The sequence below is a fragment of the Xyrauchen texanus genome, chromosome 6, assembly GCF_025860055.1.
Source record: "Xyrauchen texanus isolate HMW12.3.18 chromosome 6, RBS_HiC_50CHRs, whole genome shotgun sequence".
Classification (NCBI taxonomy): domain Eukaryota; kingdom Metazoa; phylum Chordata; class Actinopteri; order Cypriniformes; family Catostomidae; genus Xyrauchen; species Xyrauchen texanus.
In genome coordinates this window covers 12,967,341-13,111,519 of record NC_068281.1, presented here as the reverse complement: position 1 = coordinate 13,111,519, position 144,179 = coordinate 12,967,341, and the positions used below count along the sequence as shown (strand labels likewise).

Sequence of the window (144,179 nt, the reverse complement as noted above, 5' to 3'; positions counted from 1 at the left end):
TATGAGGGGGAGATGTATTTCCTGGGCCCAGTTTTTCTAAAAATTTAATCTGGATCAGAATGATCTGGATTTGGAAATCCCATGTTTTGCTATCCAGTATCAGGTATTCCATCTTACTTTTGTGACTTTTTCAAAGCAACATTTAAAAATCTGATCCGGACACAATTTTTTCAAGGTTACCAAATCCAGATTAATAGTGCTCTAAATGGGACTACATGTCATAATTTAGGCTACTAGCTATGTAAAGAACAACATGTGGAATAGCCAGTATTGGGTCACTTTAAGTACAAGAAGATACAAATATCCTCTTCCATTTTTCAATTTATTTTAAACAGTCAGACCCCTCATCTGACCCTCAACAAATAAATAAAACAAACAAATATACATTATTAACAAATACACTGTGGATATTTTGAACACATGTTGGATGTGCAATAAGGGATGCAATTGTTAGAAACTACTTTTGACTGGTTCATCTGATGATTGTGTCATTGTAATTAATATACAGTGATAAATGACAATTAAAATTAAATATATTATTTTTGTTTGATATTGACAGCTGTTTGGGGGATTTTTTGTATACTTTACTGTACTGAAAGGCTTGACGGTTAAACAAACAAATTAAGAGCAAAATATAAACACATGTACATTATATATATATATATATATATATATATATATATATATATATATATATATATATATATATATATATATATATATATATATATTAAAGTTTTATAACATTTTATTCCTGAAATCCACCCTAAATCCACCCTTCTGCTGGGATCAAGTTAATCCAGATTTTTTGGATCAAAAGTATCCCAATCCTACTAAAAATTATTGACCAACACATACTGAAGGTCAGTGTTGGGTAAGCATCTTTGAAACTGTAGTTTGACAAGCTACACATAATTTTAAGTAGTTAAGCTACAGTTAAGATATTCTTTTGGAAAAGTAGTTAGCTTCACTTCATGTTACTATCAAAAAGTAGCTAGCTACATTGAAGCTAATTAATGAGGCAATATTTTTTTTTATGTTACTATGAAACCAATAATATTAATAACAAAATTTACAATGATGACATTTATTAATTCATGAATTAATGTGTTTAATTAAATATATTAAATGTTTGTAATACATTTAAACCTTACAAGCTGGAGTGTTCAAATTTGGGAACATTCCCATAGTTCCTGTCTCAATATCTTCGCCGTCCAATCAACTATTTAATTTCTGAAAACTGCCAGATACTCATGACAATATAAGCTAAAGGCACATATGATTCGTTACTGGGTGTGAATAATAAATCTGTCATCATCAGGGAGATTACCTTCAGTGTTGGATTTAATACTGCTTCAAATTGAAAACTGAGGCGATCTTTTGAGGTAAGACAAGTTATTTAACAAGTATCGTCAATATTGTGTATTGAAGGTAAAAACGTTTTAGTTACGAAGCATTTGTTTGTTGGAGTAATGCTAGTCATTTCTGGAAAAAAATACATGACCGTCGGCGTTCATCGGACAGGCAGCTAGCCTCTTATTTTAAGCAAATATCTGTGAAACTTGCTAAATAAACATTAGCTAGCAATACTATGTAAATTTTGAGCTAAATATAAGTAACTTTTTTTGGCCAATTTTGTTGCTTGTGGAAGATAGTCAAACCTTTTTATTTAGGAAGCATTAATTTGTAGTAGTGCTAGCTAGTTTTTGTCTGGAAAAAATGTGACTGTCATTGGAGAGCCTATTTTTTTCTATAAACTTTTTTTTGGCAGTTACTGTGAAACTTGCTATATAAACATTAGCTAGCATTACTATGTACATTTCTAACTCAATATAAAAATGTTTTTGCCAATTTTGTCGCTTGTGTAGACCTTCTTTTCTTTTCTTTTTTTACGCTGTTCAGACCTGCCTGGAAACTGGCCTGCTAGTTAGATTTTTATTCCCATGTATTAAAAACAAATTGTAGATATCTCTCTTAGCATAGTGATTTACCATCCATCACATAGACATGATTTATATTGTGTGTAGCTTCCTTTTCACAAGGAAAGAGTGAGAGGGCTGTCTGCAGATGGACATTCTGGTTAGACTATTCAGTGTATGGATTTGTGAGGAACGCACTGCTGGCTACCAATTGTGTACTTTTTTCTGTTGTAGAGATGGATAGAGACTATGGCTCCCTGCTCAGCACCCTCAAGAGGAGGCTTGGCATGAGGGTATGAGCATACAGGAGGAAGATCTGCTGGACCAGGAATTACTACAGGAAGAGACACAAGGAGATTGAGGATGAGATGGAACCAGATCCCCAGCCAAGACCATCAACTGTGGGTGGGGTTTTAAATTATGTGTAATTGCAACATCAGACTCGGGGTATACTCTCGACTTTAATGTTAAACAGGTAGTCATGTTGGGCGTGTAACTGACTTGGCCACCAAAGTAGTTGAATCGTTACTGCAGCCATTCAAAGACAAGGGCCAAAATGTTTGGTTTGACAACTTTTACACATCCCCAGCTCTTATGGTTAAGTTGTTAGAAACGGGAACTTATGCCTGTGGGACATGCAGGGTGAATCGTATACTGTTTCCTGCAGAATTTAAAGACATCAAAAGATGGGAACACAAGACAGCTTGTGGGGATATGAGGTGGTGTAGGACTGAGGGGAATATATTTGTAATTCAGTGGATGGACAAGCCTGCAGTTACATGATTCTCCAATTTCCACAGTGCGAATGGCTCAACCAAAATTACTAGGTTTGTAAAAAATGATGGCAACTGGACAAAAGAAATAGCCCTCGAGCCCACTGTCATCAGCGATTATAACAAAAACATGGGCAGTGTTGATAGGTCAGACCAAATGATAAAACCTTTCAAAGTCCTACAAAAAACGTATTTTTTTCACTTCATAGACTTTGCCATCGTCAATAGTTTCAAATTGTTTAAGGAATGGCAACATATTCATGTGGCACCAGGGGATGAGCATAGACCATTGAACTTAACCCAGATTGATTTCAGAGAAAACCTGGCTCATCAGCTGGGATTCACGATTCAAGTTTCCCTTTGCATTCACTAAAGCCTGTAGTCCCTCCTTAACATCACTCCACACAGCCCATCTCCCTAAATTTGAAGAGTCCTATAAGAGATGTTGGCTATGCTATCGGAAAAGTAGGACTGAAAATAAAACTAAAATAGCTTGTTGCGTGCCGGAATGTAATGGCAAAAGACTTTGTTTGGTTCGCGATAGGAACTGTTTTCAGTCTTGGCACTCAGCTGAGTGTGACCAGTTTTATGAAGAGGCCTACGTTGGGCTGTGTTTACTGGTGTTGTTGTTCTCTCCCTCCTCTCTTTTCTCCCTCTATTCTATCCACAGGTACTGCAGTTGTTGAGTATTTATGAATTGATATATATTCTGTTCCTGCACTCTTTATTAAAAATGTATTTACTGTACATTTATTTAAGTTTGATTTAGTATGTTTTGCTGTGTAATTCGTGCGTAATTCTAATGTTCAAATTAAATAAAGTCTGTGTTTTATTAAACACATAAAATGTATATTTCAGTATTTGTGTCCTTTCAGATCTCAATTTATTATTGGCCTCCTCCTTCCCGGATTTCGGCATCAGTGTAAAGCAGTCAATGGAAAGGAGGAGGCGAGAACCGGCTTGACAATATAAATAATAGTTTAATTATAAACTTAAAAGACAACAAACACACATTTTGACCACCGGGTAGGGATAGGTTTAAGTGGTCTGGGAGGTGTTGACCGGGCAGGGACAGGTTTAGGAGGCCTAGGAGGTGGAGTGGCCACTGGGGGAGCTGGCGGAACCAAGGAGGACTTCTGAGGCGGAGCAGTCGAAGACTTAGGTGGCGGCACCGTGGAAGGCGTAGGCTGTGCTGAGGGAGGCTTCGGAGGCGGAGCCGAGGGAGGCTCGTGAGACACCGGAGGCGGAGCCATGGTGGGCAGAGCCGTGGGAAGCTCAGGGGGCGGGGCCATGGGAGGCTCAGGAGGCGGAGCCGAGGGAGTCTCAGGAGGTGGAGCCGAGGGAGGCTCAGGAGGCGGAACCATGGAAAGCCCTGGGGGCTCAGGAGACGGAGCCGTGGGAAGCTCAGGAGACGGAGCCGAGGGAGATGGCGCCGTAGGTGGCTCTAGAGGCGGAGGCCTGGAAGGCTCTGGAGGTGGAGCCGAGGGAGGTGGCGCCATAGGAGGTTTCAGAGGCGGAGACCTGGAATGCTCTGAAGGCAGAGCCGAGGGAGGGGGCGCCGTAGGATGCTCTGGAGTCTCTGGGAGAAGAGCCATAGGAGGCTCGGGAGGCGGAGCCGTAGGAGGCTCTGGAGTCTCTGGGAGAAGAGCCGTAGGAGGCTCGGGAGGCGGAGCCCTGGGTGGCACGAGGGAGGAGAGGTAGGATCCTCCTCAGCGACGCCCACGGTGAACGGTGAACCAGACCAATAAAGTCGCCTTTATGTAGTCCCGTAGCGTCCAGCCGCGCATCGCCGGTGGCAACCGCTCCTTGAGTGAAACATGTAAATTGCCCCTGAAGAATACCACCAGGGATGAGTCCGGGAAGTCTGAGATATTCGCCAGTTTGAAGAAGTCGCGGATGTGGTCTTCCAAAGGACGGTCCTCTTGCTTCAGGCTGAGCAGCAGGAAGTTTGCACGTTGCACCACTAGATCCATTTGCGGTCTATCGTTCTGTTACACTTGCAGATGAAGGCAGACGTGGAGACAGGATCTAATCGCAGTGCAACTTTATTAACAGGGAGAAAACTTAAACAGACAAAACCAAAACAAAGGAAATACCCGCCATGGGGAAATAAACCAAAAACACGGAAAACATACGAGGAGTTTTAACAACTAGGATAAACATATAAAGACCAAGGAAACAGGCGTCCACAAACATCAACGATAGACAAGGGAATGGAGAACAAACAGGGTTATATGTACAGACACACTAATGACTAAACGACATACAGGTGAGAACAATGAAGTGCATGGGCAGTGATGAAGGCAGGGAACTCTGGGAAATGTAGTGCATGACAATAGACAAGTGAAACACAGGGCAGACAACAAGGAAAACGTGACATGGAACATGATCATTGAAACAGAAAACACGGGACAGACAAAAAGGGATCGTGACGAGGATGCTCTACAAATATTTGTTTGCTTTGTTCAGGTGGACGTATGGTCATCCTAGATAGTTGCATAATAATACATGCTATAAATTATTTCTTTTACCAATAATTTATTTATTTTACATGAAAATAATAGTTAATTTAATGCAAACAAAATTAGAAATCAAATAGTTCTGCATGATAGTAATTATTATAATATTATATACTGTATATTTATAAATATAATAATAATAATTCACTCGATGCTCCCAATAACACACAGGTGATGAGAAGTGAAATAAACATATTTAGAACAGAAACAAAGTCCCTCAAAGGCAATATTAACGTTTTGAATTATTTTATTTAAAATACTAAAAGGTAAATATGCTGTTGCTTGAACTATTAAGAACAAAGTGTCTGAAGCATTCTTTGTTGCATAGAAGAATATAATTGTGTTCTCAATAAGCTCTCAGTAGATGGTGGTAATTCACTCTTTTTGTTTGTGATCTGCCATTACAAAAGAAGAAGACAACGCTGCCTGATTCTGATCAGCAGATAGAAATATGCTGCTAGATCGTCTGATGTTTTGCTGGTAAAAGTTTGGCTTCTACGCAATAGTTTTAATAATATCCATGTATAAAAATGCATGTCAACATATCTATTGACCAGTAAAAGTGTTCAAAGCAGATCTATCTTTTTTCCTACAGTTTGTCGACTGCACATCAACATCTGATATTAAAAATATGAAACAGCTCATGAAACTTGCCTGTGATTGGCTGGATGGCCGTTCAGTACCAAAGTAACAAACACAAAGAATACTGTATACAAATCTACCATTTGGACTAGGTATGCATTTAGCTTGGAAAAGTGTGGGGGACTGAATTACCTTTTTTAAAGAGTGCGGGGGATGTGTCCCCTATGTCCCCCCTGGCTGCTATGCCCTTGAGTATAACTTTCTCTGAATCCCTCTTTATAGTGCTCTCTCTATAATTACCCAACCGCAAATATCAATACTAAAATAAGCTAATGTGTCAGTTTCTTTATTAGGGAAATATGGGGAGCATAATCAGCTAAATTGGTATTCAGCTGTTGAGTTCTGTTTGTATATGTGTGTGAATATAGTGAATGAATATATTCATGATCAATGGTATGCACATAATTACAAATATAATGTCATTCTGCAATGCCAGACAGCTGCAACACACCAGAAAATAATGGCACTGCTCTTTGTTTTACATGAATAGTTGCACACAGGGCTGGGCTAAACTCATCAATACATAATATTGTTAATTGAAAATGCCAAGTACACTGGCCAGAATGCATAATAATTGCAAATAAGTCTATTGAACGAATAACATCATTGTGACTTTCTTGTAAGTCTTGGTTTTACAACAGCTCAGGTGGTTGCACAGTAAAACAACACTTCACACAACAAGTTTTTCAAATATTCATAGATCTTTACTCCAAGCCTATGAATGTGACTTGCTTGGTGACATTTAGACTGTTATATGGACTTGACATCCACACGTGAACACATATACTGATTAATGCTGGTACTATATATCTCTTATATAAATCAGAAATGTGTTTTATTGTTGGTGTTTTTGTCCCAAGTAAGATATCTTGTTTGTTGTGTTCTGTTATCTTGGCTATGCTTTTTTTATTTTTTGTTAAAAATGTCTATTCAATATCTCAGCTTACATTTTAAAATGATGCAACAACACATCATCATTTCAGTCATGTCATCTTTATTTCTTGAAACAGTCCACCAAACCATCCATTTAGCTGTGAACTTATTGTACAAATGTGCCTCTGTTTGCTCCTGGCAGGCAGCAGATGCTCTAACCGTGCCTCCACCCTAATCCTAACTAAATGGAGCCTGTAAGTTTTAGTACCCTGGCAGAAACAACCGGGGGCACTTATGTTCCATCCCGGTCCATGCACTGCACAACCAAAAAAATTATACCAGAAGTAACTATGAATGAATTTATTCCCGCTGTTGTTTTGAAACTCAAATGAAGACGTTGTGGAATTCCAGGCATAAGATTGGGTTTTACCTAGATTCAAATCATGTTGTTTCAATTCTTTTGCATGTATAATACGACACATCACCGGAGTATCATATTTTTTATGCTCAATTATTTCCTCATTGGAAAGATCAGGAATATTGGATCGCTACTTTTATTACCAATTAAGCCATTCATTGAAGCTCTCTGCGTGACCTGCAGACAAGTTAAGGATTTCTTTTTTTTGGAGTTCTTAATTTGTAAAGTTGTTTCGGATAAAAGCATCTGCTAAATGATTAAATGTAAATGACTTGCGCAGCTTCATTCATTATGAGCAATTTAGTTCACATTTAGAGCTCTACCTATCAAGCGTACGATTAGTTGGCATAAATGTCATTCACCTACCAGAGATAAGATGTGTGCTACAGTTGTTAGTACTGCACATATCCAGCTGTCTCGCTTCACTGAAACGGTTCATGTGTCCATTTGTGGTTGTTCTTTCGGAGATCTAAATAATTTACTTTCTGTTAGTTCCAGGCATCCAGGGAGCATTCAGCCACCGAACAACTCGAGACTCGAGATCGGTTACAGCCTTCATTTTATACTAATTCAGGGTTTCATTGTGGGATCAATGCCACCAAGCTTAACCGTGAAATATTTTGTAACATTTTTCTTTCTTTCTTTATTACAATTAAAATCAGTTCGAAACATTTTGAAAAAGTATGATGTAATGAAGCCTCATTTGCTGAAATCACGTGACTTGGCCAGTTTGACACGCATTCCGAAGCGTTGGTTAGAGAAAGAAAATAACATTTGTAAAGGTTTAAAATCTTCATGGAGCGTTTCGAAAGCACACATCACTACTGTGGAGCTCATGGCAGTTTAATCTAATTGATTCAAGGAGTGGACAAGTATTTTAGCAGTGTTGAGAATTTGGGACATTTTACCAAGTGGTTTAGCCAATTTTGCAAATTGTTGCCTTTTATTTTCCTATTTTGAACAGTTTTTGTTTACACTTTATCATATATTCTCACTGTTAATATTTTTGCACCTTTAAACACTATTTTGGGATCCACTTCATTGCTGTCTGTTGGGCCACTCTACAATGTACTATAAGCATTAAATATATAACCAATGTTAACTTTTATTGAAAGCACAAAGAACATTAAAGTAATCACCTTAATTATGCTGGTAACTTTCTAGACAATCAAAGCTATTTTGTGAATGAAAAAAAAAAAAAAAACTCTAGCATTTATCATTTTTTTTACAAAATCATCAAAGATGAACAATAATATAAATAATAAAATCTTGATAATATAAAAATAATATAAATAATACAAGCATTTATGCTGAACAGTGAGCTATTTATTCATTTATTATTTTCTATTTATTTATTGCTTTTATTGCCATACATATTTTGCAATGTGCACATTTACTTTACACTTAAGTTAATCAGAAATGTTGTTTCAAGGTAAATTTGCACATGTAGTAATAAATGATTACTTTAAAAGTTTGTTTTGAGACTTGTTTGGTCATATTGTCTATGCAACTAAAAGGATTAGACTTCATGATTTTCCTGATGTTCAAGATTATCAAAGAGGATAAAGTAAATGGCCAACAAATTTAGTGTGGTCATTTACAATATCAAAGACCCATGTATTCTCCTTGAGATGCATGTAGACATGATCTCCAACCTCCAGAATCAAAGAGATTGAGTTAGATGCTGTTTCATATCGGTAACCTAGAGCATGATTGACAAAATTTACCATCTGTTCTCCATTTTTAAAGAGTCTTAGAAACAATTCCTTGGCTGCACGGTTAATCCCAGAGAACGTGAAGCAATAGATGCCTTTAACCAGAGCTGTGAAAATACCAGCAGAGACAGCAATTTAATAAAAATATGGATATTGAGACTAACTACATTCCATATAAGAGCACATAACAGTGGTTGGGTTGCAAGTTCTTCCAAGACATCTTTATAAACCAGTATGACATCTTTATTTTAGGGTCCAAAGTCTCCTACATTTCCAAGAGTTGCAGCAAATGCCACTTCATATTTCTCTGTTAAAATTAGAGATCACATACATACCACAGTACAATATCACAATCCTACATTTTACACCACAAGCTAACAATGTTGTATCTGTGAATTTACTAATTTTTTAAGTCTTTTTGATCCTTAAAATTAACATTTCTCCTGAGCTGTTCCAGTTGTTCATCACTGTGCTCCAGTCTGCCCTTCAGAGTCTTCACAATGGATCTCAGCTCTGCCAGCTCGGAGTAGACCAGAAAGCCAGGTGTGCTGAAACGCTCCAGAAATTAAAGTAGCACCCTTTTCCCCAGTATTCCCATGCTCTTAGTCAGTACTCCCCGCTCTTCCTGAGGTACATCAGACTTACAGGTCCAGCTGAACAGGAGAAGCAGCAGCAGACTGAGAAAGGTGCAGAACATAATTACCTCAAGACTTGGTGTAGTGAACTACTGTTCTATCAGGAAGACTTGCAGACTTAAGTGAAATTTGAGATGACATTTATTTGATAAATATAAAACAGAAATGTAATGTCTCTCTTTGGCGTAAGCCCCGTCTGGCAGTCCAAAGAAGTTGTACCCGGAACTGTCATGTTCTGCCGGAGATAGGAGGCAGGGGCAAGGAGCCTACCCCTGTGCAGACGGGACTCAACTGGTGGTGGTGGGGTGGTGGAGGTTGCCGTGTTAGCACACTGAAACAGCAATGTGATAGATTGTGAGCAGACTTATAAAGCAATGGCTTACATGTGATTGGCTAGGAATTACCCAGCTAATGGTGCAATGATGTACAGCTGCTAGTCTTCCCGCTAGAACTACGATGCGCTTACATTTCCATAGGACAGTCATACATTGAAATCGTTACTAGAGAACGGATGGCTTTGACTTCTATTGGTAGACTACAGCCCTATACAAGACGGTTACACAAGTGTTTTAGTTCCAGAAATTCCTGCAGCACCTAGTGGATTGATGTTTAACTCATGACAGTAATTTATTTATCACCAACATTTTTTGCTGATAATGTGTGAATTGGAAATTTTTGTGCAGTAATTAACACATCATGTTGTGCATATTGTGATTATTTTTTATCTTTTATTTTTTTTTACTGCTTTTGCACTGCAATTTCCCACATGAGATTCAAAAAGTATCTGTCTAATCAAGTGTAAAACTTCACATATGGGCAAAAAGTTAACAATATCAGAATACCAAAAGTTAATGAGAGCCATTCAAAATATACAGCAGAAGTTTAATTTTTAAAGTCAATATTGTTCATAATGTCAATGATACATTTATGTTATGACATCACAAGGACAGTGAGCTATTTTTATGGTCACAAAGATGAACAAAATGAACAAATGAACCTGATGTGACAAAATCATTAAGCATTTTAGCACATGCATGTGAAACAGTCTGACACAAGAGAATAATTACCATAAAAAATAAGATCATGATTCATAAATACAGGAGTCCACCATAGGTGGTGATAGGCATAAAGAATGCAATTATAAAAAAAATTAAGAGAAGAATGGGGAGGTGAAAGTTGAGATTAATGGTTAAAAAAGAAAGAAAGAAAGAAAGAAAGAAAAGGACTTAAATAGTTATCTGTTTCTGGATTTAACCACTGGAGTCTCATGGATTACTTTCTTGCTCACTTTATATAAATTGGTAATAGGAGTTTAACATTTGAAGCAACTTTCTCTCTCAACAAGTTTTCTGTTTAGAAGAAAACTGTTTAGGTTTGTCAATCCAAAATGATTGTTGTTATAGACATTATATATACTTCAGTTTTATTTTCTGTTAATGCATGATTTTCTGTAAAACTGCTTTGAAACGATGTGGGTTGTGAAAGACGCTTTACAAATAAAAATGACTTGACTTGTTTCCAAAGCCTCAAAGCATGCCAAGCAAGTACAACTGATAAGTACATCATTTGTAATTACAAATCTCTGCCGGTAGAGGGAAGCCATAACCTTTTGCTGAAATGATTAAAAAAATAAATTGAGAGTGGGTGTGTTGATCCTTGAGTCCCTCTAGAGATCTTCAAAGGGCAGTTTAACTAGGAAACTACTAAAATAAGTCCTAAAAAGTTAAAATAATTAAAAGCATCAATAAATTATTTTGATCTCCACTGTATAAATACTGAGGGAGAAAATGAATCATAAAGCAAATAGCGCAGCATATCCATCTTCTGTAGCAAGTCAAATGAGGCAGAACTGTAAAGTCGAAAAATGCAGACATCAAATAATCTGACTGAAATAATTTGTGCTACTGACAGCATTTAATGATGTGAAAACAGATTTTTTTTCTCTTAGATTGTAAGGAGGATGAGAGTTAGTGAGAGAGGTGTAAAACACATGACTGTCACGTTGTTTGTAACATGCTCCATGCTCCACCCCTGACCGATGCCTAATCTGTCACGTTGTACCAGCCTCCAAGGTACTGCAAACCGTTTACAGCTCACAATTTATTACACAATTAACTTTTATTACCATTCCTGTGCCACCATCCACCTCTTCGTACAGCCAAGCAAGGCCGCCAGAGCTTGAATCATAAAAACAAGGATCTGTCACTGTTTACAGTGTGCATGTGTGAAAGGGTTCAAATCTCTAACTCATACAGTATGGATCAAGTCTAATCATTGGTGAAATACTCTCGGAGACCTTCCTCTCAGCAGCAAGAAATGAAACACCTGACTGTTGCATTTTATAAAATTATATTTACAGTACGTTGTGCAGCACACACTAACTAATTACACATATTTATATTTGGTGTCTTTCTTGTGCCCTTATTGGAATATGATCTGGACATTTCACCCAAATAAATATGGTAATAATACAGTACCATGGTATAAACATCTGATAACATCACTGTGCTTTGGTACTGCCACAGTGCTTTTTTCCTGTTCATTGAGTATTTTTAAATTATGAAATTTGCTTCTATGAATGTGTGTGTGTGTGTGTGTGTGTGTGTGTGTGTGTGTGTGTGTGTGTGTGTGTGTGTGTGTGTGTGTGTGTGTGTGTGTGTGTGTGCGTGCATACTCACCCAGAGTGTTCGGTAGGTTAGATCTCATTAGGAATTTCTCCTGGCTGTGTGAGCTAATTAACCTAATTTGAGCAGCACCAGTGCAGAAACAGATGAACCCAAGGGCCTGCTTTGCGTTTTTTAAATTAAGAGGGCTTCACTTTTGCTTGTGTCTGTGTGGAGTCATTAGGGGAAGGGTTTATGGGAAAAGAAATTGAACAAGTCATATCAAAGCACAGGCCTAATTCACTTGAATCTCAGAGAACATGACAAATTGAATCTGGTGCACAAGCTTAATATGAATCATTTTCCAATTCTTTAACTCCAAGAGCAATCGGAGGTCCTTTTTGGTGCTGTAGAATGAATAATGAATGGTGACACACAGGCTAGATTAACATTAGCACCCAATTAGCAAATGGCAAAAAACATTAAATAGGGTGACCGTATTCTGATTTTCCAATAACAGGGTTCATTACTATGAATGCAAACTTTAATACAGTGAAAAAGACACTCTATTAGCATAACATAAATATATATACAAATAAATACAAATGTCCATCATTCTTTGGAATGTCTATGTACAATATTTTATGGCATGATTGAACCTTCATTTACTATTAAAATTATTTTGAATGGCCATGGAGAATGAAGCAATGAGATGACAATTTTACCTGGTCGCAAAATGTAGTTCGATAATTTCCCTGATGAACTTTCACCTTTTACTGACCCTTTATGCTTCGCAGAGCTAATGTGTGCTTCTAAATCACTTGCACCTTTATTAGCAACTGACACATAAGTGCCAGCTTTACATGTCATACATTCTGCTTCTCACGGATCTCGACCTGGACGAAACCATGTAAATTTACACTTTCGTTTGGGCATTGTTTCCACTCAGCCGTCATTTTCTGCTACTGTCAAGCAACTACTTGATGCCGAACACAACAGCGCTTCGCGCGTTGGCGGAAAGATTGACAGGCAGGAATTTGGCCAATAGTTGCTGCAAGCCTCTTATAATCGGCCAATTGGTGTGCGAGAAGGCGGTACTTACAAAGACGGGTTAAAGCAATGCAAATATGCGCGCGCACACAATGAAGTATTAGACCAGATGTACATCATAGTGCAATTCAAGTCGAATCCTGGACATTTTCACAAATTTAGAAATCCGGGAAGGACGCTTTTTAAGGTCTAAAAAAAAAAAAAAAAATGAGGACATATCCGTGAAAAAGAGGACGTATGGTCACCCTACATTAAACCAAGGACAAACAATCAACAGATAAAATTGTATGTGTTAAATAGGAAACCATTTGGTGAGGTGACATGGAATTTGATGTTTGATATATGTGTGTGTGTGTGTGTGTGTGTGTGTGTGTGTGTGTGTGTGTGTGTGTGTGTGTGTGTGTGTGTGTGTGTGTGTCGAGGCCAGAATGTTGAAATGCATCAGTGTTTAAAGGGATAGTTCACCTCGTTCACGTTTCACATTCATTTTCACTTATATCATGTTTTACATATACAACGAAAGTGAATGGTGACTAAGGCTAACACTCCTGCCTAACATCCACTTTTGTGTTACATGAAAGAAAGTCATACAGGTTTGTAACAACATGAGGTGGAGGAAATGATGACAGAATTGTCATTTTTTGGGGGGGTGATCTATCTCTTTAATAAAGGGCAAGGAGATGGTATAGATGGACTTAATTGTATCCTCCATCCCACCCCACCTGTCCACTGTGGCATAGTGCAGATGGCCTGATGTCAAAAAGCCACCAGACATCCAGTCATTCTTTATTTATGTTTTAACCTTGAGTGCTTGTTTCCATGGTAAATACAATTTCCTATTGTTTTTAGTAGTTATTTTTTTCATTACATGCTTGTTAAATTATATTTTTTCTTTATGCATACCATATACCTACAAATACCTAATTAATTAGTTTTCTTTTGATTTTGGGGTGAAATTAGACCAGACTGATCTCACTGTGAATTCGGTGACAGTAGGCATTGGCGGTTCTGGCTTACTTTGTGCCCCAGGCGAGATCTGACATTGCGCCCACCTTAACATGAAAATTCACTCATCATTTTCTCACCCTTATTCCGTCCAAGATGTGTATGAATCTGTTCTTTCTGCTGAACACAAACCAAAATCTTTAGAAGAATATCTCATGTGTGTAGGTCCATTCGATGCAAGTGAATGGTGGCCAGAACTTTGAAGCTCCAAAAATCACATAAATTCATATAAAGGGATCCTTAAGACTCCAGTGGTTAAATGCATGTCTTCAGATGAGACATGATAGGTGTGGGTGAGAATCAGATCAATACTAAAGTCCTTTTTTTTTATTCTAAATCTCCATTTACACTTTCAGATGTGAAAATGAAACTAACCCAGCATCACATGTGAGTTTCAGATGTGAAAGTGGAGATTTAGAGTAAAAAGGGATTTAAATCTGATTCTCATCCACACTTATCATGTCGCTTCTAAAGACATAGATTTAACCACTGGAGTGTTATACTTACATGTATGCTACCTTTATGTGCTTTTTGGAGCTTTATAGTTCTGGCCAACATTCACTTGCATTTTATGGACCTACAGAACCAAGCCATTCTTCTAAATATTTTCATTTGTATTCTGCAAAAGAAAGAAAGCCATGTTTTTGTAATGACATGAGGGTGAGTAAATGATGAGAGAATTGTACATTTTGGGGAAACTATCCATTTAAATAAAAATAACTAGACAATTAATATAGAAATGAAGTAACTTAATACATGTACATTATACAGTATATACATAACTTAAATTGCACAATTAAATAAAAGAGTCAATAAATAAAGAAACTGCAGAATACTTACAGATTGCTGGTTGTGCTATTACACCTAATTCCTAATTAAAAATGTATAATGTTTTTATTGATGAAAAATTCTGTGACTTTGTAATATCTGCCCAGCAACCAAATGGTTGACACTTATTTTCTCAAGACCACTGAGGTGATCCTGTGTCATGGTGTACCCACTGTTGATCATGGTTATCTCATTCTTGTTAAGAATGTAAGAATTCATTATGAACATCCATATTAGCCTACTAACCATATAGAGCCTTTAAGGCAGAGTAGTCTGTCAGGATCAACTCGGGACACCTTTCTCCCTTCGCGATCTTGTGAGCTCTGTACGGGGGTGGAGTGGCATGATTTGGGGCACCTTTCTCCCATCGTGATCTTGCGACCTCAGGATGAGAGTGGGTTGGCAAAATTCGGGCACCTTTCTCCCATCGCTAGCTTGCTTGGGTGCTCTGTGCGAGGGCGGCCGATCAGGTACCATGTCATGCTGCCCCAGAGAGTGTTGCGGCCCTGGGCAGCTGCCTATATCGCCTATGCCAACATCCTCTACTGACAGTAGATTGAAATTTCTTCAGCTTAAATCGGTCTGTGTTTAGTGAAGTTCAAACTATTTCCCCCTGTAGCTGAAGTGGGAAGTGGCTTTTGAATGTAAGGGCATGTTTGAGCAGTTCCAGTTTCTGGGTGAAACACAAAGAGAAGTGATAAAAGGGAGTTTAAAGCCTGTTGTTTTAGATGTAGGCCTAAATAATGTAATCCAGACAAAAATAATGTATAGTTCATTAACAATACTCTCTAACCCAAATCCTAAACATAATTATCAGTGGAGTAAGAATGTAATCTTAAGGGGAAATGCAACCTCCAAGTCACGTTCATCATTGATTGTGTAAATGTGATTACTATCTGATTTCTATCTAAAACAGAACCCGTTTGAAGTAGCACCACAGGAAAAAGTGAACATGTTTAAATTGATGCAAAGATATCTGAGAGTAGATGGGACTTGTCAGTAACTCAGCAGAACGGGTCAATGCCAGGGTACCGGAACATTTGGTAGCAATATATCACCTTCCCAAATGATCATGTTAATGTGACCCAGACATTTTTTTATTTTTGTGAAGGAGGAGGGGTTAGTGGCTGGTTGAGGATTCTTGTTACATTTTATTTGAAGTTTGGACAACTTCCTCTCATTGAACTATTAAACAATATAAAATTTAAATCATGATATGATGTAGTTTGTGTGCAATTAACAAACTGCAAAGACTGCTATTTAAATACAGTCAATAAATAAACTGTCCGCACACGCTGCTGGCTGTGCTTACTTAATGTATGCAGTTCTGTTCTAACACACTCAAAGCACGTGTGAGGCCAATGAGCAGCACGTGTTCAGTTTACAGCATTTTAGATAGTTCATCCTAAAATTAAAATTCTCTCATCATGTACTCACAATCATACCATCCCAGATTTTTGAAAGAATATAGCTCTGTTTGTCCTCACAATGCAAGTGAATGGTGATCAGAACTCAGGAGGTCCAAAAAGAACTAAGGCAGCATAAAATGAATCCATATGACTCCAGTGGTTAAATCCATGTCTTCTGAAGCGATATGATACGCGTGGATGAGAAATAAATCAACATTTAAGTCCTTTTTACTATAAATCTCTACCTTTGACAAGCTCCAACCAGTAGGTAGCTGAATGTGAAAGTGAATGTGGAAGTGAAAGTGTAGACTTACAGTAAAAAGGACATAAATATTGATCTGTTTCTCACCCACATCTATCATATCGCTTCTAACGACAAGGATTTAACCACAGGAGTTATTTGGATTACTTTTATGATGCCTTTATGGACCTTCTGAGTTCAGATCATCATTCACTTGCATTGTATGGACCTACAGAGCTGAAATATTCTGCTAAAAATCTTAATTTGTGTTAAGCAGAAGAAAGAAGGTCATACACATCTGGGATGGCATAAGGGTGAGTAAATGATAAGATAATTTAAATGTTTTGTATGAACTATACCTTTAATGTTGAACAAAAATAGTGTATATTTCCATATTACTGTTACTTCTTAAATCACTTAATTTACAAAAAATAAATGTAATTATTGGGTTCCAAAATAATGATGAAAGACCCTATCACATAGTCTACAAAACAGGTACACAGTGAAAAGATACAATATGAAGATCAAGTGATTCCTTGTATTTTTTATTTATTTAGTCTGGTTCCTTTTAAAAGGACTCAAGTGTGAGCACCCATGAACAGTATTCTATTAACAGTAGAGCATCTTTTCCCATGGCTTAATTTTGGTCAAAATAATAAGTCATTGCAGTTCAAATCGCAATCTTTTTCAAAATAATCGCAATTTGATTTTTTTGTCAAATCATTCAGCCCTAGCTACAGTATAGTAAAGTGACACCTTATCCAAAAGTACAACTCAAATACATTTTAGGAGTCAAAACCAGAATTCCCTAAACATTAGAACTACATAGCTCATGTTAAGATCAAATGTGGACTGAATCTTCTGAAAGGTTCCTGAAATGTTCAGAATAAAGTCAGATCATGGAAACAGTGGGGCTATCAGAAAACTTTTTAAGGCTGCTTATGCAACAGATCTCTCAAGTAGAGCTGAGAAGTTAAACAGGAACCAGGGAGAGTAGACATAATAGATGGATCGCATGCTATATTTACAGGCTGGCTCGGAAATCCGAGTGTGAGAGGAGAGAGACGGCGAGTGAAGGAGGGAGAGAACATGTTGACTCTGCGCTAATCTGTTTCATCTCTCTGTACACTCCCTTTGTGCTTTACTAGATAGAAAATCATACAGACTTAATTCTAATCTGAAGATCAAATCCATGCAATCTCCTATTCAATACTGGGTCATGCTAAGTATAAATCCCATATTCCTTTGTGTAATTGGAAGTTGGAGCTGTAACTGCTCCTGCAGCAACCAGATGCATTTTAGTATTACAGTACAACATAGTATAACTGCAGTAGTATTTCCAGACATGGTACATGTATATGTGCATTTTAACACAGAAAAAGTTCCACATTTCAGCTTTAAACTATATTACATGTTAAATGTTATCTCTTACTGTATGCTACTATCTCCTTATGGTTGAAGGTTTTCTATAATGGAAAGAAACACAAAGTAAAGGAACATCCTGTACTCTTGGACTTACTCCTTTAATAGAAAACCAAGTAATGGCGCATGAAAGGGAAGTCTGCAGGGAGTACATCAAAACAAAAGGTGGTGTCTCCAGTGTTTTCTTAGCAGAATGGCTTTTCTTGTACTGTATTCTTATACTCTAGATAATGTTATGACCCATGCAGGCCAGGATGCACTTGCGTGTGGAAGCCAAGGTCATTTAGGACACAATGATATTTTCCCCAGGCCAACACAGTCTCCAGCTTCCTATTTATACCCTTATTCTCTTTCACACACATAACAGCCATACTCCCACAGGAAAGGAAGCACATCAAGACTGTCTCGCTCTGCCCGTCTCCCAAGGCCTCTCAGTGGCAGATGAGTTTCTCTCCTGTTCACCCTCCTATTTACACCCCTGTAAGTTAGGGAAATGTCCACTGGCCCATGTCTACGTACACAGCATATGGAGAACCACACTGGGAGGAAGTCAGTACAATGCTCATTTCCAAGAGCTCAACAATTGTCTGCTAATGAATGAGATAAAACATAAACAAGCAGTGATTCCCAAGCCATTCCGTAAGCATTTGTAAACAAACGTAGAAACTCTCGCCATTCTCTCATGAAGGGAAGAATGGAACAGCTTGTTCTCTTTGGTCAAGCAAGTTTATTAGTGATTTAAGACAAGATTGGGGTAAAGGGAGGATCAATGTCCCGGCTTCAATCCTGTCTGGAAGCAGAGCTTTGATCAGGGCCCTATCTCTATACCTGTGCTCTCGGATCAGTGTTATTCAATTACATTTGAGCTGATTCCAAATGTGAAGGGGAGAAGCGAGGAAGAAGTCAATTTTCATGCTGGCGCGGAGGGACAGCATCTTGCCATCTCACATTGATTTCCAATACTACAGTCCCAAACATATCCAGATACTCTGAACTAAAGCAGGGCAAGATTAGGCTAAACTGCCCTACCGTGCTATTTGAAGCAGAGGCTCAGTAAGTGCATTTCCTTTTTTTAATGGATCTTAATGGAAGCGCACAGTTGGTGTATGAGGTTTCTCTCTCCACACATAGACTCACCTTCACCTATGATTTGACCTGAAATGGAGCCAGTAGTTACAGGGATACAGTAAGGAAATTATTTCCAAACCTGACCTTATATCTTCCGTGGAACACAAAAATAGCTATTTATAGCAGAATGTCTAAGCTGTACTTTTCCTTAAAATTAAAACAAATGGTGAAAACACTGCAAGATTTTCAAGGCAAACTTTTTAGAGAAAAAGTCATATGGACTAATTTTGTAATGCTTTTATTGTGCTTCTGTGTCCTTTTTGGAGATTCTTAGCCCCTGGTCTTCATCTACTTTCATTATATTATACCCCATTACACCTGGTATTAAAGGAATATTCTGTGTTCAATACAAGGTAATGTGGTGGGAAAGACCATTGTCTCCCTGTATCATTCTCCCAGAGTGTTTGTTTTACCACACCCCTTTAGTATTAGGTGGGTTTTGGTACCCAATCCACATGCACCGTGGGGTATATTAGGGTGTTTATGTGCCACCTGGAAACATGTCACTGTCCAATGACCCTTTCTGGTATTGCATGTTTCCACGCTATACTGCCCTACAAAGCAAAAAGGCAGTAACTACGCAGAGTGCAGAACTGAGAAAAATGACTTTAAAGTTATCCTGTCATCCAGCCTAAGTAGTTGTAGGTAGATTATTGGACATGTGGCTGTTTTGTTACTTTATATTAGCTTATTCTTTGTACATATCAATCCTCATATTTAATTTGATATTTTACCCCTATTTTGCAGTTACTGTATTCTTGCTTTGTATTACTTACCAAAAACATGGCACCATACCAAGGAAAAAGGCGGTAACTACAGATTCTCCAAAAACTATTTTGCCACAACTTGGGCTCTGGGTGTGTTATACACTGTATTTGAAATAATTGGAACCATTTGTTTTCCTGAACATGGATATACCAAACCCAAACTAATTTGACCATTTTAGGTCAATATTTTCCACCCAGAAGCTGTTCTGATGCTGAAACGGCTGCTTAAAGTCTCACATTGCTAAGCTGTGTCAAGGCCCAAATTGGGAAAATTATTTTGAATAGGACCACATGCTTTTCTAGTTATTGAATATTTTTCCACCGCTGGTTGGATTATAACTTTGTGACATGAACAACAAAATGATGACATGGCATCGGCGATGATGTGAAGTTACAGAGGATAAAGTTACAGCTAGGAGCAGGGAGGATCAGGGGCAGGTAAGCAAAGCTTTAAAACATCGCCTGTCAATTAGCATAATGCTATCTGAATGGACCTCTGAGAGGAAGTCCCACCCTGGTGGCTGACAGGTGTTTATATTGTGATAGCCTAGCCTCTAAATGTTTAATTTGTCACTGTTACTTACCATTCTCCGGGTATATTCTTTTCAATGCCATTTCGACCATCTTCTTTCCCGGCTTTGTGCCATCTCAAACAAAATTTGTGTGAAGTTAGAAGTGTGAAATCGCAAATGTTAAAACCGTCCCGTGAGGATGCCGCGAAGTCAGCTGTGTGTGTTCACCATGGAAACAGTAACTTCACTGCGCAGCAACACGGTTATTTTTTGTTAGGTAAAACATAACAAGAATACAGTAATGGATGTTACTGTACTCTTGCTTTGTTTCACTAGGGCTTTTTGCAGTTACTGTACAAACGACTACCATTTTTCTCCAAAACGACACACATTTGAGATAAGATGTTTTGTCACATAACAAAGGATGCCTTCAATGTCATGAAAATGATAATAACTCATTTTTGACCAAAAATGCAGTTACTGCCTTTTTGTTTTGTAGGGCAGTATAGGTAGGCCTATGTGGTGTTAGGCTGACTTGCATCTCTCTGTGTGTGTATATGTATGTATATACTTGTGTGGTTAACGTTCGCTTCTCTGTTACGGTAGCATTCATTCATGCATACCTTGCATAGTAGTCACTGAGCGCCGTCGGTTGACTTCTGCCCTTGTTATGTGTTTGCGGATGAACTAATCACTACGTTTCCACCATTTCAGTTTGTATAATATATTGGGGTCATTTTAGAGGTGTGCAGTTTCAGCCTTTGGTATTTTGTAACATTTGTTTGTCTTATGCAAATAAACCTAATGCTCATGTTGCGTTTACAGTTGAATTAATGACTGCATCTCTGCAAATAAACCTGCTGCCCTCCTCCAGCTCATTTGTTGTTCATGCTGTGTGTTTTGTTGACGCACTATTGACTACAGCTCCATTTTCTCTGCAAATACATCTGTGTTCCAGAGTATGTCTATGGCGCTAAAGTTTCAGGGCTAACCCTGTAACACTGCTGTTTTGTTTCTCCTTCTTTTGTGTGTGTATGTTAACAGGATAGTCTCAGTTTTTTCCTGTCTTTTTAGATACTCAAATAGCTTTGTGAAATCAATACTAATATTTGAGTATTTCTGATCTTAAGTTGAAGGTTTTTGTGTCTTGTTGTTGTTTTTTGTTTGTTTTCTAGGTCTGATCCATTTAACTGTGGCCAGTGCTTTGTTTATTATTGGAGATTTCTTTCTTGTTTTTTTCTTTGTTAATTCTGTTATTTCTTTTTCTTTTGTGTTTCTTTAGGAGCCCCAGGCCCTAAAGGGGGTTGGGGGGCTAGCCGTTCCCTTTTGCGGTTGTGGTTTCCCCGTCACAGAGTGCTGTGTAGATTCCTATTTCTCCTATACCTTGTGGGTTGGTTGTATTTTTAATTAACTTTATATGTGCAATTTATCTGATCAATTTATTGCCTTTTGTAAGCTAATAAATAATGATATATTTTATATCTACACCTCCTGCCTTTTGTTGTTGGAAAACTTAAACCTGTGTGCCCTTTGTTGGGTTAACCTTTTCCCAAGAGTATTTTCCAGGGTGGTGTAGTCCGCTTACATTTTAATAAGTCTCAAAGATTTGTATAGTGACTTCTCTATCCCATACCTCTGGCTAAGACAACTGACAGCATTTGTAAACAAAAATGTACATAGACTCATCCCTCCTATTCTTTAAAAAAAAAAGGAGGTGACAGTGAGACACAATGAAAGTGAAAGGGGGGCCAATTTTTGAATGTTAAAATACTATTTCAACAGAGTAGTCACAAGACATAAAGGATATGCGTGTAAACATGATTTTAGAGTGATAAAATTACTTGCTATCATTTTCTGTGTAAAGTTATAGACAATTTTACATCTTTGTTACCATGATGATGTAATGTCAACAAACCCTAAAATTACATCATTACAGCTCAAATAATACATGTGTTTTAACAGAAGAATGAATGCAATTGCTTTTATAAAATGATATATATGCTACCCCTTTATTTCCATTGTAGCATGTGCCTCAATATAACCTACATTTTAGCTTTTTTTAAAGAAAAGGAGGGGAGTCAAAAATAATTTTGTGGTAATCAACATTATGCTACAAATGCTGTCGATTGAGCTTATCTTGTATTGAAACTGGAACATTCCTTTAAGATGCTTCTCAGGTTATCCGAACATATATGGTCAGATGAGACACATCGCTGTTTACATCTGGTTTCTTCAATGCATCTCATGTGACCACTTGTGTTTGGATTTCAAGAGGAAGGTCTCTGATTTCATGCCGACGTACATCAGTCACTATGTCAGTGTGTTACTGCATGATAGTAAAGTGAACTGTTAGAACAGACAAAGAAAGCGCGATTAAAAAATGGCAAGCAGCTTCTACCAGATGCAGTTGGAATTTAATCTAAGCACAAATGCAACATTTCAAGCAGTTTTATCCTTATATTTCTGTGTATTAACTTGTGTGAGCTTGTCATCTTTGTCCCTCAATGTTGATCTTAAACAGAGAGGATGATCTGTGCATGTATATGTGCTTGTGTATGTATTCACATTTCAAAAATGTCAAAATTTTCAAAGTTTAAACACTTGTACTATGTGCAGCAGTGGATTGACAGATGAGAGGTGGTGCTTCACTGTTATACAGAAAACATTCAGGACTGAAAAGTGTTTACACCTAAAATGCGACGTGGTCATAGTCGTTTTATGTGGTTTTTGTGATCCGTTTAAACCTGTATTTAGTGCTGACCACATGTGATCGGAAACGCATCTTAATACCAGGTGTAAATGGCATTTTGGTGTGCATCTGCTCTTTTGTTTTTTATGTAAACACGGGCTCAACAATCTTTGACCGTTGTGCCAAGTCTTTCTGTGTTTTCAACATCTCGGATCGCCACAATTTGTGAAGTAAAACAAAAAATATCAAAACCGTCTGTTTCATTCATTTTGCTGCGTCTAGCTTTTTCAGCATAAGCGTCACTAAAATAATACGTTTAGGTTGCAAAGAGGACTTCTTGTGACTTTTAAACTGTTACACATGATTCAAGATTGGGCATCACCCAGCAAAGTTGCCGCGCTTGATAAACAGTAAGCCAATGTTTTTGTTCCCTTTTACTCTAATGTGCTGAGGGGCCACTGTGCCTTGTTAAAACTGTTGTTTTTACTGTTACTATCCTGTTACAAATGTTGCCTAGGATGCTTAAAAATATAAATAAATATAAAATATAAAAATACAGCCTATTGCAACAAATGTACTTGCTTGGAGACTAAATTATAAAGAGTGGGCGATTATGAGTTCGGGTCAGGTCACAGAGTCTCGTTTACAGGCTGGGTTGGGGCTTCATTTTAAGGCCTGTGCAGACCTCTGCTTTATATGGAAAAAGCAGCTTAAACATTCTTCAAAAATGCATTATTTCTATTCCAGAGCACAACGAAAGTCATAAGGGTTTGGAACATTGTGAGGTAAGTAAATGATTGGAGGATTTTCCGTTTTAGGATAAATATCCCTTTAAGGCATTTTGAAGTGGATACCGTAGAGTCAGAACAGAATGCATGAAAGTCTGCATTACTGAAGTGAAATCACCTGAGGTTACTGACTGAGGTTAAAAACCTCCCACAAATCTAAACAGAGCGTGAGAAGAAGGTTCCAATTCTTCACAGATTTAGGTTAAATAACATACTTGCCCGCCACTGACTGTGATAGAGTGGGAGTCAGACAAGAGAGAGAGAGAGAGAGAGAGAGAGAAACCACAGAAAGAAAAGTGGGAAAGGAGGGAACCCTCTGTGGAACGTGAAGCAAAAATTGCTGTTATGTACTGTAAATAAGCACTACTGTGATTTAGAACATACTTGTTTTGTGTTCAGTGAAAATGATAAAACACAAATCCAGCCATCTTCAGTCTCAGACAAAAATGTAAACAGCATCCTTCTCATTCACTTGGCTTTTATTCACATTTAAAATATGCTAACACTAGCAAGATCTTTACATTCCATTGTCTTCCTCAGAAAACCAGACTGAGCATTCAGACAGAATAATAATAATAATTAATAATAATAATAAAAGCAGCATCCCAGTTTAAAATAGAAAGCCATTTGTGATGAGAGTATGATAGTGTCCGATATCTATGTTCTAATTCGCACATTCTCAGTTCATTAAAAGGAACTAGAACCTGATAAATAAAATTAAAGATGGCCAAAAACATCTCCATAAAATCCTTATCAGAACTGAAAGTTCACACGCACGATAAAATCATGATACAAATTTAGATAGAAAAGTGACTCAAGCCCACAGACGAAAAAAAAAAAAAGTGAATCTGTATATGATTGTTGGTCGTATATGTGCGTATGCATGTGTGCTTGGGAAGACACATCCAGCAAATGGTAAAAAGACTTCTGTCAGTCCGTATATTAAAGCCACCTGGTGCTCCAGAGCATAGGTAGCGGCACCTTCCGGCTTGGCACCTTCCAAGGCTGTTGGATTTTGACTTGAAATGCCCGATCTCCAGCTGCCTATGTCTCCTGTGACCATGCTCTGCAGGCTTTACATCCAGGAAAGGAGCTAAGAGATTATTACTGATGGCTTGCAAAGGCATCCGAATGTTAATGTGCTTTCTGAAACGGCACCTCCTGTAATCCCGCACACCTGGAGGAGCTGCATGTATGCCAAGCTTCTGCATCTCTAGCTGCGTCACACTTTTCTTAGTACTTCCAAAGCCGTCAATAATTTAAACAAGGAGGAAAAAAATTAACTAAAATAAAAGAATTTAAGATTCCTCCAGTGAGCCACAATGTAAACATTATCCCTCTATTGCCTGATGGTAGCGCTATAGTAGCACCTCAGACTTCCCCTCTGTGCGTGTCTCTACTTGATGTCCCATGCTCTCACTGGTACTGGAGGTAATTCTTCAGAGATTGAGGCAATGGCAAGGTCTCGATCTCCTGCAGACGCTCACGTCCCAGGGCCAGGCGCGCAGCACGTCGACACAGGTCCATCAGAGGTAGCGGCTCCGCTGGAGAGAGAGAAAGGGAAGAAAAGACAAGGGTAAAGAAGATAAGTGACTGTACTCATACACTGCACATAAACATTTTCTTAATCATTATTTTTTCTTGTTTTTCCAGTTAAACATCTAAACATCCTTAAAACAAAATACATTTACTTGAGAAGCAAAACTGCATAAGATATTAAAGCACGTAATGCTTTTTGATGTACAAATACTTCTATCTCGGATTAATATGCAGAAACAATTTATAAGTAAACTATTTGTAGGTTGATATCCCCGAAAAGTGTAAACACTTCGGCTCTGTGGCACATTTAGCATTCCTCTGTTTGCTTTGAGGGGCCCATCTGGCCCAACACAACAACACTGGCTCAATCAACCCAATGAGTTTGAGGCGGGACTATCTGTTAGTTTGTCTAATAGCTAATGAAGGGTGTATTCAGAAAGCTGTTTAACAATTTTTATTTTTGCAATTCCATTCGGTAAGGAATGTTGAGCAGAAATTACACACTTCAGCTTTAGCACTAATTTTAAAGTATTATAAATGGTATAAGTAGTTTGTTTTGTTGTATTTTTGTTCCCCAGATAAAGTCTCTAAACATCCTTAAAAGAAGAAATTATTTCATTATTACTTATTTTCTTCCTGCAATGCCAAATAGTTTCGTCTTGTGTCTAGTATAAATGCAACAATGTTGTGACATTTACGTTTAAATTTAATAAATGAATAAATTCCAATGAAGTAATAAAAATTAACTTTCCATAATTTTACGTCAAGTATTCTTTATATAAGGATGTTTAGATACTTACTAAAAATGAATACAAGTGTAAGCGTAGTTCTAGCTGGAGGATTTGCAGCTGTACATCACACCATTATCTAGTTAGCTGCTAGCCAATAATATATCTGTCCTTGCTATAAAAGTCTGCTTACAATCTACCAATTAGCTTTTTCAGTGTGTCAACACAGTAACCTCCACCTCCCCACCGCCACCAGTTGAGTTCCTTCATGCACGGTTTAGGCTTCTGGCCCCCTGCCTTCTATATCCCTGAAACCCCCGTGCAGGACGGGACTCAACTGGTGGTGGTTGGGTGGTGGAGGTTGTCATGTTAGCACATCGAAACAGTAATGTGATAGATTGTGAGCAGACTTATAAAGCAATGGCTTACATGTGAATGGCTAGGAATTACACAGCTTATAGTGTGATGGTGTACAGCTGCTAGTCTTACCACTAGAACTACGCTGCGCTTACATTTATTTAATTGAATTTACGTTTACTTCTCAATTCTGTTAAAACAAAAAAAAGTAGGTTTTAGCATTTTACTGAAGTGCCATAGAGTAAAGTCTAAATCAGTCTCAGTATGTAAGCTGGTGTTTGCGTGTGTCTTTAAGCATCTTGCTTCACTACAGAGCTGACAGAGCAATTTAGTAATGGATGGAACTTGCCATCGGAGCTTGGTATCCATCAACAAAAATGCTGCCTCACAGAGTAGTCTGCCACCACCCATCTGCTTTGAGGCAGCCACTGCTCCAGCCAAGATTTCATAGCAACACACAAAAACAACCATGGCTCCTTCTGGCCAAGACGCCACATCTCCTCTGTTGACCATCAGGTCTTTATCAGGACCTGGGGTGATATGACTAATCACATCACAAGCATGGCTGCAAGAGATGGAGCCCATTGTCTCTGCCAGCAATCAGAGTAAGCGACTGTGTCAGGGTAATGGTTAGTACTAACTATGTGAGCCTAACAATCAAGTGAGGAATAGTTATTATACCCCAGCTGCATCCCGTAAATATTTATAGCTGTGATGGTGTCCCACACAGAGAATGTCGTGAGCTATGTCTTCCTCCAACTTGGCAAATATAGTGAAGGCGTGAGTGCAACAATGCATCCCTATGGAACACTTCAAAAAGAGAAAAACTGATCTGTGACAAACAAACTCTTTTCTGTCATGTAGGTCATTTTGTTTGTATATAAGTTTCAGTCATGGTAACTGCTCAGTGTGAAAAGTTTTGGTGCAAATCCTCTAGTGTTTTGTTGCTTTGTCACATTGCTATTTGAGGTTTTAAGTTAGCTCCATTCAACTTCTCATCACTGTAATCTGTTTTGAATAAGTTTTTTGTAATTCCCATTATTCTCAATGGTGATTTTCATTACTGTAATTTGGTTATTTACTGTTACAATAAAAAATAAATCACATTAATACTTTCTATGAAGCCTGTATTTATAATGCATTATAAGGGTATTCTTTACGCATTATAAAGTATGCATAATGCCTAATAATAAACCTTATGATATTGTACTGTTATAATAATTGCTGTACTGTTTCAAATAATTGTAACAGTTATAATATGATATAATACTTATTTTTGGTTTTAACTTTCAGAGTATACAAGTTTGGGCACCCCTGGTCAAAATTTCTGTTGCTGTGAATAGCTAAGCGAGAAAAAGATGGCCTGATTTCCAAAAGGCATAAAGTTAAAGATGACATATTTCTTTAATATTTTAAGCAATTTTACTTTTTTATATCCATCTTTTACAGTTTCAAAATAACAAAAAAGGAAAAGGGCCCGAAGCAAAAGTTTGGGCGCCCTGCACGGTCAGTGCTTAGTAACACCCCCTGGCAAGTATCACAGCTTGTAAAAGCTTTTTGTAGACAGCCAAGTGTCTTTCAATTCTTGTTTGGGGGATTTTCACACATTCTTTCTTGCAAAAGGCTTCTAGTTCTGTGAGATTCTTGGGCCGTCTTGCATGCACTGCTCTTTTGAGGCCTATCCACAAATTTCCATTGATGTTTAGGTTGGGGGACTGAAAGGGCCATGGTAAGTAAGTTTTGAGGTGTGTTTAGGATCATTATCATGTTGTAGAAGCAGTCCACTTTTCATCTTCAGCTTTTTATAGATGGTGTGATGTTTGCTTCCAGAATTAGCTGGTATTTAATTTAATCCATTCTTTCCTCTACCAGTGAAATGTTCCCCTGTGCTACTGGCATCAACACAAACCAAAAGCATGATCGATCCACCCCTGTGCTTAACAGTTGGAGAGTGTACTTTTCATGAAATTCTGCATCCTTTTTTCTCCAAACATACTATCACAAACGCTTTCGAGAGCACCTCCGCGATCGGCCACCGGAGATCTGATTCACCTGAGTTCTAATCACCCATGAACCACATACCGGGCTTGATTAAATTTACAGCTGATTCCCATCCCTGCTCCCTCTATTTAAGCTTCACGCAGTTACACACTCAGGGCGAAGTCTTGTTTGTTCCGGCTACACTACTGAGCGTTCTACTACCATTCCTGTTTGATTATCTGCCTACCGACCTTGCTTTCCCTGTTGACTACGATTGATTACTGCCTGCCTACCTGAACCTTGCCTGTCTCTTCGTGATTGCCCATTGCTGCCTGCCCTGACATCCTGCTTCCCTCACAACGCTCCTGCTCTGCCTACGTTTGCCCTGATTTCCCATTGCCTGACCATTGCCTGCATATATCTGTGAGTTTCAATAAAACACTGCTTATGGATCCCAGCCTACCTGAGTCTTTGTTACACATACCTTTGCTCATTGCGGCCAAAAAGTTATATTTTAACTTCATCGGTCTGCAAGACTTGTTTCTAAAAATGCCTCAGGCTTGTTTAGATGTTCATTTACAAACTTTTGACGCTGAAATTTGTGGTGAGAACGCAGGAAATGTTTTCTTCTCGTGACTCTTCCATGAAGGTCATATTTGTGCAGGTGTCACTGCACAGTAGAACAGTGCACCACTACTCCAGAGTCTGCTAAATCTTCCATAAGGTCTTTTGCATTCAAACAGGAGTTTTGATTTGCCTTTCTAGCAATCCTACGAGGAGTTTTCTCTGAAAAGTTTTTTAGGTCTTCCAGACCTCGACTTGAACTCCACCATTTCTGTTAACTGTAATTTCTTAATTACATTACGAACTGAGGAAATGGCTACCTGAAAACGCTTTATCTTCTTATAGGCTTCTCCAACTTTGTGGGCATCAATTATTGTAATTTCGTGCTAGGCAGCTGCTTAGAGGAGCCCAGGGCTGCTGATTGTTGGGACAAGATTTGAGGAGTCAGAGTATGTATAAAGTTTGAAATTTGCTTCACTTGGCCTTTCCAAATGATGATTGTGAACAAGCCATAGCCCTAACAAGCTAATTAAGGTCTGTGACCTTGGTAAAAGTTATCGGAGAGCTCAAATCTCTTGGGGTGCCCAAACATTTGCGTGATGCTCCTTTCCTTTTTTTTACTCTAAAATTGTCCTAAATAAAAATAATACACTACTATTGCTTAAAATGCTGTACAGAATGATTCAACAGCAACCAGGGGTGCCCAAATTTTGCACTGTACTGCATTATAACACATAATCAACACCACGTTTTATCCACATTTATTTTAAGGTATAATGTATTATAAGTTAAGATCAAAACATGCACAATTTCTTCCTACAACTTATGAGTGGTATTTTACCACTTTAAGTCAAATGGCAAATGTAACGTCTTCTTGTAAACATCAAAAAGGCTTTATAATGTGGTCATAATCATTTATAAGTGGTCTTTGCTTTAAAGTAATACAAGCTACTGTAGGTCTTCTTTTAAACAGCCATAAGATATTATGAATGTAATAAGACACATTGCTTTGAACATTTTTATTGTAATACTTAAAATAAATTATCTAGTAAAATCCACAATACCACATAACATTATTAATGTAATAGAGTTATCAGTTTAAATTGCTCACATTAAAATGGACCTTGGCCTCAGAGTAAACACTCAAAAATGAACAAAGTAACAGCACTGTAAATGATGGATCTTTACTCATTTGCGTTCCAAGAATGTATGATGTCACAAGAATGTTTATTATAAGGCATTATGCATACATTAAATCTGTTATAAATAAAGATGTAATTGTGCGTTATAATGCATCGTAATCTTAAATGTTAGAACCACAAATAGGTAAGTTTTATATCATATTATAACTGTTATTACAATTCTATGAGACAATATAACATATTATAAGGTATTATGAATACATTATAATGCATTATAAATACATGCTTCATAGAAAGTGTTACCAAAATGAAATAATTTTCTTGTATTTTTAAAACCAACAAAGGCAGTAGTAGAATTACTACAGTAAAAATAATTTTTATTCACATTACAGATTTTTTTTCCTTAAGCTAGTGACAATTTGGGGGAAATATGCCTTATTGTTATGAAAATACGTCATTGTGCAAAAATCTTAATGATCCTAAAAGTAGATTTAATTTTGTGTCAGCATTTATAGCATAACATTGATTACCACAAAGAATAATTTTGACTATATAAATAATAATTAAAAAAAATAGTGGTTACAGTAATGCACTTACAACAGAAGTGAATGGGGCAAGTATGTAAATATTCTGACAAAACGCTGTCTAAAATAATTTTCAATCAATCATGTTTTGTGGCTCTACTTTTGATTTTAATGTTCTTGACAACAAAAGCAGACTGAATATTGGTTTCCTGATCCCAGAAAAATCCTCACTTAACACTATATACACTTTGAGGCATATCACTAGTAAGTTCTGATCGTCTCATGTAGTGCCAGATGGCAAGTGTAGATGTGCTCCAGCTGCAGTGGGCTCATGCTGGGGTGTTGGTGTGACTGACAGTGAGGGTCATAAGTGACAGATGGATCAAAGTCCAGACATAGTGCTCTACTGCAGTAAAACTGAATAATCTTTCACTGCCAGCCTACGCATGCACACATACTATAAGCCAGCAAGCTTAAGGTTAGCATGAAGAGTTCAGTTATTATATAAAATACAGCATTATAAGGTGAAATATACAACACACATGCTGACCTGTCATTCGATCTAGTCCTCAGTCTGTTCTCTGCGACTACTCAATCCCATTAGGGTACTGCCTTCATGTCACATGCGGCAATGAATGACATTCATGCGATTTATACACAATAAATGAGATTATATGGCCCTGATATGTCAATGTGATTCCAATGGGCCTGTTATCAGACTCTTGGAATGGACTAATAAAATATACTACACGGTAGATTTCGGTTCTTTTTTCACACACAGATGCAGTCTGTGATCTAAGGGTAGCTCAAACACTTGAACCAGTTGAGTATTTCAGTACAGCAGGTTTGTGTATGAACAAGGTTAAGCTGAAGTGCTAAAATGTTTTACATTTTATACTAGATTTTTCGTGGTCTTAAAGAAATATTCCGGGTTCAATAGAAGTTAAGCGCAATTTACAGCATTTGTAGCATAATGCTGATTACCACAAAAATAAATTTTGACTCATCCCTAATTTGAAAAACAAAAAAACCTGGTTACAACAATATTGGTAATACAGTGATGCAGACTTCACACAAGTGACGCTGAGCCGCGCAAACGAATAAGATCGACAGACCCCGCCTCCGGATCAAACCCTTCTCTGAACTTCCCGACATTCATTGTGAGCAAATCACTGTGATTAAATCAACATTTATATTCATTTTTATATATTATATTATATTTCTCTGGTTCCACCAGACTACTGGGTTACAAATAGCTGCACTGTGAGGCAGATGCTATTTACACCGGGTGCAAATAGATACTCTAAAAATATATTCAGCTCTCCAAATGCTTGGGTACAGAGTATGATTCAAAGGGCCTGTAGCAAGCCTGTGTCGAAAATCAGGAATGCACACCAGATGTACAAAGACACTTGAGAGATAACACACTGAAAAATAGCAGAAAAAGTGGTGAAAAGTCACCTAGGGTCATGACATCAGATATTAACTAAAACAATATTTCCAAAGCACAGTCACAAAAACACAAGAAAACACATTTTCACAGAAAATGGCTGATGCAGTTTTGCCCTGGACTGACTTCATGCTTCATTTAACTTAAGTGGTCCAAACATACAGTGTGTGTTCAGTCATGACACTCAGCAAGTCTGAAAATACTGCAAGTGATGGCACTCAATCTCCAGAGACTGCGTCCATTCAATCATTCTGAAATGCTCAGAATGAATGGGCTTATAGCCCATATCTACTTGCTTTGAATCATATATATATATATATATATATATATATATATATATGCAAGAGTACACTTAAAAGTTGACAAAATTAACCTTCAGCAGATATACGCATTTAAAATACACAGACTTTCTCTTCTGGGAATAAAGAACAGACTCTTCTTGCACTATAGAGATTATTGTCCAACCAAATGCTCTCTAAAAACAGGATAAATATAAAATCACGCATACACAGGGCAAAGTTACTTTATTAATCACATCTGTTACCATTGTTTATGTTCACGTGGTACTACTGTTGTTATTTTGCCGATCTCCAGGTGACAGCAAAGTGGAGAGAAAGTCTTATGTCTCCATCAATCTGACTTGGTGACAGAGCTCAGGCTGAAAAGAGCAAGACCTCAAGCAAAACCTTTGGTAGGTGTGTGACACCCTCGGCAAAAAAGTGTTCTGAACTGGCAAGTGAGACGTGGCTTTAATATACTTACTATTATGAAAAGGATTTTAGACACATTTTAGACTCTGACTAGGATGCCCAGCGCAACTTTGCAGAAATAGAAACCATTCCAAAAATAAAATGCCTTTTCACTTGTCGCAGCTGGTTAGGATGAATCCTATTTTTATTCTTTTTTTAAAGGTATAATTTACAATCAGTTTATTTTTATTTTTTATCAAACCGCACAATGATGACTTACAGCTTCAAGATAATTTTCTGCTTTGAAATAATCTGTTTTTTGAAAAGCGCTATACAAATAAAAATGACTTGACGGTGTAATTTTTAAACTCTACGAGTTAGGAAGATGAGTCTTCACAGCCATGTTTGACAAATCATCAAGCTCCAGCTCTAGCACATCTATGACTCCTCCATTAGGCCTGTTATAAATTAGTTCTGGTGCAGAGAAAAGAGAGAGAACGCTTCTATTTCCACCCAACACAGTTTTATGATCATTATTACTGCTCCAAAATGCAATTTCTTGGAGCTGTAATGGGGTTCGTAGAGTAAATATCAAAGCGTCACATTTTGTAAATTCCAATTAAATCACCCTCCTTCCTCAGAGAGGGGTTCTGCAGTGGCAGGCAGCCTTGCATGGGCAGGCACGTGGAACTTTCTGGAAAGATTGTGTTGGGTTACAGAGAGAAGCAATTCCTGTTAATAAGGTTTTTTAATGCTGGTCCAAGCTGGTTTGGTGCTGGTCTAGCTGGCGGACCTGCATAGCCACCAGCAAATAATGCTTGGTCAACTACCGAGGGAGGCATTGGCTCAGGGGTATAGAAACAACCAGAAAAGTGGGGAAAACACATTCTAAATTTCATCAGTCTCTCTTCACATTATGACAGTTTTAAATAATATATATATATATATATATATATATATATATATATATATATATATATATATATATATATATACACACACATATATATTTTTTTAAGGATATGTGATATATTTTTAAGAACATGAGATATCATTTGAAGAAAGCATATCAACTAAACTTATCAGCCAATCAAGATTTTTTTATGATAGAACTTTAATGAGTGGTGGTGGCAAAGTGGGCTAAGCGCATAACTTGTAATCAGAAGGTCGCTGGTTCAATCCCCACAGCCACCACCATTGTGTCCTTGAGCAAGGCACTTAACTCCAGGTTGCTCCGGGGGGATTGTCCCTGTAATAAGGGCTCTGTAATTCGCTTTGGATAAAAGCGTCTGCCAAATGCATAAATGTAAATGTAATAAGAAGGACTAAAACATAGCAACCATATATGAATGCAAATTTTCATATTAAACAGAAGAATTATCATACAATTTAATGACTGCTTTCAAACATTTAAAACATTGGTCAAGTCAGCCAGAACCAAGGAATCAAAGCATTAAAGCTTGTTTCACCTCTACACTGTTGTCACTGACCCTTTTTTTTTCTAAAATAAATATGAAATAAACATCACCATTACCATTAATTTAAATTCAATATAATAGCCAAATAATATATTTTTTGAAGAAATATACTTTGACATGATTGTTGTCTAACACATGACCCTACGAAATGATTAGTTATTTCTAAAAGTGAGGGGGACAAGTCCAGTTATAATAGTTACTACGCCCCTGTATAAGCTATTTAAGAAGCCTACCAGGCACACCAGTACACACACACACAAACATGTTCTGGTGACCAATAAGGCTGGCCTTTTGAACAGGGATGGCACTGCCTGAGAGGAGGCATTCTTGAATATCAAAGTCAGCAGTGTAATTTGATTAAATCATTGTGAACTGATAAATGTCTAAGGCTGATTAATTGAAAGATCTGCGGCGGTCACATCGAGGGGTCTGCAATCCACCCACAGAATGAGAGAGTACACAGACAATCATTACAGCATAACACCCAAACCAAAGAACAGCTAATTTGTGTTTACAGCTCTGCCTGGAACAACTCACTCTGTTGTGGCTTCTGTGTTGCGTTTCAAGCATCACCTCAACTTATTCATCCCACCACATGTGATCCATTATGATCCAGATCCACACAATCTGTAAAGTTTTTATAAAAGCAGATCAAAACGGCTGCTTTGTTATTTTTTACGCTCAACCATAAATAATCAATTTAGCTGAATCAGGCGTAATGCCCCTTTATTAGATGTAGATGTACTTAGTTTATAATATACTCCAAACCTATGATACTCCAATGTATTAAAAAGCTGTTGTGGCTGCAGTCATTATGAAGGCATGCAATAACCTTGAAGGGAGTGACTCATGAAACTCACATTAATTATTAATTCAATTATGTAACAGAGGATTTTATAATACTCAGCCAGGTCCAGTATTTGATTAAGCCTAATGTTAGGGTTCCTGCAGAACATAAAGTTTATTTAATGAGGAGAACAATTGTCAAAACTGCCTATTTCATGGAATTTGCATGTGCCCTTAAGAGGTATTATAATACAGAACATGTACAGTATCTAAGCTTTTCTAATTTAAAAATTGTGTTCAAACAAACTGATGAGAAAAGATTCATCAGAGAATTGTGGCAAACAAATAGCTCAGCAGCTTCCCTGCACTCCCAAGACACACGGTGAATTATGCAATTGCGTTAGTCTCCCTATACTCTCAAAATACTTACGTACTAATAAAAAATAATAACATGCATTACATCATTGTGGCACACAAGTAAAGAAATACAAATGTCAAAAAGTGGCTTAAGTACACAATATATGATTTATTTCCATATATTTGAACATAAACCTATCATTGGCCTACAGATCACAGCAATCCATTTTGCAATTGAATTTGTCTATCAGTCATAGATGGAGTTATTATGAAGGCTTGCCTAAGAATGCCTCAATGTACACGTGCGTGTCTCATACGCTTTTGGAGAGTCTCGGTTGCATCACGTCATAAACGTTTTTATGTCGGTGTGTCAAGTGAAACATAATTTGAAAACACGTCTTGAGATCCCATCGTTCGGATTTGCAGTCCAATGCCATAATGTGTTCTCATGATCTCATCTTGGGATCTTGTGCGTCCTTGTTTCCTGTCCTCGCTTCCAAACTCCACCTTCTTAGGAAATGAGGAAAGGATGAAAGGAAAGGAAACGAGGACTGAGGAATCAAAGCAAGATGTGTTTGTAAAACGAAATGTCCTTGCTCACTCGTGCGTCACTTTTTGTATGCGTTTTGGTGCAGCTGCAGTACCTCGGCATGGTTGTCTTTATGTTATTGACACTTTATGGATTAATATATTCATAATAAATACAAATAATTCAAGATGCACTGTTTAAGTACGTGACAATTATTGTCTATTTAAACCACAAAGATGAAACATTAAATTGTTGTGTGGGATGTGAAGGGGAAGGAGAATTTATATGTGCGTCTGGTGCATCGACCAAAAAGTCTTCCGTATTGAATGCTCTGGTGTTTCTTCACTCAAGTGTCCTTGATAAGCTTCCTTTCCGGTCACAGGCTCAAGGACGGAGGAGCGAGGAAACAAGAATGCACAATTTAGGAAATGATAAGCACCACTTCTGTGCTGTCTGCTGTAGGTGAGTGTGGTTTGTTTTCTGTATAAGCGCGTTGCCTAAACTGCTGAAGTTTCGCTTACTGCCCCCTGGAGAATTGAACTGCTCAGATGGAAGTAATATTCCGGTCTGGGGACATGATTAAATGTGATATTGTTTTAAACGCATTCTTTTTTATAGAATTAATCGCACTGAATTAAACGCATTAAATAGTCATCCCTATATATATATACAAACAGAACTGTGCAAAATTTTTAGATCTTGTGAAAAATGTTGCATAGAGAGGATGTCTTCAAAAATAATGCCATCAATATTTTTCATTTATCAGTTAGCATCAAACAAAGTCCAGTAAACATAAAAAAAGCTACATCAATATTTGGTGTGACCACCTTTGCCTTCAAAACAGCAACAATTCTCCTAAGTACACTTGGACACAGTTTTCCTTGATAGGATGTTTCAAGCTTCTTGGATAATTCTATAATTAATCTATTTAGGCTGTCTCAAATGCTTCTGTCTCTTCATGTATCCCAGACTGATTCCATGTTCAGTGGGCGGTGGGGTGGGGGAGGGGGGCACTGTGGGGGCCATGCCATCTGTTGCAGGGCTCCTTGTTCTTCTATTCTATTCTATTGAATCTTTACTCTGTTTACCTCAGCACCACATAACTACCACCTCCTCAGATCTGAGAGTGAGCGTCATTCTGTTAACTCCAACCTGGAAGCCTAATCTCCTTCACAATGGACCACTCTGATTACTTCTCTTAACATATCTGATAACTATCATTTTGAAATATTCCTTCAAACATTGTCCCAGAAGCTGTAATTTTCCTCTGAATGTGTGGTTTAGAAAAGGTCAGGTGTAGTCTAGTGTTCATATGATGCTGCAGGCTGGTCTTTCAAAGCACTGTCTCGCTTGCTCTATGAGTCTGCAGTCTCCCCCGGAGGCTGTGATCTGAACAGAGATTCACACAGTGAGGTCAGCATGTCTGGCCCCTACAGATTCAAAAGACATGTACTCCCTTTTTCAAAAAGAAGCACAGAAAATGGGAGCTGGCTAACATTTACGGTACTCATAAAAGCCACCTGACAATTGCTCTATTATGTTTTAATTAGCTGAATCATTGAGTCAATCGACCAGTTCACTGCATCCAGCGATTGTGCTGAAGGGAATTTACATTAGTTTACAGAAATGAAAATGTTCCAGGCATTTTCTCAGAAAACTGAATCAAGGCTACATCTTCCGGATGATGAGAATTATTAACATAGCCAGAAATCATCCGAATAGCAGCCGCTCCGAGAGGACAAAATCCCTAAACAATTAATCAGAAGCGCACGCTTTATGTCTTTATCTCTTTTTACACTAGCAGTACAAACCGGAATCTCTTATTAAAATGATTCCAATAAAAGGGACAGTCAACCAAAAATGAAAATACCAGCTTCATGTAGTTTCAAATCCGTATGAATATTTTGTTTTCTCTGTGTAACACAAAGGGAAATGTTAAAGCACAAAATCACCATTGACTTTCATTACATCTTTTTTCCATTCAATAAAAGTGAATGGTGATCACAGCTAACAATCTACCTAACATCTCCTTTTGTGTTTCACTCAAGAATGTCTTATAGGTTTGGAATGGCATGAGGGTAAGTCAATGATGAGAATTTCTTTCTGGAGAACAATCCCTTTTTCTTGCTACTCTTTGGATATGTCAAGCATTTTAAAGCTCCTCCGCTACATTAAAATGTCATAGTGAATCTGTAAACATTATTAAGCCATATTTATTCCTATCCACAATGTTCCATAAAGCTATTAGAAAGGCCATCAAGTTCAAGACCCAATATTCCAATCCATTTCAGGCAGTGTGGATTCCAGCCATGCTTCCATATACATGCAGAATGACCGGCAAGTTCCCACATACTCAGCAAAATGGACTGTAGCGAATATTGATCGTGGCAGATGCAAGACGCCCGTCCCCAGCCTCATTCCCTGGATCCCTCTGGCGGAAATCACCGCTCAACACTAGGATGGAGTTTTGGAAGGGATTAGAGTTGGTGAGTGGCCGAATGGAAGCAGCAGGGTTTTAGGAGGCCAGGTAAACAGCTTTGTCATGATGACAGGGGGCTTCAGAGGGTAGAGCACAGGGGAAGTTAATCTCTCTAGCAGGAATGGATGGTTTCGTTATAGACAGATTCATCATGTGTCTAGAATGGGGCTCCGACGGATAGCAGGGCCTCTTTTTTGGGTCCCTGTTCAATAACCAGACAGGATGTAATGGAGTAACACTCCAAAAAGCAGTGCATTTTAACAAAAAGACAGCTGCTCCACATGTTGTTAATGCATAATTAAAACAATTATAGATTTTCTTTTAGGTTAAAATGTATATGAATGTATTAGGGAAAGTGTAATTAACTGGTGTGACCAGTCACCATTTCTTTTTACCTTTTGAATTAACTAGTTAATTTGAAATGGCACTGTGGTGTGACAACAGAATTCTTAAAAGGTACAAAATTTTTAGCTATGCACAATGTATCTCATTTAAAGGTGCACTCAGTAATGTTTTTCTTCATTTAAAAAGTTTTACTTCTAAAGAAAAGAATAGTGATTTTGAAACATATGTATAAAATTATGACCACTCTTGCAAGATGAAGAGTTCAGTTAACAGTTATATCAGTAACCTTACAAAAGCTATTTTATTCTACATGGAGCAGGGGTGCCTCATGAGGGCAGCCATGTTAGCATCACATGACCAGCTGAATACTATTTCAGTAACTGCCTTGTTATTGGGCACTTTCATTCATGGATTCAATTAATCCTGTCTTAATGTGCATATTGAATTTCTACAATGGCATTCGTAACTGAAAACTACTTTGTTTGAATTATGCAGCATCCTTGTCACTAGGTGTCAGTGCAAGACATACTGCAAAACATTACTGAGTGCACCTTTAACCCTCTGGGGTCGACGGACACGCTGGTGCATCCTGCTGGATTTCTTCGTCATTACAGCGGAAACAACATAACAATTCTCCGTCATTTTGGGGCATACAGATAAGTATAAGTCATCATTAGAGACTATAAAGGGTCTACTTTTATTTGTGTACACTCACAATAACAACAAAACCTTGTGCTTTTGTCAAGATGGGTGAGCTGTAAGTAGTCTCTGGGTTCACGAGCATATTTCTGAAACACGTCAAAAAACGTCTCTCTCGTCGCACCGCCGTCTGTCATCGGCCTTTATCCCTCTCGGAGGCTTAATTAGCCTGATAAGGGACCGGGTGTGTATAATCACAACCCGGCCCCACCCTCCGCCCTGCCACACTATGCATACATGTTATTTTCTCAAAAATACAAACATGTAAACACATGTTGCTCACATATTATTGTAGCCCAGTTTGTGCCAAATACAGTGTTATCAGACAACAACAACAATAAATAATCAGCAAAATCCTGTTCAAAATAGTTTTAAATGGATTATAGCATGAAAAATTTGTTGATATTTAGTTGAAATAGCTAAACTGGAACATTTAGGGCACATCTACACTTATCCGTATTGAGTTCCTAAAGTCATCATTTTCCAAAGTCAACCTGGTTCTATCGAAACATGTTACTCTATCTGCATATTTATACATGGCTAAATGTACATATCACAGCATTTTCTTGGTAGAATGAACACTAAAGACTAAGAACAATCACTTTATTTCCTTTCACACAAATCAGAAAGGGTGGATTATCAGTTCATAAACACTTCCTTTTTGTCCTGTATGTTTTGTTGATTTACAAATCCATACAGCATTCATCTTAAAAACCTCATCTGTTTGGGAGGAAATTAAACTCACCTTTAGCACCACCCAATGGCCATTTCTCCTCAGAACTGCAGTGTTATATTTAAGGAGCCATGTCATTTTAATAATTTTTCAAAAATGTCACCACCGTCAAGTTATTTCATGAAGGCTCTCCCTCAAGTATGCGGTATTAGAGATGGTTTTTGAAAAGTGTCGGTTTACAGTGGAGGAAAATACAATTCCAATGTGGATGAGAGCCGTAATTGTCGCAAAAGCAATGCATTTTCAAAAGAAAATGTATTAGTGTGGACATGGCCTTACAGAAGTGTTTATTAACGTACACAGCCCCAGCAAAATTAAATTGAATAAAGTAAGGGACATGTCAATTACCCACATGCACATAATAGAAGAAAAATAAGTGTTTGAGTTAGCACTGAATACTAATGCAAGGCCTGTTCAATTTTGATGCTGCTTAAAACTGCTACTTTAATCAAAGACATGCAATATAAACATTACAAAACAGCTGAGATAAGCGCACACCCACAAACACAAGCAGCAACACACATGCAGCAGCCAGACGCACACCAGCCGCCCACAGATTCCCGACAGCACTCAGACAGAGTTGGAGGTACAAGCTTATATTTCCCAGTAGCCCTTGTGCAGCAGAGAAACAGAGACAATTGTATCAGAAATGTCCTGCCTTTTCAATGACTTTGTAACACAACATTGTAAAAAATAATTTATTAATCAGTATTTATTGTTTCCCAGTAAAAATATATGAATATCCTTAAAATAAGTTACTGCACATTTACATCTGAAGCAATAAGGCATAAGATATTTAGACTTATTTTAAAAGAATATACTTTGAATTAAATAGATTTTTCCCTTTTTTAAACATATATTTAAAAAAAAGTTGGGTATATTCTTAAAGTCACCATGAAATCAAAATGAAGGTTTTGATGCTTTTAGTCTATATTTATTCCCTTTAAGTTCATCAATATGCTAGTGTACTTCCAAATGCTGACAAAATTCATTTTCAGAAGATAAAAACATTTAAAATCAGCAGTTCCCCTTCTGTCGCTCTCTCCACGTTGTGTCGGAGAAGCGACACTAGGGGTCTCTCTTGAGCGCCGATATTCACCTCTGATCTTATTGAAAAGGGCCAATGGGAGTTGGCAGTCGGTATTTGCATATCCCGCCCCCGGATATACGGGTATTTAAGCGGCGCAAATACGGGAGTTCATTCAGAAAATTTCTTCGGAGCCGATGGTCTGTCTGCAGTTTGCTGCGAGTTACACGCCACTTAAACATTCCTGTTTTCCTCTGACGATCTGCATGCTGTTGGATCTTGACGGCGCACAACAGCAGCTTTCTCCTTCTGCCCCTGAGCGCTTCGACAGCGCAGACACGTACACACACACACTGTGTATTAAAAGAGTTTTTTACTAAGAGTCATTTTCTCTAAAAGAGCAAACACAGCGGCGTTGAACGTCCTTTTAAGGACGCGTCTTTTTCAAGATGCCTTTCCGCCCCTGTGTCGTTCATGGATGCGGTAGAGTGCTCTCTGCTTCAGACGGCCACAGGCGCTGTCTCGTGTGTTTGGGCCGCGATCACACCGAGGCAGCGTTTGTGGATGGTTCATGTTCTCACTGCGAGAACATGACCATGACCACGTTGCGGTCGCGGCTCGCTTTCAACAGAAAGCAAGCCACCCCAGCTGCACCCGCATTGCTCCTTCTTCCCACGGGATTAAGGACGGTGCGGTTGGCGCTGGGGGCGATTTGGGGCGGCAGCGCGTGCAGTTTCGCCGGGTAGCCCCCGCGAACCTCCTGTTCCCGACACGCTCGCTGGTCTCCGTCCACGCCAGCGGCGATAGCGGCTCGCCTCACGGCCCGGCTGTCTATCCTCCCGAGTCCGAAGCAGATGAGCTCGCCGCTGCATCGGAGAGTGCGGTGTCTGATGCTGAGGACTCCCTGGACTGCCGCCTCGGGCCAGCAGGCCCAGGCTGAGGCCGACAGCTCAGATGTCCGACATGCTTGCCCAGGCCGCCTTGAGCATGGGGTTGGACTGGAACCCTCCATCCTCCCCACAGCCTTCTCGGTTGGATGATTGGTTCCTGGGGGCAGCCGCCGTTCGCGGCCTCGCATACCCCCGGTCCCTTTCTTCCCGGAGGTGCATGATGAGCTGACGCTCACGTGGAGAGCCCCGCTCTCCGCTCGTCTAGGTGCCACCCGCTCCACTCTCTCCACCCTCGACGGCGGAGAGCGCCACGGGTACGACGCGATTCCCCAGGTTGATAGGGCAGTTGCGCACCATCTATGCCCCGGTAGCCCTACCTCCTGGCGGGGTCGCCCCGTACTCCCATCCAAGCCCTGTAGGACAACATCCTCGCTTAACGCGAAGGCCTACACTACGGCTGGACGCGCTGCCTCCGCCCTACATGCAATGGCCCTCCTGCAAGTCCACTAGGCCAAAGCTCTCAGAAACATGCACGGGGGTGGACCTGATCCTGATGTGCTGCAGGAACTGCGCTCAGCGACCGACCTCGCCCTGAGAGCGACGAAGGCCACAGCGCAGGCACTCGGACAGACGATGGCCACCCTAGTGGTCCAGGAACGCCATCTTTTACTCAACCTGGTTGAGATGCGTGAGGCTGACAAAAACCACTTCCTGGACGCACCTGTCTCCCAGATTGGCCTTTTCGGTGACACCGTCGAGGACTTCGCCCAACAGTTCTCCACAGTGAAGCAGCAGACGGAGGCCATTTCACACATCATGCCCCGCCGCAGACCTGCCGCTACGGGCCCTGCCCCATCTGCCCGCCGAGGGCATCCCCCTGCGAGGAAACCAGCTCCTGCTCCGCCTCAACCCGGGCCCAGCTCTCAGCCCCAGCGTCGAGCACTCCGCAGGCAGCGCATGCCCCCTGTCTCACGAACCCCCTCCAGGACCCGGAAGGCTCCCAAGCGTTCCTGAGACAGCCGACCTCCACAGGTAAATCGAGCATGCTCAGTCGGTGCTGGACTGCCTCGCTTCCTTCAAGCCAGGCACAGTGGTCCCTCTAAAACTTTTACAGAGGCTCCTGGGGCATATGGCGTCCTCCGCGGCGGTCGCGCCGCTGGGGTTGATGCATATGAGACCACTCGAGCACTGGCTCCAGACTCGAGTCCCGAGACAAGCATGGCACCGCGGCACGCATCGGGTAAGGATCACCCCCGCCTGCCTCAAAACACTCAGACCCTGGACAGACCTCTGCTTTTTACGGGCAGGAGTGCCCCTGCAGCAGGTGTCCCGACGCGTCCTGGTCACAACCGACGCCTCCCGGTCCGGGTGGGGTGCCGTGTGCAGCGAGCACGCAGCAGCGGGCTGTTGGAAAGGGACCCCGCTGCGTTGGCACATCAATTGCCTGGAGTTGCTGACCGTCCTTCTTGCTCTCAGGAAGTTCCTACCGTTAGTTCGGGACAAACATGTCCTCGTGAGATCGGACAGCACCACGGTGGTGGCGTACATAAATCGCCAAGGCGGCGTACGCTCCCGCCACATGTCACAACTCGCCCGGCGTCTCCTCCTATGGAGCCAGCAGCGACTCAAGTCGCTGCGTGCCACTCACATCCCCGGCAAGCTCAACGTCGTAGCGGACGCGCTATCACGACAACGCCTGCCCGGCGGGAGTGGAGGCTTCACCCCAGTCGGTCCAGCTGATTTGGGAACGGTTTGGCAAGGCCCAGGTAGACCTGTTTGCCGCCCAGGAAACCTCCCACTGCCCGCTCTGGTACGCCCTAACAGAGGCTCCCCTCGGGACAGACGGCTGGCACACAGCTGGCCCTCGGGGCTGCGCAAGTACGCATTTCCCCAGTGAGCCTTCTTGCACCGGTGCTGTGCAAGGTCAGGGAGGACGAGGAGCAAGTCACGTTGGTGGCCCCTACTGGCCCACTCGGACTTGGTTCTCGGAACTCAGGCTCCTCGCGACAGCTCCTCCCTGGTGAATTCCCTGAGAAAGGACCTCCTCTCTCAGGGACGGGGCACGCTCTGGCACCCGCGCCCAGACCTCTGGAACCTCCACGTCTGGTCCCTGGACGGGACGCGGAAGAGCTAGCCGGCTTACCGGCGACCGTTGTGAATACCATCAACCAAGCCAGAGCCCCCTCTACCAGGCACCTTTACGCCCTAAAGTGGCGCTTGTTCGCAGATTGGTGTTCTTCCCGACCCGAAGACCCGCAGAGACGCGCGATTAGGTCAGTGCTTCTGTTCCTACAGGAGAGGCTGGACAGGAGGCTGTCCCCGTCCACCCTCAAGGTGTATGTTGCCGCTATCACCGCCAACCACGATCCTGTAGACAGCAAGTCTTTGGGTAAGCACGACCTGATCCTCAGGTTTCTGAGAGGCACCCGGAGGTTGAATCCCTCCCGGCCAGGCCTAGTTCCCTCCTGGGATTTCTCGGTAGTCTTGGCAGGACTCCAGAGACCTCCCTTCGAGCCGCTCGAATCAGCTGGACTCAGGGCCCTCTCTCTTAAGACGGCCCTGCTGATCGCGCTCGCCTCCATTAAGAGGGTCGGGGACCTGCAAGCGTTCTCTGTCAGCGACACTTGCCTGGAGTTCGGTCCGGCAGATACGTCTGTGATCCTAAGACGCTGACCGGGCTATGTGCCCAAGGTTCCTACCACACCATTCCGAGATCAGGTAGTGAACCTGCAAGCGCTGCCCGGGAGGAGGCAGACCCAGCCCTTTCGTTGCTGTGTCCAGTCGCGCGCCCTGCGCATTTACCTGGACCGCACACAGAGCACCAGACGCTCTGAGCAGCTCTTTGTCTGCTTTGGGGGCGGCAGAAAGGGAATGCCGTCTCCAAACAGAGGCTCACCCACTGGGTTGTCGATGCCATCACACTGGCTTATCACACCCAGGCCGTGCCCCTACCCTTACGGGTCCGAGCTCACTCAACAAGGGGTGTTAGCGTCCTCGTGGGCACTGGCCAAGGGCACCTCCCTAGCAGACATCTGTAGAGCCGCGGCTTGGGCAACACCCAACACCTTTGCGAGGTTTTACAACCTCCGCGTTGAGTCGGTTAGCGTCTTGTGTTTTCTCAGGTCCGAGCCCGTGAGAACTTCGGTAACACGTAGACTGACCGGCCGGGTGGATCGCTTGCGCTCAGCGCCCTTTCCTGACGTCAAGGTAAAGTAGTGCGCCTTCTTCCCAGGGCACCCCACTCCGAGTCGGGCCCCTGGTGATTCCTCCCCAGCCCTCCGGGTCCGTGGTTCAGCGGAGGAACTCGCCGACCCAAGCCACTGCGGGTACCCTGATGGCCACCCCGTTCTGGTATAGGGGCTCCACAGGTAAAATAAGAAGGCCTCCTGTTCGGACTCCCCTGTGTGTAATTCCACGGTTCTGTCCCCTTACGAACGGACCCCCGTGTCTCCCTTAGGCAGTTACAGCTGCCTCGGTCGCCGTGCTGTAGCAACTCCCCCCTTTCAAGGCTGGATCTACCACCGCACCATACTTTCCACACGAGCCCTAAGACGGCCGTGTGACGTGTCTACCACTTTTCCTCCCCAAGAAAAAGGGCAGGTGTGGTCTCCGCAGGGTCTGGGTAAGACCCCTTCCCTATATGCGTGTAAGGGCCCCGGCCATGATTGCTCTATGCGAGAAACATAGAGAGAAAAGAGGCCCAGCCAGGCTGGCCCGTTCCCATGTTGGCAAACATCGCCTTGTTCCCCTCCCAGGGTAACTAGAAGGACTCGATGTTCTTATGGGGCATTGGGGAAGAGTACGTGCAGCCAGGTACAGACGATGCGTGGCACTGGATGAAATCCCTGCCCGCCTCTGTATCGGCGGTCCACGTACAAGGTTCAGCGCATGGCAAGATTGGAATGGGTCCCCTAGTGTCGCTTCTCCGACACAACGTGGAGAGAGCGACAGAAGGGGAACGTTTGGTTACGTATGTAACCTCCGTTCCCGAGGGAGGAACGACACGTTGTGTCTTTCCTCCGCCATGTCACTGAACCGAGCCACTGTTGTGGCCGGACCATTTCCGGCTCCTCAGAAAAATCCTGAATGAACTCCCGTATTTGCGCCGCTTAAATACCCGTATGTCCGGGGGCGGGATATGCAAATACCGACTGCCAACTCTCATTGGCCCTTTTCAATAAGATCAGAGGTGAATATCAGCGCTCAAGAGAGACCCCTAGTATCGCTTCTCCGACACAACATGTCGTTCCCTCCCTCGGGGAACGGAGGTTACATACGTAACCAAACGTTTCTCTCTTCCGGCTTGACAGACCGAGGCGCAGTCATGACGACACAGATGGCATGGGAACCGTTTCCAATCAAATGCTTTCTAGAATGAGAACACTCCCTCCCCCTAGCGTGTCTGGTGCTGATCATGCCTTCGCAGGGTACTTCGAAAGGAGCACAATTCATGTTGTAGGTTAAATTCCAAACAGATTTTACGATAAGAATCTCTTAAAATTAGTTTTGACTTACCATTATCACCTTTCAGCCTTCTAAAGCTCTCACAGTGGAGGGTCATTGTCTTTGTATGGAATAGGGAATAGGAATGATTACTTCTAAATAAGACACGCTGACGCCAAAACTGGACGAAAGGAAACTCGCTGGAGTTTATTTATATTTTTCTGCACACAGAGGTTTCTTGGATATACCGCTTGAGTAAGTGTTCTTTATTATTTATGCTTAAGTGTATTGCGATTCAAAACGTGGACAAATTAGCTTCTACTCGCTTGTTCACATTCATCTGCATGTTCATAATGTAACCAAAGTCCCAGCCCTACGCTTTTTTTCCCCATTCTAAAAGCCGTTGCACTGGGAAATACGTCACAATACATTAATAAAGTCGGTCATAACTTCCGTTTCATGATGACTTTAAAACAAGAAAAAGCTATTTGCCAATGGGGCAAAAAATCTATTTCAATGAAAATATTCATTCAATATAAATTCTCTGAAAGTCTTAAAATCATGACTAATGTTGGTTCAAAAGTAATCTCATTTAAAACAAAATTATTTTATTGATTTTTTTATTTATTGAAGGTTCTGTTTGGAGACATATTGGATCATTTGAAGCCAATTTAAGTGATCTACTAAGTTTTGATCCTAGCGTAACTTAAGAAAACTGCATTAATAAAGGGTAAAAATTTAACATTAATGCATCAGGCAGACCTGATCACTAAGGGTGTGTAAAATATTGTTTTTCCGATTAAATCGCAATCTTTATCTGATCTTGATATCGAATTTCATGCTATGCAGCTAAAGTGAATATATTTGGCAACTAGTTTAGCCATCCTTTCACAGCGTGTTGAGAGTAAAAGTTGTTCCGTGTAATGTGTCCCCAAAACGAAATCCATGCAACCCATTTGTCATTGAATACAGTCTCATTTAATACCCTTTCTGTTCTTTACAATCAGTTGTTGATGAAAAACAACTGCAAAAAAAAAACATTTATTCTAATCATGCATCGCACAGATAAGGAAGGTAAAGCCACTAGAGCCCTCTCTATTTAACCCGTGCCCATTTAAAGGTGTGGTTTACAGAAATGCATTTTTTTGTTTGTTAGTGAGACAGTACCAGTTTTAGCACGTGTTCAACAAATCAATGTAGTAGTAAATAGTACTAATTATGCAATTTAACAATAAATATGTAACAGAAATAATGTATGAAATATAATATCTTATGTATTGATTGAATACATAATTATTTGTTCATTTTTAAAAAGCTAAAATCTGACCAAAATGATGAAAAAGTACTAAAATACAATTAATAATAATAATGTACCTAGTTAAAAGGTCCCCTGTATAATTAACAGCAATAGCTGGGAGATAATTTATTTTATATGTAAGCAAAAGGGACATTATAACTTAAATAAACCCATATGAATCAATATTGAATCTAATCGGAATCGAGAGCTTGTGAATTGGAATTGAATCGGGAAATCTGTATCAAAGAATTTCCAAATTCAAGCAAACCACTAATATGCCCCACCAGGCGAATTGACTTTTAGACACTCAAATAATAGTAAATTTAAGACATAAATGAGTCACAACATGCTAATATCTGCCACAGGTGATGAATCACAGGAACAGTGGGTGTATCCTCTCTTTGGACTTGTGGCTATAAATGAACATAACCACCAGCAAATTCAAAGCTTCCCACACTGTCATTTGATCTAAAGGACACTCAGACATTATGATTCAGAAATGAATGCTGCATCTCACTCATTAGCATTACAATTTCATTTCTTTCTTTCTACAGCTTTTTCCTCTGAGCAACAAAGAGGAAAGATGGAACCTGTTTACAAATGGTATTAAGATTCGTTCGATTATATTTATTTATTTATTTTTGTAGTCCGATTACAAGTGGACAACACTAAATATAGGTGTCAATGGGTTTAGTGATCAGATCGTTTGATCCATATTTGGAGGTTGTCGAATGTATTCTTTTTACAATTTATTTGGGAGAAATGGTGCATTAATTTTTTGTGCTTTAGTTTATTTTTCCTTCTTTTTTTTTGCACATGCAGTAACATATTGACATTGCTTGTTTGCTTCAGGATTGCGTGAGTGTACAGATAAAAGCGTGGGTCACCTTCAGGAGATTATGACTGCAGTGTGTTTCTCAGTGCGGGATAAATGTGCCGGGAGTATCTCCTTCAAGCTTCATCTATCACCAGCCTTCAGCATTTCTCAACATCTTCCCTGCTCAGTCCTATATTACCCAAGATTCTATATTAATTCACGAGACTTGGCCGTCCATCTTGCTAACCACAAGTTTACAACAGTCACTGCTATTTTAGTAATAGTTCACTCAAAATGGTCTTTTTTACCCTTTACACTTACATTGTTCTAAACAATTATGATTATTTTCTCTCCAGGAAAACAAAATATTTTATTTTATTAATTGTTGAAAAAGGTTAGCCACTATTTTATATACAGGTGAAACTCGAAAAATTAGAATATCGTGCAAAAGTTCATTAATTTCAGTAATTCAACTTAAAAGGTGAAACTAATATATTATATAGACTCATTACAAGCAAAGTAAGATATTTCAAGCCTTTATTTGATATAATTTTGATGATTATGGCTTACAGCTAATGAAAACCCCAAATTCAGAATCTCAGAAAATTAGAATATTACATGAAATCAATAAAAAAAAGGATTTTAAATACAGAAATGTCGGCCCTATGAAAAGTCGGCCCCTTTTGCATTAATTACTGCCTCAATGCGGCGTGGCATGGATGCTATCAGCCTGTGGCACTGCTGAGGTGTTATGGAAGACCAAGATGCTTCAATAGCGGCCTTCAGCTCTTCTGCATTGTTTGGTCTCATGTCTCTCATCTTTCTCTTGGCAATGCCCAATAGATTCTCTATGGGGTTCAGGTCAGGCGAGTTTGCTGGCCAATCAAGCACAGTAATACCATGGTCATTGAACCAGGTTTTGGTACTTTTGGCAGTGGGGGCAGGTGCCAAGTCCTGCTGGAAAATGAAGTCAGCATCTCCATAAAGCTTGTCTGCTGAAGGAAGCATGAAGTGCTCTAAAATGTCCGGTAGGCGGCTGCGTTGACTCTGGACTTAATAAAGCACAGTGGACCAACACCAGCCGATGACATGGCTCCCCAAACCAACACAGACTGTGGAAACTTCACACTGGACTTCAAGCATCTTGGATTGTGTGCCTCTCCATTCTTCCTCCAGACTCTGGGACCTTGGTTTCCAAATGAGATGCAAAATTTGCTCTCATCAGAAAAGAGGACTTTGGACCACTGAGCAACAGACCTGTTCTTTTTTTCTTTAGCCCAGGTAAGACGTTTGACATTTGAAGCCCATGTCCAGGACCCGTCTGTGTGTGGTGGCTCTTGATGCAGTAACTCCAGCCTCAGTCCACTCCTTGTGAAGCTCCCCACACATTTGAATGGCCTTTTCCTGACAATCCTCTCCAGGCTACGGTCATCCCTGCTGCTTGTGCACCTTTTTCTTCAACACTTTTCCCTTCCACTTAACTTTCTATTAATGTGCTTTGATACAGCACTTTGAGAACATCCAACTTCTTTTGCAATTACCTTTTGAGGCTTTCCCTCCTTGTGGAGGGTGTCAATGATGGTTTTCTGCACAACTGTCAGGTCAGCAGTCTTCCCCATGATTGTGAATTCAACTGAACCAGACTGAGAAAGGCTCAGGAACCCTTTGCAGGTGTTTAGCTGATTAGAGTGTGACACTTTGAGCCTACAATACTGAACCTTTTCACAATATTCTAATTTTCTGAGATTCTGAATTTGGGGTTTTCATAAGCTGTAAGCCATAATCATCAAAATTATAAAAATAAAGGCTTGAAATATCTTACTTTGCTTGTAATGAGTCTATATAATATATTAGTTTCACCTTTTAAGTTGAATTACTGAAATTAATGAACTTTTGCACGATATTCTAATTTTTCGAGTTTCACCTGTATAATGAAATCGAATGGGGACTTGGGCTGTCCAAAAGTTCCAAAAGGGTGGGAAAATAAGTATAAAAAGTATCATTAACCATCATAAGAATAGTTCATATGACTCTTGTACTATATTCAAAGTCCTCTGAAGTCATATTATAGTATGCCATATTTAGAGCTACACTAAGTAAGATGTTTTTGTTAGAAATGAACGCAATTTCATTAATAAGTGATTACACCAACAACCCGTCTTCAAAAGCATGTTTTTGCCTTATCCCGATTCACTACGGTAAGTCTACAATACAGATTTTTATTTAGAGCTGTCAGAACGGATACTAAATGGCAGGCATACGTCATTTGTCCTTGCATGGTTACGTCATGTCCATAAGCACAGAAACAAGATCCAGCTGAGGTGCGACTCGTGCGAGAGTCGGAGAAGTTTGATCTCATTTAACGTAACATGAGATCACATTAAACTGTAATGATGACTCATGACTCATGAGAGCAGCATTGCAGCTCGCACCTGACTGAGGAGAGGAAAAATTACACAGATCACAGTCCAGATGCACTCTAAACCTTCCAAACAGCTTCATCTTATGTAGATCGCAAAGTACAAGGGAATTATACAAAAATAACAAATAAGTGAATATAGAAGCACTCTCGTTGTGGAATAAGCAGAGCCGGAGCTTTTTAAAGGAAACATCCCGGTGTTACATCTTAAATGCAGTTATATTTAATGTTTTATAGCTTTATTAAAGTTCAAATAATACGGAGGCAGATCATGTAAATAACTACAAACTCAGAAACTGGCATTTCTCTGTGCGGTCTAAGGGGCAGAGATTGAAAGTGTACCCAGCTGAGGTGCACTCTGTTGCGGGGACGCTCATCCCTCGAGCGCACACACTTAATGCAGCTAGATTATAACACGATGGCTCGTGACTTATCAAATCATAATATATGTCACTGTGCATTTCTTATTGTGAAGAAAATTGGCAATATGCAGCTTTATTAATAATAGAGAGTTTGTGTTTTGTGAGTTAAACATGGATTGTAGTGAACAGAAAGGTGAGAGAGGAAGTCTTCGCCCGATTATACACTGCAACAAAATACGTTTATGATTTGTTTTGGCTTGTTTTCCAATAAAATTATCTAAAACAAATGTACATTTACTTTAGGAACTATACTGCAGAAGAAAAAATTGTTACCTGAGAATGTTTATTAAATCTCGAAAAATACCAAAATAAATGTAAGCGCATCGTAGTTCAAGCGGGAAGACTAACAGCATACATCATCGCACCATTAGCTAGGTAACTCCTAGCCAATCACATGAAAGCCATTGCTTTATAAGTCTGCTCACAATCTATCACATTGCTTTTTCAGTGTGCTAACACGGCAACCAGTTGAGTCCTGTCATGCACGTGGTAGGCTCCTCGTCCATGCCTCTTATCTCAGGCAGGATTTGACAATATTTTCAGATCGCCAGACGGGGATTACGCCAAAGAGAGACATTACATTTCTGTTTTATATTCATCAAATAAATGTCATCTTAAATTTCACTCAAGTCTGCGAGTCTTACTGATAATAATAATAAGATATTTTTGTCTACAAAACAAATTTCAAACACTTAAGCGTACGCCTTCAGATCAAAATATTTTTAAGATCATGAGAAACATTTCAGTCAAGTGTTTCAAAACTTACAATAATATATTATTATATGAACATATTTTAGCAGCGTTCGAGAAGATATCAAATTCAGTATATATAGGAAAGTACAGGAATTTGGACGCAGCTTTTGTCTGGTTCATCAGTACACTGATGCATTAGACCAAATAACACAGCAATCAGCAAAAGCCCACAGGCACTTGCAGAGAAGGTCTGTGCAATAGTATACATAATAAATGAAGCAGGAAAGCCATATACAACCCAGACAAGCTGTCAAGCTCTTACTCCCTTGACATTTAATGGCATTCACCATGACAAATAGCTTACACCTTAAATCTTTCGGACAGCAACACTTTTAACCACACTACTGGGTTAGTGGGGCTCTGTATAGATGCAGCTATTATCTGTGATCTTGCTACATGATGCACATGGTTAAGAGATTTACTGCAAGTGCTTGGGTGTGGAAGGACAAGATGAGTGGTTTTAAGCATGTTTTTACTGCATGCAGTTGCTAGAGTGTTCTGGGTGGTTGTTTACTGGCACAATTCAAAAAGCCCACCTCTAAGTCTTTATGATAATCTGGTTCCTAAATATGAATCAGATTCCTCCTTCAATGTCTATGAGATTTTTCCCTCTGTTTTATCATCTACCAGGTAAAAAAATAACTTTGATTGCTTAAAGTAACTGCACACCTTTCCTCAAAAAGCCACAAGATTTAAGGTATCGTTTGTGTACATAGAACAAATGGCATTGGGCAAGTTACACACTGAAGTTAATACTCATGCTAAGGGGTTTGTTCAAATCCCTAGCCCTAAGTATGAGCAATAGTAAACGTGACATTTAAATGCTCACAGGTTGATATATATATATATATATATATATATATATATAGGGTTAGGTTAGGTAGGGTTAGGGGACATTCTCTCAAATATTGGAGGAATGTGAGTGAACATTTTACCACTGAAGATTTCAGACCAGACCAGAAACAAAGGGTCAATATCTGAATTCATTGGCTGTGCATGTGCTGTTTTTCCAGTGAAATCAGGTATGTGTGAAAACATTGCCATTGTCACTCCTCCCTCAGCACTCCGCTCCTCTAATTCACCGCACCTGCACTCAATTCACTGGCTCATAACTGCCTGCATAAATAACTCTCCTTCATGCCACTTCACTGTCAAGTCTAACACAAAGGACAGTTGGTTTCATTAACTACAACTTGTGTGGCTTGAAATCCTGACTGTCATATTGTCTAAATACAGTATTTCTGCTAAAGAAAAAGCACAAGTAGATAACGCAACGTCATTGCTCCGAAATAAAGGTTGGTTATTTACTGCAGTAATGTTTTTTTCCTATTATTATTTGGAAATGTTTTATTTTATATTGTTTTGGACTGTTTTGGTTTGTGAACGGCACTTGGTCTTTGAAAGTTTCTCTTGTAAACAATGACGCGATTCCTGCCTCCTCCACGTGACGCGTGACCTTACCAACAAGCTTACGTCATCCCTCTCATGAGCACGCATCGCAGAGGTGTACGGAAGTGAACATTTGTAGTTAAAAAGTATATAAGTATTGTTTTGTTTCTAAAAATAATCAATTGTCTGGGTTAAGAAGAACTTTATTTGTCCTGTGGATTATTTTGTTGCATCCTAAATATGTATTTTGGACCGTCAAAAAAATTTACATTCACTTGCATTGTTTAAAGGAGGAAGCTTGAAAGGAAAAACTAAAAATCTTAAATTCTGTTTTGATGAAGAAAGAAACTCTGATACATCTTTGATGGCCTGAGGGTGAGTAAATTATCAGCAAATTTTCATTTTTGTGTGAACTATTCCTTCAAGTAGAATATTGGGTTATTATTATAATTTTTTTAAATACTTTCCTAACCTAATGCCGAGTTTACAATACAAAATTTTAAACCTGATTTTCGCTCACTGACAGTTTTGTGGAGATCGGCAACAAAAGCCTGAAATCGTAGGCAAATCGGAGCTCGCTCCATTGAGAGATGATCGCAATGTATGAACTATCAAAAGACGTGATCTGAGAGAAGCGCAGACGCGTCGCCGATGTCAGCGAGATATCTAGAATGTTAAATATCTGGACCTGTCTGCTATTCCAAATCGTGCAATTTGAAATATGTTTTGACTGAATTCAACTGCAGCGTTGACATGCAGCCAATGAGAGAGCAAGAAACGGGGCACAGAAAGTTTAAGTGGGAGGAGTCCTGATGTACCTGCAACTAGCATGGCTGCGATATCAAGAAAGTCTCATTGGACCGAAGAAATTGAGGAACAATTAGTGGAACATTGGCAGGAGCACAAGTATTTTTGTCTTGTTTTCCTGTCAAATTCTCTAAACTTTCTTAACACATGATTTATTTACTTGTCAAGTAAAATGGGATAAGATATTAAGTCTTGTTTTAAGATAATCTGACTAAATTTAGTGAACTTCAGACTCAAAACAACAAAAAAATCTGCCAGTGGGGTAAGCAAAATAAACTTGTTTTCTCTTTAAATTAAGTTTATTTTGCTTACCCCATTGGCAGATTATTTTTCTTGTTTTGAGTGCTTGATGTTTCATCTGAACTGTACCACAACCAGGTGGAGAAAGAGAAGAGTTGGAGAGAAATTGCCAATTCTCTTGGACAGTCAGATAAGTAAATGGGTAGATTTTTCAGTAGGAGCTACTTTTTCATATTGTAACCAACAAAATATATGATTAACAACATACACATCATATTCTGAAATGCATAACATAAGATCATGCATTTGTTTTCATATCTTGTATCACTTTTCACGTGTATTCTGTTGTGAAACGTACTTTGTAGTCCAGGCAGATTCGTCGGGGATTCGTCAATAGTGAAATGTTTTGTAATGTGTTCATCCCTGTCTGGATTCGTTGTGTAATTTGAAAACGCTACGACTTCCATGACAAGACACACAGTTGTGTAATATGAACGGTACCACGATCCGACATCTTTGAAAGTCGTGTAGTGTGTAGGAGGCATACAACTTTTGCCTGAACCTAACCAATAGTGTTTTAAAATATAAATGAAATGTTTAATCCTTACATCCTTACCAAAACAATGCCTAAACCTACCTGTTAGTGTTTTAAATATACTCTAAATAATTGAGAAGTTAAAAAAGACATACTTACCTTATCAATGCCTAAATCTAACCATTAGTGTTTTAAAATGCAGAAGCAAAATGAAAAAGCAAATTTTCTGAATCAACCACCTCGTTTTATGCTGCTTCTATGACTCTGTAATGTCACGTATCAGCTAAGTTCATGGCTGGATTTGAACCGCGGTCCTCGGCCGCCCTATTAGGTGAGCTACCATGCAAACTAACCATGCTGGAATAAGGGTATATATGCAGGTAAGGCTGTAATAATCGCATTGAAATATATTGTTTTTTAAAGATGTGTTTGAGAGAAAGTGTGTTGATATAATAAAATAGCAGGTTCTGACTAATAGAAAGAATATTTTTTATTTATAAATTGATTAATGAGCCATTAAAGTCATGATTTGAGTGAAAGTGAATAAAACACGCAGTTGTTGTAGCACCTCTAGTGTTAATTTCTCCTGGAAACGGCAGGGGACTTTACCTGGAGACACGTTTAACAGGTTTTGTAAAAATGTATAGTCACATTTTCACTACAGGTTTGAGCTACTCTATACTCTGTATACTTTCACATACATTGACTCACACAGACACACACACAGCTGGAGTGTAAAGCAACACTTCTAGTTGAAGCATTAAAGAAAGACAGCATTTCTTTTAAGTTCATCATAGATTCAAACAGTGCAAAGTGAGAGCAGTGCGCACAAGGGGATCACTGCAATGTGACTTGTCTTGGAGCTACAGCCCACAAAGATATCTTCCTTATCCTACTCATCTTAGCTCTTTTTTCTCTCTCCTCTTTTCAAACTATAATGTGTTTTAAGGTCAAAACTCTGCCATGAGCCACTACAACTGGGCAACAGGACTCTGAGCTGAAAATTTACTAAAAACAGGAGGTAAACAGCCTCTTCAAGAGTTGCTGGAATATGGTATGATATTAATCTTGATGTAGCTGTAAAACAAGCTCTAGCATGGGTGATTCTGCTTAAAGTTATTGTTATACAGTGACTGTTAATGCTCACAAATGTGGTTGAAAGCCATGCAATTTAGATCCAATGATTCCTGTAAAGCACTCATAATAGTAAATCAAGCTTCCAAGACAGTAAATCAAGCAAGATTACTTAAGGAAAAGGGAAGAAAATGAGGGCTGATGTTTTAGAAAACCAGTGGGACATTAGGAGGAAAAATAAGTGTCTGTAGGTAGTTGACTTAACATGGTGTGCAGTCAGTATGTTTACATGCACAATTATGATTGAGCTACAGCATCTTTTTGCATAGCCAAGCTAGAGTTTTCATCTGTCAGTCAAGTGTATTTGAAACAATGTGTAATTTAATATTTTAAATAAGGACATCAGCCAGGGAAGAGCTAGTTGCCCATCACCTCTGTCTTTTGAGCGTGCACACAGCGTCAAGGCCAGTTGAGGTCCGATTAACATGTATAGCCTACATGCTACACGATCTACCATCAAAATATTTAATCTGTTTGTCCGACTTTGCAAAAAGCAGACAAATTTAGGTTTACCTAAGGCATTTATAAGACATTTAAAAAGACAAATGTATGTGAATGGCATATGAGTGGCAGTGTCCTACAATATGACATGCCATACTACATCTACAGTTATTTTAAACTCTTGTATAATTATTATTATACGTGCATTCTTTGTTCTCTTAATAACTGAGAATGTTTATATTTCTAAAAAGAAATTTGTCACACATCAAGACTAAAAGGTGGAGCTAAAGGGTATTTTCGTTTCTGAGTAAAAGCCTGAAACTAAAATTTTAAATAAACTTTTGCTTTGATGATTTGATTGAAAAATAGTTTTTATATCATAATCAGATCAGATCAGCTTTATTGCCAATTGTGCTTAAACATATAAGAAATTTGTCTCGGTGACAGGAGCTTCTAGTGCATAACAATACAAAACAGCAATAAGACATAGATAATAATAAAAAATTGAATTAAAAATGTTAATAGAAAATAAAAGTATATATAGAACACACAATAAGACATAACTGTTATGAGATGGATAGCCTGAGGGAAAAAAACTGTTCCTGTGCCTAGCGGTTCTAGTGCTCAGATCTCTGAAGCGTCAGTCAGAAGGCAACAGTTCAAAAAAGTAGTGGGCAGGGTGAGTGGGATCCAGAGTGATTTTTTCAGCCTTTTCCTTCACTCTAGAAGTGTATAGTTCTCATTGGGCAACCAGGAATCCTATCAGCAGTCCGACCTGTCCTTTGTAGTCTTCTGATATCCAATTTCTTAGCTATTGAAGTGCAGAGGACAGACTCAATGACTGCTGAGCAGAACTGTATCAGCAGCGCCTGTGGTAGGTTGAACTTCCTCAACTGGCGAAGGAATTACAACCTCTGCTAGTCGATGTGGGTCACCCACTTCAGGTCATGTGAGATGGTAATGCCCAGGAACCAGAATGACTCCACTGCTGCCACAGTGCTGTTTAGAATGGTGAGGGGGGACAGTGTTGGGGTGTTCCTCCTTAAGTCCACAATCATCTCCATCTTTTTGAGCGTGTTCAGCTCCAGGTTGTTTTGACTGAACCAGACAGCCAGCTGTTTAACCTCCCTTCTGTATGCAGACTCATCGTCTTCTTAAATGAGGCAGATGACAGTGGTGTCATCTGCAAACTTCAGGAGCTTGACAGAGTGGTCCTAGGCAATGAAGTCATTGGTGTACAGGGAGCATAGTGGGGTTTCAGCTGCTTCATTTGGCAGATTTTAGTTCTGTCTACAGATCGGAAGAATATGAACCAGACAGTGATCAGAGAGTCCCAAATCTGCTCTAGCGAGCAATATGTATCCTATATTGTTGTGTAGCAATGATCCAGAATATTTCTGTCTCCGGTGGGACATGTTGTTTGGACATTGTGGCAGGGCGGAGGGCGGGGCCGGGTCATGATCCTACACATCCGGTCCCGTATTAGGCTAATTAAGCCACCGTGAGGGATAAAGGTCGACTGCAGAGGATTGTGCGGGAGAGAGAGATCGTTTACGGACATGTCCGTCATGTGTGTGTTTATGTTGTCTTTTAAGTTTATCATTAAACTATTATTTATATTGAAAAGCCGGTTCTCGCCTCCTCCTTTCCATCGATCACTTTACAGACATGTTGACATGCTGTTTGTATTTGGGCAGTTCACGTGTGAGGTTTGCTTTGTTCAAATCTCCAAGAATAACAATAACTGAGTCCAGGTAATATTGTTCAGTGTCTGTGATCTGATCAGCCAGCTGTTGCAGTGCAGCACTCATGCACACGTTTGGCAATATAAAAACGCTCACCAGAATAAACGAAGAAAACTTCCGTGGCACGTAGAAAGGATTACAGTTAATAAAGAGCGATTCCAAATTAGGACAGCAAATCTTCTTTAACTTTGTTACATCTGTACACCAACTTTCACTGATGTAAAAGCATGTTTCATCGCGTTTTCCCCATTAAATCGGCAATGCAATCCGCTCTGAATAGCTGAAAGCACGGCTGGTGTAAAGCGTTGTCCGGAATGGCTTCACTCAGACAGGTTTCTGTGAAGCACAAGGCAGTAGAAGTTGAAAAGTCCTTGTTTGTACAGTTGAGGAGATGAAGTTCATCCGTTTTGTTAGGAAGAGAGTAGAGATTTGCTAGATGAATGCTCGGCAGCACCATTTGAAAGCCGCTCCGACGGAGCTTGACCGAGCTCGTCTGCGTCTCTTGAACAGCAAAGCTGCACCTCTGACTAAAATCTCCAGCATCTGAATATTCAAAAACTGGGAAAAGATTGTATGGTATATGCTGCCGAATGTTCAGCAGTTCGGCCCCGGTCATGCTTTTTGGAACAAATTACTAAACACAGGACAAACAAACAAAAACAACAAAAGAATAGGAGCACTGCACACCAAGATGGCCATCTGTGGCACCATCATGATGTAATCAGAGTATAATAAAGAGTATAAAACCAAATATGTTACTTAGTTATCAATAATCAATAAATTAATAATTCATGTTAAAACCTGATGACTCACAGAGTCAGAGACTTCTAGTACATCAATTACTCTAAAACTCCAGAGTAGTCTGTTTTAGGGCAAATTACAAAAGGAGCATGTCAACAATTTTTGCAGCACCTTTGTTGGTAGGTTTAGCAAACAAATTCTCTTTTTATCAATAACTATTTTTCATTGTATATAGTTCTTGAGTTGGCTATATGGTACTTTGGAGGTTAACCTGTTGATACCTGTTGGCACAAACCATGAAAATGACATACCTGAACTTAAATGGTTGTATTTACTGGACCCTTTGGAGTATGGACACAGTTGTAGTATCTTTTGAAAGAAGACACTTTGGGCTTTATTTCCCAAGTTTAAAGTTAGAGAAGCTGAAGTTTGAAGTAATGGAAATATTTTGTGCTTAAAAAAACAATAATTAAAGTGCCAAGACAACCCAGAAATACAATGTTCTCAAAGCCACAAGTCTAAAGAAGTAACATTTTAAATGTGAAGATGATCTAACATAAAATTTGGTTCCTGCAAGCTTTTTTCTCTGTAAAATTGCTGGAAGCCTACAGAGTAAAAATAAGGTTTTGCCTTTCAAGGCGACACAAAATCTGACTGCACTGCTTGGCATATTGATAATATACAGATTTACAACATGAATGCTGCTCAGATTGCATAGTTTGTTGAAGAACGATGACGAAGGGTAATTCTCTCAGGCAAGATCTCATGTAAACAATGGAGAATATATCAATATGGGTCGTTTAATTTATGATGGTGAAGAATTCCAGGATCGCAAAGGTTGTGTTTTTCCTAGATTCAAATCATGTCATTTAATTTCTTCTTCATGTATAATACTACAAATATTTCTCAGATTTATCACTTTTATTGACAAAAAGTGCTATTGGATGTTTTTCAATGAATGCTTGTCATGGACAATTGACCCAAGTGTAGCGAACTGGCGATCGCGTTTTCATAACAAAGGTATGAAGTCCTGTTTTGATATTGCATGTTTTCATTTGTACTCCAGGCACAAATAACTAAATTGTTGTTTCTGAAGCATTGCTAACATGAAACAGAGATCGGATATCAATGTTGAACCCTTAGACCTTTGAAAAGATGTATAATTTGTTAACATTAATTACATTTATAGACGGTAAATCATATAATAAACGTGAGTAATGTCACTACGGGGGATTGCGTATCAACAGGTTAAAAACGTTCTTAATGTTACATTACAGGTTCTTCAAATCAGTGTATTAGTTTCTAGGTTCTTTAAAATATCATTTTTCTAAACAACTAATAAATAATAAGACTCCCAGCATGTGCAGGCTCATGCTACTTTCCACGATCCACATGCCCCATTGAGAGCGAGAACCATCGCAACCACAAGGATGTTACCCCATATGACTCCACCCTCCCTAGCAACAGGGCCAATTTGGTTGCTTAGGAGACCTGGCTGGAGTCACTCAGCACACCCGGGATTCAAACTCGTGACTCCAGGGGTCGTAGTCAGCATTAATACTCGCTGAGCTACCCAGGACCCCGCACAGTCATTCATCCTTGAATGTTTACCTAAATGTTATATATTGTATTTAATATTGTTGTTATAATAATAATAATAATAATAACTTTATTCTTATATAGCGCCTTTAAAGCAGCTTCTCAAGGCGCTTTACATAATAAAACAAGCAAAACAAAAATACATCACAGAAAAAAAAACAAAAAAAAAAACAAGATAAAATACAATAAAATAAAAGTCAAATAAAAGCTAGCCTAAAAAATGCGTTTTCAATAAAGATTTGAAATTACTTAAAGACTGTGCATCTCTAATATTTGAAGGGAGTGCATTCCAAAGTCTAGGAGCATAGGATGAGAAAGCCCTATCCCCTACAGTACGCAACCGAGTCTGTGGGACTGCCAATAGACCAGCTTGTGAAGAGCGTAAATGACGCTTGGGTGTGTATAAAGTTAAAAGCGCAGACAAATACTGCGGTGCCAGACCATGCAGTGCCTTATATGTGAGCATAAGTATTTTAAAATCGACTCGGAACTTGACCGGGAGCCAGTGCAAAGACTTTAAAATAGGTGTAATATGCTCATTTCTTCTGATTCCAGTCAAGATCCTAGCAGCAGAATTTTGAACACATTGTAATTTGTTCAGTGTGGTTTTGGAACTCCAGCAAGAAGTGCATTGCAATAGTCAATGCGAGAAAAACTAAAGTATTGATAAGCCTTTCAGTCACAGAGAGGGATAACATAGAGCGAAGTCTGGCAATATTTCTGAGATGAAAATAAGAGTTCTGTAACAATGTACCGCACATGAGAGTCGAAGGACAGACTAGAATCAAATATAACTCCCAAGTTTTTTAACTTAGTCTGTGCCTCCAAGTCAGTCCCATCTATGTTCAGAATTAGTGAACCAGCCTTACGAAGCTGATGAGGAGTGCCAATAAGCAAGAACTCAGTCTTATCATTATTTAGACACAAAAAATTTTGAGACATCCATGTTTTTATCTCAGAAATACAGTGTGTTAAAAAAGAACATCCAGATTTTGACCAGGCTTAGAGTGAATATAAATCTGAGTGTCATCTGCATAACAGTGATAATTAAGTCCAAGTGATCTTAGTAGCAGTCCGAGTGGAAAGATGTAAATGCTAAAAAGTAAGGGACCAAGAATTGAACCTTGGGGAACACCCGTACGGACAGAACCAATCTCAGACCGAAAACCATTCATACAAACAAACTGTTTACGATGCGAGAGATAAGATCTAAACCAGGTTAATACAGTCTCAGAAACACCAAAGACATTTTCCAGACGGTTTAGTAGAAGATTGTGATTAACAGTATCAAAAGCGGCACTAAGATCGAGAAGGATAAGAATGGAAAGAGAACCAGAATCTGAGGCTATCAACAGGTCATTGGTGACCTTAACCAAGGCTGTCTCAGTACTATGAAATTTTCGAAAACCAGACTGAAGGGGCTCAAAAGATTATTTACTGAGAGATGACTATGTAGCTGCAAAGCCACAACACGTTCCAAAATTTTTGCCAGAAAAGGAAGATTTGATATAGGGCGATAGTTATTTATGTTATCCAACTCTGCATCACGCTTCTTCGGAACAGGCGTTACAGCAGCAGTTTTCAATGCTGCAGGGACAACACCAGAACACAAAGATTCATTGACAATGCCAAGAACAACTGGACACAATGAATCAAAACAGGATTTAAACAGGCTTGTAGGGAGGGGATCAAGTATGCAATTGGTAACTTTCATACCTGTTACCTTGTTAATATTATTTTAAATTGTTGTTTAATTTAATATTGTTTTTAAATGGTTTAATGCCGATATAGTAAAGGTAAAATGGTAGTCACCATCCACATTTACTCACACAGTGAGAATTCAAACAGTTTATTTTGATACTTTTGAATGAGAAGTAATTTGGTCACGTTTTGGCACAGAATCAAACATGTTACTTATTTGTGGTCTTGATAGTTGTCATAACTTAACAATCAAAACAAACACTTTACTTCCATTTACTTCTGAAGAACACAACATTCCACTGTAAAATGCAGCATAATCACAATGGTTAGTACTACAAAGATTCAGACTTATTTTAGTTTTATAACTCTAGCTGTAAAATGTAGATTATTATATAAACATATCTTTGTTAGAGCTGATAGCCCAAGCAATAAATTCCATTACAAAATGACACGGTGACAGGAACTAACAGCGGCTTATCTTTATTTCTGATGCCAGATGAGGGAGGTGACTTCTGGTCACGCCCCTCTCATAGAAAGACAATGATCAGTGACTCGTCTGCGCTTACATTTATAAAAAAAACCTGTTGGATGGGCTTGGACTGCATTACGAGTGAATTGCAAAATACTCTATAAGGGGATTCATGGACAACAGAAACTTGTCAAATAATGGTAAGACTGCGGTGTTTGGAAAGATTGCTATAACAAAAGGCTGAGCAAAAAATATTATATTATTACACTGACATGCAAGCAATCAGAGAAAAAGACTATATTGTTACAAACAAATGGGCTTCAATAGGTAGAGGCTGGCTGAAACTTAGTGACATACAATATTTTGGGGAGGTGTGGGTTTTGCTGGGAAAATTATGACTAAAGTCAAAAGACTATAAAGTCTGGTCCATGCAACAATCAACTTAGACGTAAAGCAACCAACCAAATTTGATTTAGTTTTTACATGTTGTTTAGGGGCAGGTTTATCTGTAATAATTAATACCACAATAACCGACAAGTCTGGGGAAAATAATTGTGGAACTATGTGCAGATTACTGATTGCTTTCTGATTTTTGTCTGAAATGAAGCAAAAATTCAGTTCTGATTGTGGATATCTAGTTAACTTGCAACAACATGCCTCAAACCACACCATAGAATCCGTAAAAGATTTGATACCACTAACTAGGCAAACTTTGGCAAATCCAAGACTTAGCTGTTCCTCATTGCATCAATCTAATCCAGGTTTAAAACAATGTGTTGATCTCATAAATTGTGTAAAGTCAGCCAATCAGATTAGAACATGCCTGATTGAGAAAGCTCTTAACTTATTCTTTGTAGTATGTACCAGAGTCATGTAAAATGTTTGCTTGCATGGGTGCGTAAGAATACTGAACGGAGTATAACATAGCAATTAAAGCAGTTTTAACTGCATAGTAACAGAGCTGGTGAAATTCTGTTCAACATTTCTGAATGTAAATTGTATTTGTCCACACAAAATCATACTTATCAATTTTCCATTCACACCTGGTTTCAAACAGGCCTTCATCTGAGACTGCTAATCATAGGGCAGAAACGGACTGGAAGGAGTTCTGTAGGCAACACAATCCTGGGCAAGTGTGTGTTCGATAAATGGGGTGGAGCAGATAGCGCTGTAGCACTTGGAGAATCTGAGGGCCGCCAACTGTTGGTCGTGGATGCCTGTGGGTGGGGAGCAGAAGAGAATCTCATCCCTAAACAGGAGAAGGTGGATCTACATAACGCCCTGTCACTATGCGAGCCTGGACCCCATGTTCTGCTTCTAGTCATTCCCTTACTGCACTTCAGAAACGCAGAGAGAGCAGTCCTAAAAAACCGCATGGAGCTCCTTACAGAGGGCGTATGGAGGCACACCATGGTTGTGTTCACGCTGGGTGATCGGCTGCGAGACTGCAGCATACAGGATCACATTAAGGCATCTGGAGAGGATTTACAGTGGGTGATGGAGAAGTGCAGGTACAGGTACCGAGTGCTGAACAACAAGACTCCACAAGACAGACAACAAGTCTCTGGTCTACTAGACCGTGCAGAAGACATGCTGATGGAGAACGGGGGATGGCACTTCTCCCTACACATGTACTGCAGGCTGGAGGAGGAATGGTGTCGAAGAGGGAGAGAATTGAAAGAAAGGCAAGATGGAATGGAACGAATGATCCAAGGACTAGCTGTAGTTCCCAATCAGACCAGACAAGGTGTTCTGCATTTGAACGATACTCCAGTGAAAGTAGTTTTCCATGGGTAATGTCTGCCAAACAAGTTACGCTGCACAACTATTGTTTTGGCATGAACTGAAGTGATATTTTGAGCTGTGGAAATGCAAAAAATTACCATCTGCTGTACATGGTAGTTGACACATAACATGTCCATGGATTCTTTTTAACATCATCAACATTTTAGAGTAGAATTTAGAAGACAAAGCATAGACTTTATGTTCTACGACTGTTTATAACAGTTTTTAAACACCTTTTTGATTCCAAAATTATTTTAAACCATTCTTTTAATTTGTGTGGTGTGACAATAAAATTTTTACACATACAAATATTCCATAAAGTCACTCAATTAACCACAAAAGTTGCATGCATAATATTAGGAATTAGGACATTTTTGTAATTAGTTTGAGTGCAGCATGCCATATTGCAGAACATGTAAACTTTCCAATAGTATTTCCTGTCACCTACCCACATTTCTTTGGTTTTAAGTATTTTTTTTTTGTCTCTTTTGTTATATAATCTTTAATGTAAGTTCACATGTTATATGGTAACTTCTCACAGTGGAAAAAAGTGCCATCCATTGTTCCTGGCAGGCTACTCTGCCTTGCAGGCTGCATTTGGTTAGGATTAGGTCATGTACTGCCTTCCAGGAACAAAACGTGGCACCTTTGTACAATAGACTCACATACAACTGACTCATATTGCCTCCGATGGATTTTCATGACAATCCTGAATAAATGTTAAATTCTTAAAAGATATCATCTTAAGTGGTTTACTCTTTTGGTCAGTTAGATTTCTGCAACATGCCTCCAATTCATTTAATTGAAGGGATAGTTCACCAAAATGTTTTGTTTCAAACCCATATGACATTTCTTCTGAGGAGCACAAATGGAGATGTTAGAAACAATGTTAGCCTCAGTCACATTCACTTATTTACTTATTTTTATTCAAAGAAAGTCACATTTGTTTGGAACAACACACGGGTAAGTAAATGATGGCAGAATATACATTTTTCCCTTTCCCTTTAATTACTCATTAATTTGTTTATATCAATTTTGTCTTTATTGTAAATGGAGAGTGCAGAAGTAAATTGTAGGATAAAGAGAGGGGGAATGGGATTGGGATATGACACAGGCCACATTTAAATCTCTGCCTCCATGAATACAACTGTTCTTATGTGTCATGAGTACATGACACGTAAAAGTTATGTGACTAATTCAGTTTCCATGTACGGCTGATTTCACTTCTTATCACTGTTGCATACACCCGTATCTTTCACCTTTACCTCTCTATCAACATTTTGCTCATATGACATCCAAAGTCTCCCTGTTCCCACCCCTCTTGCATTAATGCTATTTAAAGTGACTGATAGGTACATCATCACAGCACTCAGCCCCAAGCATACACTTTAATTTATTTGCAATTTACACATCATCTTAATCTGGTGGTGAGTTCCTTTAATGTGCTACTCAGGATGAGGCACCTCATTTAATAGATCAAAGAGAGAGAGACGTTAGAAACTCTACTTTCAATGTGAAATTCTCTTTCCTCTTCACAGGGCATCAAACACCATCTTACATACAGGTAAACAAGCCTGAGTGGAATGATGAGCGAGACATTGAAACAGCATCACGCTAAATATGCTGTCTATCCCAGAGCCTTTAAAGACAAACACAGACTCCACCACCACATATCTAGCCAGTCACAAGCAGTTAAGCAAAAAGCAAAAAGGTTCCATTCATTAACATTAGCTAATTCATTAGTATCATGAACTAACAATGAACAATATTTTTAAACAGCATGTGTTAATATTGGTTAATAATAAAAAAACTAATTTGTTCATTGTTTAGGTTAGTTCATATTGCATTAATGAATGATAACATAGAAAACTTTAAATTTAAAAATGTATTAGTAAATGTTGAAATTACAAAGTACGCCTTGTTCTATCCATAAAGCTAGTCTAGTTGCTATATTTTTGAAATAGTGAGCATTTTAACATTCAAAAATGGGCCCCATTCACTTCCATTGTAAGTGCCTCAATGTATCCCAGATTGTTTGTTTCTTTTTTTTTTGGTAATCAATATTATGCCAAAAATGCCACATATTACCAGAATTTAAATAAGAGAATTAAACTAATGTGAACATGTCACACACATACAGGACTTCCTGGAGAGTTCAGAATGCCAAAATAAAAGCGTGAGGGTTTAAAAGTTAAAGGTGTTATGGAGAGACTCACGAAGGCCGAGATAAGAACTCAGTAGCAGGGTTTATTGAACAGATGATTGAAACATTGATGTAAACTTTGTGAGTAAATCCAGTTGAGCAGAGTGGCAAAATGCAGATGAGTATATCCAGACAGGGTATAGACACAATGAACAGATAACTCGCAACATTATGATACTTGCAGGCAATAATTCATTTCATTTTCATTTCATTTCATTTATTTATTGTTCAGCCTTGGCTGAAAATTGGTCTTTGGTCTCGCCATACAATCAAAACAATTAACAATACACAGTATACAATCACAACACGATACACAATATACAATTAAAATATTCAGATCTCTTTCCTCTTATTCAAAAGACTTATTGCATTTGGTACAAAAGATTGTTTATATATCACTTTAATCACTTTTGGTGTTCTATAGCGACGACGTGATGGCAGTAATTCAAAGACATGATTCAATGGGTGTGTTGTATCTCTTGCTATAATCAAAGCTTTCCTCTGAACAGCAATTTGATATAACTGTGCGACTGATTTTTGTTTAGATCCTACAATTTTTCCTGCAACTCTTGTAATTCTCTCTAACTTTACTTTATTAACAGATGTAACTCGTCCAAACCACACAGTTATATTATACCCTAAAACACTCTCAATTAAACTTATATAAACTCTTTGCAGAACATCCTGACTTACAGAAAATTCTCTCAACTTCCTTAACAGGTATAACCTCTGATTTGCTTTCTTACAAATAAGGTTAATATTATCAGAGAAATTCAATTTACAGTCAATCATGGTTCCCAAATACTTAAAAGTCTTCACAATTTCAACTGTTTGATTACATAACATTAACTCTGTTAGAGGCTCTGAATGATTTAAAATCAACTCTTTTGTTTTACTTACATTTATCAATAAGGAACTTGCCTCACACCATTCTTCTAGTTCCAAAACCTTCTTCTCATACTCATAATGTGCACAATCTTTCCATAAAAGTGCGACAAGTGCCATATCATCTGCATATTTGTATAATTTATAATTCTCATGCTGCACTCTTATACTACTTGTATAAACAGAAAACAAAATAGGTGACAGGACGCATCCTTGTGGTGCCCCGTATTTAAAAACATAGTATCTGATTTAAACCTCCCAACACAAACTCGCTGAGGTCTATTTGTTAAAAAGTTCTTTATCCAGTGCACTATTCCTCCATTTACACCTAGAACCAGGAGACGTTCCAGGAGCGAATGTATCTGCATGGTATTAAAAGCAGAGGTATAGTCGATAAAAAGAACACGCACATAAGCCTTTGCTCGTTGTAGATGACTAGCAATTGTATCGACCATGGTAAGCATGGCATCCTCTGTCCCTCTTTTTGATTTGTATGCAAATTGCAGTACATCTAATTGCTCTAATATGTATGGTTTAAGGTGGTAGCTAACTACTCTTTCCATGCTTTTAGCTAGTATTGATGTCAAAGCCACAGGATCGAAAGTCCTCTAAATTTTTGCTGTCACTTTTTTCGGAAGAGGTCAGTATAAATGATAACTTCCAAGTATTGGGAACGATCTGTAAGTCTAATAAAAACTGAAATAATTTTGTTAAAGGGTCAGTTAATTCATTTGCGCATATCTTTAAAACTTTCCCTCTAAGGCCATCTGGACCTGGTGCTTTATGGGGCTTAATGCATTTAAGGGACCTTCTGGTTTGATCACCGGTCAACCAGATCGGTGGCCCCACTGGAATCCTATCACTTATTTCTTCAATCTTATTGTAATTGTCAGCTACGTCATATCTTCCATAAAACAAATTCAAATCATTTACCCATTTAAAACCATCTGTCCCTATAGGAATATCATTATTTACATCTCTTGTGCCACGCCCCATCATCTTATTCAAGCCTTGCCAAGCACTCCTTGCATCTTGATTCGCTAACTTATCCTCTACCTTGCATTTAAAGTCAATTTTTGCTTTTTGTATCATAGCTCTCAATTCCTTCCTTTTCATTTTAAAACCCTCATAATTATTTTCACGAAATGCCCAATTCTTTTCATTAATGAGTTTCTTTAAATCTTTAGAGAGCCATGGTTTATTATTTGAGAAGACTTTAACCACTTTAGTATCAATAACTGTTTCTTCACAGAATTGAATATAGGAGGTAATACTGTCAGTAAGTTCGTGAGGGTCTCTGCATGAATCAAAAAAGACATCCCAGTTTGTAGTACAAAAACAATCCTTTAACATATCTTCTTTGTCCTTACTCCAAACCTGAATTCTCTTTTCCACTGGTTTGTCCCTTCTAACACATTGTCTATATGTTGGCAGTAAATGGATAACATTGTGATCCGATCTACCAATTGGTGCTCGACATACTGCCTTGTATGCGTCGGAAATGTTACCATAACACAAATCCAATGTGCGTGAGAAACGTGTTGGACAATCAATATATTGCTGCAAGTGTGGAAGAGTCTCTGTTAATGAAAGTGTATTAAAATCCCCTAGTATGAAGACTGGTTGATCTGCCGACTTTGTTAGGATCCTAGTAAAGCACTCTGCAATATGCTCCGCTGCCTCGTTATTATTAGATCCTGGTACATACACTAGGAGTATGGTTATTCGACCAAATTCCGCGGCAGATAAAAAGGTCTAAAAGATACAACCAAAGTCTCATAGTCCGGTGTACAAGTCTGTTCAATTATGGTAGACTGCGATGACCAATTCTTATCAACATACATACAGAGTCCCCCACCAACCGACTTCCGTGATTTTACCTTGTCTCTGTCAGCTCGTATTGTGGTAAATCCCTCGATATCCACACTATGATCTTCATTTAGCCATGTTTCAGTAAAACAGATGAGATTACTGCTCCTAAATTCCTCCTCTTGTTTCACTCGGAGTGCAACCTCATCCATCTTATTATTAAGAGATCTTACGTTAGACAGCGTGATCACTGGAAGGGATGACGGCTTCCTCGCCTCACGAATCGATTTCGAATTCCTCCTCTCGACCCTCGTTTCATAGTTCTTGATCTCCTTCTTTTGTGCAGACATATACTTGATGGAATCGTCACATCGACAGCATAGCTATTATATCGTAAAGATAGCAAGAAGTCTCTTGAATAAATCCGGCTCGACACCATAGAAGCCAATTGATCTTCAAAGGCTTTGCCCGCCAACACCAATCCAACCAGCGCCGAGACCACGCTGATCATGAACACATTCATACTGTTTGCAATTTAAAAGAGCAAAAATAAAACGAATAAAACAAACAAAAAAAAAAAAAATAAAAAATAACAACTTAGATACACAAACAAGACGCCACGAGACAATAGCGAGACACAGGGTCAGCAGCAGGCCGCGCCCCCGGACTTTTTAAGGGAATGAATGTATAATGAAGATACAGGTATGTTTGACATAGTATAATATCGATGAGAACAGACAAAGAGTGTGTGTGAAAGCGGGTATATATGCAGTCCTTGGTTAGCCTCTACTGATATGCAGGTGCGTGTAATCACAACTCGGGGAGAGTGAGCACTGACGGCAGTGAGGAAGAAAGAGAGAGACTGGTGGATCCATGACAAGGTGCACGATTGAGATATATTACTATATATTACTATTATATTAATATATTATTATTATTATCATTTGTTTACAAATTATAATATATAGGTTGAATGGATTCCAGAAAATAACTGTGTGAATGAAAAGTGAGCTGATATCTTACAACTAAATTGAACAAAAAAGAGATCTGAAGTCCAGATACAAGCTGAAAAAAAGGCTTCTTTTCTACTGTTGACTAATACTGGAATAACGGTTAATTTTACTGCTACATTATCCAGTAAACTAGTTAATAATAAAGTGTTTTGTATTATAAACGTAATAAGCTATACATTTATATTGAAATAATGTGTAGTTAGAGGTTTGTGTTTCTTTACATATTAAAGAGTACACCCAATTAGTTCCACACAATAATGTATTCTAAACTGATTATGCAAAAAAAAACACTGGTATCGGATCGGGATCAGCCGATATTGAGATTTATAATATCAAAATAGGATCGGAAAAGAAAACGTGGTATCAGTGAATCCATAATAGTGATCATTGTATATTAAACATAAAACATGACAAGTATTCACTGAATCAACATTAGCAAATATTTAACAAGAAAATTTATTAAAAGCAATTGAATGAATAGTGCAGGACCAATAGAGCAACCCAGCCTGTTCTCAGCGGAATTCAACAAGTAGAAGTTAACATATTAAAACAGTCAGGACATTGCTGAAAATAATTAACAGGTAGGTCAATCAAAATCTACGAGAGAAAAAAATGTGCTGAAAAGTTGTGCATTTTTTACGACGTGTTGACATCTGTTCATAAAAGACCATTAACCAATAACAGTTACGATGTAAAAAAAAAAAAAAAAAAAGTAGCAATAGGATAAAACAAAATAGGCCTGTGATGTAGCCTACAATAGGGATGCGTCCCCTTCACTTTCAATCAAACCAAATTTCGTCCCACGCACTTTTTCACAGGGCAATGTGTAAACGCAAAAGGTAAAATTCACTGGTCTGTCCCTCTCACTTTTGAAATTACTACTATGCCCTTGCAATAAGCCTAATGTGTCCAAAATTAACGTCAACATGGTCTGGTGAAAGATGGGACTTGACTCACCTGAGGAGGAAATCCTGTGCTTGAAAAAGCCTGCACAGCGGAAAAATTACTTACAAGCACACACAGATTTAAAGAATATTAAAATGTGAGAACATCCATAGGGACTTTGAAAATCTGATTCCAGCACCACCACCAAAGTGATTTCATAACTACTTTGCCGAGTTTGCTTGTCTAGCAAGAGGACATTTTCCTGCGCATGCCACAAGTGAGAGAGGGAAGAAGCTGAGGTGAAATGAAACTTTGTATCTGCTTCAGATATCTTCTTTTTTTAAATAATATTTGTATTATTAATTCTATTTAAAATATGTAACATTAATATGACAGTAATTTAAGCGCAGGCTCTGTAAAAATATAAAGCCAAACGTAAATGTGTACAAATGTTTGTAGGATTATCCACAAACAAAGCCATCAAATGAACAACACTACATTCCACAGATCTGAGAGATCCCCTACCAAGCCACTAGAGTCTCATAAAAACGAATCCATGGTGCCTAAATTGCTGAAGGAGACCATCTCTCCCATGCCTGCTTAATCTCAAACTAGGGTTTGTAATGACAGAGCTGACCAATAAAGAAGATCCTTCTTTGTTCCACAAACTTAAACCCTCAGTAAGACCAAATGGCCATGTAACACCTTGTGACCTTTAAATGCATACATGTACGGCCATATCAGAAAACGGATACTCGTGAAGACAGTCCCAAGGACCAAAAACAACAGTGACATCTGTTTCTCCCCCGGGACACATCCTCTCCCCTCTGCACATTACAAAGACATACTCTCTTAGCTCAGCAGATACTGCATGGATCCTCCTGAATTAAAATGAACAAAACAAATGCCAATTCTATGATTCTATATTCTGGACGATAATTAGTCATGCGATCCTCATGAGATCCTCATTATTCTGCAAACAGCAGCTAAAAAAGGAATCCATGTATGTTGTATTTCACTGAGTTAACCCTCTGAAATATAAAGAATTTATTTAAAACCACAATGTACACAATATCTTGTCATGCTAGATAATTCTGAAAATGACTATGACATATGATCACTCTTATAACTGACAAATGAATGATTAGCGCCTGATGTACCTTTTAAAATATGTGTAATGATTTGTAATCAGGGATTTTCATGTTTTGTTACTTACACGTATAATATTCATGAAAGAATGTCATATTTAGTATGCAAATGCTTGCTTGTTTATGTAGAGAATGTTGATGACAACGAATGTCAAGTCTCTTGCACCGTTTTCAAGATATAGAAGTTCATGATTAAACATGCACTATTTTTGAGCGGGAAGTCCCAAGTATCCTCCAAACAAAGGATTGGTTCTTGGAACCGTCACATGCTCTTCTCTCTTCGGCTCTCTTGCTTCTTCCCAATCCTCCGTGCCATGTAGAGTCCAAGGAAAACTCAGGACAAAAAAGTCCAGAGGAAGCCTCTCACTGCTCTACGGTTCACACACCCAACAGGAGTCGCGAGTCTTCCTTGAAGAAGACCTCGCTTCATCCAGATAATAACGATCCACGATCATAACACAGTCAAAGACATCAACGGAACGAACTTTCTACAAACGCCAAAGAACCAAGTAACATGAGGAAATGCAACAAGGAAATGAAACGCATGTACATCTCCAGAATTTGCTCAAAGTACTGGTGTATTAGTTGAATACTTTGGGTAATTCAATTGCAAATCGATTTAGACTCAAAGAAGGTATTGTTTATTTACTACACATTCTGTCACTTAAATCACAAACCTGTTTCATGTTGTATGTGTTAGATTAGTATATGTTTAAAATAGCAATAAAGTCTGTCTGTATTCAAAGATATTTTGACTGTGGTATATTTTGATAAATAATCTCATCCCTGTTTATAAAAGATTTAATTTCAAAGCTATACCTAAATATGTGTGATATTATTTTCAATAAGACATGAGAATAAAATTACTCAAATAAATGAATAAATCATCATTCCATTATTAAAGCGAATTCCTTACAACAGAAATTGTGAGTGAATTGTGTGAGACATTGTATTACGATTTTAATGGTGGAGAATTTTATTCAGACAAATAATCTAGTTATTTGTCATTTAGATTTCTTACAATGGTTGTCGAACACAACTTATTCCATTATAAATTTCCTTACATAATAATGATGTAGAATAAGGACAGTGTAAATTAATTACTAGTTCACATACTGTTTTCCTACATATAATGGTGTGAGAATTGCAGCACTTCAATCCGTACCGTGTACATTTATACTACCAAATTTCCTACATGTTGATCAGTTTAATTGTATGGAAATATTAACCGACTAGTAATTCCAGTGATGACTAGCAACATCAGAACCGTTTAGTCGACTAGTTGACTAGACTCACACATCCCTAGTAAGCAGAGACGGAATTCAGCTTAAGATGCTGTCTCTGAATTCAAAGTGTCATCATATAATAGCCCATGTCAATCTTCTATAATCAAGCTCATCTCATTCATGTTTGATGTTTAATATAAATGAGAAGTGGAATTCTAGTCCAATATGATTATGCAATCTACCATTGTGACTAAGCAGAAATTGAAATAGAGGCTGGCTTCTATTTGAAATAGTACAGAAATAGTAAACTATTTTTTATTTAATATGAAAGAGATACATTTATAGCTTGTCACATTATCACATCTTAACTGGTTAGGACACAATGTTACTGTATAGGGATTGAAGATATGTAAATGCTACTGAAGATAAAACCAGAGCTTTAGTGGGATAGATAGATGTACCGTCTTCATTTCAGGGCTCTCTTGCAGAAACTTTGCCCATTAAACCAGGTGATCTACTGACCCCGTTTCCACCTACACTTCATTGACCTTGAACAAATGTAACAGAGCCAGAATGGATTGCAGGGATAGATTGTCACACACAAACAAGCTTGCGCACACGTGCACACACACACACACACACACACACACACACACACACACACACACACACAGCCCCGCTGACCTGATCAAAGACAATTGAATGAAGAGACAGAGCAACTTAAATTTTATGACCTAAAACTAATAAAAAACACAGATAAGAGACCTTACAGGTAATACCTGATAAGACCTTTAAAGACACCTCAAACAAGCTTGCCCACTTTAGGTCAAAAGGGATTCTTTTAAATTAGTACACTGTGCCGAAGCCTGTGCCATACAGGTTTGGAACAACATGAGAGTGAATAAATGATGACATAATTTTCATGTTGGGTGAACTATCCGTTGAAGCCGTGGCACTCACGTGGGTGATTTGATTTCGCAACATTTCCAAGTAATTCTCTTCTCTAATAATTCTATACTATGAAAAACAAGGCCAAAAATAGGTGGTGTGGTTGCTAAGAAGGTACAGAGGAACTCTACTAAAAGCCCTAAAGATAAATAATAAAACTGCATGGATAGGTGAGGGTACATAATGAAGCCATCCTTAGAATAAACCCACTCTATACCCAACCACGGCACCAGCTCGGCTCAATCAGCAATTTCCAGTTGGCAGTATTTGTAATGCTGTAGCCCAGCCAACCAACAGTTTCAGTTTGGTTATTACTATGAGGTTTTCTGTGCTCTAGACAGCATAGATACCATACATTCACTGTGATATCTATACTGAATATGCAAAGCGTGCATGTAAATAAAATGGAGGAGGAAGGAAGAAGGTTGGAGGAACAGGGGGCGGCTGTATTAAGATGTTTCCATGGATTTTGTGTAAAAAATATATAGTGCAAAAGGACTGAGGAGGCAGAGGGAGAATCAATAGATCAGAGAGCAGAAAGAAAAGAGAGATATAGAGAGATTGGTATCCTGTTGGAATACGACTTGATTTTTGGTTGGGAAGCTTTTTCCTCTGAGGAAATATACAAAATCAACCTACAAAATGAAAAAAATGTGCTTCATCGCCAGGTGAATTTTCACACACATTTTAAGTCATCTTATTATAGCTAATTTTAAGAACAACTTTACATGCATTTGGCAGATGCTTTTATCCAAAGCGACTTACAGTGCACTTATTACAGGGACAATCCCCCCGGAGCAACCTGGAGTTAAGTGCCTTGCTCAAGGACACAATGGTGGTGGCCGTGGGGCTCAAACCAGCATCCTTCTGATTACCAGATTGCCAGTTATGTGCTTAGACCACTACACCATCACCACTTTAGGTTTTGAATAATCCACCAGAATGCCAGTAAAGGTGTTTAATTTGATCTGTGTAGTTTTTCAGAGTTTTAAATATTCACATTCTTTCTGTAGATATAAATATGTAAAGCTGGCCTCAGAGATCCTAAACGATGGCGTATAATTGGGAAAGGTTAAAAAAACTAAAAAAATGCAGGTAGAGCTAAAATGTCATTGCTTAATCTATTTGTTTTGTACATGCAACATGTTATGAACGCATCACTGTGAGCTTCCACACACAACAATCATCCAAGGACAACACCTAAAACTGTGCTCACAAACAGTAAAAGAACTGCAAACAGCTGAATGTGCATTGTGAAACATAAATATTGAATACCTGCTATGGAATACCTATTCCATATCTATGTTTTTCATTGCCAGGTCAGCAGAAGTCTATAGAATAGTGATTCTCAACTCCTTGGTTGTGATTAAAAAAATGCATAAAACAATGTTAAATGCAAATGACAAAATGCAACTATAAACATGTAATCGTGCATAGTGAGGATAGCAAAATAAATAGGTAAATTCATTTAAAAGGGTGGAGAAAAAATGCTTCCCATGTTTTTTGTTGTTAGGCAAAGGCTAACTCTACGGTACTTTGGTGCAAATTCATGTCACTTAGTAAAGGCTAGCCACAGAAGTCAAATTTGGCAGATGCCAAAATGACACATTGTGTGACATGTCCTCATACAAAAAAGTATGACCCAGACTACATCAAATAAGTAAATATGTATCAAATATTAATTTATTTCAATACATTTGGTTTACTTCTGTAAACTGAAAAATGATAGTGACTGTGCTGGGTCACAACTCGATGTCCAATGCAAAGTCAGCGTCCTGAAGCAGAACCACAGCTGTAGAAAGTGTTTTTAAAAGTTGTAAACCTAAATGATGACATACAATAGACTTACATTTTTATTAATGTATGAATCACTTTTTCTAAATGAGGACATTTCAAAATGTCCCCAATAACAGGTTTTGTCAGATTCAACTCACTTCTGGGGATAAATGTATCCCCAAACTATAGCTATGCACAAAGGAAGACACAGTGAGAGTAATAGAAGGGAAGCCTATCTCTTAAACACTGTGAATAACAATGCTTAACAAAATCCAAATGTCTACATATTTTCGGTCATTCTGTCCTCTCATTTGTGTGGTAAGGCTTACTGCTGGATAAGGGTGTGGATAAGGAAAGGCAAAATCTAATGAGCTGCAGACAGCAAGGAACCAGCAAGCAGGCTTATTAACAGAACTCACTCTGCCTCCACAACTCAATCACAGAACGTACTGTCTCACTTTATTTTGTCTTCTCTCTCTCTCTCTCTCGCTTGCTCTTTTTCTCTCTTTGTCTATGCCAGTGGCTGAAGGATGTCTGTTTCCACAGAAAGTCCTTTAGGCAATTAGGTGTGCAAATATCGTGGAGCACTTTTAAAAGGACAGAAAATGCTGGAAGATTGGGTGTGGAGGGAACACAATGAAAAAGAAAATCAAAGAGTCAAAATATGGCAATGCTTGGTTACACCTACTATAATGGGGTTAACCATTACAATAAATCTGGTGCCAAAACAAAATTTTTGTGTAAGCCCATATTACTAAAACATTGCCCATGGGTCGAACAGCACAGAGACCAAACTAAAGGCCAGAATATATACACAGAGGTGTGCTGTGGTGTCCGATTTTGCCTCTTTGGTATGTAGGTGCAAGTGAGAAAGCCTGGTTTATATTGTATCGTTAATATTGATCAAAATTTTATAAATCATATAGCAGTAAATGTGGAACTAGTAGAAAATGGTCTAAAATTGTTCATGACCAAGGGTGGTAGTAAAGAGGGGCTAGAGGGGATATTGCACCCCTAGATTTTTACTTGTGGCACCCCTGAAACTTCTGACACTGAACAGTGTAACATTATCAAGCGAGACCAATCCAAACAAAATTATCAAGGAGGAGCACCCCCTGGACCAAAAAATAGAGATAAACAGTTTCCGAATGATTCATCTCTCATCTAGAAGCCTTCTTCCTTGTTGTCGACATAAATGAGTTAGCAGGCAGGATCTTTTATATATATATATATATATTTATATAGCCACTTAGGTGTTCATGTCTTTTTAAAGATGTCGTTCCATAAGTGTTCCTTATGAGAGGACGCATCCCTCCATCAGATCAGCATGAGAGCTGAATTTGCTGTCTGGGCCGCACCCAGCATAGAGACAGCCTGCCTTCTGAGGGATGATTTAGCCTACCACGCCCTCCCACAAACCTCTTCTGTGACTGATGAGGAGGCACAGCGGGGCTGTTGTTACGTTTGGCAGTTCTTATGCGGAGGATGATGATGTTATGACTCTCGCTGTATCTGGCGAGTGGTCAGTGGAGGACGTTGCCACCCCTTCCCCCAGCGAGGGTGATAAGCGTGTACGCACCACTGACAAGGAGATGCTTCACGTCCTATCAAGGGCAGTAAAAGAGCTCAGTCTCAAGTGGTTTCCTCTCGCTTTGATGAATGGTTCTTGTAGTCCGGATGCTGTCAAGCAACTGCATTCGCAAATCTGCCCTGTTCTTCCCGGAAGGTCATTACCAACTGACAAAATCCTGGCGTGCACCCTATTCAGCTCACTTGTACAGCGATTCCACTCTCCCCACTAATATGTACAATGGGGAAAGACAAAGATTATGCTCAACTACCCCCTGTGGAAGAGGCGGTAGCAGCACATCTCTGCCCGGCGAGTAGCAGGGCATGAAAATGTTCGAGGGAACTCCGTATCAATTCAAATTCCTGCCCTTCGGACTGTCCCTGGCAACTCGCACATTCACAAAGTGTATAAATGCGGTACTCACCCCTCTAAAAGTGAGCGGCATGCACATTTTGAACTACCTCAACAATTGGCTGTTACTGGCCCAATCAGAGGCTCTATTGTGCCAGTACTGGGGCTTATTGCTCCAACATCTGAACAGCTTGGGCCACAATGTCAACAGGGTGAAGAGCACGCTCTCACCCAGCCAAAAAAAATCTCCTTTTAAGGAGTGCGTCTTGACTCCATGATCGAGTGCATTCATCTCACGAGTGAGCGCCTTCTGGCCATTCTCCAGTGCCTGTCTCAGTTCAAAATGGGGAGGTTTCAAAAAGCATTTGGACATATAGAGGCGGCATCCGTCGTCATTCCATTAGGTCTCTTTCAACCCTCTTCAGTGCTGGCTCAAGTGCCACGGCATACCTAGCGCCAAGGGGGCATGTGCATCACTATATCTCACTGCTTTCTAGATGCTCTAGCACATTGGATGTCTACTGCCTTCTACCAGCAAGGTGTCATTCTGGGACAGATCAGGTGGAAAGTAGTGACCACAGACACTTCCAACACAGGTTGGGGGCAGTGTGAGATGGATGCCTGGCTTTTGGCACATTGACAGATGCACAGAGGGTGTGGCATATCAATCAACTGGAGCTGTCAGCTGTTTTCCTAGCCTTGAAGGGTTTTCAGCCCGAAATTGCAAATTATTATGTTCTAATTCGCTCAAACAACATGACAGTTGTGGTGTATATAAACCACAAAAGGCGTCAGTCTCATATTTTACCAATGATGAGACTGACGTGTCACCTCCTCCTGTGCAGCAAGTGCCAGCTCCTCTCCCTGCGAGTGACATATGTCCTAGGCCATCTGTATTACAGTGCGGATCTAATGTCTCATCAAGAGGTGATGTCGGGCGATCTGAGACTTCATCCTCAAACTGTAATGAGGATTTGGGAAATATTCTGCAAAGCGCAGATCAATCTATTTGCCTCCGCAGAGAACACTCCAAGTCCCAAGCTCTGCTTGAAATGGAAGCAAATGGCCCACAAATGGCCTGTGAAATGCAAATATGCATTTCCCCCTGTATGCCTCCTTCACTCTGGAATATGCAAAGTCCAAGAGAACAAGGAAAGGATTCTATTGGTTGCGCTGAAATGGCCGAACCAGTCCAGGTTTCCAGAAATGATAGAGATTTTAGATGGCCCTCCATGAGAAACAAAATTCTCTGGTCTGATGAAACAAAGATTGAACTATTTGGCCTGAATGGCAAGCGTCATGTCTGGAGGAAACCAGGCACCGCTCATCACCTGGCCAATACCATCCCTACAGTGAAGCATGGTGGTAGCAGCATCATGCTGCGGGGATGTTTTTCAGCAGCAGGAACTGGGAGACTTGTCAGGATCGAGCGAAATATGAATGCCGCAATGTACAGAGACATCCTTGATGAAAACCTGCTCCAGAGCACTCTGGACCTCAGACTGGGGTCTGAGGTCTTCCAACAGCACAACGACCCTAAGCACACAGCCAAGATAACAAAGGAGTGGCTATGGGACATCTCTGTGAATGTCCTTGTGTGGCTCAGCCAGAGCCCAGACTTGAACCTGATTGAACATCTCTGGAGAGATCTGAAAATGGCTGTGTACCAACGCTCCCCATCCAACCTGATGGGAGCTTGAGAGGTCCTGCCAAGAAGAATGGGAGAAACTGCCCAAAAATAGGTATGCCAAGCTTGTAGCATCATACACAAAAAGACTTGAGGCTGTAATTGGTGCCAAATGTACTTCAACAAAGTATTGAGCAAAGGCTGTGAATACTTATGTACATGTATGTAATTTTTTTTCATTTCTATTTTTTATAAATTTGCAAAGATTTCAAACAAACTTATTTCATGTTGTCATTATGGGGTATTGTTTGTAGAATTTTTAGGAAAATAATGAATTTAATCCATTTTGGAAAGGATATATAAATATATATATATATATATATATATATATATATATATATATATATATATACACATACACCAACCGACCAATCAAAACTTGGTCGACAAAGACTCTTCTCATCGACTAACATTTGGTCGTCTATCAGGGAGCAGCCCTACATTTTACACAACCGCCTGCATTTAGGCCGTTGTATCTCCCAAAGTCACAAGCACATTCATTATAAATAAAACTTCCTTCCTGACTGAACACTCCCTATAGCGTCAACTTAGTGACGCAATGTCTCATTCCCTTCATCTCAGGGAACCGAGGTTACATACGTAACAGAGACGTTCTGTCTGTTCTTTGTTTTTCCACAAAATAACCCTTCGGGGAGATTACCCAAGATGCTTAGTAATCCATCGGCGCATTGTGGAATGGAGTTTTTATAGAGTACACTCACACAGACAGGCGGATAAGTCACACAAACACTGTTTACACATACAAACTGAAAAACACAGGGTGAGCAATCTGGAAAGTAAGCCTCGCTGTTGATGTGCTTAAAAACACTCATATCTGTCATTCCCAAATATTTGTAGGGCAGAAAAAGACATCAAAACACCAAGATTGCAGAAATGGGCAGCTCGCAAGCTTTGTCAGCAAAATAAAATGCTCAACAGTTTCCTAATGTCTCCAGAGTTTCAGAGGCATTCTGTGGATGTGCTTAACATCCGCTTAACTTCACAGTTTGTGTCTGTGTGTGATTGTTGTAGTTTAAGGATGAATGAACAACTGTGGCATATAGCTGAAACTTGATACAGCAAACTAATCCTCTAATGACCAGCTCTCAATTAACACAGAGCCAAGCTGTTTGTCCTCAAAACATTACAGACCATTTTTCAGCTTTTTTCTGTCCTTTCTTTATCCATTTGTTTGCTCCCTTCCTACATACATCCCAGGTGCTCTCCATCCATGCTCTGCATCCATACAAAAAATTTTAAATTTTTAAAAATTGAAATATATTTATATGCATGGAGGGAAGAAATATATATATATATATATTTCTTCCCTCCATATATATATATTTCCCAATAAAAATATATTGCTTAAACAGTTAACCTTAAAAATTTTAAACATCATCTACAACAGGGGCAGGAAAAACTGCTAAAACATTGGAATAATGTGACCATTTTCCTTTATTTTCTAGTTTACATTTTGGTCAATGTTTATATATTTAGATTTTACATTTTTAAAAGAAAAGCCAAAAAATAAAATAAAATGTTATGAAATCACAACACATTTATAAAAATATATTTACAACAAATCTGCAAAATGTTTATTTATTAAACAAACAAAAAAAAAAGAGGGATCATAAAAATAGCTTTTTTTATTTATTCATATATTATTTGTTGTTGTTTTCCTGCCCTGATTTGACATAACAGATATTTACAGATATTGTATTAATTCTGAAAGGGGTGTGTAAATGTATGACACAAAAGGCTGATTCAAACTTATGTACTCAACTGTATATACACTACAAATATATATGTTTGCCATATGGGTCAGATATAGGTAGCAGAATGCAGGTGGGTGCAATGCCACATCTGATATTTGATATCTTCGCATGTGACACAGCAGGTGTCCCGCTCCGTCTGCTGATTGACGGATGCTGATGGGCCAATTAAAAAAGCACAACAGCATTGCTCTAACTCCCTTACCCAAATGCTAATTTCCCACAAGCCTCTAAAAGATTAACATACAAAATCTGAGCCAGCTGTCATCAACCGTTAAAAGACAGAAGAGGAGAATAAACACAAACTGACAAAACACACATTCAAACACAACTACTGTCTGGATGTGATGACATCAAGGCAACGTCCCATACTTTTTCCAAGGAGGTTTGAAGTATGCATCTATGAATGCTTTTTGGACTAATATTGCCAACAACTCTTTCTGCCACAGAGAAGTGTGTATTGGTTCGGTTGAAGAAATATTTCACCAAATGTGGGCCTGACGGTACCTCAGCAGTTTTGAATAATTCAAAACTGCTGATATAATCCTAAAATGTAAGTATTAATGATTTTTCAGGTAAGCTAATTAATTTAGTGGCTGACATGCAAACAGTATGCAACACGGGGTGAAAATACATAGTGTGCCAATACTGGTGCACTCACTACAAACCCAAAACTGACAGTATGCGTCACCAGTGTAGCATTTACCATTAGTCAATAGTACAAGAATGTGAACTGGGATGCAGCCCAGGACCCAAAAAGGCTGTTTATTGGTCAAGTTAATCAAGTATCAGCTAATGCCAAACCATAGTAACATCTAAAATGTATTTCTGACTGCAAATCGGTTGAAATAAGGTGAACAACAGAAGCCAACAGACTGAACAAACCTTGTAATACCTCTCTCTGTAGAAATAGTTTAGGTGTCTTAAGAGATTTGCTCACATCAAAGGGAAGAATATAACACAGTTTAGCAAACAAAGCATAGGTCTTAAGGAACAGATGTGGCCCAACGGCTCTAGTGCATCAGATTTGCCCATCATACTCTCAAATCAAAGAGAGCCTGAGAGGATACTAATCGCTCCAATAAGAGGCAGACAACCCTGCAGACTTAACACGCAAGTTTGCCAGTGGCATGATGCAACGATCCTGACCCATATAGCAGCCTTCTTTACTTAGCCAACCCATCTTACAAAAACACTGAGACATCACTCTGCTGCACAGACACACTACCGGTCAAAAGTTTTGAAACACACTCATTCTTTATTATAATTTTTTTTCTTCACATTTTAGAATAATAGTAAATTCATCAAAACTGTGGAATAACATAAATGGAACTATGGGAATTATGTTGTGACTAAACAAAATCCAAAATAAATCAAAACTGTGTTATATTTTAGCATTTTCAAAGTGGTCACTAGCTTCTTGAGGCATCACCCTGGGATGCTTTTTAAACAGTTCCCATCTATGTTGGGCACTTATTGGCTTCTTTTCTTTATTATTTGGTCAAAGTCATATATTTCAAAAACTTTTTTTTTATTACATTTTAGTTTTGTAGTTAAATAAATAATAATATGGTGGCAAAATTATATTTGTCTACAAAACTAATTTAAAACATTTAAGCATACACCTTCAGATCAAACGATTTTAAGATCATGAGAATCATTTCAGTCAAGTGTTTCAAAAGTTTTGACCAGTAGTGTACATGCACTCTCAAAAATGAGAGGCGCCTGAAGCAGACTTTGTCACACATTAATAATAGAGGGGGGATGGGGTGTGTGGTTGGTGGACGAAAGGTGATATTTTGAAGGATCACAATATTTTACCTCATAATACTGTATAGAATTTCTAACACAAAGAATATTTTTTAGTTTAGTAGAAAGTTTGTGAGAAGACCAAACTTACTGCAGCATTAGGTCAATGAACAGTCAATTATTTATATTCTACCACAATGCAGAACAAGCTTAGAATGTACATCTATAACTTGTTTCATTTGTAAGGATGTCTATGCACTTCCTCTGTACAGCTGTTTTTACATTCGCATTTACATTAATAATCTTACCCAGATTATACTTTATAAGCCAACAATGTGTATGGTCATGTAAATGCCTTAAATGGAATTCCTTTATCAGGCTAAGGTTATAAATGGTTCAAGAATAAACAGATCAGCACAGACAGATTTTTGCCCATTAACCTTATTTCGGATTTCCTGTAAACACCTTCACCATGGTCTTATAAGTAGGGATGGGCATTTTGAATAATTTTGTTGTTGAGTACTATAACAAATAAAATAAAATAAATCGAGTAATCAATCATTTGAAATTTAGAAATTAAGTAAAAAAAAATAATTCTAATGAAAAAATTAACACTATGCATAAACTAGATTAAAAAAATAATAATAATAATAATAAAAATAATAATAATAGTACTATTCCTTTAACAACTTCAAGCATCCACAGAGCCAACCAATTCACCAGCAGTCATATCACCCTGCAGCTTTAATATGGTTGCCCACTGAAGCTGGGATGCGCTGGTTTACCCAGGGTTGCCCCTGGCAAGTACCTGGATGGGAGACCTCCAAGGAAAAACTAAGGTTGCTGCTGGAAAAGGTGTTAGCGAAGCCAGCAGGGGATGCTTACTCTGCGGTCTATGTGGGTCCTAACACACCAGTATAGTGACAGGGACACTATACTGTAAAAAGACACCGTCTTTTGGATGAAATGTGAAATGTTAAACCGAGGTTCTGATTCTCAGTGGGCATTCAAACCCTTTGGGCAAATCTTGTAAAGATACCATCTCTCACACCGTCCTTCTCAACAGATTATCTTCCATTGGCATCACCCACACTCCGTTAGACTGGTTCACATCTTATCTCTCTGGCCGCACTCAGTTTGTTCAACTTAAGTCTTTTAAATCCAGTCCCTCTACTGTCACTTCAGGTGTGCCCCAGGGCTCTGTCCTGGGGCCCCTACTTTTCATCATTTATCTCCTTCCCCTGGGCAATATATTCTGCAAATTTAACATTCAATTCCACTGTTATGCTGATGACACCCAGCTCTACCTCTCGACCAAACCTTCGTTCACTTCCCCGCCCACCTCCCTCACTGACTGTATTACAGAAATAAAAACCTGGTTTTCCCAAAATTTTCTCAACTTAAACAGTGATAAAACTGAGGTTCTCCTCATTGGCACTAAATCTAATTTATCCAAAACCGACAGTTTTTCACTCACTATTGATAACTCCTCCGTTTCACCCTCCCCCCAGGTTAGGAGTTTGGGTGTCATCATTGACACCACATTATCTTTTCAGTCCCACATCAATAACATTACCCGGTCTGCCTACTTCCATTTACGAAACATTAATCGCCTCCGCCCCTCCCTTACACCACACACTGCCGCTGTTCTTGTCCATAGTCTTGTCACTTCTCGTTTGGACTATTGCAACTCTCTCCTTTTCTGCCTCCCTCACAAATCCCTTCATAAGCTTCAACTGGTCCAGAATTCAGCTGCCCGCATCATAACTCGAACCCCCTCTATTCACCACATCACTCCTGTTCTTCAACAGCTTCACTGGCTCCCGGTCCAGTTCCGTATTCAATTCAAAATCCTTCTGTTAACATTCAAGGCCATCCACAAACTTGCCCCCCCATATCTGTCTGATCTTCTCCATGGTCCAACATCCACCCACTCCCTTAGATCCTCTTCCTTCATACACCTGTCTGTCCCCCCCGCCCGTCTCACCACTATGGGGAGCAGAGCATTTAGCCACTCTGCTCCCCGTCTCTGGAACTCATTACCACCCCAACTTAGAAACATTGATTCATTTTTCCACTTCAAATCGCAACTCAAAACACATCTGTTCAAAAATGCCTATCTCACATGATATCAATTGCTCTACCTCTTTTATTAATGTTGTTGTTTATTTAATTTTGGTGATTTTAAATGTCTTATGTATCCCTGTATGGTGTCCTTGAGTGCCGATAAAGGTGCCTTTAAATGAAATGTATTATTATTATTATTAAAGAGCAAAATTTACCAGTATTTTCTAAATAGCTTGTGTTCACACATGACCTCTAACCTGAAATTTGCATGTAATTTTTTTAGAAAAGGCTGTAAGTATGAAAGGGGCTTTTGTTGCTCACAGCAGGAAAAGGCACAATGGAAAATCTAACTGAAATCTCCAAATAGTGTTTTATTAGTCCAATATTTAAAGCTACAGTAACTGAGTACTTGAGGAATTAATTACCAGTGAACATTCCTACTTACTAGGGATGTAAATCACAAGTTTCCTCATGATATGATCTTATATCGATCCAGTGTTTGCTGATAACTCTGCTGTGATTATATTTCCATTTGATTCAGGGGGGCCTGTGATTGATATGAAATTATGTACCTCTTTTACAGAATCAGTTACATTTCTATTAACTCACAAATGCAACAAAATTATAAAATGAAAAGTATAATGAGATTTTAATGAGATTAATGAGATCTCTGAAATGTGCAAATCCAGTGTCCGTAATGGGAAATCTACAAATATTTGTGTACTAGTAAATGAGCTCACTGATGTGTCTATGATATATGCTACCTCTATGTCTCTACTATGAAGTAGAGCAGTGAGTTTAGTACTTGCTGGGCAAATAACAAAGTCCAATGAAGACCTCATAATGTCACTGTTTTGAATCAGTACTGATTTCCAACCATGGATGGGCAGAAACAGGAGGGACACAGTATACTTCTCAGGTATTGTGTTTACATGACAGTTGGCCTTTGTCTCGTTCCCTTTCTGTAGCTAAAACCAACATAATTATTTAATGTATGTAGAGCTCATTCCACATTCTCTATATACCAGCCCTCGTCCTCATCTTTCCCTCTCTGAATGCCGAGAGAGCACGCTAACAGAGCAGCAATGTGGATCAGACACTATTATGTGATGAATCATAGCTAGAGCTAATTGGTGTTTTAATCCCTGACAATACAGGGCATAGTCACAACAGCCTTCTGCCAGACAGAAAGAGAATGAGAGAGAGCTGACAGATAGGGGGGCTCTCTGCCATCTCTCAATTATATCTACTATGCATTACACATTCACAATGGGTTGGCACGTGTCAATTTCCTGCTTGTTGCTTTGTTGGACGCTGGTAATTATTTCCCGTATACACGCAGTCAAATTGTTCTCTGTTCATCTTCCTCATTATGGATGGCATCAAGGCGCTGTATGCATACAGACTGGCTGACCTCGTAAACTCAAGGGCTTCTGGGTCACAGACATAGCATGGAATGCTAACTGTCCTTCTTGTCTGGCTCAACTCCGCCGCATCTGCACAGTGCAGCCTTTCTAGGCCATAACCAGTGCATCTCGTAATATCTATGAGATTTACTTTAGTCAATGTCATGATGGTTACAGGTGTTATTCATGGCTATCGTGAAAACATAAAAAGGTGCTTCACTACGGTTATTTCTTCATACAGACAATTTTCCAGCCATTCTTGTAAGTTGTTGTATGATCAAGATAATTTGAGTCACATAAGTAAATACAGTTGTCAATTCTTAACACTGACTTTGTGAATGTAGCCTGTATGTTCTGACATGATGCTTGTTCAGAGCCTGCCTGCTGCTTTTCATTTGCAGTGCGATGAATCATAACGGCAGTGATAAACACTGTTCCATTGCCATGCAGATAACTTCTCAGAATTCTATCACTCATAGGCGAAAAGCACAGAACGGAGCTGACAGACGTGGGCTCCACCGAGGCAGAGAAATATCTTACTTCTTGGTGATTTCTCGCTCTCTTTCACACTTTAGCTACAGATTTGATACATTATAAAATTTGATACACACACTCACATAAACAGACACACAATAACATCTCTTTCCCACACTGTCTTGAGTTCCTGTTCTAGCACAATGAGTATTTTAGGCGTTCCTCCCAGATGTCCATCTGAACTTTTCAGTAGAGTTCCTCTCACCCAAATACATCACAGACCATGTTTCAAAACATAATGAGCTACCTAGACAATATTTCAAAGCCGGAGTGCAATCCCGAACAAGCCTATGAGGCCCAAATATACCAAGTAAGTAGCTTATCACATTTCGAGACACCATGTGTACAGTATGATGGCCAAAATACTTTGTAGGCACCACACTAGATTTTTAGAACAGGGACTAAAAACTAAATGTTTTTCATTTCGGTTGGTTCTTAGCAAAAACAGTATTCCTTCATTCCAGAAGTTTCACAGCCTAAATAAAAGTACAGTTATTAAAGTTATTTTTAAAATGACAGAACTCCGAGCTTAAGCCCAAAGTATACATCGGTACAGGACGTGTGACGCAAATCTTGTCATCAGCAGAGTGTGCGAGCATTGAACATGCGCAGCCAGATTTTTCTAACTCCGCGTGTTTGAGCGTGCAGAATGAGCAGTTTTCCACAAGGTGGCAACACTCACATTAGAGTCGTTGTTGTCTAAGAAGTGCTAGAAGATGATGTAATCGCCGCTAAACAACAGGAGACAAAGATAAAAACAAAATAAATGGAGTCTGAAGGACAATAAAGACATCTATATAGGTCTAAACTCCTGAAGAGATATAGTCCAGTGTCTCATAACAGTCACAGAGTGCATGCGCCAAACTCCTGTGTACGCACATACTTTGGCAGGATTGTGTTCTACTGTACACAGAAGCTGAGCATTTACATCAAAATCGAAGTATACTTTGGGCTTAAGGATGGGTGAAATACCAGTTGCAGTGTTGACAGTTCTTGCAAGAGAAACAACCAATGTGGTCTGGAAAAACAAGCCCAAAATAAGCCACTTGTCTCACCAAAATAAGTGAAAATAAGCCTTTTTTTCTTGTGTGATGAATTTATTAGCATAGAAATCATAACAAGCATACAGTTAATTGAAGTATAATTTTCATTACAAATCTGCTTCTCAGTCAAAACTTGGCAGCTTAAAATCTGTATGAATGCATCATATCTAAAAAATAATCTTGAACTCCCGGTCAGATTGGGTCTCTTCCGCAACTTGTTGAATCAGCTCTGACCGCATAGAGAATGACAGTTTTGGAGTTTGTGCTTATTTACATGTCACGCTCCCGTATTATAATAACGTGAATTATTGATGAAATAATGATATATCTGTGATACACACGTGCCACTCTCTAAACTGAAACTGACTGGTCATCTTTTTATTAGTGGTGTAGAAAATGGGCAAACCGCTCTCAGAGAGAATGAGCTGTCATGTTCACACATGCACACAATAAAATCGCAGAATTTAGCCGTCATATAATCACACAGGCTGACATCGCGATTGCAATATGATTAATCGTGCAGCACTAACCAGCATTTAAAAATAATTTTTCACTCTGGAACAAATGAGAATGAATTAGTTCCCATTTTCAGTTACGTTCTGCATAAAAAAAAAGCAAACCATTTTAGTCCCTGTTTGAGACACTGTGCCTAAAGTCCAAAAATGCTGTCTAACTAGAGTCTGAATGAATATAAAGACATCTTTATGGGTTTAAACTCCTGAAGAGAAATTGCCTTCCGTCTCATAGCAGTCTTAGCGCATGCGCCAACCACCTGTTGGAGTACACTTTGGCCTTTGGATATCCAAGATGTTAAGTATGCAACTCACTTGGTTTTTTGCGACACTATGTCTATAATCTCCAGGAATGCTGTCCAAGTAGGCATCTCACTAGATTTTCAAAGACTGCATCTATGTTGTCCAAATATGCCATCTAAGTAGGCAGCTCACAAGGTTTTGAGAGTTTGTGCCTAATAAGTCCAAAAATGCCTTAATAGACAGCACACTAGGTCTTGAGACACTTTACCTATGATTTCCACAAATGCAGTCTAAGTAGGCAGCTCACTAGGTTTTGAGACTCTATGCCTGATACCCAAGCATGCTATGTAAATAGTGCATCAGGTTATGCAACAGCATTACTATTATGCCCAAAAATGCTATGCAAGTAGGCAGCTAAAGGTTTTGTAATACTGCACATATGATGCTCCAAAATGCTGTCTAATTAGTTTGTTGTAGCTCACTACGTTTTGAGACACCATGCCTATGAAGCCCAAAATGCTGTCTAAGCAGGCAGCTCACTAGGTTGAGACATCACAATTATAAGGCCCAAATATTCTGTCAAAGTAGGCAGCTCAATTGGTTTTAGACCCCATGTGTATGTTGCCTAAAAATGCTAAGTACGCAGCACTAGGTTTGAGACACTGCACCTATGATGCCAAGAAATGCTGTCTAAATGCCAGTTCACACTAACAGCGACTTGCTGTCTGTGAACAGCACATTCAATGCACAAAAATGCTGTCTTAGTAGACAGCTTGCTGGGTTTTGAAACAGCCATGTTTTCTCTCTCTTGCAGAATAATACCTTGGAAACATCAAACTCATAAGTAGATATTCTAGTACCACTGAGGCTGCTTCTTCAATCAGACAGATGTGAGCATTTGTAATAAAAACATAGCTTTTGTCCTTGGAGATGTGTAATATGCCAGTGTAGGGAACATGCTTGTAAACTGTATATATTAAAATTAAGGCTAGGGTTTAAATTGTGCTGCACATATCTAAAAATTCCACAACTTATATTTTCCCAACCTAATTTTCCTTATTGAATTATCGCATTACCTGTGATTTTCTCTCTCTCTCTCTCTCTCTCTCTCTCTCTCTCTCTCTCTCTCTCTCTCTCTCTCTCTCTCAAAGCAAAGGTTCTTAAAAGCCATGCACATGACTTAAAACGTGCAGAAAACCTACAGTGTGCGCACAAACATATAAACCCCAATTTAATCACAATCTTAATACTAATTTGAAAAGCTTTAGCTTCCAATAAAAGCTCTGCGATCAGGTCCAAAGATGGCATTACCAAATACCTCTTGACATTCACAGAATTCTCTCCCTCTCTTTTGAGCATTACATGGTGCTTACCTCATTTCATAAAATTTTCCAGCAAATAGAGATGTTCTTACGAGAAGATTTGAAAAGGTTTCAAACAGACTTAGGGCCACTAACTGAGTTCCTCTATTACAATTTCTTCAGCCAATCTCCATCTGAAAAGCAGAAAGATGACGCTTTCTACTTTAGATGAGGGGGCCTTTGAGTGTGTCCCACTCTGCTCTTTGTCCCTTGATATGGAGGCACGCCAGGGAGCAGCAGACTCTGTACAGAGACACCAAGGCTAAGCGGCCTAATCCATATAAACAGGGCTGAAATGACACTGATAGGATTCTGCTTATGGGCTTTACTCCTGCTTATTAAGTTAACACTTAGAAGTCAAATACAATAATGGATTTTAGAAAGGGATATCATGCTTTGTCCAATGTTATATTCACATTAATGTCTACCAAGAGAGGAGTGCTTCCACATTGTGGTCTTGAATTAACTGGGCAGAAGACAAGATGTTATTTTCAGGCTACCTTACCTTTAAAATCCATCTCTATGCAGAAATGGTGTAACAGAAGGAAGCAAACAATCTAGAATATTTATTTACTGACACACAACCAGCTTCTTAGAGACATACCACAGGAAAAACCTGGGGTTAATGCTTTGCTTAAGGACACAATGAAGACAGCTAATTATAGTAAACATGTATACAAACTACATGTAGTATATATATATATATATATATATATATACATACATATATATACATACACACACACACACACGTATATACATACATACACATACACACAAAACTGTTAGTTCCGGTCCTCGAATCTGATTGGACGAGAGAAGTTCCATCAGCACTGATGCTCTGACACCATCAGCACTCAGACACTTCACTGTGTGTGTATCACTCCGCTTGTGTACATGCCGATCTAAACTAAAGTGTAAGAGCAGTACATATGTGTTAAGAGCTATTGTTTGTCTTTTTTTTTACATTACATATGTTAGCCAGCATGTGGTGGCAAAAGATCATTTTTGTATGTAATTTGGAGCCAGTTAGGTGATGTGAAGTGAATCTGCATCAACCAGTGTCTACATAAAACAGCTCTTCACTTGTATTACTACTAGACTACTAAAGCTAGGAAGTAGCTTTAAAGGCTTTAAACGAACAACTTCAGAATTACGGCATCAGAGCTGAGAGGCACAACAGAATGCTTAATTACACAATGGGTGCCATTTAAAATGGCAGAGGACACTGCGATTTCTATAGTGATCGACTCTTGCGCATACATATATATATATATATACATATATATGCAAGTATACTGTATATATAAACTACTGGTCAAAACCTTTGAAACACTTGACTGAAATGTTGGTCATTTTGTCTACTCGAGTTCTCTGACCTATTACACGAGTACTCGTTGAGTACTCAAGGGGCAATTACATTTTCATAACTGTATATATAATAACATGTCTAACAAACGTCTATGACTGCTACATTGCATTTTGTAGTTCCAATGTATCATCTATTCATTATTATAGGCTGTTTTAAAATAGTATGTTACAAAATGTACAAAAGATTGCATAATCAAAATATAATGCATCATATTTTGTCATTATGTGAAGATTTGCTGCACAACTGTGAAAGAATGTGCACAATGTGCATCTGTCTGTTCTTCCTTCAGGTTACCATAGTGATCTTAGAAAGTGCACACCAGTTTTTTTAGTGACTGTCTGAACAGTCTCTTTTCAAATAACAGGAGATGCCATAACCATTGCTTTTTAATACTCGTGTTAAGTTGAAGTTCAGTTTTGAAGATGCCGCATTGTGTCCATTTAACTGTGCTCTGTCTAGCTGTTTGAAACACTCGCCTGCTGTATATGTGCTGCTTATGCACGCTGTGTCCACTGCCACACAAGCCTGGTGTGTATGTGTAAGTGTGTGTGTCCCCAAATGTTCGCTCTTGTGAGGAAAGCTGCGATGCTCTGTATTGTTACTGTGATTCATGAAGTGTTCCATTCAACTCGGAGTGTCTGAATTTCCACCTTTCAACTGAGGAAAGTGCAGCAGAATGACACTTTATATTGGATATCAAACTTAAACTCGAGGGGAAATCTTAATTTCGTTGAGATGCAGGTGTGTGTTGCAGGGCAGGGAGGTTTAGTCAGTGATAATCATTCACTTTTATTAAATAATATCCATTAACGAGTCAAAGTTTTTACATTACATGATAATAAAGCGTGTTTAGCAAACGGTTTACAGAGACAGGTTTTTTTACACTCTCTTTGTTTTGATGATCGTAACGATAGCATTGCAGTCGTATCAGTTTGTTAGCCATAAGAAGTCTCTGATTATCAATTTAACCCTCAAAGTCACACCGTAATCAATCTCAAAATTAAAAATAAGCTCCCTCTTTGACACGTTTGTGTTTAGTTTCAGGTAATTGGCACTGAATTTCGAATTAAGTGAAAAGTCGTATAATGCGTGATCACTATAGATCATCGTTTTCATGATCGATCATTGCTGCCATGTCAGAGTACCCAAATTCTTGAATACTCGTGCCCATCCCTAGGATATACATATACAAAATACAGCATATTGCATGTTTGAGTTAAAAATTGAATTATCATCCACAGGTATAAATGTGTAAACTAAGATTCTTTCATGAGAAAACATGGCTAAATCAGATCTGTGACTTTCTGAATCTCTGTTCAGATGTGACAAGGAAATCACTTTGAGGTTGCGCTATCAAATAAAGCTCAGAGGGTCACAAAAATACATTTGGAATAGCTCAAAAGCTCCAAGTGCTTGAAACTAACACATAATCACTTACACAAACATGTTAACACTTACAGAATGCAGCCCTACATACATAATGACAAACCAGAACGTCACTTGCCTATAAACAACTCAACGTTTCCTGTGAAATTCAAAATACAGAAAAATAACCTTTCCTCACATTAGCTTTAATGATAAACCAGGAGAAAACAGAGCCAAGTAAACTTCCTGCCTCTAGTGCCATTGCATGTCACCAGGGTTTGGAGGGATACTTCTGAAATGTATTCCACTACAGATTACAGAATACATGCTGTAAAATGTCATTTGTAATGTATTCCGTTAGATTCCTCAAGTAACGTATTTTAAATACTTTGGATTACTTCTTCAGCACTGGTAGATTTTGTTTTCACTGGTTTTGACTAAAAAACTCTGCCAGTACAGTAAGACAAAATACACATGTTAAAAACACATTCTCTGAAAAACATAAATATCTTATGCATTGTTGTTTCTAGACAAGATTAATCAAATCTTGTTTTAAGGATTTTTTTATATTTTTACAGGAAAACTTGTTATTAAAATTATTATTAAGAATACGTTTTATGCCCAAATAGCAAAAGGTCTTTCTAGAAAAAAGAAAGACCGTTGATATGATCCAACGTAAATTTTCTTGATAAAAAATATGTTCGTGTCTGGTAACGTGCATATAAAATGGCTAGAAATATAATTTTAGCTTAGCATAAAGCTGACAATTTACACAAGGTTTATTTCTATTTCTTCTGCTCCAAACTTACTTCAAACTTTCTTCTCTGTCTGCTCATATGAATGTAACACATCATAAGAAAGTGTTTCACCACTGTTCACATGCACTTTGGTTCGCATCATTTATATGTATCAATGTTTTCCATCTGAAAGGACTAAATATTAAATGAAACAAATGAAAATAAAATGCAAAGTAATCTCTTCGGTAATCAAAATACTTTTTGAATGTAACTGCATTCTAAGTACCAATGATTTAAATTGTATATGTAGTGGAATACTTATATTTTGTATTTTAAATACGTAATCCTGTTATATGCATTCTGTTATGTCCCAACCCTGCAAGTCACATTGTTCCTCACATTAATTATGAATGTGTGCTTGCAGCAAAGGCCAAGCACCCTGAGCGAGAAGAACCAAGCTCCATCTCTTCCACACTGTGGTCTTGAACTAACAGAACAGAAAACAAGATGATGTTTTCAGGCTACCTAACTTTTAAACTCCTCTACCTTACTCTCTATGCAGAACTGGTGAAACAGCAGGAAGCAAACAATCTAGAACATGTATTTACTGACACACAACCACATTATTAGAGACAATACCACAAATCAAACCTGGGGTTAATGTTTTGCTCAAGAGCACAATGACGTCAGCTCATTGCAGGGACTGAACCAGCAAACTTCCGGTTACCAGCATTGAGCCTTAAAAGGGACAGTTTGACAAAAAATGGCAAATGGTTTTCATCCTCATATTGTTCCAACCCATTCAAAAAGTTAGCCTAAAACACAAAACAATTAGGCTAAATATCAGCCTGGGTTACCATTCACTTTCATTGCATTTTCTGCCATTCAATGTAAGTAAATGATGACTGAGACTAAGATTCAGCCAAGCATCTCCTACCTCCTAGTGAGAAAAGATAACCCATTTCTCCATCAGGCCGAACGATTCTAAGCACGGAGATTAATGGTTCCAGTGGCATTTCCACTGTTTGATACAGTACAATTACAAACCATTAGTGGCCCGGATACTCTGGACAGGAGAACCATGCTGTTGGAATGGCTGTAGTGATGTGGCATCTCACGACTGGTTACTTGCCCAGTCAGTCCTGATTTCACAGCACGACAATGTAAAAAGAAACTTTAACTGTGCTAACAAGTGAAGATTGGTACAGAACAGCACCATGGTGGAACCGTTCAGCCCAGTGTTGAGGGAGAGGAAATGATGACAGAATTGTACTTTTGGGTGATCTATCCCTTTAACCAGCATACTTTCAAAAAAGAAAGCATACAATTATTCAAGAGGATGAATAATGAATGTAACACAGCTCTGGAGAAAGCATACAAGAAGTATTTGACTTACGATCTAGGCCATTGATGTAGCACATGGTGATCTCACAGTGGCCCCACACCGCACTGATGATGGGGTACAGCTTTTTGCCCTTAAGGCCTCTGAAGGCCACTCCAAGGTACTGTCCATCCACCATGAAGCTCAGCGTGCCCTCGTCCATGTCCAGCACCACCATCAGGGCATCTGGCAACACAAATGCCTCCTCTGGCTCCAGGAAGCTCGGATAGGTGGGGGCAGAAGTGGCCGGCCGGTTCTTACTGTTGTGGTAGAGCTTGTTACGTCCCAGATCCCAGCCCCAGGACTCACTATCACTGCCAACTAATGAAGTGTAGCCAACCGAGTGCAGCGGGGCATCTGCTGTGGCCACGCCTAACACCGCATGTGTGCCCCGTTGCCTGGTCGGCCAGTGGATCCTCCAAACGTGGAGTCCTCGTGTGTATCCCACCCGTCCTCGTATACCGTCAGTGCTCTGAGCGACAGGATGCCGATGGAAGGTAAGTTTGTCATCATCCTTGATAAAGATGTTGAGAGAGCGGTCGTCTGGGTTCCAAGCATGTCGGAGCTGCTGTTCATGTGAAGCAGGAGGCATGTCCAGGAGTAAGTCCAGTCTGGCTGGCTTGAAAAAGTCTGGCCCTCTCAGTTCCCTCCTCAGGGGCCTAAAGGACGGCTGCCCACGTGCATCTACTGACTTTATACTCCCTGAGATCTTCTGGCCCATGGCTTGGCTGAGTCAAGAGGCAGGAGGGGAGAGGGAGGGAGGTAGCACGAGGCAGGGGTTGGGCTTCCAGGGACTGCCGTTATCTCATGAAAGTGCCAAGATGTCAGCCTGAGGCCCCCAAACACACGTCAGCGTCTGGCAGAGGCAACTGTGCCAGTCTTACTGAAGCCCTAGGAGGAAAAACATACACAAACACACAATGTCATTAAAAGAGTAATAACAGAGAGACCAATGTGTAAGTGAGGGTGTATTTACACCATGCATTTTTTACAGATTGCATAGCAAACATAAATAAGAGTTATTGCCTACCAAGATCTTTTGACATAACAAACAAATCACTCCTCAGGAGGTGGTTTGAGATGCATACAAGACGTGACTCAGCCAAGTGTAAATGCATCTGGTTGTTACATAAACTTTAACAATCCCAAATGGAACTACGTCAGATTACAGAAGTTTAGGAGCCCAAAGATGAAAAAGAAAATAAGCCCCATAACATCTGTTGGGTTTTGTACCCCAATTGTGAAAGCAATTTTAGCCACCTCCTGGTTTGAGTTATATCAAGTGCAGCAAATTTTGCTACCCAACATTACCATTATCATGGAGGTAAAGTCTGTTATTCTGGGAATAGCGGATCAGATTTATATCAGTGTTGCAAAGGCACATTTATATTTCCAAGTGTCAATGGAATATGCATACCAAATCGGATAGCAATTTAATCAAGACGCATGTAGTGACAATGTAAACAGGACCTTAGATGGTCACTTGAGTGCATGCAGTAATAATACCAATAATATCAGAGGTGTTGAGGATGAGGCCATAGAGGAGGCATAAAAGGCAAATGATAGTCAACAGACTCAAGATGAGCTGAAGGACAGGACCAGGGCTTTGCTGCTGCTAACGGAATCCTGACAGCGTGTGAGAGGGCGCCGTGGGGAATGTTGCAATAATGAGGGCAGCAGGTGAGAAAGAGACACAATCTGTGTGACATACAGGGACACTCAACACACAAACACTCACATACACACACACAAACATATTCACACATGACAACCCATGTCTCCTTCAACTTAAAAACTACTGCTTACAGGTGAAACTCGAAAAATTAGAATATCGTGCAAAAGTTCATTAATTTCAGTAATTCAACTTAAAAGGGGAAACTAATATATTATATAGACTCATTACAAGCAAAGTAAGATATTTCAAGCCTTTATTTGATATAATTTTGATGATTATGGTTTACAGCTTATGAAAACCCCAAATTCAGAATCTCAGAAAATTTGAATATTGTGAAAAGGTTCAGTATTGTAGGCTCAAAGTGTCACACTCTAATCAGCTAAACACCTGCAAAGGGTTCCTGAGCCTTTAAATGGTCTCTCAGTCTGGTTCAGTTGAATTCACAATCATGGGGAAGACTGCTGACCTGACAGTTGTGCAGAAAACCGTCATTGACACCCTCCACAAGGAGGGAAAGCCTCAAAAGGTAATTGCAAAAGAAGTTGGATGTTCTCAAAGTGCTGTATCAAAGCACATTAATAGAAAGTTAAGTGGAAGGGAAAAGTGTGGAAGAAAAAGGTGCACAAGCAGCAGGGATGACCGTAGCCTGGAGAGGATTGTCAGGAAAAGGCCATTCAAATGTGTGGGGAGCTTCACAAGGAGTGGACTGAGGCTGGAGTTACTGCATCAAGAGCCACCACACACAGACGGGTCCTGGACATGGGCTTCAAATGTCAAACGTCTTACCTGGGCTAAAGAAAAAAAGAACTGGTCTGTTGCTCAGTGGTCCAAAGTCCTCTTTTCTGATGAGAGCAAATTTTGCATCTCATTTGGAAACCAAGGTCCCAGAGTCTGGAGGAAGAATGGAGAGGCACACAATCCAAGATGCTTGAAGTCCAGTGTGAAGTTTCCACAGTCTGTGTTGGTTTGGGGAGCCTGGTGTTGGTCCACTGTGCTTTATTAAATCCAGAGTCAACGCAGCCGTCTACCGGGACATTTTAGAGCACTTCATGCTTCCTTCAGCAGACAAGCTTTATGGAGATGCTGACTTCATTTTCCAGCAGGACTTGGCACCTGCCCCCACTGCCAAAAGTACCAAAACCTGGTTCAATGACCATGGTATTACTGTGCTTGATTGGCCAGCAAACTCGCCTGACCTGAACCCCATAGAGAATCTATGGGGCATTGCCAAGAGAAAGATGAGAGACATGAGACCAAACAATGCAGAAGAGCTGAAGGCCGCTATTGAAGCATCTTGGTCTTCCATTACACCTCAGCAGTGCCACAGGCTGATAGCATCCATGCCACGCCGCATTGAGGCAGGCATGTATGCTATCAGGGGCCCAAAACAAGTACTGAGTACGTATGCATGATTATACTTTTCAGAGGGCCGACATTTCTGTATTTAAAATCCTTTTTTTTTATTGATTTCATGTAATATTCTAATTTTCTGAGATTCTGAATTTGGGGTTTTCATAAGCTGTAAGCCATAATCATCAAAATTATATCAAATAAAGGCTTGAAATATCTTACTTTGCTTGTAATGAGTCTATATAATATATTAGTTTCACCTTTTAAGTTGAATTACTGAAATTAATGAACTTTTGCACGATATTCTAATTTTTCGAGTTTCACCTGTATGTCATAACACAGAGGAAAACAGACCCACACATATTCTATTTTAAAAAAGGTTATACATGGCAGTCATTCAAAACAGCTATTTAGCAGAAGCATTAATAGTGCACTCAGTAAATATCTGCTTGTGTTATCTTTGACTTAGTGACACCTAGTGGTGTGGATGCATCATCATTCAAAATCAATAATTTTCAGTTACAGATGCCATTGTAGAAATTCACTTTTGACAATCAGCCATGATTCATTTAATCCAAGAGTGAAAGTGTCCAATAACAAGACAGTTACTGAGATTAAGCAAGAAGTATTCAGCTGGTCATGTGATTCTAAAATGCCAGCACCATGTAGAATAAAACAGCTTTTATAAGGTTACTGAAATGTGTTGCCATGATATTATGGAGCAGGTAATTGTACAGTAGTAACAAGCACCACTATTTTTTACAGCTTCCACATATATAAAAAGAAGGAAAGCTGAGAAAAAGAGCGGTTCGGTTTGTAGCAGCCTATATGTCACAGAAATACCTCCACATTAAAAGCCCATTTCAGAGTTGGGGGGTGGTATGCTGGAGGTGAGATAGTGATAGGATAAATATGCAGGGCTGTGAAATACAAGCGGGCATATCCTGCAACGGAAAGTGACGCATTGTCTTTTCCAGGAATAAAAGGGGTCTTATCCCAGGAAGCATTCCAAAATCAGTTGTACTCACTGATGCACACATGTCAGCAGCCCAACCACTTAGGTCATAAACACAAAGGAAAAAAGGTCACAAAAGCAGTCACACAGACACAAACACACACACACTTCAGACAGTCTCAACATTAATTAATGTTCTGTTTGGGGGCTAAGTGACCCCAAACAGGTGATTTTAGTGGCTAATTTAATACTTAACATTAAAGTACTGTAGCTGCTTGATACTGGTTGAGACTTTTCCTTAATCTTATGATAACTGGTTAAAAAACAAATTTAGTATTTGGTAATTTGATAACAAGCTTCAACCATCCTCCATATACACTCACCTAAAGGATTATTAGGAACACCATACTAATACTGTGTTTGACCCCCTTTCGCCTTCAGAACTGCCTTAATTCTACGTGGCATTGATTCAACAAGGTGCTGAAAGCATTCTTTAGAAATGTTGGCCCATATTGATAGGATAGCATCTTGCAGTTGATGGAGATTTGTGGGATGCACATCCAGGGCACGAAGCTCCCGTTCCACCACATCCCAAAGATGCTCTATTGGGTTGAGATCTGGTGACTATGGGGGCCATTTTAGTACTCATTGTCATGTTCAAGAAACCAATTTGAAATGATTCGAGCTTTGTGACATGGTGCATTATCCTGCTGGAAGTAGCCATCAGAGGATGGGTACATGGTGGCCATAAAGGGATGGACATGGTCAGAAACAATGCTCAGGTAGGCCGTGGCATTTAAACTATGCCCAATTGGCACTAAGGGGCCTAAATTGTGCCAAGAAAACATCCCCCACACCATTACACCACCACCACCAGCCTGCACAGCGGTAACAAGGCATGATGGATCCATGTTCTCATTCTGTTTACGCCAAATTCTGACTCTACCATCTGAATGTCTCAACAGAAATCGAGACTCATCAGACCAGGCAACATTTTTCCAGTCTTCAACTGTCCAATTTTGGTTAGCTCTTGCAAATTGTAGCCTCTTTTTCCTATTTGTAGTGGAGATGAGTGGTACCCGGTGGGGTCTTCTGCTGTTGTAGCCCATCCGCCTCAAGGTTGTGCGTGTTGTGGCTTCACAAATGCTTTTCGGTTGTAACGAGTGGTTATTTCAGGCAAAGTTGCTCTTCTATCAGCTTGAATCAGTCGGCCCATTCTCCTCTGACCTCTAGCATCAACAAGGGATTTTCACCCACAGGACTGCCGCATACTGGATGTTTTTCCCTTTTCACACCATTCTTTGTAAACCCTAGAAATGGTTGTGCGTGAAAATCCCAGTAACTGAGCAGATTGTGAAATACTCAGACCGGCCCGTCTGGCACCAACAACCATGCCACGCTCAAAATTGCTTAAATCACCTTTCTTTCCCATACTGACATTCAGTTTGGAGTTCAGGAGATTGTCTTGACCAGGACCACACCCCTAAATGCATTGAAGCAACTGCCATGTGATTGGTTGATTAGATAAGATGTAAATGTTGCATATGTTATGATAGGGGTCTCGTGAATAAATGTCATACAATTTGACATGCTTCTACATGTGGCAAACTACATTTTTGGTCTGCACAACGAAACATAAAACTCTGCCTAACATGTCCTTTTGTGGTCCACTGAAGAAAGTCAAATGGACAACATGAGGGTTAGTAAACGATGACAGAATTTAAATGTTTGAGGAGCTGTCCCTTTAATTACATTACAACTATTATTTTTACACTTACGTCAAACATAAAACAGTAAAGTCAATGTCACCAGAACAGGAGAGTTAAGGTAACAGAGTGGGAGAGGCAGGAAAAGAGAAGTCTGAATTCAGACGACAGGAAGTAGGGTGGCCAGACAGTCCTGGAATCCTGGGAAAGTGTTGCAGCAGATTAGGGCTGGGACGACGCGTCGACGTAATCAATGACGTCGACGCAAAAAATACGTCGACGCAAAATATGCGCGTCGATTCGTCAGACCAAAACAAAGATGGCGGCGCCGGAGAGTAGAAGCAAAACGAGTGGCTCCTCAGACTACCAGAAGTGCAAGGCGGCACGCACTCGTTCATCTAAAGTGTGGGAATTCTTTAATTTAAAAGGAAAAAATGATGTGATATGTCGTCTTTGCAAAATGGAGATGGCTTTCCATTCTAGCACCACGGCAATGCACCAGCACTAGGGCTGGGATGACATCGACACAAAAATTACGTCAACGCAAAATATGCGCGTCGAATTGTCAGACCCAAAACAAAGATGGCGGCGCCGGCGCCAACACCAACACGAGTGGCTCCTCAGACTATCAGAAGTGCAAGGCGGCATGCACTCGTTCCTCTTAAGTATGGGAATTATTTAATTTAAAAGGAAAAAATTCCGTGATATGTCATCTTTGCAAAATGGAGATGGCCTTCCATTCTAGCGCCACCCGGGAGCAGCCGCAGATGACAGAGCACCGTAATTCAATTCAATTCAATTCAATTTTATTTGTATAGCGCCTTTCACAACACACATCGTTTCAAAGCAGCTTCACAGAACATCAGCATTAACAGACGACAAAAACTGCAACGTCCATAAAGTCGATTAATCATCATTGTGTAATTTAGACAAAATTTGATTTTAATGGTTTAAAAATAATTAAATGATAATTATATTAACTCTTTCCCTTCCAAACACGGAATTTTCCGGGTTTTATGAAAAAGCTTCCGACAAACACGGAATTTTCCTGGTATCCGTGTTTTAGGTGGAATACTGATAAGAAAGACCCATACGCATGTTTTGAAAGAGTACGCTAACTCTTTGATCAAAGAAACAGACTGCGATCGTCTTAAACGTAAGTGGAGTTTTGAGAATGTAGCTCAAAATGTAGATAGAAATGCCTTTTCTCAGCTTTTTGTCCGAAATGTTGTTTTTGACAAAGCCTACCTTTAATGCCTTAATGGCATTAAAAATAACAAATGAAGATAAAATAAAATCGTTTTTTATTTGCCTAAAAGCAGAGGCTCAGATCTTTATTTTGATATATAGTATCTTCATATATTCATGGAATTAAATATTCTGCGGGCCATTAAAGTTTTATGAAAATCGTCAAAAACCCTGGCGGTGGCTGGCAACTTTTTTTTTTTTAAACGCTGGCGGGAAAGAGTTAATAACCCCAGTGAGCAAGCCGTAGGCTGACTGTGGCAAGGAACACAAAACTCCATAAGATGTAGATTAATGGAGAAAAATAACCTTGGGAGAAACCAGACTCACTGTGGGGGCCAGTTCCCTCTGGCTAACATTATGAATGTAATGTAAATATTAATTATGTATAGGTAAAATCATGTTTTAAAATCATTAAACTAAGTGTTAAGGTGTCAGTGAGTAAAAATCGATTGTGTTTGAACTAAGATTAATGACCAAAGTCTTTGAAGTCCATCTAGATTAATTGTAGAGGTTCACATAGATGCAAGTGTCCCTGTCAATTGGCCGACGAAGGCTTTTGTGGGCAATAGTTAGTCTATGCATTCCATTTCACGATCAGTAGTCCATCAATCGACCGCATTTAGTCATCATCATTCAGCGACATGTAGCAGTGGAGTCCAACATGAAGCAGGAATGGTGCTGGATCCAGCCGGTTCTGGTGACCTCAGGATAGGAGTCCCGAGGTTGAGACAGGGAAACAAATAAAAAGATGTAAGCGTAGATGCCATTCAATTTATTGCAGAGTTTGAGATCATGCTCAATGTTTCTAGTTCCGGCAGACTCAACTAAAGCAGCCTAAGTGTGGGATAAATTAGGTGTATGCCTGGCTAAATAGATGAGTCTTTAGTCTAGACTTAAACTGAGAGAGTGTGTCTGCATCTCGAACAGTGTTTGGGAGATTATTCCATAGTTTAGGAGCCAAATATGAAAAGGATCTTCCTCCTTTTGTGGATTTTGATATTCTAGGAACTATTAATAGGCCAGAATTTTGCGATCTTAATGAACGTGTTGGAATATAGCGTGTTAGAAGATCACTTAAGTACTGCTGGAGCTAGACCATTCAAAGCTTTGTACGTAGATAACAGAATTTAAAAATCAATACTGAAATTTAACAGGTAGCCAATGTAGCGATGATAAAATGGGGCTAATATGATCATATTTCTTGGTTCTCGTCAGCACTCTGGCTGCTGCATTTTGAACCAATTGAAGTTTATTTATTGATCTTGCTGGACATCCTCCCAGTAATGCATTACAATAATCTAGTCTTGAGGTCATGAACGCATGAATTAGTTTTTCGGCATCAGCAACCGAGAGCATGTGCCTTAATTTAGCAATATTTCTTAGGTGGAAGAATGCTGTTCTACAAACATTGGTAATTTGATTTTCAAAAGGACAGATTGCTATCAAATATAACACCTAAGTTCTTTGCTGTTGAAGATGATGTAACGGTACATCCATCTAGAGTCAAATTATATTTTAGTGGCTTATTTTTAGAGCTTTTTGGTCCAATAATTAGAACCTCTGTTTTGTCAGAATTGAGTAGAAGGAAATTTCTGGCCATCCAATCTTTTATTTCATCGATACACTCTGTTAATTTTGATAATTGTGAAATCTCATCAGGTTTTGAAGAAATATAAAGTTGTGTATCATCAGCATAGCAGTGGAAACTTATTCCACGATTCCTGATAATATCTCCCAGGGGAAGCATATACATGGAGAAAAGCAGAGGCCCTAAAACTGATCCCTGTGGCACTCCATATTTTACTTTTGTTTGGTTTGACAATTCCTCATTTACATAGACAAAGTGGTAACGGTCTGCTAAATATGACCTAAACCATGCTAATGCCACTCCACAAATTCCAACATAATTCTCCAGCCTATTCAAGAGAATGTCGTGATCTATCGTGGTCGAATGCAGCACTAAGATCTAAAAGCACTAGAAGAGAAATGCTGCCGCGATCAGATGATAAGAGCAAGTCATTTGTAACTCTGATAAGTGCAGTCTCTGTACTGTGATGAGGCCTAAATCTAGATTGAAATTCTTCATATATACTATTTTTCTGTAGAAATGAACATATTTGGGAGGATACTACCCTTTCTAGTATTTTTGACATAAACGGGAGATTTGAAATCGGTCTATAATTAGCAAGTTCTCCAGAATCAAGTTGTGGCTTCTTAATTAGCGGTTTGATAATTGCCATTTTAAAGTTTCTTGGGACATGTCCTAAGCATAGCGAGGAGTTAATGATATTAAGAAGAGGTTCTGATATTACAGGAGATACCTCTTTTAAGAGCTTAGTTGGTATTGGATCTAACAAACAAGTTGTGGCTTTTGATGTTTCGATAAGTTTTGTTAGCTCTTCATGACCTATGATAGCTGAAGGATTGAAGATGCACATGAGGGAAATTAGTCGACTCTGATTTCTGAGGTGCTATGACAGATGATTGCATAATTCCAATTTTATTTCTGATTATTTCAATTTTATCTGTAAAGAAATTCATGAAGTCATTACTCTTGAGGTGTGACGTAATATCTGGTTCGGTTGAGGCTTTATTCCTAACCAATTTAGCCACAGTACTGAATAAACATCTAGGATTGTTGTGGTTATTTTCTATGAGTTTACTAAAATATGCTGACCTGGCAGCTTTTAGTGCGTGTTTGTAGCTACAGACACTATCCTTCCATGCACCCTGAAATACTTCTAATTTTGTATTTTTCCACATGCGCTCCATTTTCCGAGCTGCTCTCTTGAGAGCATGAGTGTGATCATTGTACCATGGTGCAGGGCTTATTTTTTTATTTTTTTAATCGAAGTGGGCGACAACATCAAGGGTGCTAGAGAAGACTGCATTTAAATTTTTTGTTATTTCATCAAGTTCTTCTGGGCTTTGCGGTTTATTGAGTATATGAGATAGATCTGGAAGAGTATTAGTGAAGCTATCTTTAGTGGTCGAAAGAATAGTTCTACCTAAACGATAGCGTGGTGTAGATTGAGTAACAGTAGCTGATCGCAGCATACAAGAGACGAGGCAATGATCCGAGATGTCATCGCTCTGCTGCAGAATTTCTATATTATCAACATCAACTCCATATGAAAGAATTAAATCTAGCGTATGATTATGGCGATGAGTTGGTCCTGTTACATTTTGTCTGACTCCGAGAGAGTTGAGAATATCGATAAATGCTAATCCCAATGTATCATTTTCATTATCTATGTGAATGTTGAAGTCACCAACAATTAAGGCTCTATCTACAGTAACTACAAGATCTGATAGAAAATTTGAAAATTCACTAAGGAAATCTGAATAAGGCCCGGGTGATCTATACACTGTAGCAAGGGTAAAGGACGACAGAGATTTTTTATTTATATTTGTATTTGTATTTGACGGTGTCACATTAAGCATTATTAGTTCAAAAGACTTACATTTATATCCTGTCCTCTGAGTAACACCAAAAACTTCACTGTAAATTGTAGCAACACCTCCTCCTCGGCCCTTCAGACGAGGCTCATGTTTATAACAATAACCTGGGGGAGTAGATTCATTTAAACTAATATATTCATCCGGTTTAAGCCAGGTTTCAGTCAAACAGAGCGCATCCAATCTATGATCTGTAATCATTTCATTGACAATTAGTGCTTTGGTAGCAAGAGATCTAATGTTTAGTAGCCCTATTTTTATATGATGTTTATTTTTAATTTGTTTGTTTTGTTCAAGTTTGACCTTAATCAAATTTTTTCTAAATGATTTAGTGAGGGTATTGTGTTTGGTAGTTCGGGAACAGACACAGTCTCTATGAGATATCTAGGTGATACTGTCTCTATGTGTTGTAGTTTATGTGACCTGTGTGACGTCTCATGGCAGCTAGCAGACGTTCGGATTAACCAGTTTGTCTGCTTCCTGACCTGGGCCCCAGTTAGTCAATTAATATCATTAAGTCTATGAGCCAAATTACTAGAGAGGAGAGCGGCACCTTCCCTGGAGGGATGGAGTCCGTCTCTCTTTAGCCGGTCAGGTCTACCCCAAAAACTTTTCCAATTGTCTATAAATCCTATTTTATTCTGCAGACACCACTCAGACATCCAGCCATTCAGTGACACTAATCTACTATAAACCTCGTCACCACGTCGAGCAGGGAGGGACCAGAGCATATTACAGTGTCTGACATCGTTTTTGCAAATTTGCACACCTCTTTAACATTATCTTTAGTGATCTCCGACTGGCGAGCCGGACATCGTTAGTGCCGACATGGATAACAATTTTAGAAAATCTACGTTTAGCATTAGCCAGCACTTGTAAATTTGATTTGATGTCAGATGCTCTGGCCCCCGAAATGCAATTAACAATAGTGGCTGGAGTCTCTATTTCCACGTTCCTTACAATAGAATCACCGATAACAAGGGCTCTTTCAATATGATTCTCAGTGGGTGTATCACTGAGTGGGGAGAATTTATTGGAAACCCTAACAGGAACGGGAGAGTGGTGTCTCTTTGCTGAACGAGTATGCCGCCGAGACGTCACCCAAATGCCCTGCTGCAGGGGCTCTATAGCCGGAACCAAAGTGTGTGTCTTGCTCTCTGTACTGCCCGCATCCGAAACAGTATCTACCGGCTTCTCTTTCTCACTGACCTCTACTAGCGTTCGGATGCGAGTCTCTAACTCATTAACCTTCTCCGTCAGCCTGACTAATTCCTTACATTTATCACAAGTGAATCCCTCACTGCTGACGGAGGAGGCTATTGTAAACATGTGACATGCAATGCATGAACAAATAACATGAGCCGATGCCATGACTTACCGCAAATTGTTCGTTGTTCCTGAGCGGTGAGGGTTTTGAGGTTGATTTGAATCCCTCACAAAATTGTTTGTTGTTGGTGGTGGTTGTTCTTGATAAGCGGTGCTTTGAAATCGATGCAATAATCTGTGTACCGCAGAGGAGAAAAAACGGGTGCGCGCTGTTTAGGCCATCACAATGATTTTGCTGGTGATATAAAATTAGTAAGTTTTTTTTCAACTCCCCACTTTGCACTCGATGTTGGAGTAAGCTATAATACGTTGTCGACACCTAAAGTTTTCGCTTATAGCTATTAATAATGCGCTTATAGCTATGAATGTCGTGAAAAATACATAGAGGACACTGACAACGCGCTGACAGACAGGACCAAGCAGGTAACATTTAATAAAGTCTCAACTTTCAAATTTGGTCATTCAAAGAAAATTAAACCATAAATAGGCGTACTATTTTGTGGCTCTTTAATGTGTCGTGACAGATTGCCTCAGTTAAAGCTGCTCGTGAACCGATCATCTTTTCCTTGGTTAATTTATAGCATCAAATAGGCTAAACATGAATGTAGACTACATCAGAAGGACTGTTGTTTTAACCGCGGAAAGACGTCAGTACAGTAGCCTACAATCCATTATTCAAATTCAAATCCACAGACGTTAATCTTCTCTCTCCTGACTACTTTGTCGGACAAAAATGGCGTATTATGATTGATTGATCAGATCGCCAGTCAATCAAACTCCGGCAAATGTTTTTTTTTTTACATTTTATACACCCCTACCCCCGATGAAACAGGTATTACCGGTGTTGTCACAAGTCGATTAATCGAATCGAAATCGAATCGGACTGAAAAAATTAATCGTTAGATTAATCGATGCATCGAAAAAAATAATCGCTAGATTAATCGTTTAAAAAATAATCGTTTATCCCAGCCCTACAGCAGATATTAAAGAGAAAATAAATTAGGTAATAAATGAAGTGGGATAGAATGTGAAAGTGTGTGCAAGAGAGAAAGATAATGAATGAGAAAGAGAGAGAGTCCTAATATGCCACTCACACCTATCATAACGTGTACGGAGTCTAGGCATTAGGTTTGCTGTTTCCGATTTCGTGAGGCACCTGCATCAGGACACAAAGGATTTCAAATATTTGCTGCCGTGCAGACACAGTAATGTTTCATTCAGGTTGTATTTGTAAGTGTCAATTTAACTAACACTCCCTCACTCAAATTGCTGTAGTCACTAATAACTATAATAAACACCAATGCAAACATAATTATTCTGTTAGTCTGGGAGTTGTAGAGAGACTTTTAAACACTGTTCTCACATTAGGTAATTGCATAAAGGCTTGTAAAACAAGGCCTGTGAGAATGGATAAAAAAAAAATAAAAAAGCCAAACAAACTGATGCGATGACAAAAGCCTGTTGCTGATCAATTAATTCCATTAAGAGCAAAATCCAAAGTGCATGAATGGATCTGGAAATGTCTAAAACTACATTCTTACAATCTTTTGCATGACTACTGTTATTCTATTTATTTATTTAATTTTACATAAAACAGGGATGGATGGTTGGATGTTGTCCACAAGCTATATTCGAGTACACACACAAACATCAACATGATCAACAGCTTAAACTGGTAGCTGTTTGTTTTTTTTTAGGTTTCTAGCTGCTGTTATTCATTTATGTTCGTTAGCACAAACACCACCATGATGACACACTCAACCATACCAATACACGCACTCATGATCACACACAAATATAAACATGCACAAGCACATGCACACGCACACACAGCATGTAAGGACAGTGTCCGGTCTGTTTCAGTGTGTCACTACAGAGTGCCTGAGTCACTATGAGATAGGGTGACCACATGGTATGACTGTACCATGCCTTCAGGCACCACACTGCAGATAAAAATGCAGAGCCGAAATGGCATGAACTGCATCGATTACACTCACACTCCTCGGGGGTAATGATCCCCAAACATCTGAGACACTACTAATGTAACTATAACAACCTCATTCTAATGGATCGTTGATGAGCTGTCTCCATCTTCTTAGCCACACAAGACAATGCTACATATAAAAACGTCTACCAGGGCCATTTGTCCCAGCATGGGAAAATGCCCATTTGTGCTGTCTTGCCTATTAGAAACACAAAAGCCCTCCATTGGTGTCCATGTCACTGGACTGGGGCTAATTTGGATATATGTCAAAGTGAAGAAGTAAAAGTTTAAACAACCCTGGCATAATTGTGCCCTGTGGCCCTGCTATGCCATACTGTGGCATATTCTCTTGAATCATGATGTGTTTTTTAGTAGATTTAACAATAAAGGACCGTATTCAGTCTGCAACATTTCTGGGTTGTAAACATTTTCCTCAATTTGCCATTCAACACTCAGGAATCTATTTGTTTTGCAGATTCTATCAAAGATAGAACACTTCGTTTTAAGCCTACAAAATTGAATTTTCCGCCGCTGCGTTGCGTCTTTGGTGAACACTCCAGGACTCAAGAGATTGTAGCTGTTCTGCATGACTAGAGGAATTATAATATCTCAGACCCCAGCACAACCTCAGGCTGTCTGCTTAAAATAGCTTGATCTCGGTTTTATAAAACAGTTAGGTCAGGCCACACACATTTTTTGGCTAAAAGGTATTTTCATTTGATTGTAACACACTCCACAAAAGTTGGGACAGTTGAGTGTTAACCTCTGTGAAACCATTTCTTCTAATAACACTTATTTAGCATTTAGGCACTGAAGACACAAGTTTGTTAAGTTTAAAAAGTGGAATTTTCCCCAATTCACCCATTATGCAGGTCTTTAGCTGCACAGTTGTACAGGCTCTTCGTTGCCGTATTGTGCACTTCATAATGCACCACATATTCTCAATTGGGGATGGTCAGGACTGCAGGCAGGCCAATCTAGCACCCACACTATCTTGCTATAGATCACCCAGGCCATATTCTGATTTCCTTGGTGAATTTGCACATTTTCTATCAGATCTAGTAGTTACTATGAATAGAGCTTTTTTTTTTCTCCCCTTTTTCTCCTCAATATGGAATGTCCAATTCCCAGTGCGCTCTAAGTCCTCGTGGTAGCATAGTGACTCGCCTCAATCCGGGTGGCAGAGGATGTATCCAAGTTGTCTCCGAATCTTAGACAGTCAATCCACGCATCTGATCACATGGCTGACAGTTCATTCCGGTCCTCGAAACTGATTAAATGAGATACGTTCCATGAGCAATGATGGTCTGACAAAATCAGCACTCGGACGCTTCACTGTGTGTATCACTCCGCTTGTGTTCGTCATCCTAAACTAAAGTGTAAGAGCAGTGCATATGTGTTAAGAGCTAATGTAGGCTATGTGTCTCTTTTTACATAAATTTGTTTACATTACATGTTAGCCAGCAGGTGGTGGCAAAAGATCATTTTTGTGTGTAATATGAGCCAATTGGCGATGTGAAGTGAATCCGTTATTCATTGTTTACATAGAACAGCGCTCTGTGATCGCTCGTATGACTACTACATTACTAAAGCTAGGAAATAGCTTTAAACTAACAACTTCTGCATTAAGGCTCATCACAGCTGAGAGACACAACAAATTGATTGATTACAGAACTCAAGGCACTTACAGAGTTTCCACATTGGATTTGGTTTCTATAGGGAATGACTCTTGCGCACCGGCTACCGTGATATAGAGAGGAATACCCCTGCTTGGATGGCTATTTTACCACTGAGAAAGCTGACCTTCAGAAAGCTGACAGCATTTATGCTTGGGTGTGGCAACAGAACTCTCTCTCACACACACACATCCATCCTTGTTTATCCATTAACTTGTTTGAAACAGCACAAGCCATGAAACTATTTCTGAAGTGACATTTTTATATAATAAATAACGGAGGCTTGGACGCATCATTTTGATGCATAATTTGTTATCCATCGCATAAGAATGTAGTTCCTGGTGTTTTTATGACCATACTCAGTTTTTCAAAAAAAAAAAATTATTTACTTGTTCATTGAACTGTTGTATATAAGCAATAACAAAACATTTTTTCCCAGTTTCATTTGAATTTTTTGTTAAAATATGTAAAACGTTTGAAATCAAGATGTCTTGCTTTATTGTGTAGGCTTAACCCTAAACATGCTTACCAAAAATTACCCCATAGTACCACCTAACGTCCAACAAGCGGTAATACCGGTGTTTCCTTATTTATTAATTTTTTGCGACCAATCAAAACTTGGTCGGCAAAGACTCTTCTCATCGACTAACCTTTGGTTGACTATCAGGGGGCTACTTCAATTGGTTCAAAATGCAGCAGCAAGGGTGCTGAATAGAACCCAGAAATATGATCATATTAGCCACATTTTATCGTCGTTACATTGGCTACCTGTTAAATTTCATATATATTTTTCAATTTTGTTAACCACGTACAATCTTTGAATGGTCTAGCTCCACAATACTTAAGTGACCTTCTACTATGCTATATTCCATCACGTTCATTACGATTGCAAAATTCTATTTGGGCACACTGGTTGCAATGCATGTGAGAGTTTGTGTGTTCTTCTTCTGAAATGTACTGATCAGTGAGATGGGTTTTGAAGTGACACAAAAGCAGATGAACCCAGCAATCACCCTTGGAGGCTGTCACATCAAAGGATAAATGCAAACCTTATGCTAGCACTGATTTCAATTAGAAGTTACAGATCTGTTTACAATGTACACATGGCAACTCAATGTAATTTATCCCAGGATAAGGTCCCATCTGTGTCCTAAAACAGTGTTACCCCAAATTTGTTTTTTTGCGTTAGATACACCAACAGCATCATTAGTAGTGGTCATACCTGAAATGTGTTCCTATTAACACATAATAGAGAGGATTTCCTTAGAAAGAAAATAAATGTGTTAAAGGAATATTTGGGGTTCACTACAGCTCAGTCGACAGTATTCGTGGAATGATATTATTTACCACAAAAAATTACTTTGACTCGTCCCTCCTTTTCTTAAAAAAAATATCTGGTTTGTAGTGAGCGAATGGGGACCAGGTTTTGAATATTAAAATACTCACTTTTTCAAAAGTATATTCACAAGACATAAAGGATATGAGCGTAAACATGGATTTTAGTGAGATAAAATCACTTACTGATCTTTTCTGTGTTATGGACAATTATATAACTTCGTTACCATGACGATGTAATATAAACAAACCCTAAAACAACTGTAAAAATTCTAATTTAAACAACTTTGCAGCTCAAATAATACACAAGAATTAAGAGAAGAATTAATGCAAGTGCTTTTATAAATTTATAAGCTTCACATTTCTGTGTTTAAACCCTCCAAAAATTAGCAACATTCACTTTCGTTGTCCCCAATCACTTCCATTTTATGTGCATCACTGTAACCTCGATTTTTGCATTTTTTTAAAGAGAAGGAGGGACGAGTCGAAATGAATTTTTGTGGTAATCAACATTATGCCACAAATGCTGTCGATTGAGCTTAACTTTTATTGAACCCGGAACATTCCTTTAAGGCATTCATTCAATAAAACTTATTTTTTTTTTAAATGTAAAATCATGCAAATCATTTTTATCTTTTGACAGCCCCATTTAGTCGTAACTTCTGTTTTATATAGTGTGAGGGACAAAAATATCTCACACACTTTCTTTACCAGAATAAAAAAAGACCATTTAAGCAACTTTATCTGATAAAATACCATGTCACAACCCAAACCACTAACTACCTTGGAGCATATATTTGTCACCAGAAAAGATATGAAACATCCCAAACCTTTGTAACAGGGCCACGCTCAATCTGATTTTCATGAAACGTGAGAGTCTTTCTGTACTTCCTTTTAAGCTGTTCCAAATATCTCCCCACATAATATCCCATTCAATTTCCCCGTGCTTGGGAGCTCAGAAGTCTTCAAGCTTCACAGTAAGAACATCATATACTAGCAAGAGAATGAATATAAGACACAACTTTCTGACAGCCCAAAAGCCATTCATCACTGTGACTGTATCCACCCCCATCTCAAACCAGTATTCACACACAAACTGCCTTGTGGCAGATGTGCAATCCCACCTTCAGTCCTTTCAAGCCCTTAAGCAGCACAGACACATATGCGCACACACACACACACACACACACACACACACACACACACACACACACAAAAGCTTCTGGCTCAAGTCCAGTGACCCTCTCCAAAGGAGGGACATTGAATGGTTTAGGCAAATAGTTGTCTAGCTCTTCACACGGTTAACAGCTGAGCTCTAAGCTCTCCCAGCAGAGCCTCTCCCCACAGAGCAGCTCCAGTCAGCTCTTTCCAGCCCACTGCTCACAGACAACACACTCAGTGATTAAAGTAGTCCCACTAACCTCCTCGTCCCACTCACACAGTGTCCTCATCCCACACCTCTCGCAACACACAAATACACACAGACACATGGGCAGAGATCACTTAAAAAAAAAAAAGTTCCACCATGGTTTTTGGACATGGTACCACGGTAATACCTGAATATATGAATATGGTAATATTTCTGTACAATATACTGTACTATACAATTTGATATCTGTATATATCAAACAAGCATGGTATTTCCATGATTTATGGACATGATGCCAAGAAAATACCATGAATATCATGGTTTATGAATGTGGTAATAGCTCAGTGCTTCCAAAGTAGCATGGCATTTTGAAATGGTACCAAGGTAAATGAATATGGCAATCTTTCAGTATAATGGTATACTGTATATTAAAGTAGCATGGCATTACCATGTTTTTGGACAAGCAATCAGACACTGGACATTGTAATACGATGGTATATGAATATGGCAATCATTCAGTGCTTTCAAAGTTGCATAACATGGTATCATGGCTTTTTTTAAATGTAACCCCGCAATACCATGTAAATCCCATGGTATACGAGAATGGTCATGTTTAAGTTCTTTCAACGTATGCCAAGTAATTATGGCTTTTTGGATGTGTACCATCGAATTCCATGGCTTTTTGGAAATGTACCATTGTAATACCATGTTAATACTATGGTATTTGTTCGGTGTGCATGCCATGGTATTGTGTGTTTTTGGACATATACCATGGTAATATCATGTTTTGGGCATGTACTATGATAATACCATGTAAATATGGTGGTGCATGACTATGGTAGTAATCTTTCAGTAATATCGAATACATATCTCAAAGTAGCATGGTAATACCATGTTTTTTGGGCATGATGCCATAGTAAAAACATGGCATTTTGGACATATACCATCATAATATAATGCAAGTAATATTTCAGTGCTTTCAAAGTAACATGCCAAGGTAATAGCACGGCTTTTTGACAGGTACATACCATGCTTCATGAAAATATATTCCATAGTTCTGAAAGATTGCTAAAGTAGCATGGCAATACCATGTGTTTTTGTAAATGTACTATGGTAATACCAGGTAAATACCAAGTGTGCCACACAAGCCCTCATAAATGAAGCCAAAACGTCTCGATTGCCCCCGGTGACTGGTCCTAGTATAGGTCATAAACCCCGACTCCCCATGTTATTCAACGGGACGTGAGACCAACTAAACAATTAAATTACACTTCACATATCTTTTTTCCAAAGATAGTTTCTGTCATTTACTGTAGTTTCAATCACGTTGATGTAATTTCAAGTGTTTATTTTCAAAATAAGTTTGTTTTTAGTTAGTTATTTGATGCTATAAAAACGGTGCTGTGACATCATGATTGACAGCTGTGATTGACAGGTTCTCTGAGCGAAGTAGTCACTGAAGCACCAACTGACTTTTTTTTGGGATCTTCGGAGGACTGAGGAGATTGGAGCTTTAAATTTAATATCTAAATTTCTATAATTAATTATTTCACACCGTCAAACGTGCAGGGGCGTGTGCTTACAATTGATTCAGCGAGAGTGAGGGCGGGGCCTTGATTTCGAGGCTTTACTTCCTGCTCACAACTGCGCAGGTCTGGTCCCGAAATCGCAACTGCGCAGACTCAAGTCCCAAGATGTCAGCGCCATATCGGGACACTGGCGGCTTCAGTTCTCACCAATGGAAAAGAGCAAAGGGGCGTCGTCCATCTTTTTTTACAGTCTATGGTAAATACCATGGTATATGACAATTATACATTTTCAGTTCTGTAATATTTAAAGCAGCATGATATTACCATGGTACATTTCCAAAAAGCTATAATAATGATATAGGAATATTATAATTAGTTAGTAACATGGCATTTTTATAAAGTAACGGGGTATTACCACTTGATACTATTGTAAAAGTACTTCTATTTAAGGGATGCCCCTCTGTCCTCTAAACAAACTGTTCCATAAACATTCTATCACTGGAAACACTGCCACATGCGTGCATACAGACCCATGAAAATCCATAAGCCGAACATGCACACAAACCTGAGGGACACAATGAAAAGCATTCAAATCTGCTCCACGGGCTAAGAGTCAGCTTGCGCTGAGGGAGCGTTTCCTCTACACATCCAACCAGAGGAATGAGAAAGAAAGGAAAGACAAATGATAGACGTGACGTGTGACCCAGGGAGGAGAGAATCCAACCGTTCCCTCTCTCCTCTAATCACCTAATCTGATGACACATGGCAACTGAGAAAACATGAGCCGTAGGTTCAGGTGGAAATACTTCTCTTTCCAACCTGCAAACGCACACTATCCTCAAGAACAGAATAGGGCACTGGTTTCCTATGATCCCACCACAGCCTACGACATGCATTTCAGAAAGTATTGAATGCATGGAAATCCCAGGTTTGAAAATATTACAGGTTGTCGACATGCTTCAGCACGGCCGGCAGTAACATCCAAAACAAAGAAGAAAGAAGAATATCCATGCTACGTATCCTTGTTAGGGTGCTTCAAACCTTTATTTGAGGAACTAAAGATCACAGAAAGACTGGGGATGCCACAGAAAGAGAGATGGAAAGAAAACGAGCATGTGGGTTATCCCAAAAGAAAGATGGCAAAGGAATTAAAGATCACATAGTAGTTTCTTTGCAGAAGGAAAAGCTAATCCCACTCACATACACGTGTAAACACACAACGATACATGAGCATGCCGCATCAAGTTCTCCAGTGCACTCAAAACATATACAAACAGGCACACGCCGCTTACACAGACAGTTGTGATGCTCCCTCCTGCCAAACTCAGCCAGTTGTCACTCCTGAAAGGAAGATATGAGGGAAATCCGGAGGAATAAATCTTTGTGAGGAGCTGCACACAATAGTTCTTTCTTCTCAGGTTTCTCCCTGCTGAGGAGAGAGAAAAGGAGCTTCTCCCCAGAGATGTAACCCCCCACCCCGTCCCTTAGGTTAATCCTTGCCGTGGTAGCCTCCGTCCCACTCCGCACTCCTCACTGTGTCCAGTGTGTAACACGCTCCGAACTCCTCACAAGCTCCCAGCTCGGCGGCCCATGGACGGCGGGAGATAGAGAGAGAAAGGGAAGGAGAGATAGAAAGAGGGAGGGCAAGGAAAGAGAGAGGAGAGACGGCAGTGCGAGCAACAGCGTGAAAGCTGCCTCATGATGAAAGGCGATCCGCTGATCTCATCAAGCAGAGACACCAGCAAACAGCAAGAGAGTGAGGGGAGAACACGCCCCTAACTCCACCCCCGATGCATTCCCCTCCCATACAGTCTTCCGCTGAGCCAATCAGAGGAGTGCTACTCTAAAATACACACTCCGAGATTCTCCAGCCTGTTACTTCTAGGCAGCTCTCTGATCTGCGTTGAAAGATAACCTGACTCCAGCGTGAGTGAAGCATCTTGCTATTAACTAATCTGAACATAGCGCAGGAAGTTGGTACTAAAACAAGAGTTTTTTTTTCATGGTTTTTAAGAAATGAAAGGATGTTTTGAAGAACATTTTCAGTTTAAATTGTGTCTATATTGTGCAATTCACTTTTCTGCATCGAAAGGATAACTGACATAGTACGTGTTCTCAAAATAACATCACCAGCATGTTAGTCATTTAGCAGATGCTTTTATCCAGAGTGATTTACAGTGCAATAACAACAAGAACAATCCTCATAAAACAACCTGGTTTTAAGTGTCATACTGAAAAATAATACTCAAGCAGAAGTACTATTACTTCCCAAAAATATATAGTCTGAGTAACTGTCCTAAAAACTACTCAAGTAAGAGTAGAAGATTAAAAGTACTCATGAGTAGTGAGTATTGAGTACCGAGTTGCAAAACCTATGCCCCATTATAATGAACACTGTATGCTCACTTTTAAAATACATCACTTATCAATGATAAACACAAAGTATTATTGTTGTGCATGAAACATGTTCAAACAATGCAAAGAATGCAAAAAAAATGCTAAATAAGCAGGATCACTTGGCACGTCATGTCCTGCACAATAGTGGAGGTAGAGCAGGCATGTGAAAAGTTATTTGGAACAGGGGTCACATCACACTTAAAAAGGAATAATTCCCCCAAAAATGAAAATTCTCTCATCATTTACTCACCCTCATGCCATCCTGGATGTGTATGACTTTCTTTCTTCTGCAGAACACAAATTAAGATTTTTAGAAGAATGTCTCAGCTTTTGGTCCATACAATGAAAGTGAATCAGTGCTAAAATATTAAAGCTCCAAAAATCACATAAATCAGCATAAAAGTAGTCTAATCCATGTGCCTCCAGTGGTTTAATCCATGTCTTCAGAAGCAATATGAGAGATGTGGCGAGAAACATATCAATATTTAATTCCTTTTTTACTATTAATTCTCCTCCCTGCTCAGTCAATCTCCACTTTAACTTTCACTTTCTTGTGCTTTTGGTGATTCACATTCTTCATGCATATCGCCACCTACTGGGCAGAGAGAAGAATTTTGAGTTAAATATATTGATCTGTTTCTCACCTTGACCTGTCATATCAATTCTGAAGTCATGTACTAAACCACTGGAGTTGTATGTATTACTTTTATGCTGCTTTTATGTGCTTTTTGGAGCATCAACATTTTGGCACCCCTTAACTTACATTGAATGGACCTACAGAGCTGAAATATTCTTCTAAATATCTTAATTTGTATTCTTCTGAAGAAAGAAAGTCATAGACAGATGAGCAAATGATAAGAGAATTTTCACTTTTGTTTGAATTATTTCTTTAAGTAGCACATGGGGGCCACATTGTCCTGCTTTTGAGATATAATGTTCAACATTGATTTAGTTCTTGTATCTTTTTTAAGCTAAGAAATAACTGTGTTCACATTCTAATGCATGTTGCACAATTTTCTGAAGTTTGTGACTGGTGGAATGTTCTGCTGAAGTATTGCTCAATAAACATTGATACTTTTCTATATTTATAAAGGCTAATCATAATTTTAAATTATTTTATCATTTCTACTTTCCTGGTAATTTATTATACCAATTAACACACTCTCTACATCAGGGGTCAGTTTTATTGAACAATGAACAATATTTAAAAAAATATATTATTATTAAAAAATGTCACTGTTTTGCTCTATTACATTAATACTTTAAAGCTACTCAAGTTATTAGTAAAAGTAGTGAGTGTTATTGTTGTTTGATTAATAGCCTTATTATGACATAGCCTACTAGACAGTGCTTGATTCGGTTACATACACTTCATGTCCAACATTTTAATAAATAAGCAGTCTGAGAACGTATGAAGACGAAATCTATAGTGTCATCCACACTGCGTCATGGAAGTGAGCTGTCACTGCAGGTCTTGAATAAACACTATTGCCCTCCGTCATGCAAGCCCTTTCAAACCCAGAATGCACTTAGATCCCTCTGAGACACCCTGAATGTACTCAGTCTTTCAAGGTGACATACATTTTCTGAACATTTCCTCTATGGCCACACACACACACAACACAAAAGGTCTGCAACAGTAAAGAGAGAGAGAGGGAGTGTGTGTGAGAGAGAGGGAGGGTGAGAGAGTTACCTTGTGGTTGTGCGCTACCCTACCCCCACCCCAAACTAAAAACTCAATCAGTCTTTTCAGATGTGCTGACCCTCTCTCTGAGTCTGATGGAAGCAGGACTTGCCATGAAAACATACACACTCGTGCAGAATCAACTACACTATACATACTTTAGGGACATTCACCTTTCCTCTAAATATACAAGCCACCCCTTTTGCGAAAAATAAAATGACCTTCTGCCAGCTCTGGAAAGGCAACTGTGACTGAACATCCATAAAGGACTGCAGTGTGTGAAAATTGAAAATGTTTGCAAATTACAAAGCTGCCAAGTTTGACTATAATGCTAGACCAAGCCAAAAAAATATGATGCCTGTGCTGGATTTTAAAAGAAGTTTCAGTTTAGAACCTTTTTAAAGTTTATCTATCTGATCGTTCAGCGAAGTGTTCAATCAGGAAACACATTCTACATTGATATGAGTTAAGCAATCGTTCCCCTGCCACAGGTAAATTACATTATTTTTCATATGATTTATTTTTATATAGGTTGTAATTTCATGATTTCAGTCATCTTTTACTTCGAATCATGCTTTTATTTTGACGTCTATTTATGACAGAAGTTTCACACCTACAGATAAACAGTTTACTACATTGCCCAGTGTGATCATTAAAATGCAAATGCTGTGATATAATTACACACACACACACACACATACACCGATCAGCCACAACATTAGCACTCCCTGCCTAATATTGTGTAGGTCCCCTTCGTGTCACCAAAACAGCGCCAACCCGCATCTCAGAATAACATTCTGAGATGCTATTCTTATCACTACAATTGTACAGAAAGAGATTATCAGAGTCACCATAGACTTAGTCTGGCCATTTTCCATTGGTGTCTCTCATCAATAAGGTGTTTCCATCCACAGAACTGCAGCTCACTGAATGTTTTTTGTTTTTGGCACCATTTGGAGTAAATTCTAGAGACTGTTGTGTGTGAAAATCCCAGGAGAGCAGCAGTTACAGAAATACTTAAACCAGCCCATCTGGCACCAACAATTGCCAGATTGCCAGTTGTGGCATGTAATATAATATCGATATTAGGCCTAATCTGTGAATTAACAATGTGTATATAACATGAAATCAGACAATCTAAAGACCAACACAAAAATACCTGTACGGTCCAGAAATGACAAATGTAACTGGTGTTTCATGAGGATGATATGAAGTAGATGATTTTGAATATTCATCTTCACCCTGCAGCTAAACATCTCTGATAATAATATCCTAATAGCCATAGTGATCTTGCTTCTTTTCATATAAAACTGCATTATCATGTCAAATTAATGATTATGCCCGATCAGGCAACTGACAGTTCAAGCAACTGGCCCGAAGCTCTCTCACACAGGCCCCAGGCCATCGGCCAGTCTTTATTGTCGAGCCCTGTACCAAAAGGTTAGTTCACTCTCAGTCTCTGAAGTGGATGTAACCCGATCCTTCCAACGGGTGAATATCCGTAAAGCCGCGGGTCCAGACGGCATTCCGGGCTGTGTCATCAAAGTGTGCGCTAACCAACTGGCTGGTGAATTTACTGACATTTTCAACCTTTCTCTCTCCTTGTCTGTGGTCCCATATGCTTTAAAACATTCACCGTTGTGCCTGTACCAAAGCAGTCAAAAATCACTTGCTTAAATGACTGGTGTCCTGTTGCTCTGACCCCCCATCATCAGCAAATGCTTTGAGAGACTAATCAGAGATCACATCTGCTCTGTGCTGCCTCCCTCACTTGACTCACTGCAGTTTTCATACTGCAACAACCGCTCCACTGATAATGCCATTGCATCTACAAAACACTCTCCCACATGGTTAGAATGGGCAGCAACATCTCATCACTGACCCTCAACACTGGAGCCCCGCAGGGCTTTGTTCTCAATCCACTCCTGTATTCCCTGTACAAACATGACTGTGTGGCAACACATAGCTCCAATGCCATCATTAAGTTTGCTGATGATACGACGATGGTATGTCTGATCACTAACAATGATGAAATAGCCTACAGAGAAGAGGTGTATACTCTGACATGCTGGTGTCAGGAGCACAACCTCTCCCTCAACATCAGTAAGACCAAGGAGCTTGTAGTGGACTTCAGGAGGAAAGACAGAGAACACAGCCCCATCACCATCAATGGAGCACTGGGAGAGAGTCAGCAGCTTCAAGTTCATCGGTGTCCACATCACAGAGGAGCTCACTTGGTCCGTCCACACTGAGGCCGTTGTGAAGAAGGCTCACCAGCACCTCTTAATCCTGAGATGGCTGAGGAAGTTTGGAATGAACCACCACATCCTCACACGGTTCTACACCAGTACTGTAGAGAGCATCCTGACTGGCTGCATCACTGCCTGGTATGGCAACAGCACCGCCCACAACCGCAAAGCCCAGCAAAGTGTGGTATGAATTGCCAGACACATCATCGGAGGTGAGCTTCCCTCCCTCCAGGACATATATACCAGGCGGTGTGTGAAAAAATCTCAGAGGTTCATCAGAGACTCCAGCCACTCGAGTCATGGGCTGCTCTCACTTCTACCATCAGGCAGGCGGTATCGCAGCATCAGGACTCGCATCAGCCGACTTCATGACAGATTCTTCCCCCAAGCAATCAGACTTTTGAACTCTTGATCCCTCACAAACAATGTACATCAGCACTGCACATTATTAATCTTACACTGGACTATAAATACATTTCTGTCTTAACAACACACTGGCAACTGACTATCAACCAACTGAATGTCAATACAGCCTGAATGTCATTACAGCACAATACAACCTACTGTACATTTTATATATACTATTTTTATTGTATACTGTGTATTCTATATTGTGTACATTGTTTACCGTACATTGTATATTATTATTTGTATATTGTGTTGTGTGTAATTACGTGTATATTAGATATGTAAATTGTGTCGTGTAAATCTGTTGTTTATTGTAAATTGGTATATATCTCATCACTGTCATGACCGCTATGTTGCTCGGAACTGCACCCAAGACTTTCACCCACTGGTGCACCTGTGTATATGGTTGAGTGACAATAAAGGGATTTGAAAAACATAAATACATTTTTGCCTTTCAATGTCTAGAACCGGACCTGAGTTTTCGCCTGTTTTATCGTCGGCCAGTTGAACATTTTATCAGTGAACTGTGTGAAGAAAAAAAAAATAGATGCCTTTTTGGAGCTAAATTGGCCTTTATCAGCCCACTATTGCAAAAGGTTTTGCAAAAGATCCTCAGGCACTAGTGTTTTATTTGCTAAATTTATTTTCCCTTCAAATTGCAGTTTCCAACAAAACGCTGACCCATTACTCTATCTTTATCTTTCACATTGTCTCTCACTTCTGTGCAGCCTTGTGGCCAGCTGTGTAAATTGCCTCCTTGTTTTCTGCTTCAGGGCATTTTAACACTTTTGGGCCAGCATGTGGTGGGAGAACAGTGGAGATGGGAGGAGTGTTAATCTATATGACAATATAAGGAGACCCTCCTTCCACAGAGATAATGGCCCTGTGGAATAGAGGGGGCTTTATTTGAGTGGCCCTCATATAATAGAGGGACTTTGGGAGGGGGGGCACACCTCCTGGAAACACACATGTAACAAACAAGCCCCGTAATTGTCCATGCACCAGGGCTGGAGAACGGAGAGGTGGAGGGGTAGCAAAGAGGAGAGAAGAGGGGCGTTCAAGAGGATGCTCATCTGGCAGTCATCAAACTGCCCCTGCACAGATGGCAAACAAACAAGGGCAGATCATGAGAGAGAGATAAAGTGAGAAAGAAAGAGAGAGTTATAGATGCATGGTGACAGATGTATTAATATTCCGTTTTCGTCATTTGGATGACACATTAGACATGTTCATAAAGTCAACATTAACCAGCACAAAAATACATTAGATTACATTTATAGGATAAACAGACACCCCTCAAGCACATAGACCTATTAACAACACGTCCGTGCCACACACACATACAGATGGATGTATCCAGGAGGAAGTAACTGTAATGACCTCTCTTTGTGTACAACACAATGGCTACTTACTTCATTGTGTGGTGGCACATGGAAAACTCTGCCACCCCCCTCCAGCAGGGCACCCAGTGTAAACAGACCAGCTGGATCCACACTGATATCATTCACCACACCAAACACACACAAAAACCTCTGCACACACACAGAACTCGCTCACACACAACATCTGCCATATCTGATTCAGATAGCTGTCAGGGCCTGTACCATTACATATTAATAGGACAGTTCAGCCAAAAATGTAAATTCTGTCATTATTTACACACCCTAATGTTCTACAAACCTGTATGACTTTCTTTATTTTGTTACTCTATTTCTAGGGCAGTCAATTGAATGTGTTTTTTTAGTGCAAAAAACTATATTAAATTAACACAATTAATCAAGTCTCTTGAACGCAATAAGGAATATTCTTACTAAAGGAGCAATTCATGCTTGAAATATCATCTGTTTTCAGCAGGGGCAGTAAGCGGAACTCCAGCTATGTAGATTACGCGCAGCTGTACAGAAAACAAACCACATTCAGGTTTGCTTGACAATGGGTACTTCTCATGGGGTAGTTTGGTTAGCTTAGTTAGGCTGTTTCCTTCCAAGATCAGTCCTTCTGAGGTTGTAGGCTAGGCTGCTCCTGAGCATTCAGCACTAGAATGACTCAGTCTAGTATGTGCACATGGCTACTAGGGATGTGCACAGATAGTTGACATTCGGATAACCATTCGATGTGCCACTATTCGAATATCAAAATCACTATTTGGTTATTCTACATGTGTAATAGAGGTTCGAATAGTTCGAATAGTTTCGACAAACCGTTTTCCGTCCGGGTTCGGGTTAGTTTTACAAGTAGGCGAGTTAGTGGCTGTTCAAATATGCTTTAGTGTGCATCTGCGCTATTTTTCTATTATAGATCACTGACTGACATGCGCTGGACGGACGTCTTTGACTGTTGTGCTGCCTGAATCTCACTTTTTTCTTTTAGCACTTCGTGCAGAATTTTTATACAGAGTAAAATTAAAATACTTTTTAATAAACACATCTCAAAACACCTGCATTGCGTTTCATTTGTTGTGCTACTGCGTTTTGAAGAAAAGTTGCCAACTTTATGTGACTGTTACACCATTAAACATGATTCCAGTTTGTTTTTCACCGAGCAACGTTTCAGCGCTTGATAAAAGGTAAGACCTTTTGCTCTGGTGTACATATAGGCCCCTTCTGTCTCGAAAGACAATGGCTGCGTCTTCTATATCTTTTTCAGTCAATTTTGTTGTTGGCAACATATGGAGTGGCTCAGTAGTCCTATCCTTGCATGGCAGTCTCTGCCGCAATTTAGGCAGACAAAGCTGGATGGCAGGTTGGAGTCATGGCTTGGTTTCCCCTCCTTCCTGTGACTTCTTTTGTCCTTCAACTGCTGGAGTCTCTTCACTTCTCCCCTTTGGATTCCATCACTTACTGTAGTTCTCCATGTGCTACGATTTTCTGCAAGAGGCTCCCAGGTATCTGGGGATATACCAGCGGTTTTCAAATCACACTTGAGAACATCCTTGTAACGCAGTGCTGGTCGGCCTACAGGACGGTGCCCTGTAGCTAGTTCACCATACAGTATATCCTTGGGAATACGGCCGTCCTTCATACGGCAAGACATGACCTATCCAGCGCAGCCTACGTTGAGTTAGCAAAAGGTGCATGCTGTGGGAATTTGTCTGTTCCAGGACAGATGTGTTGGTGATCTTATCTTCCCAGTTTATACCAAGGATTCGACGCAGGCAGCGGAGATGGAAACTGTTCAAGCGGTTTTCCTGTCTGGCATATGTCGTCCAGGTTTCGCTGCTATACAGCAAGGTGTTGAGAACGCATGCTTAGTATACTCTGAGTTTGGTATTCAATGAGATGTTCTTGTTATCCCACACTTTCTTGCTCAGTTTGGACAATATTGCAGCAGCTCTTGCAATACGTGTGTCTATTTCTTTATCAAACGACAAGTGACTGGTGATGGTGGAGCCCAGACACTTGAAGTGGTCAGTGTTTTCCAGCACTTCGTCATCAATGCTGATTGATGGTGGTGAAGGGACATTTTGGCTCAAGACATTGGTCTTTTTAATGCTGATCGTGAGCCCGAACTCTTTACAGGCATGGGAAAACTGACTGAGCAGCTGCTGTAGTTCTTCTTCAGTGTGCGCCACCAGGGCCGAATCGTCTGCAAACAGCATCTCTCTAATGAGTACTGAGCAGACTTTAGTCTTGGCTTTCAGGCGGGTTAGATTGAACAACCTTCCGTCACTCCTGGTGTATAGATGAACACCTTCTGTAGAGTGTCTAAAGGCAAAAGTTAGCAGCATAGAGAAGAAGATTCCAAACAAGGTTGGGGCAAGGACACATCCCTGTTTGACGCCACTCTTGATTTCAAAGGGTTAAGAAGTTTCGCCATCCCAGCTTACTATCCCCTTCATGTCATCATGAAAGGAGGCTATGATGTTGAGCAGCTGCGGGGGGGCAACCAATCTTCTGCATCAGCTGGAACAGACCCTTCCTGCTCACTAGGTCAAACGCCTTAGTGAGGTCGACAAAGGCGATGAAGAGTGGCATCTGCTGCTCTCTACATTTTTCTTGAAGCTGACGCACAGAGAATATCATGTCCACTGTACCTCTTTTAGCCCTGAATCCGCATTGTGACTCTGGATAGATGCGGTCAGCAAGGACTTGCAGTCGTTTTAAGATCACTCTAGCAAACACCTTGCCCACTGCGCTCAACAGTGAGATGCCCCGGTAGTTGTTACAGTCTCTGCGGTCGCCCTTGTTCTTATAGAGTGTAATGATCTTAGTATTTCGCATGTCTTGAGGCACCATCCCTTCTCTCCAACAGAGGCACAAGAGATCATGAAGCGGTTCCAGCAAAGCTGGTTTACCGCACTTGATGATTTCCGGTGGTATGCCGTCCTCACCTGGTGCCTTACCACTGGCTAATTCGTTGATGGCTTTGCTGAGATCTTCCAAAGTTGGCTCAGTATCCAGGTCATCCAGCACAGGCAGATTTTCAATACTGTCGAGGGCTTCTTGGGTAATGATGTTTTCTTTGGAAAAAAGTTCCAGGTAGTTCTCAGCCCAACAACATATTTGCTTGTCCCTGTCAGTGATGAAATCTCCTGTCTTGGACTTCAGGGGCGCAGTTTTCCTTGTTGGTATGCCAGATGCCTACTTAATCCCCTTATACATTTTCCTAATGTTACCAGTGTCTGAGGCTTTCTGGATATTGTCTGAGAGTTGGAGCCAGTAATCGTTTGCGCAGCGTCTTGCTGTTCGTTTTGTTTTATTGCGAGCAGTTCTCAGTGCTTGCATGTTTTGCTGGCTGGGGTTTCGCTTGTAGTTTGGCTTCAATGACTGGTTCCAATTCCATAATATTGGCCTCAAACCAGTCCGTGCTCTTGTGTTCTTTCTTACCATATGTCAAGAGTGCAGAGTCAAAGATGGTATTCCTGAGGAAATTCCATTGATCTTCTGCATTCAGCTCTTCTCTTTTGGCCAGGGTCTCTTCAAGTCGCTTGATGAACTCCTGGTTTTTGTCAGCATATGCAGTTTTGCAGGTATCGATCTTTGGTTGACCTTTCTTTTTCCTATGGTGAAGTTTCTTGGGCTTCAGTTTGATCTTGGAGGCTACCAGAGAGTGGTCAGTATCACAGTCAGCACTGTGGTATGCTCTGGTGTTGCAGACACTGTTAAGGGAATCCTTCCTAGTGATAATCAGGTCTAGCTGATGCCAGTGTTTTGACCTGGGATGTCTCCAAGATGTTTTGTGACACACCTTGTTTTGGAAAAAGGTGTTAGTCACACAGAGGTTGTGATAGCAGCAGAGTTCTAAAAGTCTCTGACCATTTTCGTTCATGTTTCCTATGCCTTAGTGACCTAGGATGCCTGGCCAAGACTCTCTGTCTGCACCAACCCGAGCATTGAAGTCCCCCAGAAGATAGACTTGCTCTGATGATGATATGCCCTTGATGATGTGGTCTAAAAATTCATAAAACTGGTCTTTAATCTCAGTTGAGGCTAGCTGTGTTGGTGCATAAATACATATAAGATTTTTTGTACTGTTGAGAGACGTAGGGTAAGGGTTCTTGCTGTACTACCTATTGGTGGCTCAATCATACTTCGTAGAGTGTTCTTGACGGCAAACCCCACCCCATATTCTCTAGTTTCCTCTGCGTTTTTCCCTTGCCAGAAGAAGGTATAGTTTTCCTCCTTCAATGACCCACTGTTTGGCAGACGTGTCTCCTGCAGAGCTGCTATATCGATGTTTAGCCTTAGCAGTTCACGATCAATTACTGCTGTCTTGCGAGTGTCATCAATGGCTTGAAGGTCTTCGGTCAATCCAGTACGCATAGTGCGTACATTCCAACTTGCAATACGAAGAGCTGGAATCTTCGGTTTATCCTTTTTATTTTTGCTTGGTGCAAGTTTAACGGTCAGCTTGTTGAGCAATGCTCTTATCTCCAGGCACCCACTGGAGCAGGCAGACCGTGGCGTGCCAACACCTAACTGGCCGGGGGCTTCCCGGCTTAAGGCGGGCGGTAGTTGACAAGTGGGATACTAAGATCCCTCCCACCGTCGAAGACAACCCGTGGCGTCACACTCTACGCCAATTGAGCAGGGACTTATAACCCGTAACTGCTGTCTTCCGTGTTGTGCACTCGCCAGATGGCGAGACTGGAGTGACCTCTCCAGGGCGCAGACCTGGGCAAGTATATATGGAGGCCTAGGGCTGCCCAGACGACAGGACCCCCCTCTCGGCTTCACTGGCAGAGTCCAAGGGAATGCTATGCATTACTTTTGGGGCCAGCTTTGCTGCAGGAGTTGCCGGGAGAAAGCCATTTTTTTGACATCCAACCGCCTACGGGGCTCCACTCTGGATTTTGTCTCTGGATTTCCTTCCATAGCCTTTTCCATGATTGGATATAGCCGCAAGGCAGCGGAGGTTTTAATATCAGGGTTTTCCTTCTCCTAGACGAACTGCCTTTCTAGGCTTACGAGCTCCGTCTGCCCTAAGCAACTGGTTTTAAGGCGCCAGTGATCCACCTACGACCCTTTCCTGTTAGTTGAAACAGTTCCGCCAGGCTTAGAAACTAAGCCACACATGAAGGCCAGGAGCTGGACTTTGGTTGTCAGAGGCTGTTAGAGACGCACGCCATAGGAAGCACTTTATAGGTAGTGGGAGCTTAACCCCATTACCACCTCCTGGCTATAACAACCTTTTGGAACTGGTGTACATATTTAGTACAATAATTAAGCAAGTTCAATGCAAATTGATTTAAAAATCAAAGCACCCCAAAGAGGCTATTTAACCGCAGCAGTTCCATACACATGATTGTACTTGCGTTTGCTTCCTCATGGAAATGTGGAGCTGCCCATGCAGATTGCATATAGTAGCAGTGACCATTTTATTATTTATCTTTTTACTTTAATGCAAGATTTTATCATTTGAAGATGTATGTATTGTGCTATTTAGACTCATAGTTCACTGTGCACTTTATTTGCTGCTGTTTATAGTCCCATTAAAATGAACATCCTTTATTCCTGCATCCTGCCTCATTACAAAAAAATGATCAACCATTCATAAAACCTTGCGTTTAACCGAATGTTAAAAACTTTGCACATCCCTAATGGCTACGTCATAAAGGTTTCTGCCTCCATGGTCACGTCGTGAAAACTTTGAAGAGAGAACAGGCGGCATCGAAAATGACAGATGTAGAAATTGTGTTGATTCTCTAAAAGTTCTGTGTATATTGGAGAAAGAAACCAGGACTGTGCACAGTTTTTCCGCTTTTTTTATTAAAATGGGACATGTGTGAGAGATTGTGGGTGATTGAAGGCCACAAAGGATGCACTTGATGCATCCTCCAAAATATGTCGGACGAAGGAAGCAAAACAAGGTTGCATTCCGAGGATCCTCACAATTGAGATGGCCTTCGACTGTGCTTTATGACGTGGCAGTCAAAATATCCAGCCTAACTAGGCTGCAGCCTTCTGACTTGAGAAGCACCAACTAGCAACTGCACAAGATGAAAACGCATTCTTGCGTTCAAACTGGAGCTAATTTCTGAATGCAGGGATCTCGTGATGTGGTTTTATACATTTGAAACTACTTTTAACTTGACACAACGACCTAAAAACATAGTGTTTATGACGTGATGCAACTAAGTGAGATGCTAAGCCAGGGCCGCCGCTGGCCAAATTGATGCCCTATGCAGAGTTCTAGGTGGAAGGTGGACGGGGGGGGGAGAGATGAGCGTGAAGCGATCATCTGTGTTCCGCAACTGCTTTCGTGTCCATGTATAATGTATAACGTGCGAGTAAAGGCAGCTGGTGGACTTTCTGGTGCCCTCCTAGGGTAAGATGTTGCCCCCCTAGGGAGTTGATGCCCTACGCAGAGGGAGCGGCGGTACTGTGCTAAGTTATAAGAAAATAACTTGAGAAGTGTGTCAGCATCATTTTATTTTCACACAAAAAAGGTAGGTTTTTACTAAAATCAGTTGACTTTAGCACTAGTTGCATTTTATGCCAATGGTGAGAGTCCTTATTTGTGTTATTTTTAAAAACTATAATGCCCTTGACTGCAGCATTAATATATCTTAGATTCAGGTTCAAAACAATCTTTCCACTTTTTATCTTCATTTTTTAAGGCCCTACATGAATCCATAGGGGCTTACGGTGGCATATCATATTTTGGCTTTGATTATGATTTATGTATTTATTTGAACCAAAAAGAGAAGTTAGGCAGAATGTAAGATTAAACAGTTATGAAATAGATGCTACAATGACAGTAAATTCTTGCCCTATTTCAAACTTTGTTCTGTTGTTCAAAACCATGATTTTGTGAAATACTTGCATCATCAATAAAGGGGCAGTCACTTTGCGCTCCTTTCTCTCCCTTTCAAATGCATCCGAACGTGGGGGACCGGAAAAGCAAACTCATGTGAAGACATTTTGTACTAAGCAGCGTACCAAAGTTCAAGCTTGGTGAACTATGAAATGTGAATTAGTATGACGAGAGGACGTGTGACCAATAGAACATCGAAAAGTCACACCTTGACCTCTTAGATCAATATAAAGAATGCATATTCTAAAGCTGCATGTTTTATTTGTTCCAGGAAAGAGAGAATACAATATATCTTAACATTTTTTAAATAATCTCATTTGTTATTTGTGATGTATTATTTACTTACACCAGAATCTCTCCCACGTGACATCATATTTGTTGCTTCGTCCAAAAAAATATTTGGTGCTCAAAGCCTAGTGTAACAACCCTTAAGGGTACTACCAGCAGTTGTTTTTTTTTTTGTACTCCTTGCCAGAACTGAAAAATTGTAAGAATGAAGATAACAGTGCTTGTTATCTGACTTTTTAGTTAAGATTTTGTTTTCTTGTATTTTATTTCTGTTTAGTTTTAGTTTCACTTTAATGTGACATTTAATCAATATTTAGTGAATCCCTTAAGATTAAATTGCTGTCTAAAAAGTGACAAATGGATGCTCTCCACCTGTGCCTTTCTGTTTTCGTCAGCGATATTCCTAGAGAACACTGTGTATTCTCTGTTGACAACAGCAATCGCTTGCCACTCATTTTTAAATGATTAATGTCCGATGCCCCTACAAAATATACATAATCAATACTAGTTTACTTACAAACCAAATTGTTTTCACATTAAGTGTACTTTAGTTCAAAAATAGAGAACCATTCCTCCTTCTATGCACACTTAAGTATTGTTCCTTTACGATCAGCCAAACAAAGGAAACTATAGTTATAGGGATAGTTTACCAAGAAAAGAAAATGTTGTAATTATTACTTTTACTATATACTTATTTACCCTTTATGTTGTTCCAAACCCATATGGTGGAACACAAAAGGAGATGTTAAGCAGAATCCCAGATAGCAAAAAATATCCGCACGGCTTCTTTATGCCGCCGTCCCTAAGCTGTCGGCTATAGGTGCGTCCCACTGGCGGGGATGAAACGTTTGCCGCCGAATTTGTCACTCCCATTTCTTGCGAGATGCCGCCCGCGAAAAGCTGGGCGGCTGGCGGTAAGCCGCTTTGAAATACAAGGATTTCTACTCTCAAAATTGTCCAGCCATGTTGGCTATTATTATTTTTTGCTCCAAAGCCATTAGGGTTTATAACAGAGTCTTGACTCTTGATTCCATGATAAGGTAAGGTTTAGGAAATGACATTTAAATTAATTTGAAACTCTGAAGCGAGTAGCCTAATATATGTAAATATATTGAATTATTTTATGCACTTGAAAATTGTTTATATTTCTTTGATTGCTGCGCATTTGAGACATGCACTAATAAACCAAAAAGAATTCCTTTTGTAAAACTTACTTGGCAATAAATATCTTTATGATTCTGATTAGGTTTTAAAATAGATATTTAATTCATGGTATGAACAATTTAGCAGAATAAATTGATGAAGTTGCATTCGTGAACTTTTCACGAATGCCTGACTATCAGTGAATAGTGAAAGACATCTGCAACATGGCCAAAATCTCGGGTATACTTAAATTTTTTTTATTAATTTGCAACCATGGTGATATCTATCATAAACATGAAAATCCCTGTTTTGACGTGAAGGATAAACTCAATGAAAAAGCGAAATTATCCTCTGGTTTCACAGTTGCTGCAGAAATTTCGTTTATGTCTACATTTTTCCAACCTCGATTTTTTTTGTTATTTTACCTTTTACAGGTTTTGCAATTATGACCTGTACAAATGTTTAAGAAAGTGTTAAAGTCCCTGTAAAGGCAATAAAAAAAAAATCTAAACGCATTATAAATGTTAAAAATGTATTGCTAAAACACATTACAAAGACTGAACTGTGATGTTCCGCTGTCGCCATATCTGTTTCCGGTTTACTTGCGAGTCGCCCAAAATGTCTGTTTTTACTCGATGTCTCCAGAATCTTCCGAAAATATGCGTCAGCAATGCTCATCGCATTGTTGATGCCTGGTCCCCTGCTCCGACAAGTAAGAGAGACAAGGGCTTTAAACTCTACATATCGAGTTATCTGCACAACTACAAGGGTAAGTATTTTAATCTAATGTGGTGTGCCGGCAGATAGCGGCTAAGCTAGATCGCCACGTGTTCATTTTTTATGTAAGGTTAGTATAGAAGCTTGTTTTTTCTTAGTTTTAAAGCAGACTGTTTGTTAATTTTTGTGATAATTGTAATATAAATTATATTAACTTGCTCTCCTCTCAGTTTCTAATAAAGATCAGGGCACAGGTAAAGTCACTGTCAGGGCATTGTGCTACAGGTCCACGAGGAAAGCAGATATAAACCTCACAGTTTGAGTGTATGGTGAAGCTAGAATTGATAAGACCGCAGTTACAGGCTTGTTACTTTAATAGCCCGATGTTCCTGGGGACTCGGCTAAGGTTATTCATGTTTAATGTAACTCAAATCAAATGAAAACAGTTATTGTAGGCAGGTAAGTTTCCCTAGCTGGTCCCCTGTGTGTAAAATGCGTTCTTATTCAAGTTTTCAACTCAGTCATTCGTTTAAGATGCAAGCTTGTGTTATAAGTATTAGGCTATCATGATTATACAGTGAGCAAGCTATATAAATAAGTATTTAATATAATAAAAGTGTAGGGCAACAACTGAGGGTGTAAGGTAAAGGCTGAATATTGTAGATTTATTACAATATGTTGCATGTTTGAATTAAAATACCTGTGGATATGCAGGAGCACACACTCTACAAAGGCCTGACTGGAGATTTGCCTGATCTATCCATCCTTCAGGTGAGTAGGGATATAACAATAGCAAATTTCACTGTACAGTATGATATATCAACCAAAATCTGTATACCAATATTTCATTATTTTCTTTTTCCTCCCCTTTTACAAACAAATATTCTGCTTCAAAGAAAAAAAATGAAATTGAATTGATGTTCTCATAAGGGTTCTTCATCATGAACTTGTATGCCATGCATAACATACTGTGGATAGAAATTACAGGGAAAGTTACTGGTATGATAATTGTGGTTATATTATATTACTATTATATTTAGTGTATTGCTAATCAATATATTGTTACTTCCCAGGTGACAGCAGCTCACTTCAAGAGCAGGTGAAGCAAGTTGGGACAATGTTGAAGACATTTGCTCGCACTGGGCAATCAGGTACAACTTGCAAACAACACCTGAGGTTGTTGGTTTAATTCCCACTGGGGCCACCTGTACATGTAGTAGACCTAGATATAAATGTCATAGTTTAGTAGTTGAAGGACCAGGACTGACTACTTTATTCTTTTATTCTGGGAACCCCTGTAGGTGCAGATCAAACCCTAATGCTGCGACGTCTTGGAGTTTGGCGATGTTGTGCGTAGCATGGACAACAAAATGCTATGCTGCAACATTTCAGTGCCAATGTGTCTGTTGGAGAGTTATCCCTGCCAGGGGATCTGTTACTCCCCCTAGACACCCAGGAAGATTTGGCGTTGCTTGACAACAGTTTGAGGCAGGATAAAGAGCTCCAGCAACGATTTGTAAGTGTGCCGATTTCGTTTATAACGCCATAGGGTAATTTAAAAGGTAAAATTAAGATCGTACACTGCATAATCTACAGTCTGAATCCACAGCCTGTCACATTTTAAATTTATGAGAAGCTTCAGAGAAATGTAATTTGTAACATGTTTTTTTTGTATTTTCAGCTTCGGTTTTTGGCAATCAAATGTGGGAGGGACCTAAAGACAACTGAGTATCTTCTCTAATCACCTTTCCATCAATACAACCTGGACTGGTGTAGGGGATAAAGCATGTTTTAGAGACATGTTCCTGAAGACCATTGTTCAAAGTAAGTTGGATATTTGTTTTATATTTAAGTAGATGTGTATGACCTTATGCCATTCAAATGGAATGACAGATCTTTATTTTCTACAGGAGCCATCCGGAAGAACCCAGGATGCCACTGATGAGGCGATCCAGGTTAACGTTACGCGTTACCTGAAAGGAGCATCTGAACGTGAAGGTGGAAAAAGGCGCCGCACAGCTGAGAGGGACCCACGGCCGACTCCTTAAACCTAGGCTGACTACTGACACCCCAGCATCACTGACAACTGGAACCCTTTCTTTATCCTGCAGTCAGTAACATCAAGACCCCTAAAAAAGCCTGCTAAAAGTTTCAGACTACACTCACCCAATCCACACTGTTCACTGTGGAAATTGCTTTTTTTTTTTTTCTCTCGTGACCCTGCTTTGAGGGCAGCTCCTTGGATGAATATGGGATGGTTTGTCCAGGCGCACGAGGAATCACTGAAGATATGCCAATTTGCACTGCCTCATTCTGGAGGTCGGGGAAAACCGGTGATTCTTAGCCCACTACGCCACGCAGTCCCCAACCTCTCCAGACATTCTGATTGGCTGTGTTCTCTACAGCCAGATTTTCTGCTGTTAATTGTATTTGTTCCCACTTGTTGTCATGTGTAAGTTGAATGTCAAAATGTATATTACACCTGTTATCCTGCACATTCCTTGATACCAAAGATCTCAATTATTTCATATACAATTTGCTACTTGTTACAGTGCTTAACTATTCTATTTTTAAATATAGCTTGTAAATCCTAGATTATACATCTAATACTTGATATTTGCACATTATCTGGTATCAAATATTCTACTTACCGTGACTTTAGTATTGGCTTATTTCATTCCGTCAGTGCTTAACGATTCTATTATAGTTTGTAAATCCCATTTCATACCTCTGATACTTGATATTGCACATTAACTAGTACCAAAAATTCTACTTTCATTCCGTCACAGTGCATAACTGTTATTCTATTGTTAAATATAGCTTGTAAATCCTTGTGCCACAGGTCAGCATTGCAGTTATAATGGTATATTCTACTCCAGAGCTTTACTCTAAATTATTACCACTTAACCTATTGTTAGAAATTACTTGTAAATATGATGTTATACCTCAATTTATTTGGTATCCTGCACTTTCTTTGGTACCAAATATCCTCATTGCTTATGTTTACTGGTAATTATTTTCATCCCAGAGCTGACCTCTTTATATTATTAGCAATTATTGTAATTGTTACAATAGTGTTTTTTTTTAAAAACTAAATTTTTTTTTTACCAAAATTGAATTGGAAACCTGCATGTTCTTTAGTGTGTGTGTGTGTGTGTGTGTGGTGTGTGTGTGTGTGTGTGTGTGTGTGTGTATATATATATATAATGTTTGTATTTTTCTGTTATTTATATTTCAGTGATCTGACATCTTGTTTCAATGACAGTTACTGTACTTTGAAATGTGGAATTAAAACGCCAAATGGAAATTTGTCTGGTTTGATCAATCATTATTCTTGATAAACTGCATGCTATAAATATATATATATATATATATATATATATATATATATATATATATATATATATATATATATATATATATATATATAAAGTATAAATGTATATATACATATACAATTGTATATATATATATATACAATAAGCGGCGGCAGATCGCTCGAAAAAAGCGTTTGCCTCCGACGCTCCGCGGAAGGTCCGCCTTCGATATAACTGCGGCGGAACGGCGGATGGCCAGCGGGCCGGCCGCGGAACGAAGGCGGTAGGAAGGCGGCTGCCATTCTGCCGCTTCTACTGCCGCCGGAGCACCGCCAGCGGCCCGCCGACCTATTGCTATCTGGGATGTCAGCTTCAGTCACCATTCACTTTCATTGTATGGAGAAAAAAAAAGTTGAAGTGAGGCTGGGGTTGTCAGTCCTTAACATTCTGCTAACTATATCCTTTTAAGTCTTACAGGATTAGAAATAAATATTGGCACCCTTTGTAAATATGAGAAAAGAAGGCTGAGAAAAAAAAAAAATCTGTATTGTTTATCTATTTGATCTTTCATTCAAAAATATCACAAAAATCGAACCTTGAATTGAAGACAAACAATTGAAACAGTGGAAATCTCATTATTAAATAAATGTCTTTCTCCAAAATGCATTGGCCATAATTGCACCCTTTTATTCAATACTTTTTGCAACCTCCCTTTGCCAAGATAACAGCTCTAAGTCTTCTCTTATAATGCCTAATGAGGTTGGAGAACACCTGGCACAGGATCTGAGACCATTCCTCCATACAGAATCTCCACAGAGCCTTCAAATTCACAGGTCCATGATGGTGGACTCTCCTCTTCAGTTCACCCCACACATTTTCTATGGGGTTCAGGCCAGGCGACTGGGATGGCCATGGCAGAACCTTGATTTTGTGGTCAGTGAACCATTTTTGTGTTGATTTTTATGTGTGTTTTGGATCATTGTCCTGCTGGAAGATCCAACCTGGGCCCATTGTAAGCTCTCTGGCAGAGGCAGCCAGGTTTTTTATTTTGTATCTCTTGGTATTTGATGGAGTCCGTGATGCCATGTATCCGAATAAGTTGTCCAGGACCTCTGGCAGAAAAACAGCCCCAAAACATTAAAGTCCAACACCACATTTAACCATGGGCATTGGGTACATCTTCATCTCTGTGTACGCCAAACCCATCTCTGGTGTTTGCAGCCAAAAAGCTATATTTTTGTTTCATCTGAAAATAGAACCCGGTCGCATTTGAAGTGCCAGTAGTGTCTGACAAACTGAAGATGGTTGAGTTTGTTGTTGGATGAGAGCAGAGGCTTTTTTTCTTGAAACCCTCACAAACAACTTGTGGTGATGTACGTGATGTCTGATATATATCTTTTGAGACTTTCCTCATATTTATACTCCTGTGAAACAGGAAGTCATGGCTGAACAATATCATGTTCCTAGTCACCCAGGTGCACTAAACTTTAGTTATTAGTTATTATTCTAGAGAAATGTATTTTATTTTATAATGAGATATTTCCCCTCTTTCAACTGTTTTACTTCAAATAAAGTTTTTTTTGGTATGAAAGATCAAAAGGATACACATTGCAGATTTTCTTTTCACAGCCTTCATTGCTCATATTTACCAAGGGTGCCAATATATTTGGCCACACAGGGAATAATAAATTATGACACCATTTTCATTTTTGGGTGAACAAATCTTTTTACCGGACGCAGATTGCACAAGAAAGTTTAAATGTTAAAGTGCCCATCTAAAGCTTTTATATTGCGCTGGGCACTTGGCCATTTGTGGCAGTTGCAGGTACATTTTCAGGTTTCCTGTAAAATCCCACTGACAGACTGATTCGCACATCTGTCCACAAATGGAGGAGTGTAAGAAGGAGAAAAAGCAGACAAATTGTGGCAGCGGGGGCGTGGTCAACCGCTCGTCCGGGGAGAGAAAGCGGTAACGGCGCTTGCACCTGAGCTAAATTATGTCTAACACCTGTCTCTAATTTCAGTGAGCAAGTAGAGAGCTGCATATAAATAGCCATAGAACCTCCAGACAGGGAGAGAGCCAGAGACTGAGAGAGCCCTGTTGTGAAATCGAGTTCTGAAGTTGTAAAGAGCTGAATCAAGTTGTAAAATGTTAAAATTGCTGAGTGACTACTTTTGTTTCGAGCAACCTGATTCCCGTGTCCTCACTACATAATCCTCCACACAAATCTAACAGGATACAGAAACACACCACTCAGAGTGTGAGGACAGACAAACCATTACACAAAAACAAGCATCTAAAAAAAAAAACCACAGCCCAGACAACAAACACAGGACATACCAAATAAAGACCTCTCAGAATAAAATCACTGAAAGCAACACTATGGATTCACTCAAACCACAGGCACCACTCAAACACATGACATCACCATTCAGTGCAGGGAATAGAGCTAACAGAAACTAGGCTTGTACAAATATTGGCCTAAGAGATTTGGCAATGAGCAGCTATGTTCCGTTTGATCTCCCTCTCTCAGCTTCGATCTGAGCATGATAATTCTGCAGCTTCAATATGATGTCTGATTGTGGAGGACAGTGTCAGGTTGTAAATTGTGGAAGGGCATACAATCAATGCCCTTAAGTGGTGCAGAAGAGCTGCAGAGCTTAGATGGAAGGATGGGGGATAAATAGATGATAGACCTGGCAGAGACAGTCTTCCCTCCTGCCAGAAATCTCCTTCCTGGTACCTTTTCTGTCTAGATTTCAGTCTCACTTTAATCTTCCATTTCACATACCTGTGCATTCCTATAGGAGGGTGTTTAATTTCAAATCTCCCATCTTTGCAGGTGCTGCCTACAAGTCATGTTATAATGGCTGTATTTATGAGAAAACAGGATAACACAAGAAATCAACAAATAGCTTCTGAAAGTTCATGTTCCCTGAAATCAACCCCATACTGCCCAATTACTGACAAGCTACATATCCCATCATAATTTCAACCAATGTCACCTTTACATCTAGTACCTCTGAGACATGGATTCTTGAACCAGGAAATAATGGTGAGTGCAAGTCAAGGTTTCATTTTCTCTCTAAAATGTAATTTTTACTCAAATGATGGTTAGGTTGAGGGTTGGGGTTAGTTAATAAAATATGCATTCCTGTTGACTGTATTACATAATTTAAAACTAAAAAATATCTCACTTTCGGTGCCACTTTGTGGACATTTCAAACTGAATCTCAAACATGTTGAAATGTTCTAAAACACTTCCAGCTTCAGTAATTGGTTGGTAGTAATTACAATTTCGGTAAGCACAGACAGATTTCAGCAGCAGAATTTTGTACTTACTGTCATCGATTTCACAGTGTAATCATTCTGTACTAGATGGGTCCACTTGAACACCACCATAATGTAATTTTAACCAGTCATTGAGACCAGATTTTCAGATTTGTGGGCACTTCAATTTAAGAATAATAAATTATCTTATGATATACCAGGAGTGATTTTCTTTCTTCAGCAGAACATATTTGAAGAAAAATAGAAAAACATCTCAGCTAAGTAGGTCTTCCAGGTGTCGAAAGTGTCAATTCTCGTGTGAACATTTCAACATGATTACATCACACATGCATACTGCTGCTGAATGGAAGCGATGCTTTATACTATAGTTAAAAAATACTTGTATATTGATATTTTTCACACCAAAAGTAATCGTATCGCTTCAAAAGACATTAATTTAACCACTAAGTCATATGGGCGACGTTTATGCTGACTGTCAGTGATTTCTGGAGCTTCAAAGATCTGATCACCATCCACTTGCATTTTATGGACCTACTAAGCTAGAGATCAGATTTTTTCCTTCAAATGTGTTCTGCTGAAGAAAGAAAGCCATACACACATAGAATGACATGAGGGTGAGTAAATGAGGCAAATACAATTTTTGGGTGAACTTACATTTTAAGCTTTCATTGTGAATGTTGACTCTAGAATTTAGGACCACTACATAATTAGAATTTTTCGCTGCATTAGAGAACACTGCATATTTAGTTATTTTGATCCATTGGGGATGTGCGTCACAAGTATATAGAGGGAAAATACTAGGGTGTGAAACACTACGCTACAACCAGGGATGGGTTTACTATTTCTGAGGCCCCAAGCAACCAACCAAGCCAGGGCCCCATTTTGAAAATGTTTGCTTAAAAACTTAAATGTATTTAAAATCATAATTTTAAACTCATCCCATCAACCACTGTAGCCAAGTACATTCAAAATGTTTAATGAAATAAAAATATTTTAAAAGATAATTAATGCATGTTTTAATGCATTAATCCAGTTTTTCCACAATACAGTGATAACATTTTTTTTTTACCTACATATATTTTTACAAAACATTTGTTTTGTTTGTGTGTGTGTGTGTGTGTATGTGTATGTGTATGTGTATGTGTATGTGTATGTGAATGTGTGTGTGTGTGTGTGTGTGTGTGTGTGTGTATGTGTATGTGTATGTGAGCGTGTATTTATCACTTTGTGGGGACCAAATGTCCCCATAAGGATAGTAAAACCCGAAATTTTTGACCTTGTGGGGACATTTTGTCGGTCCCCATGAGGAAAACAGCTTATAAATCATACTAAATTATGTTTTTTGAAAATGTAAAAATGCAGAAAGTTTTCTGTGAGGGTTAGGTTTAGGGGTTGTGTTAGGTTTAGGGGATAGAATATAAAGTTTGTACAACATAAAACATTATGTCTATGGAAAGTCCCCATAAAACATGTGTGTGTGTGTGTGTGTGTGTGTGTGTGTGTGTGTGTGTGTGTGTGTGTGTGTGTGTGTGTGTGTAAAACCTACTACTTCACCCAGTAACATTTTGGAATTCAGGTGTGTTCATGACTTTTTGTAAGGTCAGGGGAGGTGAAAGGGGTCAGGGTTTAATCAGCTTAATGGCCCCTCATTCATCATGGGGCCCCATGACCCCAACCCCTGACCACATGGTCCGGATGACAGCTGTTGATCTGTGTGTGACCCCAAAAACACCTACAATAAGATGATCTGCCCTGTCCTATCACCAACTCCATCAGCACTAATACCTCAACAGCACACAGTACTTGTGAGTTCAAATGGCATTGTGAAGATAATACTTATAAGGCCCCATGGGCATTCATGGGGAATGAGATAACATTTGGGTACAGTAACATTATGGTGACCATTTGCACTCTTTGTCCCCTTCGAGACCATGCATTAACGTTATTGAACTTAGGCAAGGCAAGGAAAGCATGAACCTAAAGTAAAAATAAAATGCAATTAAAGTAATAATGCACCCAAAAAGGGAAAAAATATGTACATTTTACTGCAGTTATTTTTTTCTGTGGAACACAAATGGAGAAATGTACTTGAATCTAGAGCTATTCCAGTATAATCTGGTATAGAAGTAATCTTTTACTGATGTGCACGTTATGAATGTCCAACTTTAAATTAAATGAGAAATGTTGAAATCTCACAAGCCAGAAGTACAACATTAGACTACACAACACAGTCTAACTGGATGTGGAACTGTTACTATTATGTAATGTTACTTCAAACCTGTGACACTGACTGGTTATTCATATGACAATGTGTCATTAAAGGTACACAAGTTTTGTTTTAATAAGTGGAATTTTAGAAAAGAATAAATGAGTAAATGGAATATACTAATCACATTTCTTGCTGGTTTAGATTTATTTAAAATATAGTTAGTGATGCAGTGAGATCCAATGGAAATGACAATAAACCAGAAGATTTGTAGAAGGAATAACAACTTCCATTTGTAAATATTAATAAATTAATACAAATGAAATAATGAATACTGAAAAGAAATGCGATAATACATAATATATATGTTTGATTATAAATGTTAACTAGATATGTCATAAGGATATATCCAACGACTAAGTCCTAGAATAAACTTAACAACACAAAGTCTTGTCTTTGTCTAATGATCTAAGTAAGTAAATGGAAAAATAAAAGTACAGAAATGAGTCGGGATGAGAACTCAATGTTGGAGATCAGACGCGAAGAGCTAGAGAGTTGAGATGTTATTCTGACAACCAAAGATTAGTTAAGGTCTTTATACCGTCTTGAGACTGTGCCAAGCAAGTTGTGCACAGGTTTAAGTTGTAACTCAAGGTGTCAGATCATATTGTTATCATCTATTGAAGAGCGAAAACTGCGGTTAAGTGGAAGGAATATGTTGCAGAATAGCTTGTGCATGTATCTTTGCCAAGTGCTCATAAATTTCATGATCTCAGCAAAATACGAACACGGGTGTCTTAGAGACATCCTGTGTTCGCAGACACGTGGCTGTACATTGCTTGGAATTCTCTCTGCATCAGCAGAGAATTCTCTCTGCATCACCCTTTGGGTTAAAAGGGCACAAACCCATATACAAGGGCAGAGAAAGAGAAGTAAGTAATCTAACACACATGTTGAACATACACACACGAGCTTACTTCTGGTAACATGAATGTATAAACACAGGAGTGCAAGGTTGGGAATATAAGGAATACATGGAGCATTGGTACAGTCATAATAGTATAGAGAGAAAATGAATGCAAAGCTGAGTACATAAAAGTCAATCTATAGATGGGTGGGTTGGACTTCTTTGTTTCAAAGGAGAAAAATACACATGTTGATGTTTATTGCTAAGGCATTGTTAGGCAAATTACCAATTTATATCTGTCGTCTATTATCTTATTGTATTTGTAATTATAGCACTAGATCTAGTGCAAAACTGCTTTTAAAGGTTCCTAGAGTACGTTCAGAGCTTGGTAAAACTGCCTTTTCTTCCTATGCCCCCTGGTTATGGAATGAGCTGCAGAGTATAGTAATGATACAAACTCTCCCCTCTTTAAACGGTTTTAAAAATCTCTTATTGACCAATTTAAAGGAAACGTGTGCATGTTTTGTAAAGTAACTTTTGTTGCCATTTTATGAGTGCTGGGTTACATTCTATGTACGATTTTTTGTTTGTATTGTATATGTGAAACTTTTTGTGCTGCCATTTTGGCCAGGACTCCCTGGAAGAAGAGATTTTTATCTCAATGGGACTATCCTGGTAAAATAAAGGATAATAAAAGGATAATATAGATATTGAAGTTGCAAAGCTTCTTATTATAGTCGAGTTCATCAGTGTAGATATAGGAGTGTATGATTGCATAATATCAATAAGCAAAAGTATCAAATATAGAAAGGAATCTAGCCACTTGCATCAGTTATGATCTATTATTGGATTGTAATTTTGTCTTAAAAAGTCTGCAAACACACAAGAATTGCATTACATTTATTTCTGATTTATTGTATCTGCTCTGTAGAAGTCTGAAATGATCACATCACTTGGTAAAAGACAACAGAAGTTAGAAAATACATCGTATTTCTCATTTCCAAATAATTCTTAAAAACAAAACATACAAAAAGAATGACTGGAATCATTATGGTACGTTAGGGAACCGGAATCGTTATATTCCTTACGATTCACATTACTAGTGACCATAGGGCCATCAAAGTCTGAAAAGGACAAAAAGCATTATAAAAGCACCATTAAAGTAATATTTCATTTTGGGGCTTTGCAACTGCACGGTACAACTCGACTCTGCTCGCTTTTTTGGGGTTTTCCACTGTGGATAGTACCTGGTACCTGATACTTGTTTTAATACCACCACGGTCGAGGTTCCAAGCGAGCCGAGCCGATACTAAATGTGACGTCAAAACCCTGCAGATCACTGATTGGTCAGGGAGAATCGTCACTAACAGCGTCACTGGATTTCCGACACACAACATCAACCCGCAAGTTTTAAAGTTAGCAACAGCGATAGCAGTATCATTTTAAATTGTGAAAAAAGGAATGGCTTTGCACAAAACCACACTGTGGTCAATGAATGAGGTGCAGATGGTCTACTCGTTAGTGATGAGCAAAACGAAAAAGTCTCTCAGGAAGTGTCTCAGCTCTTGGTCGCACACGGCTACCACCGGACCTACCAACAGTGTAGGGAAAAGTTAAAAGATTTTTTAAAAGTGACTACAGAACCATCAAGGAAAAGTGGAAGTGGTTCGACCAAATCGACGATATCTAAA

General features: G+C 39.3%; 2 protein-coding genes and 1 pseudogene across 2 annotated transcripts; 1 reads left to right on the top strand and 2 right to left on the bottom strand.

Annotated features, from left to right (window-relative positions):
- Positions 1–24,403: 24,403 nt before the first annotated feature.
- On the bottom strand, positions 24,404–117,349 carry LOC127645633 (SPRY domain-containing SOCS box protein 4-like). The gene is made up of 3 exons (XM_052129305.1): positions 116,917–117,349; positions 96,028–96,903; positions 24,404–25,480 (listed from the first exon to the last, which is right to left on the bottom strand). Exons 2-3 carry the CDS (start codon positions 96,731–96,733, stop codon positions 25,353–25,355), a joined length of 834 nt encoding a protein of 277 aa, XP_051985265.1. The 5' UTR covers positions 96,734–96,903; positions 116,917–117,349; the 3' UTR covers positions 24,404–25,352.
- zgc:136870 (uncharacterized protein LOC664693 homolog) lies at positions 63,298–65,664 on the top strand. The gene is made up of 2 exons (XM_052129306.1): positions 63,298–63,384; positions 64,242–65,664. The coding sequence occupies exons 1-2, from the start codon at positions 63,357–63,359 to the stop codon at positions 64,979–64,981; spliced, it is 768 nt and encodes a 255-aa protein (XP_051985266.1). The 5' UTR covers positions 63,298–63,356; the 3' UTR covers positions 64,982–65,664.
- A 7,993-nt stretch (positions 117,350–125,342) lies between the features above and the next one.
- On the bottom strand, positions 125,343–128,124 carry LOC127645107 (uncharacterized; annotated as a pseudogene).
- Positions 128,125–144,179: the final 16,055 nt, after the last annotated feature.

What these genes read in the sequence shown, in the direction of transcription:
- zgc:136870 (XM_052129306.1), top strand. Translation starts at nt 63,357, where the DNA reads ATGGACAACAGAAACTTGTCAAATAATG. An exon ending in CAGAAACTTGTCAAATAATG is followed by an intron (nt 63,385 to 64,241) that starts GTAAGACTGCGG and finishes GGTTTCAAACAG; the next exon opens with GCCTTCATCTGAGACTGCTA.
- LOC127645633 (XM_052129305.1), bottom strand. Translation starts at nt 96,733, where the DNA reads ATGGGCCAGAAGATCTCAGGGAGTATAAAGTCAGTAGATGCACGTGGG. An exon ending in CTACATCAATGGCCTAGATC is followed by an intron (nt 25,481 to 96,027) that starts GTAAGTCAAATA and finishes CTCTCTCTCCAG; the next exon opens with CGGAGCCGCTACCTCTGATG.